The sequence below is a fragment of the Lemur catta genome, chromosome X (genome assembly GCF_020740605.2).
Source record: "Lemur catta isolate mLemCat1 chromosome X, mLemCat1.pri, whole genome shotgun sequence".
Taxonomy (NCBI): domain Eukaryota; kingdom Metazoa; phylum Chordata; class Mammalia; order Primates; family Lemuridae; genus Lemur; species Lemur catta.
This window is the reverse complement of record NC_059155.1, coordinates 11,239,824-11,384,002: the sequence shown is the minus strand read 5'-3', so window position 1 is coordinate 11,384,002 and position 144,179 is coordinate 11,239,824. Positions and strand designations below refer to the sequence as shown.

Genomic DNA, 144,179 nt, shown 5'->3' with positions numbered 1-144,179 from the left:
TTCCTCACCCCTTCACCCTCCACTGTCCACCTGCCCTTTTTAAAAAAGAAAAGGAGTGGCTATATGAGGGCAAAAGAAAGAGCTTCTCTCTGTGTTCAGATGCTAATTATTTTCTGGTTATGTGTTATCAGAGATAGAAATCACTCATTTTGCACTTTAGTATTCTCATCTGAAAGATGAAATGGTACTGGGAAAGGATACTAGTTTTACACTTTGAATTTACTACTTTTCATCTGAGAATCATAAGGCATTCTTATCGCTTTGGTCCTTATCTCCTCTGCCTAGGGCATGATAATTTGCTCTCAGAGATACACTTACTACAGTCATATGTGGATATCTGACATTTCTCCAGTGTACTTGAAATGTTTCTTCTGATCAATCACATTTCTTTATTAAGGTGTGATTACAACCCTCTACTCATTGAATGAGGTAACTGAAGTCACTTATTCATAGTATTGCCTACTGTTAGTGTAGCACCATACTAAAACTTGCGGACCACGGAAGAATTGTAAGGCAAAATTTCTATTTTGAATCAGCTTATATGTTAGGTGGAAAGGTTAGACATTTACATATGAAACATTCAAATAGTAGTACATGATAATATATTACTAGGTGCCAACATGTATAGTACAAATCTGTGTTGTCCAGTACTGTAGCCACCAATCACATGTGGCTATTGAGTACTGACAAAGATTTTTTTTGCTTGGTCAAACTTTAGGCTTCTGAACCTTCTTTTAAGCCCATCTGCACACTTCCCTGTAAAATCCAGTTTTAGCAAAGAACCCTGCTAAGTAAGTTTAGCAAGAACCCCCCACTCTCTTCATCCTCTGCCATCCCCCAGGTGATGATGTCTGATCACCATGGCCTGTCTTCAGCAAGAATTTGTTAGGTTGGGTTGGCCAGAATCCCCCACACCCATGAGATTCCCTGGTAGTAATAATAATTTTCCATCCATTGACCCACACCCTGCTCCTTGGCTATAAATTCCCACTTGCCCATGCTGTCTTTAGAATTGAACCCAATCTGTCTCTCCCACTGCAAAATCCCACTGTTGTACTCCCTATACCTATCACAATGGTCCTGAATAAAGTCTTTCTTACTGTGCTTTAATACGTGTCATTAAATCACTTTTTTCTTTAACATTACCTGAAATGTGACTAGTTAGAATTGAGATGTGTTGTAAATATAAAGTACACATCAGATTTCAGACTTAAGACAAAGAGAAGAATGTAGAAATATTTCATTAAGAATTTTTATATCAATTATATGTTAAAATAATAAATTTAAAAATATACTGGGTTAAGTAAGATATATTATTAAATTTATTTCATCTATTTCTTTTTACTTTTTAAAATGTGGCTACTAGAAAAATTAAAATTATATATATGTGGTTCATATTATCTTTTTCTTTTTTTTTTTTTGAGAGTCTCACTCTGTCATCCTGGGTAGAGTGCAGTGGTGTCATCATAGCTCACTGCAACCTCAAACTCCTGGGCTCAAGTGATCCTCCTGCCTCAGCCTCCCATAGTAGCTGGGATTACAGGTGCGCCACCACACCCAGATAATTTTTCTATGTTTAGTAGAGATAGAGTCTCACTCTTGCTCATGCTGGTCATGAACTCTTGAGCTCAAGCAATCCTCCCACCTCAGCCTCCCAGAGTGCTAGGATTATAGGCATAAGCCACTGCACCTGGCCCATATCTTTCTATTGAACAGAGCTGGTATAAATAATAAGTATTGTAAGAATTCATAGAAAAAAAGACTAATGAGCTGGAGTAGTTACAAAGGAGATGGGATGCTTTGTTACAAATGATGTAAACCCAACTCGTACTAGCTTAATCTCTCTCTCTCTCTCTCTCTCTCTCTCTCTCTCTCACACACACACACACACACACACACACACACACAAATAGGAGATACTTTATTGGCTTGCATAACTGAAAAGTCCATAGCATATATTTGGGACTGTAGGCAACCATCTCATCTACCATGTGAAAAGAACAGAGTCAAGACAGGCAGAGTTCTAACGATGCTATTTGAGCCGCAGACTCATAATGTTCTAGGTAAGCAAGTTAAACAAAGAAAAAAAGAATCTCTTTCTTCTAGCTTCAATAGAAAAGTCCTGGAAAGGACCCTAATTGGCCTGGCCACACTGTGGTTGGAAGATGCCTGAGCACTGTGACTGCTAGCCTAACTAGGGTCACGTGGAGAGGAGAAACCAGAAGAAGGGAAGTAGGAAAGAATATGAGAGAGAAAAAAAAAACCAGTTACTATGTCTACCACAACTGGACTATACCTATGTAAATACAATTAAGATAAGAATACATATATACTTTAGATAAGCTAATATGCCACATAATGCCAAGCACAGACTTTTTTCTTTGATTAACTTTCTTTTCTTTTAATTAAAGGCAAGGAAACAATGTTTTTCAAAGTTTTGCCTCACTGCTTCTCTCTGACATTCAATGCCTCCTCCCTTCTAGATAGCCAGTGTTATGTAGTGGAAAGATAAGATTTGTGTCTGGCTTAGACCCAAGAATGAATTTTGGCTCTGCCATTTACTTGACATGCAACATTAATAAAATACTTAATGTCTTGAGTCTCAGTTTCTTCATCTACAATATGTGTGGGTAAAAGAATATCTACCTTACAAAGTTGTTTTGAGAATTATATGACCTAACAAATTTAGTAGGTGCTCAATTAATATTTCCTCATCTCCTTCTTCTTAATGATAGAGAATATGCTTTGGAAAGAAGTGCACAGCAGTGTGCTAGTAAATGTTGACCAAACAATTTCCTGGGGGAAAAAGTGCCCTAATTTGTAGTGTTTGCCAATTTCTGTGGTGTAAATACTCCCACCATGGCAGATTTCAAGGCACCAATGTAAAGTCACTGAACACAGAGTTGGGAATAGATGTGCATAATCAGCTCTCATCATACCATGATTACAACTCAGGCATTTAAATCAGACTATTGTCTGCCCCCTTCAAAGGGGAACATAGAACAAAATGGAGAAGTTATTATTTTCGAATATTGTCCCTGAAATTCTCTCTTTATATCCATTCTCTGCCTGGCTCTTCTGACTTCATCAGATGAATCTCCCATAGCTATCTCAGCTTTTCTTTAGACATAGAAGAAGATAAGTAACTGTTTTGTGGCTTTACTACAACTGCCTCCCAGATGAATGGAGATCTTTTATCGCAAAAGTTCAAAATGGCTTTCCAGGCAAAACCAGTTAGGAGCTTAAGCTGAAACAATAAGAGAACTTATCTCCAAGAAATTTCAAAAAGTTTCACCTCTCTAGTTTGACTCTTTTAAAAATAAAGATTGATATCACATACCTATCAAAATGACTATCATAAAAAATAGTAATACCGCCAAATGCTGATGGGGATATAAAGAAACTGGATCACTCATTCATTGCTGGTGGGTATGTACAATGCTATGGCCACTCTGGAAAACATTTTGGCAGTTTCTTAAAAAAATCTAAGCTGGGCATTTATCCCAGAGAAATGAAAATTTATATTTACATTTACACAAAAACCTGTACTTAGGTGTTCATAGCAGCTTTTTTCCATAATAGCCATGTTATGGACCACATGTTTGTGTGCCCCCCTCAAATTCCTCTTTTGAAACCCTAACCCCCAATGTGATGGTAATTAGGAGGTGGAGCCTTTGGGAAGCAATTAGGTCATGAGGGTAGAGCCCTCATGAAAGGGATTAACGCCTTACAAAAGGGACTCCAGGTCCAGTGCTGTGGCTCACACCTGTAATCCCAGCACTTTGGGAAGCCAAGGTGGGAGAATTGCTTGAGGCCAGGAGTTTGAGACCAGCCTCAGCAACATAGCGATGCCCCGAGACCCTGTCTCTGCAAAACAAACAAACAAATAAATAAATAAATTTAGCTAGGCATAGTGGTGGTGCCTGTAGTCCTAGCTATTAATAATTGGGAGGCTGAGGCAGGAGGATCACTTGAGCCCAGGAGTTCGGGGATACAGTGAACTATGATCGTGCCATTGCACGATCCAGAGAGCAGTGTTGCCCTCTTTCTGCCATTCGATGATACAAGAAGTTAGCAGTCTGCAACCTGGAAGACAGCCCTCACCAGGACCCAACCATGCTGGCAGCCTGATCTCAGATTTCCAGTCTCCAGAACTGTGAGAAACATATTTGTATTATTTATAAGCCACCTAATTTGTGGTCCTTTGTCACAGCAGCCTGAACAAGTAACACAATCCAAAAACTGGAAACTCAGATATCCTTCAACAGATGAATGGTTAAACAAACTGTGATCCATCCATACCAGGGAATGCTACTCAGCACTAAAAAGGAACACAGTATTGATACACACAGCAACTTAAATGAATCTCCAGAGACATTATGCATAGTGAAAAAAACCAATAACAAAAAGTTGCACACTGTATGATTCCATTTATATAACATTCTTGGAATGACAAAAGCATAGAGATGAAGAAGAGATTAGTGGTTGCCAGGGGTCAGGGACAGGATGTGATGGGAGGTGGAGATGAGTTTAGCTCTAAAGCAACACGAGGGATCTTTGTGGTACTGCAACTGTTCAGTATCTTGACTGTGATGGTGGATGCGTGAACCTACGCAGGTGATAAAGTTGTATAGAATGTCATACACAAACACACACAATGAGTACAAGTAAAACTGGGGAAATCTGAGTAAGGTAAGTGGATCATATCAATGTCATCAACATCCTGGTTGTGGCGATATATTATAGTTTTATGAGATGCTACCATTTGGAGAAATCAGGAAAAGTGTACAAAGGATCTCTGTATTCTTTCTCATAACTGCATGTGAATCTATAGTTCTGAAATAAGATTTCAATGTAAAAAGAGAAAAATCTAAAAAAAAAAACAAAAGGAAAGAAAAAAAAGAAGATCCTCAACTCCAGGCTTCTCCAATAAGCAGTCTCATTCTAATAAAGGCCTTTAATGTATTTGCTTCCCTCAGATGTCCTATCTTCAGCACTTACCTTTTTCTCCATTAATGTCTTCACTTAAGCGCCTATACTTTCTCACTTTCTCCCAATTTGATACTGATCGTGGTGTGCATCACGCACAGTGTTTCTTGGGCATTTTCTCATGTCTGTCATCTCACACACTTATTTTCAGCTGTAGCACTCTTATGGCCTGACTGTCTTTTTATAAATCTGGTGACTTACACATAAGAACAATGTTGACAACACTGGCCTGGGGCATTGCACTGCCAGTCTACCTCAATCTGATCTGGCGGCCTCACTTAGTCTTCCAGGCCAAGCCTTCCTTAAACTATGTCACCCTCATGTACCTTACCAGCCGGGAGGTAGTCTAGAAAAGTCTTGTATTTCAGTCATTTTGGAGTGTGCTGGTTAAGAATAAGGACTTTGGAATTTGACAGACATAGGTTTGAATCAAGGGTTTGCCATTTAGTAGCTGTGACCTTAGGCTACTGAGTCTGTTTCCTCATCTGTAGAATGGGGATAATGGTATCTATCGCATAGGCTGTTGTGAGGGTTAAATGAGATAATGGATGTCAAGTGCCTAGCATAGAGTAAGTGCTCGCTTATTATTATTCTATTCCTCTTGCTTTTTCTGCCCTTGAACCTCACAGCGTGTCCAGCTTAGTTAGAACCTACGGGGGCTTTTTCGTGTATCCAAGGCCAGGATTCATTTCTTCCATCTTTTGCTTCCCAATGCCTTGCATGCTTTTCCTACCTGATGGCCTTTATAAAGCTAAAACAAAAGACTGTGGACAGAATAGTGGAAGACTGTGGTGACTGACTAGAGATTATCTGAAGGATCAGTCCCATCCTTATTTGAGTCCTAAGTCTAGACTACACTGCAGCTTTTTCTTGCCTTCTTAGCTCTTGAGTGGGTTTAATAATGTCCCACATGGGCCACCATAGAAATGTGGTAAACATCAAGGAGCTGGTAGGCTTATCCTTTTTTTTTTTTTTCAGTTCTACCATATCCTCAGGCTCTAGAGCTCAACTGATATCCCCTACACTAGTCAGAAATATGATTTATTTACTCAGATAATTCTGGATAGGGTGGTGGAATAATTCTTCCCCTGCAAACTAAGGGAGAATCTTTCAAAGCCCATTGGAAAAAGTAAGCAATACAAACAGTATTATAACAAGCCTTTCTTTGCACTTGAGGGGTAATGTACAGTAAGACAGGAGGACAGTAGTTGTCAAAGTGTGGTCTCTGGACCACCACCAGCAGCAGCATCTCCTGGGAATTTGTTAGACATGCAAAATCTTGGGCCACACCTCAGAACCTCTGAATCAGAAACTCTGGAGGTAGGGCCCAGAAATCTGTGTGTTAAACAAGCTGTACAGATGACTCTGATGAACACTAAAGTTTGAGAGCCACTGGTGTAGTGGTTAGGAGCACAGACTCTGAAGTCAAATTGCTTGGGTTTAACTCCCTGCTCTTTCATTACTAGCCACGAAACCTAGGGCAAGCCACTTACACTCTCATGTCTCAGTTTCCCTATCTATAAAATGGGAAGAATAGTATTCTCTCCTTGAAACCCCTGATTTTCCCCCCATCTTGGCTTCAGTGACATTACACTTTCCTCCTGATTTATTTTATACCTCATTGGCCCCTCCATCTTTTTTGCCGGCTCCTTATCCTCTGTGACATCTATATGTTAGAGGTTCTAAGGCCCAGTCCAAGAACCTCTTCCTTGTTTCTATTCTATTCTCTCCCTAGATAATGTCATGCAATCCCAAGGCTTTAAATGTTATCTGTATGCTATTAACTCCAAAATTAATTGATATCTCTAACTTGAGACATGTATATCTGACTATTTAACAACTCAGTCTGGAGTTTCATTAGGCATATCAACTTTCACATGTCTAAAACCGAAATCTTGCTATGTGACCACCTCCCCAAGCCCCTTCCCCTTGAGTCTTTCTTATTTTAGTAAATAATCCCACCATTCACCCAAGTCAAGAAACTTGGGAATACCCTTGAATCTTCTCTTTTATTTTGTACCCCACATCCAAGCCATCACCAAAACCTGGTGGCCCTAACTCCAAAGTACATACAGATTTATCCTTGGCTCTGCTCCCTACCACTTTACTCCAAGCCACCATCTCTCTCATGTTCTCTTTTTGCAATAGTCTCCTAACTGGTTTCTCTGCTTCCAACCTTACTCTATTACAGTCTATTCTTTAAAAATACCAGAGATCTTTAAAAATGTAAATCCAATCACCTCACTCCTCTGCTTGAGACCTTCCAATATCTTCCCTGAACAAGTGGTCAGAACAAGAATAAAAGCCAAGCCCCTGACCCAGGCCCACAAGGCCTGCATGATCTGAACCCTGCCTGCCTCTCCAACCTCCTCTCTCATGACTCTTCCCATTATTCCTGACACTCCTGTTATACCAGCCTTCTCTGCATTTTTTCCAACATGCCAAGCTCCTTCCTGTCTTCAGGCTCAGGTATTAGTTCTTCCCTCTGTCTAGAACATTTCTCCCCTGGGTCTGCAAATGGCTGGATTTTTATCATCCAGATCTTGGCTCAAATGTCGCCTCATCAGAGAGCCATTCCTTTACCAGCTGACCAAAAGTAGACTGTCCATTTCAATCACATCACCCTGTCTTTATTTTTTCATCAAACTTATCAAAGCACCTGTCATTATATATTTATGTGTTTATCTATCTTTCTGTACTAGAATGTAGGCTTCATGAAAGCAGGAAACTTGACTGTCTTGTTCACTGTCATATCCCAGTGCCCAGCACTGTGTGGCATGCAAAAGGTCCTCAGTAATTGCTCGATTAATGAATATTCCCAAATAGTTGTAGCTCTTGGAAAATGGGTATTTCTCCATCTATATGCTCAAACATGCCAGACATATGTTCTACAGGCATGCCTATGTTCACACCTAACTTTAGGCTTTTATTGCTCTGAGCAACTTATGGCATATAGGAAGGTGCTCAATAAATGCTCATGGAATAAATAAACGAAGAAATGGGCTTCTACAACCTCTTCTCTGTTTCTGCTAGCACATAGACATGAGCAACACTGATGATTCTATTATTCACTTATCCAATTTTAGGGCATTGCCTTGAAAGCACTGCCCTTAAAATGAAGAAAGAGAACTATCTACATGTAATAATGGAAGATAACAGTTAAAGCAGTTAGAAAAAGCAGGATGGGGGTAGGTGGTAGGGTGGTGGTGGTTCACAGTGGGGAGTGAAGATGGATTGCTTTGGCCACTGTAGTGATTCTCAAACTTCAGTATTTATACGAAAGCAGTGATTCTGATCCAGCAGTTCTGGGATAGGGTAACCACCCATCCTGGCTTGTTCAAGACTTTCTCAGTTTTATCACTGAGAGTCTGGTGCCCAGGGGAACCCCTCACTCCTGAGAATACCCAGATGATTGATCACCCTAGTTCTGGAGTGAGTTATTTTAATCCAACACCCTCAGGTGTTTCTGATGCAGGTGGTCCCTAGGCCACACTTTGAGACATACTGCAACTCAGGTAAAGGCTTGGTGGCAGCCCAACTTACTAACTCTGATCTCCACTCTGATCCCAAATAATAGGGTTGGCTCAGCAGCTGCTGTTCTCTTTCCAACCTTAGCTAAAAGGAACACTTTGTAAGGCTTCAATTGATTCAAGAAGATTGAAAATGCAGGGCTAAGTGATTAAACCTCTTACAGATGGAAGAACATTTAAATGCCTAAATTGCTTGAGTACTTTAAAAATCGGGAGACACAGCCAAATTGTATCACCCAAAAATTTCTAAAATAATCAGCTAAAGGGGACAACGCAGAATGTGACTGGCATAGTGTCATTTCTTCCCAGTCTGCTGACCTCTTCACTCCAATGGCTATAGGCAGACCTGTTAAGTGATCTATGAAATGTTAACCTTTCTATCATGGCTGCAGATGCTGTCACCAGAATAAATTTGAGTTCTGTCGATGAAAGGGTGTCAAAGGACACCGAATCTCTTTTTCCTCAATCATCTCCAATTCTTTCAAAGATTTTCTGCTCAGTTGTCACTGTAGCTTGAGATCCATTCTAGGTTCTTCACCTTAGATTTCATAGTTGAAGAGTGTACAATTAAGGGTAAAAACCTTTAGTTTTCAATAAGCCAGGGTAAAGAGGACCAACTGCCTAAGCAAAGGTATATTTTCAATACAGATGCTATTTATGGTTTGTGGTATGTGTTGGTGGAGATGTAGAGAAATTGGAACCATCATACATTGCTAGTGGGAGTGGAAAATGGTGCAGCTGTTGTGGAAAACAGTTTGGCAGTTTCTCAAATAGTTCAACATAAAATTAGCACATGACCCAGCAATTCCACTCCTAGGCATATGCCCCCAAAGAATTGAAAATGGGACGCAAACAGCTACTTATATGCAAATGTTCGTAGCAGCATTATTTACAATAGCCAAAAGATGGAAACAACCCAAATGTCCACTGGTGGATGAATGGATAAACAAATTGTGGCATATACATACAATGAAATAATATCCAACCAAAAAAGGAAGGAAATTCTGATACATATTACAACATGGATGAAACTTGAAGACATTATGCTGAGTGAAATAAGCCAGACACAAAAGGAGAAATATTGTGTGATTCCATGTATATGAGGTACCTAGAATAGGCAAGTTCATAGAGACAGAAGGTTGATTAGAGGTTACTGGGAGTTGGGGGGAGAGGGAAATGGTGAGTTATTTTTTAATAGGTACAGAATTTCCATTTGGAATGATGAAAACATATTAGAAATAGATTGTGGTAATGATTGTACAACAATATGAATGTAATTAATGCCACAAAATTGTACACTTAAAAATAGTTAAAATGGAAAATTTTATGTTATATGTATATTGCCACAATTTATTTAAAAAAGGATCTGATAGTAAGAACTAGAAGTTGGGGATGGTAGTGAGCCAAGGGAGAGAATGAACCCTGATGCCCCGAAGGCAGTTACCTGACAAGCCTGGCAGCTTTGAAGAGAAGGATTATCTAGGGCCTAGAGCACTGTATGCAGCAGAGATACAGAAGGTGGTATGTTCTCATCTGCATGTTTAATAAGCCACTTAGGTGGGTCACGCAGGTGGTCCTTGGAGCACACTTCCATGGACCTACAGCTACCTACAGCTACAGACTCCATGGATGGGTAAGTGGCAATTTGAGTGAGTGACTGAGTATCTAGGAGCCTAGCACAACACCTAGTGGGTGCTCAAAAAATGTGTGTTGCATTATTGATTGATGGGAGAAGGTGAAGGGCTCAATAACTATTTTTGAATAAATGAGTTCATATTGTTGGCCAGGCACGGTGGCTCATGCCTGTAATCCTAGCACTCTGGGAGGTCGAGGCAGGAGGATCCCTTGAGGTCAGGAGTTAGAGACCACCCCGAGCAAGAGCGAGATCCTGTCTCTACTAAAAATAGAAAAAAATTAGCCGGGTGTGGTGGTACACCCCTGTAGTCCCAGCTACTCAAGAGGCTGAGGCAGGAGGATTGCTTGAGCCCAGGAGCTTGAGGTTGCTGTGAGCTAGGCTGACGCCACGGCACCTTAGCCTGGGTGACAGAGCGAGACTCTGTCTGAAAAAAATAAATAACTAAATAAATAAATACCATATTGTTGCATCTCTTTGAAATGCTTTTTCCCTCCATCTCTGGGAAAATCCATCCCTCAAAACTTGGCATAAACATAGCCTCTTCTGTGAAGCCTTTCCAGATTTTGTGTCCTCTACCCCAAGTAGATGTGACCTGTCCTATGACTATGAGGGGTTATGGAGAGGCATAAGTGCTGGGGTTCAGGGGCGTATTAGGGGCACTGGGAAAGGACAGCTGGGTTGGAAATGTCAGGAAGGATCACAAATTTGCACTTGGAGTTTGTCACTGGAGTTGTGGTTGCTACAAGGGCAGGAAGCTTAGAGTCAACCAACAGCAAAGTAAGCGAGGCCAAGCTCTCTGATTGGTCAGAAAAATGAAAACTGCAAGTTGGAGAGAAACTGGTAAACCAATGACAAGTAACCCAGGCCCAGGCCCTTGATTGGTCCCAGTGGCAAATTCAAACCAGGTATCAACCACCCTCTTTAGCTTTATGTTAATGTCCTGGCCTTCTTTTAGAACATTCATTTTTTTTCCCATCTCTGCATGTGAAAATCCTGCCTTGTTCTTCAAGGTTCAGTTCAGATTGAAGCCTCCTCTATGAAACTTTCTCTGATTTCATATCTCCCATCCCCAATGGGAAGATGAGCGGGGAGCACCAGACCTGGGGTGCAGGGCATTGTTGGAGGTGCTGGGATAAGAAAGATGGGATAGTGCTGGAAGGAAGGACTGAGGTTTTGTATTAAGATTTTTTGCACCTGAGTTTGTTGACTTGCATTGTGGTTACTATAATTGACAAAGTAAGCAACCCAGGCCTCTGATGGTAAGAGCTAAGCCAGTGAGCTAGGATAACACAGATGAGTGCAGGGAGTTGATGATGACAACTCAGAAGAGAAATTAAAACTGCGAATCCTCAGAGCTGGAATTTGAACCAAGGTTCTTCTATCTCTGAAACTCATACTATTGACCTCAATATAAGTTGTTCTAATGCATTGGCTTCAGTATTTATTATTAATAGAATTACCTAGGTAGCTAGTGGGCCTTATACCCAAGAGTTTGATTCACTAAAAGGGGCCCAGGAATTGGGATTTTAATAAACTCCTCAATCAATTCTGAACCTAGTGGTCCAAGGACGACATTCTGAGACTTTTGTTTGTTTCCTTGGTGCCAATAACCCCAAACCTCAACCTATCTTTGTTATGCATGTTTAGCAGTGTGATAGATACCTCATTCTAGAAAAGACTATTTTTTCCCATTGATTGGTCTTGCCACCCTTGTTGAAAATCAGTTGACCACAGATGTATAGACTTGTTACTGGACTCTCAATTTTATCTCAATTTATAATATATCTCAATTATTTGTGTGTATATCCTCATACCTATAGCACATATCCTTTTTATATTGAAGTAAAGTTCACATCACATATAATTCACCATTGTAACCATTTTAAGTATACAATTTAGTGGCGTTCAGTACATTCACAATGTCATGCAACCACCACCATTATATAATTCCGGAACACCAAAAAGAAACTTTGTACCCATTAAGCAGTCACTGCTCATTCCATTCTCTCCCCAGCCTCTGACAACCACTAGTCTGCTTTCTGTGGCTATGAATTTGTCTATTCTGGGCATTTCATATAAATGGAATCATACAATAGGTAGTCTTTCATGTTTTCAAGGTTCATCCATGTTATACATGTATCAATACTTTATTCCTTTTTATGGCTGAATAATATTCCATTGTACAGTTATACCACATTTTGTTTATCCATTCATCAGTTGATGGACATTTGTATGTTTCCACTTTTCTTGTTATTATGAATAATGCCACAATGAACATTTATGTACAATTTTTTTGTGTGGACATATGTTTTTATTCTCTAGAAATGAAATTGCTGGGTCATATGATAATTCTCTTTAACTTTTTAAGGAACTGCCAACATGTTTTCCACAATCATTATATCATTTTACATTCCCATCACCAATTTATGAGGATTCCAATTTCTCCTTGTCTTTGCCAACATATTATTTTCTGTTTTTTTTAAATTATAGCCATCTTAGTGGATAGTAGATAATATCTCATCATAGTTTTGATTTTCGTATCCGTAATGACTAATGATATTGAATATCTTTTCATGTACTTGTTGGCCATTTGTGTATCTTTGGATAAATGTCTATTCAAGTCCTTTGCTCATTTTAAAATTTGGTTGTCTTTTTTGTTGTTGAGTTATACAGGTTCCTTATATAATATGCATATTAGACCCTTATCAGATATATAATTTGCCAATATTTTCTTTCATTCTGTGAATTGTCTTTTTCCTTCCTTGATGCATTCTTTGGTGCCCAAAAGTTTTAATTTTGTCAAAATTGAATTTATGTATTTTTTTCTTTTGTTTGTGCTTTTGTCATATCTATTAAGAATCCATTACCAAATTCAAGGTCATGAAGATTTTATCTCTATATTTACTTCTAAGAGGCTTACAATTTTAGCTCTTGCATTTAGGTTTTTGATTCAATTTGAGTTAATTTTCATACATGATGTGAGGTAAGGGGCCAACTTCATTCTTTTGCATGTGAGTATTCAAGTATTCCAGCACCATTTGTTGAAGAGACTATTCTTTCCCCGTTGCATGGTCTTGGCACCTCTGAAAATCAATTCACCTTAAACATACGCCTTTCGATCTGACGGTCAATTCTATTCCATTTTCTATATGTCTACTCTTATGCTAGTACCATACTGTTTTGATTACTGTACTTTGTAGTAAGTTTTGAAGTTGAGAAGTCCTAGTCTTCCAACTTTGTTTTTCTTTTTCAAGATCACTTTGGTTATTCAGGGTCTCCTGCAATGCTGTATAAATTTTAGGATCATCTTGTTCATTTCTGAAAAAAATGCAATTGCATTTTGATAGGGATGACATTGAATCTGTAGGTAGCTATCTTTGGGTAGTATTGCTATCTTAACATTATTAAGTCTTTCAACCCATGAATACAGGATGTGTTTCCATTTATTTAGGCCTTATTCATTTTTTTTAACAATGTTTTGTGGTTTTCAGTGTATAATTCTTGTACCTCCCGAGTTATATTTATTCCTAAGTACAGTTTTCCCACAGCCTCCTGTGTGCTTTAAATCATCTCTAGATTACCTATAATACCTAATACAATGTAAATGATATGCAATTTTTTATACAGTATAGTTTAGGGAATAATGACAAGAAAAAAGTCTGTACATGTTTAATACCTATGCAATCATCCATTTTTTTCTGAATATTTTCAATCTGCACTTGGTCAAATCCACAGATGTAGAATCCACCGATATGGGGAGCCAACTATATTTTATTATTTTTGATTCTATTGTAAGTATAATTGTTCTCCTAATTTCTTTTTCAAATTGTTCATTGCTAGTGTGTATAAACACAAATGATTTTTGTATGTTAATCTTGTATCCTGCAACTTTGCTGAATTCATTTATTAGCTCTAGAAAATTTTTTAAAAATTCTCTAAAATTTTCTCTATATAAGATCATGTCATTTGTGAATGAAGACAGTTTCACTTTTTATAATTTGAATGACTTTTCTTTATTTCTCTTGACTAATTTCTCTGGTTAGAACCTTCGGCACAATGTTCAATAAAAGTAGTGAAAGCAGATATCCTTGTGTTGTTTCTAATCCCTGTGGAAAAGCTTCCAGTCTTTCAGCATTGAGTATTATGTGATCTCTGAGTTTTTCATACATGCCCTTTGTCAAGTTGAAGAATTTCCCTTCTATTCCTAGTTTTTCGAGGGTTTAAACCAACTTTACATTCCTGGCATGAATCTCAGTCATATTACATAATCCTTTTTATATGTTGCTGGATTCAGTTTGTGAGTACTGTAGTTTGTTTAGCATTTTGCTTCAACAATCATAAGGGATATTGGTCACTAGTTTTATTTTTGTAGTGCATATGGGTTTGGTATCAGGGTAATACCTCGTGAAATGTGTTAGGAAGTGTTCCTTCTTTTCTATTTTTTAGAAAAGTTTGAGAAGAATAGGTGTTAATTTTTAAAAAACATTTGGTAGAATTCACCATTGAAGTTATTTTGTGTTGAGGGTTTTTTTTGGGGGGAGGTGGGAAACTTTCTATTACTATTTCAGTATCTTGTTGCAGGTCTATATAAATTTTCTATTCTTGAGTCAGTTTCAGTAGTTTTTGTGTTTCTAGGAATTTGTCCATGTTGTCTAGGTCAGTGGTCCCTAACCTTTTGGGCACCAGGGGCTGTTTTCATGGAAGACAATTTTTTCCATGGACCAGGGAGGAGGAAGATGGTTTCGGGATGATTCAAGTGCATTCCATTTATTGTGCACTTTATTTCTATTATTATTACGTTGTAATATATAGTGAAATAATTATACAACTCACCATGGGTTGGGGACCCCTGGTCTAGGTTATCTAATTTGTTGGTGTACAATTATTGATAGTAGTCCCTTATAATACTTTTTATTTCTGTATAGGTTGGTAGTAATATCCCTTCTTTTATTTTGATTTTAGTAATTTCAGCCTTCTCTCTTTTTGTATTGGTCAGTTTAGCTAAAGTTTTGTCAGTTTTGTTGATCTTTTCAAATACCAAATTTTGGTTTCATTAATTTTCTCCATCATTTTGCTTTTTTCCCAGCTTTATGAGGTATAATTGACAAATAAAAATTGTATGTATTCAAGGTATACAATGTGATGATTTGATATACATACTTGTTATGAAATGATTACCACTAATTATTTAACACATCCATCAGCACACTTAGTTACTTTTGTGTATATGTGTGTGTGTGTGTGTGTGTGGTGAAGACACTTAAGATCTAATCTCTTTGTAAATTTCAAGTAGACAATATAATATTATTAACTATAATCACCATGCTGCATATTAGATTCCCAGAACATATTCATCTTATAACTGAAAATTCATATCCATTGGCCAAGATCTCCCCATTTCTCCTACCCACCCCCAGCCCCTGGTAACCACTGTTCTACTCTCTGCTTCAATGTGTTTGACTTTTTATGGCTAAATAATGTACAACACATTTCCTTTATCCATTCATCCATTGATAGACACTTAGGTTGCTTCCACATCTTGGCTATTGTGAATAATGCCACAGTGAGCATGCAAGTGCAGATATTTCTTCGAGATACTGATTTCCTTTCCTTTAAATATATACCTACAAGTGGGATTGCTGGATCATATGGTAATTCTATTTTTAATTTTTGGAGAAACCTCCATACTGTTTTCCGTAATGACTGTACATGCTCACCAACAGTGTACTACAGCTGTTTTCTCCAACCCCTTGCCAACATTTGTTATTGCTTGTCTTTTTTTAATTTTTAATTTTTAATTATTATGGGTACATAACAGTTGTATATCTTCATAGGGTACATGTGATACTTTGATACAGGTATACAATGTGAATTAATCAAATCAGGGTAATTGGGGTATCCATCACCTCAGGCATTTATTGCTTGTCTTTTTGATAACAGCCATTCAAATAGGTGTGAATGGATATCTAATTGTGGTTTTGATTTGCATTTCCCTGATAATTAGTGATGTTGAGCACCCTTTAATGTACCTATTAGCCATTTGTACGTCTTCTTTGGACAAATGTTTATTCAGGTCCTTTGCTCATTTAAAAAATCAGGTTAGGCCGGGCGCGGTGGCTCACGCCTGTAATCCTAGCTCTGGGAGGCCGAGGCGGGTGGATCGCTCGAGGTCAGGAGTTCGAGACCAGCCTCAGCAAGAGTGAGACCCCGTCTCTACTAAAAATAGAAAGAAATTATCTGGCCAACTAAAAATATATATACAAAAAAATTAGCCGGGCATGGTGGCTCATTCCTGTAGTCCCAGCTACCCGGGAGGCTGAGGCAGGAGGATCGCTTAAGCCCAGGAGTCTGAGGTTGCTGTGAGCTAGGCTGACGCCACGGCACTCACTCTAGCCCGGGCAACAAAGTGAGACTCTGTCTCAAAAAAAAAAATAAAAATAAAAATAAAAAAAAATAAAAAATAAAAAATAAAAAATCAGGTTATTTGTTATTTTGCTATTGAATTATTTGAATTCCTTATAAATTTTGGATATTAATTCCTTATCAGATACCTCAGGCATCCAGACCATTGAAACACCTGCCTCTGAATGTTTTTGAAAAACAACCCTGGAGGAGAAGCTGTTAGCACTATGTTATTGATAAAGACATGCCTTTCAAGTCAGTCTTTCAGAGAGCCTCTGAACAGATCAAATAATGACAATTTTGAGAGAATGAGTTCTGTTCTGCTCCCTTCGGTATGTGGAATGTAGGCTGTTATTTTCAAGGCTACCGCTGAGCTTTGGGAGGAGGGAGTCGAACTGGGTGAGTTAAAATGCCACAAATGTCACTATTCTTACTGAGATTCATCCAGTTTTTTTGAATATGTGCTTCCCAGGTTGTTGTAAGCTTTTGGTTAATTTACAGAGTTCTGAAAAAGTTGTATCTGACAGTTTTTTGTCAGTTTTTCATTGTTTTAATGGAAGGGTGGAATTTTGGAGTTCCTTACTCTGCCATTTTCACTGATATTATTCCAACAAATATTAATATATTAATATGAATAATGCACTTAGTAACAGTTCAGAATCCCTTGCCCCTTGATCTTCCTAACCTTGAACATCAAATTCTACTTCTGCTCCAGGGACACTGCTAGAGAAAGTTGCAAACAGGTGAAGGTCAGGGTCTATTATTTAGTTATACTCTCCACCTCAGTTAGGGTCTCCACACTGCTGTCTTTCCACTCCCCTTCTACTGACAAGTAGCTGTTTCAAATCCCCTCCACTCTCCTCAAGCCTTCCATACCATTCCTGCCTATCTCACTTTGTCTTCACAAATTCCACAATTCAAAAATCTATTTGTATCTTATTTGTATTTCTCTAAGTAATTAATAGACGTCTGAAGTCAAACTGTCATTGTTTAATTCCTGCACTTGTGCTTACTACCTGTGTGACATTGAACAAGTTACCACCTCTCGTTGTCTTAGTTTTCTCATCCTCAAAGGACCAATGTGAGGATGAAATCAAATAATTCAGGTACAGCTCTTAGAACAATTCCTTTCATAAATGTTAGCTATCATCATCATCCCTATAACTCCCATCTCTAAAGGATAAATGTCCTCAACACCAGTGTGAACCCATCACCTATGCTCTCTTGACCCCATCTTTTCTAGCACATTGTACCGAAATAATTTCCCATGTTAAATCTTTAGTTCCGGCTTCTCTCACTTGGTCTATATTTTATTCAAATATCCAGATCTTTAAAAATTCAAAAACAAAATCTAAAAGCAAAAATAAAAAGCAAAAACAAAACCAAAAAACTAACACCACTCTCTCCAACAAACTGCTGGTCCATCTTTTCCTGCCAAATTTCTCCAAAGTTCCCCTTTTTTCCTCAATGATCCCTTCAAATCTAGCTTCCACACCCCTCCCCAACATTCTTCTAAAGCAATGGCCTAATCCCTTAATTCAAATAACCTTTTCAGTTCTCATTCTCCTGATCGCCCTATAACATCTAATACTCTTCACCTGGCTTCTCTTAACACTGACTTCTGGGTCTTTTGCTCATTCCTTCCTGTGTTCTCATTCCAGCTCCTTTGTTGGTACAGGAGTCAGTCTTCAGCTGCTTGTCTGCATTCTAGGAAGTAGGAACACCTTCTTGTCACTAGTAGTTCTCACTAGTTTAGTTATACCTGTGTTCCAGCCCTGTTAGTGGGGGGGGTAAATTTAGTGTCTCAGTCCTAAATAAAACCTGTAAAAGCTATGCCCAGCAAGCCAGCTTCTGTGTGCTAGAATATATACAATCCATAGAGTCTTTTAACGTTACCCTTGGATTCTTCTAACAGTATCTCAGTATCTACTCCCTTCCATTCATCCTGCAGATGATTGCCAGATTTTCCTGAAATATAAAAATATCCACCAAGGTCATAGTTTGGAGGGGCAGGAAGAGTAGGAAGAGGAGAGGAAGAGGAAGAGGAAGAACAGGAAGAGGAAGGAGAAGTAGAAGAAAAGGCAGCAGCAGTAGCTGCTGTAGAATTATACAAAATGCAATTAAAATACATTTTTCTAATTTCACACAGTTATAGTAATATAGTTGCTGACATTTTATGTTTAATTGTTAACATAGGCTTTTTGGAATGGTTTGTTGCTAGGCTTCCTTTAATAAAGAGCTATTTGTATCTAGCTCTAGCTTTTGCACTAAAACAATACACATGCTACAGTCTTCACAAAGCTAATTTCTCATTACTTTAAGGCAACATATCATTTTGTTTATATTATTTCCTAGAAAACCAATGAAAGGTAAATTTTAGCTCAATTCAAGTCAAGCTATTTCAAAACAATGAAATTTTCTAAATACTTTAAATGTAACTGAGGATTAGGCTGGGAAGCTTTTCTGGAGCCTTGTTTCTCAATCATTCTAGGCTTTAAAAAAAGAATATTTAGAACAAGCAGGAAGTGGGAGAATGCTAGCACAGTTAATGAGACAAAGTGATAATGATGCCTTGCCATACCAAGATTCAAAGATCAACTTCAAAGCTGTGAAATAGTAAAGATACAGTATTCATGATGGGAACAGTCTGAGCCACCATACAGTCCTAGGTCTGTCTTACTCTAAAGCCTATGCTCTTTAATTGCTAGGTTATATATTGCCTCTCCTGTCTCTGCATCAATGTCAATTCTCTGATAAACATCTGGATTTACTGGATGAAGACTAAACTCCTCTTCTGAATTTCAAGCTCCTCCCTAATTTTTCTTCCACCTACCTAGGCAGTCTTATTCACTGCCAATCCCTAAAGCAATCATCCAGTTTAGTCAGATCAATTTCTATACTATGCATCAAATTTGCCATGTTGATTTCTAATTATGGGCCTTCACTTACCTGGAATCTGCCAATCTTAGCCATCCTTCAAAGCCAAATCAAGACCTATGTCTGTAAAGCTTTTTCTGATTTCCTATTCCTCTGAATACCTACAGAATTTATCATCTGTAGCACACAGTTTTTTCATCTGGTTTTTAAAAAATAATTTTTAATTGAGTTATAATTCACATACCATAAAATTCATCCTTTTAGAGCATACAATTCAGTGGTTTTTAGTAGATTCACAAAGATGTGCAACCATGTTTTGATTGACTGCTCTTCACCCATTGGTAATGGAGGGAGCCCTACCATAGGTTTATGGGGATGGCCAAACACATGACACCTGACACTGGGAAGATGAGATTGACAGCAGTTTATTCATCACAGATACTCAAAGCCCATGGGAAGACATAGCATGCCATGCAGGACCACCCAGGAGTTGTACTCAGGAACAGAGTGATCAAACAGGAGCTGTGGGTGGTAGCCTTTGTAGTATCAAGAGGGTGAAATGACCCTTGTTTCTCAGGAGAGGATATGATTGGCTTGTTTGAATAATTCTGCAGACTGGCAGGGAACTGAAATCTGCTACTCAGGGATAAGCAGGAATTTTGCCTAAGGATGGCTTACAGTTAGGCCATTAGAGCCACACACTCTCTCCCATTTCAGATGTCAAGGCAACACATAATATTGAACTTTAATTTTAGGTCTTATACCACAAACCATCACCATTTTCTATTTATAGAACCTTTTATCATTCCCATGAGCAGTCACTCCATGTCTTAGTCAGTTGGTGCTGCTATAACAAAATACCAACAGAAATTTATTTCTTAAAGTTCTGGATGCTGGAAGTCCAAGATCAGGGTGCCAGATGGTCAGGTTTTGGCAACGGCCCTCTTCAAGGTTGAAGACTGCCAACTTCTCATTGTATCTCACACAGTGGAAAAGAAAGCTAGCTAGTCCTCTGGCCTTTTGTTATAAGGGCACTAATCCCATTCATGAGGGCTCCACCCTCATGACTTAATTACCTCCCAAAGGCTCCACCTCCCAATACCATCTCACTGGGATAAGGGTTTCAACATATGAATTTTGGGGGAGATCCGAACACTTAGTCCATAGCACTCCATATCCCTCTTCTCCACAGAACTAGGCAACCATGAATCCACTTTCTGTCTCTCTGGATTTGCCTATTTTGAGCATTTCATATAAATGGGATCATATAATACATGGTCTTTGTATCTGGCTTCTTTCATTTAGCATAATGTTTTCAAGATTCATCCGTGTTGTAGCATGTATCAGTACTTCATTCCTTTCTATGACTGAATAATATTTCATTGTAAGAATATACTACATTTGTTTATCCATTCATCAGTTGATAGACAATTGTGTTTTCCCCCCTTTTTTGGCTGTTATGAATAATACTTCTATGAATATTCATGGACAAGTTTTTGTATGGACGTATGTTTTCAACTCTCTTTTGCATATACCTAGGAGTGGAATTGCTAGATCATATAGTAAGAATATGTTTAAATTTTTGAGGAACCTCCAGACTGTTTTCCAAAGCACCATTTTGTATTTTACTTTACTACCAGCAAAGATGAAGATTCCAATTTCTCCACATGCTTGCCAACACATTATTTTCTATCTTTTTAATTATAGCCTTTCTATTAGGTGTGAAGTGGTATCTCATTGTTTTCATTTGTGTTTCCCTAGTGGCCATTGATGTTGAGCATCTTTTTATGTGCTTATTTGCCATTTGTATATACATATTTTTGGAGCAATGTCTATTCAAACTCTTTGCCCATTTAAAAGAAGTAAACTTTATTTTTTAGTTTTATGTTTACAGAAAAATTGCAAAGACAGTATAGAGATTTCCCATATACCCCACACCAAATTTCCCCTATTAATAACATCTTCCATTAGTATGGTACATTTTCTAAAATTAATGAATCAATATTGATACACTGTCATTAACTAAAGTTACTTTATTGTTACTAAAATGACTTTACTAATTAAAAAAATATTTCAGTTTTTACCTGATGTCCTTATTCTATTTCAGGATTCCATTCAGGATAACATATTACACTTAGCTATCATGTCTCCTTAGGCTCCTCTTAATGTGACAGTTTCTCAGATTTTCCTTGTTTTTGATGACCATGACAGTTTTGAAGAGTATTGGGCAGGTATTTTCTAGAATGTCCCTCTATTGAGGTTTATCAGATTTCTTACAATTAGACTGGGGTGAGAGTATCTACTATGAACATGACTCATCACTGTTTGTTGATCTATATCACCTGGCTGAGATAGTGCTTATCAAATTTCTCCACCATGAAGTTATTCTTTCCCCCCCTTTTCTCTAATGTATTCTTTGAAGGAAGTCTCTATGCACAACCCACACTAAAGGAGTGAGGAGTTAAACTCCACCTCCTTGTGGGAGAAGTATCTACATAAATTGTTTGGAATTCTACTGCATAGCAGATTTGTCTCTTTTTGCCTATTTATTTATTTATTCATTTGTTTATATCAGTATAAACTCATGGATATTTATTTTATACTTTGAATTATATTCCAAAATATTTATCATTTTTGTTGCTTAAATTGCTCCAGCCTTGGCCATTCAGAGCTCTTTCATTTGGCTCCTATGTTCCCTTGATATACTTTGTCAATATGTGCTTTTATTTTTTGGCATTTCCTTACATTCTGGCATTAAAAGATGCTCCAGGCTCTTCTTGTACACGTAATGCTCCAGTCCTAAAATCAGCTATTTCTCCTTTTATGGGAAAATGGTATTAGAAACCAACATCTGGAAGCTAAATATGCTCATTACTACTGGGGTGCCATTGCCTCTAGGCCCCCACAGATGACAGCAAGATGTATATATATGTGTGTATGTGTGTGTGCATACTAGTTCATGTATATGCACATATCTATAAATATTTTTGTATGTAAACATCTATATCTATTTTAAGCTAAACGTGAGTTCATACTAATGTCTGCAAATATAATCCATTATCACGTGTATCATACTAAGGTCCTTCCCTTGCTTATCTCTAACCTCCCATTCCAACAGTGAGAAACCTGCCCCCCCCATCACCATCCATCTAGTTATCGTTCAATTCCAATATACGTGTATGGCAGTATGAGAATTATTAACCCATATTCTTGTGGGAGACAACTTAATCAACTAGAATGCAGTGCTTATGTGTAGTTCCTTTTGCCTTTAGTCTAACACCCTCATTTCCCAAGTTACTTAGGTCAACATCTTTTCCCCTACCACTGAGAATGTTTCATGCATGTGTAATACAGTCAGATTCTTTGTCACAGTTGTATCCCATTTGGGGATCCTCCTATTAATGAAATGACTTTTAAAATTTGCACATATTAAGGTTTGTGCTGTAAAGTTCTACATTTGGTTTTGACAAATGCATAGTGCCAGGTATTTCCCAATATAATATCGTACAGAATAGTTCCACCACTCTTTAAAAAATCTCCTGGGACTTTTTGATAAAGGTGGGACAAGGGCAATGTATGTAACCTAAACATCTGTACCCCCATAATATGCTGAAATAAAAAAAAATTAAAAAGAAAAACAAAAATAAATAAATAAATACATAAATAAAAAGTCTCCTGGGCTTCGCCTGTTCAACTCTCTTACCCCCTGCTCATCCAACTACTGATGGTTTTATTGTCTCTACAGTTTTACCTTTTTCAAAATGTCATATAATTGGAGTCATACAGCATATAGCCATTTCAGATTGGCTTCTTTCTTTGTCCACTTTTTAACTGGGTTGTCATTTTATTATTGACTTGTACCTATTCTTTATATTATATATTATAGGTATAGGTGCATGATCAGGTATCAGGTATATGATATACAAATATTTCTCTCATTCTGTGGGTTGTCTTTTTCCTTTCTTGATAGTGTCCTTTGAAGTGCAAATCTTTTTAATTTTGATGAATCCAGTTTATCTACTTTTTTCTTTGATTTCTTGTGCTTCTGGAGTCATATCTAAGAAAGAGTTGCCTAGTTCAGATCATGAAAATTTACACCAAATCATTGCCTAATCCAAGATCATGAAGATTTATACCTATGTTTTCTTCAGAGTTGTAATTTTAGCTGTTTCATTTAGGTCTTTGATTCATTTAAAAAGAATTTTTATATATGGTATGAGGTCAGGGTGAAACTTCATTTGTTACCCTGTGGATGTCTGGTTGTCCCAGTATCATTTGTTGAAAAGACTATTGATTCCCCTCATTGAATAGTCTTGGCACCTTTTTTGAAAATCTATTGACTATAAATGTATGGCTTTATTTCTGAGATATCAATGCTACTCCATTAATCTTTATAACTATCCTTATGCCAATACCACACATTTTTGATTACTATACCTTTGTAGTAAGTTTTGAAACTGGAATGTGTTAGGTCTCCAACTTTGTTCCTGTTTTTTCAAATCGTTTGGACTATTCTGGGTCTCTTGTATTTATATATAAATTTTAGAATCAGCTTGCCATTTTTTTCAAAGAAGCCAATTGGGTTTTTGTTAGGGCTTGTGTTGAATCTATAGATTGACTTGAATAGTATTGCCATCTTAACAATATTAAGTCTTCTAATCCACGACCATGGAATGTCTTTCCATTTATTTATGTGTTCTTTAATTCCTTTCAATAATATTTTGTAGTTTTCCATGTACAAGTCATACTGTTCTTTTAAAAAAATTTATTCCTATTTTATTTTTTGATGCTATTGTAAATAGAATTGTTTTCTTAATTAATTTTCATAGTTTTCATTGTTAGTGCATATAAATACACATGATTTTTGTATGTTAATCTTGTTTCCCACAGCTTTGCCGAACTCATTTATTATATCTGAGAGTTGTTTTGAACATTGTTTATGTTTTTCTATACACAAGATCATATTATCTGCAAATAGAGTTAGTGTTCGTTTCCAATCTGGATGCCTTTTATTTCTTTTTCTCACCTAATTGCTCTGGCTAGAACCTCCAGTAAAATGTTGGATAGAAATCATAAGAGTGGACATCCTTGTCTTGTTCTTGATGTTAACTGTGGGTTTTCCGTAGTTGCCCTTTATTAGTGATTGAGTAAATTCCCTTCTATTACTAATTTGTTGAGCATTTTTATTATGAAGGATGTTTAATTTTGTCAAATACTTTTTCTGTATCTATTGAGATGATAATGTGGTTATTGTCCTATATACTATTAATATGGTATATTACACTGATCGATATTCATATGTTCAACCAACCTTCTGTTCATGGGATAAACCACACTTGGTCATGGTCATGGTGCACAATCCATTTTTGTATGTTGCTGGATTTAGTTTGTTAGCATTTTTTTAAAAAGTAGAATCTCACTTTGTCACCCAGGCTAGAGTTCAGTGGTGTCATCATAGCTCACTGCAACCACAGACTTCTGGGTTCAAGCCTCCTGCCTCAGCCTCCTGAGTAGCTGGGACTACAGTCTTGTGCCACCATGCCCAGCTAATTTTTCTATTTTTTGTAAAGATGGGGTCTTGCTATTTTGCCCAGGGTGGTCTCAAACTCCTGGACTCAAGCAAATCTCTCACCTCGGCCTCTCAAAGTGCTGGAATTACAGGCATGAACCACCATACCTGGCCTTAGTTTGCTGGCATTTTGTTGAGGATTTTAACATTTATATTGCAAGGAATATTGGTCTATAGTTATCTTTTCTTGTGAAGTCTTTTTCTTGTTTAGGTATCAGAGTAATTCTGGGCATGTTCCAACTGCATTTTGCTCCCTCCATTGGTTTACTGGCTGCTTGTTTTCACCATGATTGTGGCCCATCAGTTTTCAAAACTACTGTGGAACTTGGGGAGTGGAGGGAGTGGGAATAGAGTAAGTTAAAATGCCGTAAATCTTGCTGTTTTTACTGAGATTCAGCCATTTGTCTTGAATAAATGCTCCCTGGATTGTTGTAAACTTTTGGTTAAATTTTCAGAGTTCTGAAAAAATTAATTCTTAGAGTTTTCTCTAGTGTTCTTGTTACTTTTTATGGAGAGAGGATTTTTGGAAGTCCTTATCTCACCATTCTTTCTAATGTTCTGCCGTGCACAATTTAGCACTCATATATTATCCTATGTGTTTTCTTTTGTATTACATGTGCTACTCATGCCTTCCGAACTAATTTGCAAAATTTTTGACTCTATTGTTCTGTATACCACTTGCATAGTGTCTAGCAAAGAAGTTGATTAATCAACCTTATTAGAATTGAGATTGAGCTCATTGTTTAAGTCTTTAAGTTGAACAGGTTGTACTTGGGAAATAAAACCAGCTGTCATCCACACACAGATTCCCTGCTTAGTGCAATATATGCAGCAAAATTGGAAAACATGCCACAGGTAAGGATGGCAAAGAATAAAGAGAGTTCAGAGCTGCAAAGGAAGACAGAGCTGTGGGGCTAGGATCAAAATCTTGTAGTTGACTTTCTCCTCCACTGACTTTTAAAAAAATTTATTTTAAATTGACAGATAATATTGTATGTTTTTATCACATACAATAGGATGTTTTGAAGTACATATACATTGCAGGATGGTTAAATCTAACTAATTAACAAATGCATTATCTCAGTTATCAATTTTGTGATAAGAGCACAGTAACATCCACTCTCCTTACATTTTTCAAGAATACAATATATCATCATTAATGATAGTCACCTTGCTGTACAATAGATCTCTTGAAATTTATTCCTCCTGTCTAACCATAATTATGTATCCTTTGACTAATGTGTGCCTCTCCCTCCTCCCCGCTCAACCCCAGACTCTGATAACCACCATTCTACTCTGTACTTCTATGTGATAATTGTTTTTAGGTTCCACGTATGAGTGAAATCATGTGGTATTGGTTTTTCTGTGCCTGGCTTATTTCACTTAATATAATGTCTTCCAGGTTCATCCATGTTGTTGCAAATGGCAGGATTCCATTCCTTTTTATGGCTAAATAGTATTCCATTGTGTATATATACCACATTTTCTCTTTTTATATTTATGTTTTTAATTTTTATGGCTTTTCTTTTGAAAATTATTTATTTTTTATTGATAAATAATAGTTGTACATATTTTGCAGTATGTGTGTTAATTTGATACATTCATATAATTAATTCAGGGTAACTGGGATATCTATCACTTTAATTTTTTATCTTTTCTTTATGCTAGGAGCATCCAAATTATTCTCCTCTAGCTATCTTGAAATGTACAACCAATTAATGTCAACTATAATCATCCTACTGATCTCTTCAACACCAGGTCTTATTTCTTCTATCCAAGTGTATGTTTGTACTCATTAATCTCTTCATGCCCCCTTCACTGCTATCCTTCCTGGCCTCTGGTAACCACCAATCTGCTCTCTGTCTTCATGGGATCTATTTTTTTAGCTCCCACATATGAGTAAGAACATGTGATATTTGTCTTCCTGTGCTTGACTTGTTTCACTGAACATAAGTTGAATGTTATCATTTATCCATATTGCTACAAATGACAGGATTTCATTGTTTCATGGCTGAAGAGTATTTTGTTTTGTGTATGTATATATGTGTATATATAGTGTATGTGTATATATATATATAGTGTGTGTGCATGTGTGTATACACACACACCATATTTTCTTTATCCATTCTTCCATTGATGAGTACTTAGGCTGATTCCATATCATAGCTATTGTGAATAGTGTTATGATAAATGTGGGAGGAAGGATATCTCTTTGATATACTGATTTCAATTCCTTTGGATATATACCCAACAGTGGGATTTGTGGATTATACAGTAGTTCTATTTTTAATTTTTTGAGGAACCTCCATACTGTTTTTCATAATGGCTGTGATTTCCATCACTCCTTGTTCTCCATATCCTTGACAACGCTTGTTATCTTTTGTCTTTTTGATAATAACCATTCTAATTAGGATGAGGTGATAGCTCCTTGTGGTTTTAATTTGCATTTCCTTGATAATTAGTGATGTGGAGCATTTTTTCATATACCTGTTGGCCATTTGTATGTCTTCTTTTGAGGAATGTCTATTCAGGTCATTTGCCCACTTTTTAATTGAGTAATTTGTTTTGCTATTAGGTTGTTTGAGTTACTTATATATTTTGGATATTAATCCCTTATCAGATGTATGGTTTACAAATATTTCCTAATTACTTTTGTTTACCTTTACCCTCACTACCTATATATTCAATCCCCTCTCTAGAGTGTGGGAATATTCAGTGTTTTTACATAAAACCACTGCTTAGGTTGAAAGGTGATATCATCCTTTTGTGCATGGATAAGAAACAAAAAAACATTTAAACAGATTGGCAGGATAAGGAAAGCAGGTCGCTTTCCAGCACTTCTCAAATTGGAAGTTCATAATGAGGCTTCTGAAATTTGCACTGGTATAAATTCAGTGCAAAACCTATTCATATATATGTGAAATATATTTTAAGGTCAAATAGAAACATTTAAAAATTACCTTGTCAGGGGAGTTGACTAAAAGTGCATTGCACTCAAATTTCATTGCTTTATAATATATTACAAATTATATATTACAAATCATCAACTGCTCTTCTAGCAGCAAAATTTATGGATGATTTCATAGTAAAATTAAATAGGAAAAGGCTACTGTGTGACAGTGAATGTTTTAAACATATTTTATAATGTTCAAGTCTAGAATTAAAAAGTCAAAAATTATTGTTCCAAAATAAATTCCAGATGGATACAGTTAAAAGTAAAAGACAAAATCTTAAAATGAACAGAATAAAAATAAGTGACTAACCTAAGAATACACTATATAAAAATAAAAGCTTCCTATTAAAAATACTATAAATAAAATTAAAGGATAAAACATAACCTGTGGGAAATATTTGTAAAACATATTATAGATAGCTAAGTTTGATATTCTTAATATACAAGAAGCTCTTACAAATCAATAAGGAAAAAGTTAAATATTCTAATAGAAAAATGAGCAAAAGACAAGAATAAATAGTCCTCAACACAAGAGCATAAATGGCCAATAAATGTATGGAAAATTATTCAGCCTCACTAGTATGTGAAGGAACATAATTTATAAAAATGATATAATCTTATTCTTCCTTATTAAATTGAAAATGATGAAAGGGGATTATGATATTCAAGGTTTCTTAGAGAAATGAGTATTAGTACAACGAGCCTTTTGACAGGCAATTTGGCTAAATTTAACAAAATATTTTTAAATGTGCATATATTGCAATCTCACTTATAGGAATTTAACCTTAAAAAAGATGTTGACAAAGAAAATGTACAATAATGTTCATATCAGTAATATTCATATAGAAAAAAATTAGAAATAGTCAGTCCATTATTATTGGATATTTAGAGTCAGTATGTTATATATATATACACACACACACACACACATATGTATGAATGACAGAATGCTATGAAACCATTAAAAATAAATGTAGTAGACACTTTTCTGTGCCATCCAGACCATCCAGATCCTCCTTCAAGACAGGAGAACTTACTCTCCCAGCTACTGCGAGAGCTGCTGGCAGACAACTCCTTGCTGTCAGCCCTCTCTGGGAACTTCCCTTAGCTGACGAGAGTGACGTAGCCTAACGTTATGCCCCTTTCCATGTGCAGCTTGCATCCACTGACCTGTCAATGCTGGGGTACGAGGGCTCAGCCCCCTTGCTCCAACTGGGGACGATTCTAAAAGGTTATTCTAGATTCAGAGCTCCCTCAGGCCTAGAAAGACCTTGTTGTGACTGAATTGTAGCTAATCCTCTGTCTTTGTCCAGTCCAGTCTTGCATCCTTTACTTCCTCCCACAGGTGTTGATTCCAAGAACACTCCCCAGGAAACTTCTTGCCTGACGTGGAGTTTGCTTTCTAAAAAATTAAATCTACAACAATCATGTTGAGACTATTTATTAATATGGGAAGATATTTGAAATATATTGGTAAGTTAAGAAAGCAGATCAGCAATACATTTCCAGCAATATGGCCAACTAAATTTACTAAAAACCTTTTTGATACAAACTTCTATAATCAGAAGGTAAGATACATAAAAATTCTTTTAATTGAATAGCTGAGCCCCAAGGAAATAAAGGAAAACTCTCAGATGCCAAAAATGAGAAAACTGAAAACCAGAGTGGTAATTTTATGAGTGAAAGTTGTGGTTGCCCTTGTAAGGCAGTTTCAATTTTTAACAACCACACGGACAGAAAATGAGGTTTTGGGCCCAAGGATTCTATCATAAAGCTGGGCCCCTGGAAGGGCTGTACCCTCTGTAAAAGGTTAGACTAGGAAAAAAATCTGCATATTGGCACAGGGAAACAACAAGGAATTTTATCTGTTTCTGTCTAAGCCCTAGGTGGAAGAAAAAAGTTCTTCCAAGAATTAAAGCACAGGCCTGGAACTCAAGTAGGGTTTAGGTTTTAATTTATACTACTTGCATGGCTTGGGAATCTTTACTGTAGCAGATGCAAAGGTAAAACTGCTTTTAAGGGATGCTTCCACAATATAGACCAGAAGAGATTTTCACAGAATGTTTTTAAAGCCCTATTAAATAAATCAGTACAATAAAAAAACTACAAGACTAAATTACCTACTATGAGTGAGCATCAGTGGACATAGTCACCAGCAAGATTAGAATCCTGAGATTTACTGAACTGGAGAATAGATTTGAGAAAATTACCCAGTATTAAGAACAAAGAGAGATGGGAAATATGACAGAGGCTAAAAGACATGGAGGATAGAATGAAAGGTTTGGCTGGGCGTGGTGGCTCACGCCTGTAATCCTAGCCCTCTGGGAGGCCGAGGCAGGTGGATCGCTCGAGGTCAGGAGTTCGAGACCAGCCTGAGGAAGAGTGAGATCCCCGTCTCTACTAAAAATAGAAAGAAATTATCTGGCCAACTAAAAAAATATATATATAGAAAAAATTAGCTGGGCATGGTGGTGCATGCCTGTAGTCCCAGCTACTCGGGAGGCTGAGGCAGTAGGATCGCTTAAGCCCAGGAGTTTGAGGTTGCTGTGAGCTAGGCTGACGCCACGGCACTCTCTAGCCCGGGCAACAGAGCGAGACTCTGTCTCAAAAAAAAAAAAAAAAAAAAAACCAAGAATGAAAGGTTCAACTTTTATCTAAGAGGAGTTCTGGAAGAAAAATAGAGAAAATGGGAGAAAGGCAATATTCAAGGAGATAATGGCTGAGAATTTTCCAGGATTGATGAAAGACTTAAGAAGTAAAAGTGCCAAGTAAAATTTAAAAAAATAAATCTATATCTAAACATATTATAGTCAAATTGCAGAACACCAGAAAACAATGAGATAAATCTTTAAAACTACCAGTGAGAAAAGACAGATTACCTACAAAGGAACAACAAGGGGACAGGCAACAGACTTTTAAATTACAGTAGCATACCCCAGAACACAGGTGAATAATCTCTTCAAAGTTCTGAAAGAGAATAACTGTCAACCTAGATATCTAAACCCAGTGAAATTATTATTCAAGAATGAGAGCAATAAAAACATTTCCAGAAATGAACTGAGAGAATCAAGAACACACAAGCCCTTACTGTGGGAAATACTAAAGGATGTACTTCAAAAAGGAAGCACTGATGTGGAAAAAGAAATGGTGAACAAAGATATTGGGAAACATGTGGGTAAATCTAGATAAGTATCGACTGTAACAAACAGTAATGATAATGATGGATAATTTGGGAATATACAAATAAAGTTGGAGAGGCATGGTTAAAACTGTTTTAAGCCTCCCTCATGGAGTTGTTTTAAGGGAGGGTAAAACTACTGAAAAACTTTAGACATTTAAGTTAAGAAAAAAAAAAGAAACCTAATGTATAACTTCTAAACCAATAGGAGAAAAAAAATAATTAAAAAAATTGACCAATGGGAAAAAAGGCAAGAAAGGAGGAAAAAAGTACAGAAAAAGAAGAATGAAGGATAAATCCCATGATAAGATGATATAAATGAATTGATAAGATGATATAAATAAATCCAAATGTATCATTAATTGCAATAAAATGGGACTAAACTTGTGAGTTTAAAGAAAGAATCTTGGTTGGATTTAAAAATCCAAAATTTAGCTACATGCTGTTCATAAATGTCTTATCTAAAACATGGAAAACATGGAAAGTGATGGAAAAAAATATGCCATGCAAATATTAACCAAAGTTGATATAACTATGTTAATGTTAAACAAGACATACATCAAAACAACAAATATTATTAGGAATAAAGGGTGTCACATTATATTGATAAAAGGAATAATACACCAGGAAAATATAACAATTTTAAATATGTCTGCACATACAAATATAGCCTCAAAATATATAAACAAAAATTGACAGGATTACAAGGAGAAAGCAACAAATCTGTAATCAGTGGTAAATTTTAGGACATCTCTCTGTTGATAGATAAAGCAGACCAAAATTTAACAAGAATGTAGAAAATTTAAACAACACACACACACAACTTGAATTGACATATATACAAGTCTGTACCCAATAATTACAGAATACTCATTCTTTTAAAATACACATAGATCATTTATCACACTCTTTTACCACAATGAAATAAAATTAGAATTCAGGGAAAAAAAGATTATTTAAAAAAAGAATGCACTTGAAAATTAAAAGAAAGTAGATTATAAAACCAGTGTGTGTAATATCATCCCATCTGGGAAAAAATATAGCTGTTATTCATTGAAAATAAAAGGTTGGAGATGATAACAGTGGTTATTCATGGTTCTTTCACTTACAGGTGATTTTTAGTTTTGCTTTATTTTTAAAGAGCTTTTCTCTATTGTTAAAGTTTCCTGCTTAGAGCATGTCAGTGTCTTAGTCTGTTTTCTGTTGCTATGAGAGAATACTTGAGACTGGGTAACTTAAAAAGTAAAAAGGTTTATTTGGCTCAGGAGTCTGGAGGCTGGGAAGTCTAAGAAGCATGGCACTAGTATCTGTTTGGCTTCTGGAGAGGGCCGCATGCTGTTTCACCTCATAGCAGAAAGGTGGAAGGGCCAATGAGCTGTGCAAAGAGAGCAAACATGAGGACCAACCTCACTTTATAACTGGTTCTTGCAGTAGGTAACCCAGTAATATAGATATTCCAGTGAGTAAGAACTCACTCCCACGAAACAGTATTAATCTGTTCATAAGGGATCTGCCTTCCTGACCCAAACACCTTCCACTAGGCCCCACCTCCCAACACTAATACATTGAGGACCAAGCCTCAACATGAGTTTTGGTGGCAGCAAACCATTGTTCAAACCATAGCACTCAGCATGTATTTTTTCTAATTAGAAAAAAATCGACAATGAATTTTATTTAGGATAACATGTAGAATAATAACTTGCCTGGGCTATTGCAGTAGCCTTCTAACTGGTCTCCCTTTTCTGTTCTTATCTCCTCATACCTTCTCTTCCCCCAAGCACTTAGAATGAATCCAAATCCCCAACCTTAGCCTAGAAGATTCTACATGTCATTGCTCCAGCCTGCATTTCCAACCTTACCTCCAATCACACTCCCCCTAACCACACTGGCTTTCACTTCCTTGAACTCCCCAAGCTCTGTCTATATTGGCTCTTCACATTTGCTACCCCTTGCCCCTAGAAGCCTTGCTGCTGTCCTTTCCCCTATACCCTCTTTACTTAAGTCCTAGGTATATTTTGTTTTTCAGCTGAAATGTTAAATCCTTAGGGAAACCTTTTCTGGTCTCCCTTTCCAGACTAGGTTTGGTTGTCTGATAGATATTCTCAAAGCACTCATTCCTTTTCTTCGTAGGAGTAATTATAGCTTAAAATAAATATTTATGTGTTTACTTGTGTTTATTATTTGTCTCCCTTGCTACACTGCGTGCTCCATGAGGGCAGGGACCACATCTGGTTTGCTCATTACTATATCCCCAGTACCTAACACAGTACCAAGCGTGTGGTGAGTGCTCAGAGGAGATTTGTTGAAATATAAATGAGTGAGTGAATGAACAAATGATTGAATCACCACAAAAGCTACCAGAGATTATGGAATAAAAACATGAAAGAGAAGCATATATAGGCTATGCTATGACACAATTGTGGCTTAACTTCCAGTTCCTCTGGTAATGGGTAAGATTCAGTAACAAATGCTGACAAGATAAATTTTCTTTTATACGCTCTTTTCTACATTTGCTTTAGTGGACTATTTCCCTTTAAAAGAAGAAAGCCCTGTGAATTAGCTTAAAAACAACACAACAAAATAACCACTGTAGTCATTACTTGTGAGGCCAAGGACAGCAAAGTAGGATGATTTCTAGATAGGTATAACTCACTGGATCACATTTCATTGTTCTTGAAGCTCTGTTTCATTATATAATTGATACAGCACCACATAACCAAAGACCGATTCAAGTTGGCCTGGATATGCTCTATCTTCTCTTCCAGGGACAACTTGTACACATTCAGTCAGCTTGAGTAATAATGGTCTTTGTAATTAGGGCCAGAACATAGGAAAAAGTGATACATTTTCCACTGACTCATTGTTGCTCTCTAGAGAAGAAAAAATAACTGTTACTCTGATGGGTAATTTTAGGTGTCGACTAGACTAAAGAATACCTAGGCTTGGTAAAGTATTACTTTTAGGTGTATCTGTGAGGGTGTTTCCAGAGGAAATTAGAATGTGAGTCTGAATGGAATAGGTAGGGAAGATTCATCCTCAATGCAGGCAGGTACCATCCAATCTGTGGGGGGGAGGGGTGTCCCAAGAGAACAAAAACAGAGAAAACAGTGTTGATTTATCTGCTGGAATTGGGAGACACCTTTCCTCTCCCGTCCTTGAACAATAACTCCAGGCTCCCCAGCCTTTGGCCTCTAGGACTTATAGCAGCACCCTCCACCCCCTATTCTCAGGCCTTTAGCCTCAGACTGAGAGTTACACCACTGGCTTTCTTGGTTCTGAGGCCTTTGGACTTGGACTGTATCCCAGGGCCCCAGCTTGCAGATAGCCTGTGCAAGACTTCTCAGCCTCCATAATTACGTGAGCCAATCCCCCTAATAAATCCCCTCTCATATATCTCTGTGTATATCCTATGGATTCTGTCTTTCTGGAGAATCCTGAATAACATAGCTACTGCTTAAACTTGCCCCAGAGTTTAAACTGTTTTATGAATATTTTATTATTTACTTTTTTTTTAAATTTCAGAGTATTACAGGGGTACAAATGCACCGCCTGCCCCAGAGTTTAAACTTTAGGGTATATTCTCAAATTCTTAAAATACAGCCATTTGAAAAGATGCTAAAAAAGCAAAGTAGGAACTCATTAGGTCCTGTAATATCATAGACTTAAAATCACAGACACTAGCTTCTTTTCAGTTAATCCCACCCTCAACTCTTACCTCCACAAAAGAAACTCATGGTGGTAATTTAAATGCCAAATTCTGTACAAGAGCTTAGTGTTTTAACCCAACCACTTTTTTCCAAAATCGTCTTTTCATTCTATTTGATCTAGTCACACACGAGATGCTTGGTAGTTATACACATAATTAACTCTAGAAAATATCTGCTTGAATATTTATTCCCTTACTGGTTCACATAGAAGTGATGAACATCTTTTAGTTGCTTATCTATTTTCAAAATTTACTCCCAGGTAACTCCACAGTTATACAATAATGTATGAAGCCAAGTCACAGAAGCTTTAAAACATAATTTATTCATAAATAATTCTGAAATACACTTATGCAATACAGTATAGAAGAGGCAGGAGCATTGGTACAATTCATAAAAGTAGGTATGTCTAATTAAGAAGATAGGGAATGCCCAATGTCCTATGAATGTTACTTCCATATGTGTTTGTACCCCTAATATTCTAAAATAAAAAAATAAAAAAAGAAGTTAGGAAATGAGGGAAAACAGGATTTATAAATGCTCCACACTTTTCTTTATATTCCTTTTAAATGTCAAGGATTTAAATTGACTAAATATAAACACAGTACCTGAAAAGGCATTGTTAATAATTATTAATGCACATAAAAATATTTTTAACCTAACTAGATCCAAGCATTGAAAGCATGACTGAAGAAGCCAAATAATACTGTGTGCTCAAAAGTATTTCTTATTCAAGTAAACATGTGGCTAGTATGGTGCATGAAGCTATAATCCTTTGTTACCTGTATATTCCAGAACAATAGTGAGAACCTAAACAGAGAACATTTTAAATCATTTGATAAATCAATAAAAAGGCAACCAAATGAACTTTTCTGGTGATAATAATGACCAACTGCTATGCAACTGATTGCATAATAGTGTAATTAATTAGCTTAAGTTCTTCAGACTACTGAAATAAGTGGACCAACCATTTCATGCTCATATTTCAGTTATGTAATCAATCATGTACTAATCTAACTGGTTAACCTGTAAATATTCTGTTCGGCTATCATTATAAAAATGCAATAGCTCATTATGTATCAGAAAACAATATTTCCTAACAAAGTAATAGAAATGACTATAAATGATGAGAATATCACTAGAATTGAATTTTTGCCCTTTCCAAAATATGTCAGAATAATAAAGAGAATATAGAAAACATTAACCAATTTTTCAAAGTTTTTTAATTATTAACAATGCCACTTTATCCCTTTTTCTTCTTATTCATGCAGTTTAAGAAAACATTAACATGACCCTACTCTCTTTTTATGGTTGTAGTGATTTCGAGAGTCTCAGTCTCGTGGGTATAGAATGCTTGAGCACTGCTGCATTCCACAGGATGGGGAAAGGTTATCCACAGCTTCCTTAAAACACACACACACACACAAAAAAAAAAACAAAATAAAAAGTTAGAATTACATTCCTAAAGTGATATATCACTTTCAATAAGGCAGTAGAAAGCAACATCTACCACTAGAATGTTAGAAACCAAAAAAACTCCAATATTTAGACAGTGTAAATATTCGATCAAAATATGCCTAAATAACACAAATAGTATACCAGGTTTTTGGCCTTAAAAAGGCAAGCAGTTGTATTGGATCCCCTCTTTTTTCCTAATTGACCTCATTTTGCATTGAAGAAACAGTCTCAGGCTATGTTTATAGGCACAGAAACAGAATCATGCAACTTTAAGTTTGTGGGCCAGTCATTCTTACATGTAGATTGAATGTGGCTGACTGTTACAAATTTGAAAATTGGAATGGTTCTAAAATACTTCTGCTAACACAGCTTTTAAGCTGAGTCTCTACCACAGGTGTAGTTTTTCAAACTCAGGCCTGGAATGATTTCAATACCAGATCAATGAAAGTGCTTCTCTCTGCTTGCTTCTGATTCTTTCTACCACACATTGACAAAAATTGTCTGTGATAGATTGCCAGGTTTATTTTGTGGTTTATGGCTCAGTTGCTGGATAGTTGTATGCTTTAGATGCATTGCTAGGATGAGACATCCATAATTCTGTCATAGTGGCATGAATCTGAATTATGCATGGGGTCAGCACATGCTGGTATTGGAAGAGAATTAAATACACGAAAACTTGTTACCTCACATTCTCAGTAGACAAGGCCTGAGTATCTCTATAAAAGGTGGGCAGAAGGCTCTTTTAGAAAGTATATCCAAATCAGTAAAAGAATCTGGTTTTCTTTAGGGACACTTATTGGGTACTTGAATAGAGAACTAGTACATATTTGAAAACAAAACCTTTGAAAATCAATTCCCTCTTTAATTCATTTGCAAAAACCTAAGTTCAGGAGACTAGGCTCATTAAAAGTATTTATTACACATTTCTGGAACCTAAAGGAGCAATTTTTTGTGTCTCTTGTTCCATTCCAGATGGGGTAAGAGAAACCGCACCCTCTCCCACCCGAAGTAATTAAATGGCAATGTATGTTAACGTAGCCTGTAAAATTTGGCATCTCAAAAAAAAGTGGGTGCAAAAAACGTTTACAGTCCATTTTTTAAAGCTGTTTACAATATAGGTTCTACTAGAGTTAGATTTACTTTATCCCTTATTCTATAAATGATAATATATTCACTTTAAAAAGAAAGCAAGGCTTAGTATGGTAGTTTCATTGCACTAAAAGACAACTATAAATCAGCTGAAGAAGGAGTTCCAATGATAATGTGCACTTCTCTGTCCAGAGAGAAATAAATTCAAAAGAGACGGTTAGTGGCCATTGGAATGATCCATCTATCCCCGCATTTCTGTCTAGTTCTGAGTAGTACGGCTTCACATACTAAAATGTTGAACAATAGAACTGTGCGACTTATTTAAGCTGTTAGGAGAAGGGAAGTATTTTTGTCTAGTCTGTTTTATTATATTATCTGTATTGAGATTTATATTTAAACAAAATAAAAATTCTAAAAATACTTAACCATGTACAATTCATTGAGGGACAGAACTGTATATTATCTTGGTGTTCCCCTAGTTATCTAGCAGAAGACTTATAAATGGTTGTTGAGTGAATAAATACATGAATGAAAAGCAAGTATTCAGGTCACCACAAAATAACACTTGAATAATTAACATGGATTAGTACTATAAAATATGAATAAACACTTAAACCCAATACCTCTGCCTTTACAATGATAATGTATTTGCTTTTTAAGAAGTTACAGTCTAGGCACTGCTCAAATGCTCATCCAGTGTTAATTTTCATTAGAAATTATTTAAATGAAGACGATAATATATGAAAGTTAAAAAAATTATTTATACAGTCAACTCAAGTTTAGAGACTTACATGTTTATATTTATATTAGAAAGTTGATGTTGCTTGCAAGAGAATTAAATAAAGGAAAACCTGGTTCTGTGCATATTCACAGAATGAAGTTTTTATTTTATGTAGTTAATGAAATTATTTGATTTACATATCTGGGTTAAAAATAGGCATGTCCTTTTTAAGGTTTTCTGTAGGAAAAATAACTATTTTCAAAGAAAATGCAGAAATAGCTACTGAGCTGCGATTCAACCATTTCATTTAGAAAGCTTTTTTTAGGTATCAGTGTCTTTGAATGTCAGTCAACTCTCAATTAATCTGAATTAAAGGAGCACAGCAAAGGTGTGAATAACTTAAAGCAGCACTCAACCACAAATTAGCTTATATTGGTCTTTAGAATGTGTTTTTATTATTACATTCAAGGTATTCATTTATGATATTCTTAGAATTCACTTAGAAAAATAATGAAACCTCATGTGAAGACTTAAGTCAGAAGATTCTGGGAAATCATCCAATTTCCCCCATCTTTCCTCCTTCCCATCTACTCCATGTTGGGAATCTACATCCCAAAATAACCAGTTGGGAAAAAATGAAGAATTCAGTAAATTGCTTTATTTTTTATTTTTGGTTGTATAATGATAAATACCTGGGTTTTATTGATAATTCTAGTGCAATTGATTACTGTTTGACTGAAATCACTGGTCAATTCGATTCAAATAAATTCTCTTGTTCTGCCTTCTAGATACATGAACAGAATATCCTCTCTTAAATCTTTCTCAGAGTGGATAAACAGTGTTATAGGATGTCACAATTAGAAACTAAAGAAAGCAGGTGTGAATATCAATAAACTAAAAAATAAAACACATTTCTGATAATACAATTTCAGATAATAGCATGGCTCTAAAGGATGCTCAAGTATTTCAGAAAATGTAATAAATAAACCTTAATGCTATCTTCTGTCTTCTATCTTAATTAAGAAAATTTACTTCTCTGCACTGAGCATTTAATATATAGGTACATTATGATCCAAATGTCTTAGTGAAGCTTGTGTTCTATGTGGAAAAGGACCTCTGTGTGACACTTTCATTTAGTGGGTTCTGATAGATATCTGGAATGACAGCATAGCCACAGCAGCTGCCTAAAGATTGATGGAGACAGTGAGAACTTCTAGGGAAACGGAAATTAACTCCATGGTGTGTAAATATGTGTGTGCTTTTAACAAGCATGCAAATATCATGGAAGATTGTTTAACCAACTTTCTTTGCAAAGGTTATGTGGAAGAGTAAATGCATGTATAAAATGCAATGAAATGGGTACAATACTCCTTGAAGTAAATGGTAGGAATAGTGAATGTCGTTTTTATAACACGAGACAATTATTTTGCGAGAAGACATTTTTTAAATGATGTAAATAATGAGAAAATATTTGACATATATTCATCTGTAGACCATTTGGGGTTAAATGAATCTACTATACAAATCAAGATTAAGCTATGTATGAACATTGGGTTGTTTACACATAGGAATCTTTTGCAGAAGGAATCTACTTTTTATTTTCTTGCAGCCCTAAGATCAACAAAGGAGAATTACAGGTACAGATAATGGGAGGAAGAGAATGTGCCAGCAGCTGCCTGCTCCCCAAACCCAGTTTGAAATGTTCATGAGTTACAGAGAAAAGACTACTACAATCAGCCAATGTGTGCTCACTGCTATATATCCAGATGAAAAGTGAAAGAAGCAGTGAGATATTTAGGTATTTTATCTAACACATGCCAGATTCCATTGATTCCCTCTTTATAGAGTTAGTTTTGAGAGACAGGACTGATTTATCCATGTTTCCATAGAAACATTTTATATCAGAATTTTGCTGTATGTGTTATATTTTGGTAACATGATTTGAACCTATGTAGCAACAAAACTATGCTTGAAAATATAAAAATGTTTAAATGAATTATTCCATGATCTTCTGTGTTATTTTTAAATGTGTTCACACAGACTGAGAATCTAATGAAAAATGAGCTGTTAGAATTTTTGTTTTAAGTAATTGATGACAAGACCTTTCTGTTGATTTTTAGAGAAACACAATCAAATTTAACCTTAGAGTTCCACAACATCCAAGAAGTTTAAAAATATTGCTTCTCTTATGCAATGAATGTATAAAAAAACATATGCAAGACTTACAACTTAAGGCATCTTCACTTCTAGCTATTTTTCCTGACAGATACACAAACTATATGTAAATGTCAAGGATTGTGTTTTGATTGTATCAACCCACTCCAAATGTATGGATGTAAAGTAGAAAAAAGCTTAAGTATTTCCAGACATATTTATGTTTATATAGTGTAGATCAAACATCTGAATGGTTAACTGAATTTTTCACTTTTCTCCAGACTTTAGGATGTGATGCAAAATAACTATGTATACTTTAAAAATAATATTGACTAAAGACTAATTAATATTATAATATACTATTCCAGTTCTAAGTTTTACTCACTTATTAGGAGTACGAAGGTCAAGGAACGTTTCCTGGATATCAATGTCAATATCAGAAGGGTTTGTATTTGGCAGTTTAACTTTAACCTGAAAGAGAAAGTGAGAATAAAAATACTATTATCTTGGAGAATAGTTAATTTGAAGAGTGTAAGAATATATGGGGAAGACAGAACTAATATTTATTATGTGCAAACTATGTTCTGAGCTATGCCCTATCTTTATATCAATCTTGAGAATCAGGGATTATTATCCCCATTTTACAGATGGCGAAACTATAACAGAGAAATTTAATGAGTGGCCCAAAGGCAACCACCTGTAATTTGACTAAGGTTTATCTAGCTGCAGAGCTATATAGAAACATTTTGTTTGCTTGCCTGTAACCTTCATTGTCAGAAGGTATATACTAGTGCATCTGCTAAAGTTGGGGATCTTTAATCACCTTTATATCAGGGGGCAATTTGTATAAAAAATGTTTAATTCCTATATTGGGTGTAGGTTGGTAATGCCATCTTGTAGTCTCTTGGTATAAACTCCCATACCATATTTCCTAGGGAGGTGTAGGTGCCCAGAAAGGTTGTTATCATAACAAAAGAGAATTAACAATATGACCCCCACCTCCCAAAAAGGACTACTTGTTGGTTTAGTAAGATTTTACTTAGGAATATCTCATCTCAATTACCACATGACCCAGCACCTCCACTCCTGGGTATATGCTAAAAAGCATTGAGAACAAGTGTTCAAACAAAAACATGTACATAATGTTTTTGTTCAAAGCAGCACTATTCACAATAGCCAAAATGTGTAAGTAACTCAAATGTGCATTAAGTGATAAATGGATAAACAAAATGTGGTATATCTATATCATGGAATATTATTCAGTCATAAAAAAGAATAAAGTACTGTTACATAAATGAACCTAAAAACATTATGATAACTGAAAGAAGCCAGGAACAAAAAGTCACATATCATAGGATTCTATGTATATGAAATGTCCACAATAGGCAAATCCATAGAGATGAAAAGTAGATTGGTAGTTGCCAGGGGCTGGGGAGATGGAGGAAAGGGGAGTAACTGCTTAATGGGTATGAATTATATATTGGTGATGGCTGCACAACATTGTGAATATACTAAATTTCACTAATGGTAAATTTTACACAATTTATATTTTACCATAATACAAAGTCTCATCTCTCTAATTTATATTCATTTTCTTTTTGATGGAAGTTGATGAGATGACAAAAAGGAAATGCAACCTAAAGTTCAGGTAAATTATGAAGCCTTCTCTAAAATGAACTAGAAGACTTGAAATATTAGACATTTGGTGATTTCATGGCTGGAATGGCCAGAACAAAAGCAACAAGTTATGAGGAAAATACATATCAAATAAGTAATGGAAAATTCCTTTTAAGAAGCTTAAAGTAGGCAATTATGTTTTTGTAATATAATGTATGTGGAGCAATATATGTCTGTGAATTATATTTTACTGTATTAAACCTGTATATAAACAAAGATTTGTAAATAGAGCTCTAAAAATGCTACTATCTAAATAATTCCTATGGTTAATATTTTTATTTAACCAAGAATTACCTCCTAATTTATAGTTTGAAAACTCAGATCTCCATAATTAGAGATGCTTTAAGTGAGAGAAATAGAACATTTCTCAAAGAGAATAGTTATAGGTGCTCTGCCTCAGTAAATGAGGGTCTATTGAACAAAGAAAGCCCCATTTTTACTGTAGTAACATTCAGGTCTGATAATCAAGTTGAGATGTTCTTTTTTGTTTGTTTGTTTTGTTTTTTTACTCGCCACTATACTAATGGGGAAGGAAGAGATGTTCTTTAACATCTCATGTTGATTCATGTCACATGGCCCACAGGATACAAATATTTGTTTCTTTAGTCTGAAATGTTTAGACCTTTCAAGGTAAAATATTATTTTTGCAGGGTTAAAATGATAATTGAGAGAGGAAAAACTATGACATGCAAAATTTAGATACAATTTTTGGGTAGATCTTTGAAGTGGTTCTTAAAATCATTCGCTGTTCTAGTGAAGGATAATTCAGAAACAACTCACTAATTTTTCCTCTTAAGGAAATTAAAATTGTATACTAAAACGGTTTCAGATAAGGGACAAATTAGACAGAATGGTACACATTAATATCTCTCAAGATAGAAGATTCAATGCGAATCTTAGCAGACAAACAACTCTGGAAACATAAATCAGACTTCTTCAACAATACTTTCAATGACTACCTGGAAAATAGACACGGCTGTTAATGGACCTCTAACAGATTGTGCTCAAGACTTAACTTGTTAAACATTAATAAATACAGGATGATGCCACTGACCAAAGAATTGAAGGGATTGATGTTCCTCTCTTTACATAGGATGCAAATTGAATTCATTTCAAGGAATGAATTATTTTAATATTAACAGGTAAACTAAAAATTTCACTGGGAAACTTTCAACCTTTTGGGAGGTCAATCTTTGGAGTCAAACTTGGTTTGACTGGTTCTGTCACTTATTAGTTATTTATTGTTTGTTGGTTACCTATTTTTGCCCCTCCCAAAATTTATGGCTCAAAAAATTAATATTTATTATCCCACATAATTTCCATGGATCAGGAATTTGGGAGTAGCTCATCTAGGTGGTTCTGTCTTAAGGTCCATCATGAGGTTGTATTCAAAATATTGGCTGTGGCTGCAGACATCTGAAGTTTTGACTGGGGCTAGACAGTCTGCATCCAAGGTAGCTCACTCACGTGGCTGCTGGCAGGAGGCCTCAGCTCTTTACCACATGGACTTCTCCATAGAGTTTCTTGAGCATCCTTATAACATAACAGCTGTCTTCTCCCCAGAGTGAATAATCCAAAAGATCAAAGCAGAAGCCTTTTAAAAACATAGCCTCATAAATTACACTGTTTCATTTTTAAAAAATATCTTGTTGGTTACACAGGCCAGCCCTACTGAACATGGGAGGGAACTATACAAAAGGAAGAATATCAGGAGATCAGAATCATTGGGGGCCATATTGGAAGGTGACTACCACAGTACCCATCACTAACTTTAGTTCAGCCTTTTGGCCTTGTAAATAAAAAGTAACAGGAAAAAATTCCACTAATTTAAGGTTTATAAGATCCCTTCTTCCCATTTTCAGCTTGTCTTCAGGCAATTAGTCAAAAACTATTCAGTCTGTCTCTGGGAATTTACCTTGAAGCTTTCCTGGAGAGAGGTAAAGGTAGGTCAAAGTGCTTACAAATTGTTTTCATGGGCTTTCATTTATTCCCCTATATGTGTTGTAACAGAGCTGGCATACTATACCAAAGCCTTTGGAGGGAGTCATTATTGAGGGATTATCCCTGTGAGTTTTAAATCTCTTCTTTCTTGTCTTGTTCTTAGGAGAGATTTATATGACAAGATGGTTCCTAAAACATCATATTCCTATAATATGTAAGCAATTACCATATGCTCCCCAGCTCCTCAGATAAGTGTCTTTGGTAATATTGCAAGATGATTGAAAACTGACATGAGAAGTTCAAATAGCAAGTCTTCCATGGAGGGCATCCATTCTAGGTTTCCTCTTGAACTATCACTTTGTCACCACCAGAAGTGATGAATAAATAAAAAAAAAAATCTTATGTGTAACTTGGCTGGTCTGCACTATCTTCACTTCTTAAGAAGGGTTTGAGTTGATACTTAGGAAGATATTCTAAAATAATTTATGGGTTCTAGATATTATACAAATATTTCTATTTGACAAAAATATAGCAACCACCTCCAATAAATTTGATTCTTAGGAAATAAGTTAAGACTATTTGAGTTTCTGATTGAAAGGTAACAACATTAGGAAATTTTGATTAACAGAAAAAATTGGGGTAGGTTTTATTCTGAATTGCTTCAGTGATTTAATTTCTCATTGTTTAACTATGGAAACATGTATGAGATATTTTCTCACTGCAGCCATACTAAGTATTTCATAAAAACTCTCATAAACAATGATGATCTATATAAAAATGAAAAAAAAAAGGTTAAAGGTAATGGATCCCTACTTTGAAACTATATAAATATTTATCTCTGAAGAATAAAAATATAGAGGTATGTATTCTCCAAAACTAGGGCACAAAACCAATAGATCATCTTTTAAAATTAATAGATAAATTTCCTATAATGTTACCATTTTGAAACAGTCCAGTACTGTCTTTTTTTTAAGTAGGTCTTAGACTCAAGACTCCTCTCCTGTCACAAAAGTAAAGAGTAAGCTCAGCTCATTCTGGAGTAAGAGCATTCCTCCATACATCCAATGGCACCCACCCTCAGCCCATGAACACTCACTCACAGCCTCACCACCACTGTCTGTCTTGAGACCACCAGAACTAAATTCATTATACTTTTATCTCTATTTTTCAATAACCACAAGAAGCCTCAGACTACCAAATCATTTCTTATTGCATAATAATTACCATATGGATCTTCATATCTTCTATTCTGTCTCCATTTCCCACCCCTCATCCAATCCTGAACCTTTTCCATTAGGTCCTTTGGAACACACAGTGCATCATCCCTTATCTCTTAAGCTTCTTTAAATATTCTCTTTAATTTCTTAATGGTCTAACTGAAATCTGGATCCCCCCTACCCGATGACACTGCTTCCCTTGTAGTCCTCTCGGTTGGTGCCTGTTATTTTCTCCCATCTCCCTCACATCAATGGCTCTGCTCCTTCCTTCCAGTTTTAAAACAAAATCTCACATCCTCCATTATGCTAAGTGAAAAAAGCCAGACACAGAAAGGAAAATATTGTATGATCTCTCTTATATGTGGAATCTTTAAAAAAATGGTGAATACATAGAAACAGAGAGTAGAACGGTGGTTACTAGAGGTGGGGTGGAGGATGGGGAGATGCATATCAGAGAGTACAAAGTTTGGGTTAGTTAGGATGAATAAATCTCTAGATATGAAGTACAGCATGAGGACCATAGTTAATAATATTGTACTGTATACTGGAAATTTTCTAAGAAAGCAGAGTTTAGGTGTTTTACCCATCCCCCCACAAAAGGTAACTACCTGAAATGATGAGTATATTAACTGGCTTGACTGTAAAAGCCATTTCACTATGTATATTCATATCAAAACATCATGTTGTATATATCTTAAATATATACAATAAAAATATCATGATCTCCCACTATATATCACCCACTACTCTTCTTGTTGGAATCATCTAACAATTCCTAGGACACTCCCCCAGATTTCTTTAAAAATAGTTTCTTGTTGTCTACTGATATTTCTAACATTACCTCCTGTCTTAAATCTTGGTGATTTAAATATTCACTTAGATAACCTTTTCAACATCCAAACCTCACTTCCACAAGTCTTTGCTCAAATATTGCCTTCTCAGTGAGGTCCTCCCTGATCACACTATTTAAAATTGTAGCCACCACCAATGCCAGTACTCCCTATCACTCCCTCCTTCTCCTTTTCTCTTCACCTTATAATGTACAATACTATTTATGTATTTATGTTGTTTCTCTCTCCCATGAGAAGGTATGCTCTGTGAGGGCAGTGATATTTGTGATTTGTTAACTAGGGTATCCTCGAATGCTTAGAACAGTACCTGGCACATAGTAGGCACTCGACAAATATTTGTTGAGTAAATGAATGAATGAATATAAGGATGGTTCCATATTATAAAATTTATTAATATAATTTGCCAATAGATCAAAAGTAAAAAAAAATCATATGATCTCCACAAATGATAAAAAGACATTTGATCAAATTTATCATCCATTCTTGCTTAGAACTCTTAAAATCAGAATAGATGAACAGTGCCTCAACACACAACCCAAAGGTCAGTATCTGACTGAATGAGGAAACACTGGAATGGTTCTGATTAAAGTGAGAAATAAGAAATATTGCCAGGGCGCGGTGGCTCACGCCTGTAATCCTAGCACTCTGGGAGGCCGAGGCGGGTGGATCGCTCAAGATCATGAGTTCGAGACCAGCCTGAGCAAGAGTGAGACCCCGTCTCTACTAAAAAAATAAAAAGAAATTATCTGGCCAACTAAAATATATATAGAAAAAATTAGCCGGGCATGGTGGTGCATGCCTGTAGTCCCAGGTACCCGGGAGGCTGAGGCAGCAGGATCACTTAAGCCCAGGAGTTTGAGGTTGCTGTGAGCTAGGCTGATGCCACGGCACTCACTCTAGCCCGGGCAACAAAGTGAGACCCTGTCTCAAAAAAAAAAAAAAAAAAAAAAAGAAATAATGTCCAGTATTCACTACTATTACATAATATAGTTCTGGATGTACTATCTGATGTAATTAAATATGAAATAGGAGATAAAATTTTTGGAAAGGAAGAGATAAAATTATCATTATCTGAGGGAAGAGCATTCTAGGTGGAAAGAATGGCAAGGAATTGGGAAATAACCTGGCATATTGAAGGATCAGAAAGAAGGCCAAGGTGAGTAGAACATAACAAACAAGGAAGAAAATGCAGCACTGGATAAAACTGTAAAGGTAGGTAAGGGTTAGATCATACAGGGCCTCATAGATCAAGATTAGGAGTTTGGATTTTGTTCTAAGTGCAGCAGGAAGCCATTGAGGGTTCTAAGCAAAGAAATGACATGATCTGATTTACTTTTGAAGAGGATCTCTTATACTCTGTGTGGAAAGGCTATAAGGAAGCAAGAGTTGAAGCAGGGAGATGAGTCAGAAGAGAATCATAATGGTCCAGGTAGAGATGCTAGTGGTTTGTAACATGATAGCAGTTGTGGTAGTAATGAAAATTAGATGAAGTTAGAATATATTTTGAAGATAGAGCCAGTAAGACTTGCTAATAGATTGAATATGAGGTATAAAGGAAAGAGGAATGAGGGGTGATTTAGGATTTTAGCTTGAGCAAAACTGGGTGAATGTTGTTGCCATGAGGAAGATGAATGAGAAAGAGGTTTAGGGAAAGCAATTAAGAGTTCTGTTTTGGACATGTTAGGTTTGAGTTGCCTATTAAACAAATGGTAGGTGCCATGTAAGTAGCTAGTTATATCAATCTAGGGCTTATGGGAGAGGTCAGGACTAGAGAAATAAATGGTATTTAAAGCTATGGGACTACATGGAAAGAGAATAGAGAAAAAAGACACAAGTCAAAGCTTCAGAGAACTTAAGGCAGCAGAGGAAGCACCAGTAATTTGGGAGAAAAGGAGAGGAGGAATGTCCAGTGATTTTGGAAGAAAACCAGGAGGGGGGCATTAAAGTAAAGAGACAACAATGTTTCAAGAAGAAGGGAGTAGTCAACAGGGTGGAATGCTGCTGAGTAGTCACTTTCATGTCTTCAATCTTTCTTTTTCTAAACAGTGTTTCTAAACTGGAGGGATGCAACAGTAACATTTGGTACAGGACAATTCTTCATTCTTGAGGACTGTCCCTCTTATTGCATCCCTGGCCTTGAATACTAAATGACAATAACATCCTATACTCATTGTAACAACCAAAAAAGCTTCCACCATTTTCTGAAAGTCCCTTAGGGGCCTATACCATGACTACATTTTACTGTTTATTAGTTCTGGTGACACACAGTAGGAACCAAATAAATATTGTATGAATGAACAAATGGATTGTTGTCATCAGCTGAAAAACATACTTAAGTCTCTCCCATCCTCAAAACCTCCCCTAAATCCTGCCTCCATCTTAACAACCATCTGTCTCCTTGCTCTTCTCCTCATCTCTGCTAAACTTCCTCAAAGAAAAATCTGTATTTGCTGCTTTCTCTTCCTCATGTCCTATTCACTTCTCAGCTTTCTTCAGTCCAGCAATTGCTATGCCACTGAAGCTGGTCTCTTCCAAAGATCACCAAAAGTTTCTTAACTGACAATCTAAAAGTTACTTCTGCATTCTAATCCTGCTTTACTTGTCTACTGCAGTAGATACTATTATGGTTTCCCTTCCATCTCTGAATAACCCTTCCCAGTTTCCTCTTTCTTTATTCACCCCTCAAGTAGTAGTATTTTCCAAGGTCAATCTGCAAATCTGCTCGCAGGGAGTCAGAAGTTTTTGCCAGCTCCAGCTCAAGGACTCTGTACCATGTGATTTAGATGTTTTGAGGAAACTCCTCAAAATTACATCATCAAAATATGAAATTACTGATTTATTACCAAGTAATGTGTATAAGACATTCTTCACCTTTATTCCCTCCCTAACCTTAAGCCCACCTCAAACTCTCTTTCCAAATTAAATCTCTCCCCCCAATCTCACTATCTTTATCTCATTATGGGGACTTTTATTGTTAACTGTACTGATTTTGGTATTGTTTAAAAATTTAAATGTATATTATTTTCATAATCAGAAATATATTAAGTCTATACAATTAGATTAACTTTTAGGAAAGTATTCATTCCCACCACCACTATTATGAAGGATTGTTATGATATTAACTATCAAGGTATGTATATTACTGAGAGAACTATTAGAAATTTAGTTGAAGGTTTACTGTGCTGCCTGGAACTGATAATAAAGAATCATATTACAGGCCGGGCATGGTGGCTCATGCCTGTGATCCTAGCACTCTGGGAGGCCGAGGCCAGTGGATCGTTTGAGCTCAGGAGTTTGAGACCAGCCTGAGCAAGAGCAAGACCCCGACTTTACTAAAAATAGAAAGAAACTAGCTGGACATCTAAAAATATATAGAAAAATTAGTTGGGCATGGTGGCATGCCTGTAGTCCCAGCTACTCGGGAGGCTGAGGCAGGAGGATCGCTTGAGCCCAGGAGTTTGAGGTTGCTGTGAGCTAGGCTGATGCCACGGCCCTCTAGCCTGGGCAACAGAGTGAGACTCTGTCTCAAAAAAAAAAAAAAGAATCATATTACAGTTCAAATATCCTTCTCCCTGCCACATGGTCTGATATATAACCAATCAAACAAGGTTAGCATAATCAGGAAGTCCACCAAAAATTCCCCAAATTACAAAAACAGGTGTCCATCCTCTAGAATTTTAAGTGGAAAAGAAAATCCATTTCATTATCTAGTAGCCAGATGTATTTATTCATTAAAAATAAATGAATGTAACTGTTTTAACCTTAAGAGAGAAATCAGGATTTGAAAAGCAGACCATTCCAGAAACAAGTGAATTCTTAGAGGATGAGCAGACACTTTGTTCAGAATGATTGATAGCCCTTTCTGAGATAAAAAACGTGTGTGATAAACATGTGGCTCCTGGCTGTGTCAGCCGGATGGTGACTGACTTCTATCCCATCCCTGACTCTTATCCCATTCTCAGTGAGATTTAGGGATTGGGAAAGGTTCATATCCCAGGGAGGAGAGGACAATGAAAAGAAAACCAGGCTTAGTGACTTGTTTTTTAGGTCACATCAGAATGTCCCCTTATCAATATAAATCCATCAAAGTAGGACACCAAAATATTATGTATCCATTCTTGCTCAAACAGCATCAAGCTATCTGCAAGCTGTTTTCTCCCTCTCCTAGAACAAACAATGGACAATTTGGCAGAATACCAATAACCCTGGCTAGCCCCACTCATTTTTGGATTTTAGAGATAGTCTGCTGTTCAACACTCATGGGTGAAAATGGGAATCCACTGGCCTATTTCCCCAATGCATCCATCCCATTTCAGGCCACAAATAGTCCTATGCAGAAACCAGACTATCTTACTAGATATCTTTTGATACCTATAGTTTCTTTTTCCATACTCTCCAACTGGATCCCAAGAGGTCCAGTACCTGACAGATTTTTTTACTTCACTCATTATCTTTGTTGGTATCTCTAAAGCCACAATCCCAACCTCGCTTCACTGATCCAGTTCCTCTTCATTTTCAATATTTGGCCTAAAACTGGAGTAAGAATTTACAATGCCACTGTTTGAACTCTGTCCCTGATTGTTGACTCCATCCCAAGGGCCACCTATTCTGTCCCCAGTTAGCCCCATTCTGCAAGTTTCATACCATCCCTCTCAACCTTATTTCCCAAACACACACACACACACACACACACACACACACACAAAATACTTGAAATCAGTTCCTCTTTATTCCAAGCCTGATGCAAAACCAGCGATCTGTAGTGGTATATTGTAATACCTGCAGAGAGCAAACACCATCAACTCTGAAAATCAACATCTCTAGTCCCTTTTGATCTCTTGAGTTCCATATAGATTTGTATTTCTAACATCCTACTGGACACCTCCAGCAAGATTTCCTACTGGCACTTCAAACTCAATATAACCAAAACTTAATATCTTTCTCCTAGAACTTTGTGTTCTTTCTGTTGCATTCCATACCCCACCCATGCAGCATGCAAACAAAATCATCCGTTGATTACTTACTCTCATTCCAAAAGTAATAGAGAGTAACTGTAAAAACTATGGAAGATTCAGATGAGAAAAAAGAAACAAAAACCATCCTTAAGTTTATCGTTCAGAGACAACCACATTATATTCCCATATCTTGATTAATGCTATCACCATTTTCCTAGTCACCCAAACTAGAAATCTGACTGCTCTTTCTCCATTTACATATCGCATTTGACCATTTTCCAAGTCCTATCAACATTACCTCCAAAATGTCTACTGAATCCATTCTTTTCTCTCTATCCCCACTGCCACAGTCCAGGCTCTTACTTCTCTTATCTAGACTAGTACAATTACCTACCTGGTTTTCCTACTACCAGTCTCCCAGACTCACACTTTATCTCCTATCATAATCACCACCAAATTCAATCTTCACAATGCCACTAGAGTTGTTCTGTAATACCCATCCAATCATTTCATTCATCTGCTTTAAAACATTTACTAACTCTAATGCCCACAAAATAAAGTCCAGCTTTCATGGTGTCTTACTCTGCTTTGGTTTCCATAGCAAAATACCATATACTGGGCACTTTAATTAACAGGAATTTTTTTTCTCACAGTTCTGGAGGCTAGAAGCCTAAGACCAGGGTGCCAGCGTAGTTGAGTTTTGGTGAGGGCCTTTTTCTTGATTTGCAGATTGTTACCTTCTTGCTGTGTCCTCATATGGTGGAGAGAGAATGAGCAAACTTTCTGGTGTTTCTTCTTATAAGGTCACTAATCAAATCATGAGAGCCCCATCCTCATAACCTCATCTAAACCTAATTACTTCCCAAAGGCCCAATCTCTAAATACCATCACATTAGGAGTTAGGGTTTCAGCATATGAATTTTGGGGGAACATATTCATTGCACAGTGGTATGTGTGACATTCAAGGGCATTTTCAAGCAGCTCTAAGCCACTTATTTTGTTTTGGCTTCTATATTACTTCATGCCAGTGCATTCTGGGACTTCAAGAACATCATAAATAGTTCTCAAAATTTACCATCTACTTTCATAGCACTCTGGCATTGCTCATGCTGTTCATTCTGCTTGGATAGCTTTTCACCCTTTCCTGCTGGACAAACTATTATTTTTCCTTCAATTGTCCAGGTCAAATGCCACCTCTATTGTCAAGTCAGCTTGGATTTCCTCTTTTTTGCACTCATATCACTTTGCATATACTTTTATCAAATTCAAACAGCCTGGATTCAAATCTGACAGATTCTAAATGTGTGACCTTAAGCAAGTTACTTGATTATACTTCAGTAACCTCATTTGTAAAATGGGGGTCATTATAGCACCTATTTCATATGGTTGGTGTAAGGATTAATGATTGACTATGTGTAAAGTTCTTAGAGAAATGCTTGGCACATAATAAGCATTAGATAAATTGTTTCCTATTAGTATTACTATTATGACATGTCAAGTGAAAACAATAAGGACAAAAATGTTTATTCATAGTGTAAATGTAGGGAAATATTTTCACTATGACACTGACACTCTGGTGACCTTGCACTATTCATATAGTCCATGTACGCAAAGTTGAATTACAGCAAGAGCCGGGTCTTGGCGGAACATCCTGTGATCCTCCTGGAACATGGGAAGATGAGCAGTCTTGTGAGCTGCTTCAATGCTGTTTCTTATCTGCCTCTCTACCTTGTGGGAGGCTGCCACGAGGCAGTTTCTCATCCTACTCCCTGATTCCAGTAAGACATAGGACTTTCCACCTCCCTCCCCTTGGGTACAGATGTAAACTATAAAAACAGCTAGCTGCAGTCTAGAGTTGGTTCTTCAGTAACAGAGTGCCTTGCTGCTTGTGTTGCCTGTCATCTGGCCCGTCTGGTTCATTGTCTTCCTGTAGGCAAAGAGATACAGGCAGCTGACACCGTACTGATCTTGCTAATACTGTCTGTGTAAGTAATAAACTCTATCTTTTTGGGGTCATTGTTTCCTTATTGGATGAATCTATGAAAGTCTGGCAAGCTCACCTAGTAGCTGCCACTGCACTACTGCTTATGGACTGCTTGATGTCTTGACAGTAAGCTCCTTGAGAGAAGAAGAACATTGTCTATTTTGTTCAACGCTGTATATCCAGTATCTGGCCCATAGTATCTGGCACATAGTAGATGCTCAATAAGTATTTGTTGAATTTTTAAAAATTATAGGAAACAATGAAACATATGTATTCAAAGATATATAGTCAAGGATGTATATCAAACCCATTACAGTGGGAGATTTGTGGGGAGGGATGGAGACTATAGCTAGAAGATGAAAGGGACAATAAAAAACAAAATAAAATAAAAGCAAGGTAGGGCCCTTCTACTCATTAGGTTTAAAGAAAAATGTATATGTCACCTAGGAAGAAGAAGCCCTCTAGCTCTCCTATTATTTTTCCATTACTTTCTATGAGTATTTGATACCTTGTAAGCCTGATGTTAGTTTCTCAAGTGTAATAGAAGAAGGAGAGACTAGACCAGCATCTTCCAAACTGTTTACCAAGGAACCCCAGTCATTCTCCTAAGAGCTGCCTCATGGGTGGTAGTACCTTTTTAACTAAGGCAGTGGTACCTTTATGTGTTTTGTATGTTGGGATTTCTCATAGAAATTTGTTTGAAGAAAAACCTTAACAGCTAAAATCAAAACAAAACAAACCTGTAAACCACTGATTTATGGAAAGTTGGCAGCTACAAACTTGGGAGTAAAGCAGCGGAGGATAACAATAGGGCAGTCAGAATTTGAATAATGGGGCTCTTTGGCTTTGGGGTTAGAAGGAAAGTTTGCTGAAGACATATATATTCCTAATTCAGTATTTTGTTTAGGACCATCACTTTGATTTGGAATTCATAAATCTTGCTTTCTTATTTGGAGTCTAGGGAGGGTAAAGGAAAGGATGATCTTTGTGAATTTTTAAACCCCAAACCACTCCTTGTGCTTAAATAGATTATACTCCTATTACCTTCCTCAGCTTAAGCAAGGGCTTTCTTCTTATAGTCTCTGGATTATATTGTTATTTACAGACCAGGTCCAGGACCCAAATAACATATTTAGCCAATTCTAAGGTACAATTTTCCCCACATTATAATGTTTCTCATATTAAGATGAATCATACAATCAATGCATACATTTAATGTGATAGTGTACCTATTTTTCCTCTTAAGTGTGATTATTAAGTAAATGGCATGTTTACAATTTGATATTGTCTTAGATTCAATTAAACATCATATTATTAACAGGAATGATAAGCATGTAAATTTGAGCAAAAATACTTGATATAGGTTCAACAGCCTCTTTACTCTGAGTCTTACTAGGGGGGTTAAGCATGATGGTGGATGTCATCATTAATATGCCTATAGGATAAAATGCAAGCTACAAATTGGGACTTTTTATATTTTTTGAGAGTCAGCTTACCAATACAGCATTGCCAATATTTATTCTTTATTCTTGTTATATTCACTGCTTACTCAAATATGCCATGCTATTTCATGCTTGAATACCTTTCCATGTGCTCTTCCCTCTGCTTGGAATGCCCTTCTTGGAATGTTGTCCACTGTAGAAATCCCATCCACCCAAACAAAGTTGATCCTTTCCTGCTTTATGTCACTATGTACCTGATATATGACTCTAAATTTGTACTTACCATACTGAACTGCAATGATTTGTTAGGTATCCATCTCCTTTACTGTAAATTCCTTGAGGACAATTGGCTGTTTCTTATTTATTTTTGTATCTCTAGTACTTAAGACAGTGCTTGCTATGTACTAGCATTCACTAGGTATTTAAAGACTGAATAAATGAAGAAATAAAGAGTAATAATGGAAAGAAAGAGAAAAAGAACAATATATCAGTGGTAAAGTGCCATAGCACCAACAGATGTTTTATTTGCTGCTTCTATTCAGTGGTATCCATGCCTTATCCAAACCTTTTGAACTCCTAGAGGACTTACAATTATCTATACTGAGTTTAATTCTTAATAATAAAATGAGTTTGTTTATGTTAGTTTGTCTCCTCAGTTGATTATAAATTCATTAGAGGGAAGTATCAAGTCATCTTCTGTATATACTTACCAGATTTTAGATAAATTGTATATCCTATTATGAGGTGTGATTTAGTTTCCAAGATTCTTCATTCTGAATATCTTTATTATTAAAACTAGTAGTAATTTGCATGAGAGAAACGGAAAGGCTAGCAACAGTTTTTATTTATTTAGGGCCTAGAATTTCTCCAGAATTTAGAGCGATCCCTAACACTAGCCACCAAAAACACAATTTTACAGTAATTTAAGAGAGAGGAATTTGAATGTTACTGGTAAAACCCTGGGAGCTAATTATTTCAAGATTACTTGAAACCTTAACTCATTAGAGTTTGAAAAATCTCCTGAGGTACTTAACGTCACTATTCCCATTATGTTACTTGATTTAAATGAATGTGTTAGATTTTGCTAATAAGAGAAAACCTGAAGTTTATGCAAAAGAGAAATTCCATTTATCATTTGCTTAAGGAAAAAATATTAAGCATCTCCCATGGGTAGCTCAGTATTCTATAATGTATTATAAGAGAGGAGGGAAAAAGATAGAAACATAGCCCCTGATCTCAAAAAATAAAATTTTAACATAAGAATCATTTGTGTATGTTGCCAAAACGAGCAAAATTACACACTCCTAGATTAGGCCTAGATTTTTCAGCAAGATTATTATGAGGATCAAATAAGCAAAAGTAAGGTGGTCTCATTGATACTGTTGATAATGCCATTGCTATTATATACAAACAATGACTTGGCAAAGGATGCTTTCCAACATGCTATAGTGTCATTCAGATAAGGGAGCCAAGTAACATTTTAGATGTCTTCTTAGTCTTTTTAATCAGAAGTTCCAAAAATTAAGAAAATCCCTTTTTAAATCCCCCAATACAAGCTGAGTCATTGCAAGAAATACAGAAATAAAAGATAAAGACAGATTCAGGGAAGGAAATATTTCATTCTGATTGCTTTTCAACTCATCAGAAGTTAATATCCAGTCAGATGGCATACATGGGACAGAACTAGGATGAAAGAAAATTTAGTCCAATCAGATTGAGCAGTTTTAATAGGACTAGAAATCGTGTATTGTGTCATATGATTCTATTATGTTTATTTGTGAGTCTTATCCAAAATATGGAAACTTAGTTTGTTTTGTACATGTTACCTATTTTATTTATTTAATTTTATTTTTTCAGGTGGGGGTTTTGCTGCATTGCCCAGGCTCGTCTTGAACTTCTGGGCTCAAGCAATCCTCTCACCTGAGCCTCCTGAGTAGCTGGGATTATAGGTGCATGCCACCATGCCTGGTTTCATGCTATTAATTTTAAACTGTCCATCACACTATTCCCCTAGTATCTGAAACACATCAACCACTATTTTTAAAGAGTTTTCAGCCTTGTCTACAATATTTTATATATATATATATATATATGTATACATATATATAACAATCAATTTAGCTACAGCAGTCATATAGAAAATGGGGAAGGGGAGGAGAGGCTTACCACTACATCCTGACAACATGCTGATGAAGGGTCCTTTCTTGTAAATGCCAGGAATACATCCTCAGTTCCCACCTGCTGTTGGAATACAATCTCATACCTGAAAAAATGTCAATGATAATAGAGACTTAACAGGAAAAGCAATTTCCTGTCACAGAGTGGAAAACTAGAAACTTATGAGGATATGCTATTTACAAAAAAAATAAAAGGACTAAATACAGTGCTTGCAGTTTTTCAGGCATGTAGTAGAATATAAAGGAAAAGAAGTCTAGCAATGCAGTAAAAATACCAAATACTGAAAAGCAGGATTGTTATTACTTTCTAAAATAAAGCTTAATTGTTTGAGAGCTATACAAATAAAATGGATTGAGAGAAATTCTAGTAAGATTCTAATAAGGTTAAAAGCAGAAGAAAAAAAGGAAGGTCTGTTCCTGGAAAGCAATGGCTCAGAAAAAATACTGGGCCCATAACCCAGGGTTTATGGATAGATAGAAATCCTCCTCTGCTAAGTTTAAACCACAGAGTTAGAAAATCCAGGTTTAGTACTGTTTCTGTCATTAACTGTGGACCTTGGTTAAGTCACAAACTCATGAGGTCTCAGCTTCCACATTTGTATGATTTGTGGGAGTGGTTGGTTTGAACTAAATTGTCTCTATGGTCTTTTCCACCTCTACGATGTTGTAATAGAAGCTAGTAATGCAGTCAGCACAGCTACATTATAGTGTTTAGAATCTAGTACTATAGAAAAGTTCAATGGAAGATTTTTTTGGTATTTCACCTCACACCTGACAAGTCTTTCCTTCTTTCCAAATTTTGGCCCCTAGGGATAGAATGGTTTATAGAAGCACCCAGCAATAAGGCACTCTATCTCTTCCTATAGCATAAAACAAACCTTTACAAATTATTTTTTCTTCTTGATTCTACCCTAATGAAGAAATGGAAAATCTCTGTATAGGAAGACTAAAGGGCTATATTGAACTTCTGACCATTTGCAAATAAGAATGCCCAAGAGTGAAAAAGGAATTTCTCTGAGTTCAAACAGAACTAACAGTAAGTAACTATTTGATATGGGGCCCTTTTTTCTTAATAGGCTGTAATATCTCCCAAGTATTTAGAAAGGTGAAGCCAGGTTAAAACAATCAGAAGGGACTGATCCATATGCTCATGACTCTCAGATGGATTTTCGCAAGCTCCTGCTCCTATCCTGAGCTCCAGACACAATTTTCCAAGTACTTACTGTATAGGTTTGCTTTGAATGTCCTAAAGGCACCTAGGAGTCTACAGGTACAAAGCCAAACTCACTGCTTGCGTCTCCTCCACCTATAATCCCTATGAAAGTTACTGCATCACCATTTACTCAATCACCTAAGCTAGTATAATAACTTTAGCATCATCTTTGATGCTTTCCTCTCATCCATTTTGTCTAATCAAATACCAAATCTTCCTGCAAAATTCTCAAAGACCTCATACTTCTCCCCAAGGCCAGTGCCTTAGCTGAAGCCCTTGTTATTATTTTATTTGGCCACTTGTGATTCTTCTTTTGTGAACTGCCTGTTCATGTTCCTTACCTGTTTTCCTCTTTACCCACTGGAACATTTTGAAACGCATTTTCATGAGGTAGAAAATAAAGATAAAAAATCTCATAAAGCAATTTTTCTCATATCTTCACTGAAGTTATTATTCATTTAAAGCTTTCGTGGATGTTCTATCTATAGAACATCAAATATCAGGATGAAATGTGAAAAATTTACTCAAATTTGAAGCTTACTGCATATGGATGTTTGACATTCTTTAGACAATACGACAAATGAGTGACTTAATTCTTACCTTTCATATGGATGTGTGGGCACTGTGTAAACATAACCTGAGATTTACTCTCTTCATTCTTAGGATGTAGACAGAAATATTGTTCTAAAATCTCCTTTGATTTTTTTGTGAGGTTTATGGTTTTGACATTGTTTATTTGAAAGCTGGATACTACTTTCTAGTTAGTTATCTGCAGTCTCCCACTGCTTCTATTTTCAGAAATGACGTAGAAGATGGAAGTATAAGTTCTTTTTTAAAGTATTGGACAGTTTTGTAGTCAGAATTAGAAAAGTTGTCAGATCACTTTCCATAGAAGTTATTAAGAATTTATAAAGTAGGCCGGGCGCGGTGGCTCACGCCTGTAATCCTAGCACTCTGGGAGGCCGAGGCGGGTGGATCACTCGAGGTCAGGAGTTCGAGACCAGCCTGAGCAAGAGTGAGACCCCCGTCTCTACTAAAAATAGAAAGAAATTAGCTGGCCAACTAAAAATATACATAATAGAAAAAATTAGCTGGGCATGGTGGCACATGCCTGTAGTCCCAGCTACTGGGGAGGCTGAGGCAGTAGGATCGCTTAAGCCCAGGAGTTTGAGGTTGCTGTGAGCTAGGCTGACGCCACGGCACTCACTCCAACCCGGGCAACAGAGCGAGACTCTGTCTCAAAAAAAAAAAAAAAAAAGAATTTATAAAGTACATTATAATTTAGTAAATATTGGCTTTGTCTTTCTAGCTATTCTAAGTATTCAATTGAGATTTTATTTCAAAATATATATATTTAAAGCTTAGTCTATTTAACTATTAATTGCAACTATGTATATAAACATACTTTAAGTTCCTTAAAAGTATGATTGGTTTTTTAAATCAGAATGAAAAGCTTTTTACAATAATTCTAAATTTCATATTTACAATTTGATGACATTGAAAAGGATACAAAGCAAGGCTTGAATCCTGCTTGCAAAATATACTGAATGCTAAATATAATCTTGAAATATCTAGTAAATAAGTCTGGATAATTGATAACTGGAGGGAGATCATAGTCTCTTACCAAAATTGTAGAACATTGAATAATTAAAAGCAGGTCTTTGACACATAAACATGGTATTGAAATTTAGTTGTATGAATGCTTGCAATTTAATGGGTTGTTTTTCTTCCACTGTTAGTTTCACATTATACAACAAACTGACATTAAATATAAATTTATAATCGAAATGACTATATTTTTTGGTTTTTGCTAGATAATAACTGCAAGAAGGTGTTATGTTTTAGTATTTGTTTCTACTCTAGAAGGAAAAAAAATCATCCATTATACATGCCTTCTGTGTGCTGCTGTAGTTTTATCTTTTCTGTGGTATAAGTTACTTTATGAATCTTGTCAAAAATAGAATGGTATCAGATGACACATCTTACTTAAACCCCTAAACACATTCCTGGCTTCATTTGACTTACTCTGGGATTTCTCTAACGTCCCACATATCATCATGCTCTGCTCCTTCTGGAACATCTTCTGGATTCCAGATGTCACGGCTCTCTTCCTCACTGGTTTGAGGGATGTCTGTGGAGAAAGGGAAGATAAAGCTGAAGCTGTTGCTTGTTTTCCTCCTCTAAATTGCTCCTGTTCTTCTTCACCCTCAGTTTGGGATAACTCAAGTAAAACGTTCTCTATTTGTAATCATTAGCTCTTCTTTCTGGTCAAAACAAGCTAAATTTGTAACAACTGGCTTTAAATAATTTTATCAATACAAACAAATACATTGCAGAATTGTAATAACAGCTGTAGAAAATTTGGGAAAAACACATACACAAAAAGAAGAAAATAATCTACAATCCAACTGCCCGGAGATAATCAATATTAACATTCTGGTGCTTCCAGTTTCTCTTTCCCTCCACCCACACCCTCTCTCTATATATATATGCAAAGAAATATTACACATTTTTTTCAGAAACATAAATAAGATCATATGTAAAAGTATAATCAATCTGATTTGGATAGAAATATCTTGCATTGTGTTTTGCTATATAAAGAACCCTTTGATACTTTTTCGATGCAAACATGATATAATTCTTAAAACAATATAAGTTAAAGAAACTGAAAGCAGTGGAGGCAATGATCATTTTTTTCTTTTTTTTAAGCCTCTTTCCAGAGGAAGGCAATGAGCATTTCTTAATCCAGTATTTTCCTCATGTAGACATGAGCTTTAAAGAATCTCTATCACTTTTCCTTTATACAGAACTGAGCATGTGCTTGAGTTTCTACATGTCATCTTAAAATGTTTAAAAGTAGATAGGCTCCAATAGGCATGGAAAAACCCAGCTTATGTTTGTTCTAACTATTGTGGCATCAAATGGAGACCAGCATTAAGTGCAGGGCATTACTGTGAGTCCTTTAAAGCATTCCCAGAAATGTACCTGACTGCCAGGTTCTCAATTCTGCCAATTCTTTTGAAATTATCTGCTTCTATCTAGCATGGGCTTTGTAAAGCCTAACTACAGATTTGTATAGAACATTTTACATATGAATCATTACCCTCAGAATTTAGAGATTGTTATATCTACATTATCAGAAATACAGGCAACACAGAAATATATCAAGTTTGAACTAGTCCTCCACGGAGTGAATTGCTCTTTGAGTAAGGCAAATAGCCTCTGGAGTATGTACAGTAATAATAACTGAAATTTAAAAACTATTCTCAGACCTCATTTTAGCCATTATTTTAAACATTTTTCCAGATAAAATCTTTCACAATTAGCTAAATTGATAAATAAAATTCACTTCTTCCCGCCCATCCTCTGGTTTAACGGTAATCGTGATCAACAGAAAGTCTTCTACATTTTTAAAGATTTGTAAATGTTCAACTCTGTAAAAATGTATAGACAAAATGGAAAAACATAAAAGAATATTTATTCTAGTTTATTGGACCTGTGATTTTGTAAGTAACCACATAAACTTTAATTTATAAGCATTTCAATGTAAGATAAAATTGTGTAGATTTTTACTGGTTTCTCCAAAAATCTATTAGGTCAGTCAGGGCAGGGACTCTTTCTGTTTTGATCTGCATCATTTTGATCATACTGCCTGATACTTAATAGGCTCTCAATGAATATTTATTGAGGCCAGGTGTGGTGGCTCATGCCTGTAATCTCAGCACTTTGACAGGGGCCAAGGTGGGAGGATCACTCGAGGACAGAAGTTCAAGACCAGCCTGGGCAATATAGCAAAACCCCATCTCTACAAAAAAATTAAAAAATTAGCTGGGCGTGGTGGCACACACCTGTAGTCCTAGCTACTCAGGAAGCTGAGGTAGGAGGATTGCTTGAGCCCAGAAGTTCAAGGCTGCTATGAGCTATGATCGTGCCATTGCATTCCAGCTTGGGTGAAAGAGTGAGACCCCTCTCAAAAAATATTTATTGAATGAATTCTATGAAATTGCCAGAATATAGGAGGCTGGGAGGTAAAGAAGCTAAGCATCTTGATAGATAGACCCTAATAAATAAAAAGTTATCTGATCACACATGAATTTCATGGTCTTTTATCTCAGAAAATATACCAAGGAATGTGGATAATCCTAGGTATATTGATTTCCATTATTAAAAAAACTACTTACCTCCAGCAGTATAGTAAAAACTTCTTTATATATAAATGGCTGTTTATCATTTCCACGATTATTTTAGTTCATCTTTTTTCTTTTTTATTCACTTTAATTAACAAATAAAAACTATATATATTTATTATGTACAACATAATGTTTTGAAATGTGTATATATTGTGGAATGGTTAAATCAAGCTAATTAACATATGCATTACTTCATATACATATCACTTATTTGTGATGAGAACACTTAAAATCTACTCCCTTAGCAACTTTCAAGTATACAATATTGTTATTTAGTTCATTGTAACAAGCACTAGTGTTAGTTAGTATTACTCTCCCTATAATTTTTCTGCCAAGGAAAAAGTTATATTGATCTATACTGCTTTGTTACCTTCGAGCTCTTCGTTTTTTGGTGGCCCAATATTCCCAGGGCCCATGGCTCCAATACAAGATGAATAATTTGACTGGAGGAGAAGAAAAAAAATCCAACATTCTGTAATTACTGCTTGTATAACCTATATGACTAGTAATACTTTAAATTTGATAAGCTTTCCATCTATAAACCTCATAGAGCTTTCCAGTTCAATTACCCATCTTTGTTACACAACAGAGAGGCAGATGCCACATATTATTTTGAATGTGCTTTCCTTGTTCTTTCAAAAAATATTTGGTTTAATAGACTCTAGGGCAGAATTGATCTTTAGTCAGACTAAATCCCCAGTTCCAGTTCAGTGAATCATATATCCCTGGGGATGAGAAATGAGCCACATTCATCTCTATGAAGATTGCAACCAAGTGTTAGTATAAAAGCGTCAATACTTTTGGATTTTAAGTGTCTAGTTGTAGTTAGATGGGAGATAAAAGTATGGGAAAGTAGAGGCTAAGTATTTACACTTCGAACTATCCATTCAAAAGCCCTGATAATTGCTTTTACTGCTTTTCACTATAAGTATAAAACACTACTCTGTCTCACCGTCTCATGACACTGAACTAGTCGATTTAAACAGCAACTCCAAATTAATAGTGTCAAATACATTCTAAAGCATTTCAGTCTTCATACAAGTTTATTTTGTCATCCTCTGCACAAGCATGTGCACCCCCACAGGACTGCCCCTGACTCACCAGTACATTTTTTTAACTAAGTATAATATATATTACATCATCAGTATAGTGGCACCCCCTCATTGGCCCCTCTCAGTGATTTTTTGATATTTCAAGAAAAATCCTAATTTCTTACTAATTGTTCTTGCTGATGTCAGACCCTGCAGATTCAACTTACTCCACTGCTGGCAGTCAAAAAATTCTTATCTCCTGGGATCCTAGCAGACTAGCACCTCTGTCTCTCCTTTCTCAGGCCCCCAACTTCATCTCCTAAGACTTCAGACATGTATAAAAGTTAGAATGTCCTCTTTGGGCAAAGGAAGTCATGTCTGCCCTTGAAAGCTGGTGGAACAGCTCACCTGGGTCTTTATTATGCTAAACTATTTCAACAGTTATAAATCAGAAATTAATCTACAACATCTCAACGGTGTCTGAGACAGTAACTATTCCCTTCCAGAAAGGTATTTCAAAAGTGCTATGTCTGCGGTAAAGGTGTTACAGGCATTTTTATGTGAAAATCTCAAGACAATATTCAGGCCTTTTTTTTTCTTTTTAATCACTAAGGTCATATAAATGTGTAGTACTTTTCTTAAATTATTATTCATCAGAATACTACTGGTCAATCAGGGTAAAGCATTTCTCGGGGCCTTGAACTTGAGGGTCTCTTGTTTTGTTGAGTGCCTCCTTCCACAGAAAATTTAAATCAGTAGAAATAAAATCTTGGACATTCCTGACAAAAATTGGTATGCTCTCCATGGACAGTGATGATTCGATCAGTATATCAGAGTTTCAATCTATTAACTCAATGAAAAGAAATGATTAAAAATAAAAATTTCAAATGAAAAGATGGAAGGGGATAATAAAAACACTAAAAACCATCTGGTAATTGTTTTCTATAAGAACATCATTTGAGCCTTTACCATGAATCCGCAGCCAATTATATGAACAATTTATCATTGCAATTCATGCCACTTTGTAATATATAAGACAGTTACAATATCTTTGCTACAATGTCTGTGAAGAATGGTGAACCTTATTTCCCATAGGCCTTAAGATCCCCTCATGAGTTTGAAAAACTACAGATACACTGTTCCCAATCTTCCAGATTCTTAACAATTCATAAAGAAAAGGGATAGTGTAAATAAACCAATATGTATGCAACAGTTTTCTTGCTGCTTTCAGAGAGTGTATTTTTAAAAACAAATCACTCTTGTAATCATCCCTCAGTTCCCAAGATTAATATATGTTAAAAAATGAAAAGCAGTTTCTCTCCTGGAAAATTTAACAGTTCATCAGAAACATTAATTATTTTCCCGCTGTTCTGATACTCTAATTCTATATCCTCTAATGATATCTGTACTGTGGTATCTGAATGACCAATTATCTCAAAATTGCTTATAACCTAGATATACAGAATCATACGTTATTATAGTAATTTTCCTTTATAAATTGTACAATTCAGTAAAATGATGTCAGTCTCTCTGTTCTCATAAGCACTCATCTTTCCTCCTAGAAACACCTCTGGATGCAAATAAACATCTCCAGCCATAAACCCCAAAGGGAACAAGTTTTGTAACCACAGTAAATCCTTATCTCTGAATCTGTTCCAGTTACAAGTTCCCCTTCACTTTATTCAAGATCACTGTTTCTCAAATACTTATACTTTTTCCATATGTCATCACCCTCCCTTTCCCAGGATGTAGGCTCCAGAAAATGATCATTCTGTTATTTCAACTACGGTAGCAAAAATGAGCTTGCCTTCCCGACTTCATTGATAACATTGCTCCTATTGTTTTTCCTCCTGTGTCCTATTTGTTACATATATTCAACGCTGTTATTAACGTCCTGAATTTCTTTATTTGTTTGGCCTCTACTGATTCTTTTCCCCAGTTAAAGCTTCCTGGTTTCTGATCCTGGGTCAAAGCTGACTCAGTTCCTCTCTTCTACAAATTTTATTTCCATTTCATGTCTTATTTAATTCTGCCGTGTTCCATCTAAGCTCTTCCTGATAGTGCTAGCTCAATCCTGTGTCAATATGAGCCACTGAATTTGCTGCCTATTCAGAATATACTTATTTTTCTACATTATGGCAAAAAAGAATTTTGGAAGGAGTAAATTGATATGTATTTCCATGGAAGATGATTTAATTCATGGTAAACTGGTCGTAATAACAAAACACTTCATCAAAATAAATTTATGCAAGTTAATATATTCTGTTAGGAGATTTTTGCCCCAAATTTTGTTTGTCTCACTGATATTTAAGGGGTAGGAGAATCGAGAGCAAGGAGTTACATAAAAGTGCTTTTGTTGTTTGGGGAATACTGGCAGTGACCTTCGAGTGGCCACAGGTCAGTTCTACCAGAACTCTTCTACTGAAAATGAAGCCCATTTTGTTGCTGCAAGCCTTACTGGCATTACCTGTCCTGACCCCAATGCTACTCAACTAATTACACAGCTTTATTTTAGCATGTATAGGGAAGCCACTTTGATAGGCTTAAGCTAGTTTGTCCTATTGTTTGTTCAAAATATTTTCTGTTCTGCTTTCATGTGTAGACAAATAAAAAAAAATAAGGGATTGGTACTTGTGGATCCAATTAATACTGTATAATTGAAAATATTTGTCTTACAGAAATGTTGTCTAGGCTTAAACAGTCCTATCTACCACTTTGCAATGGTTGTCAAGCATTCTTAGGCCATAAATATAAATGACAAACATTTTGAAATGTGGCTATTGCTACCATAGTTACAGAACTATTTTCCTATTCAGTGTTCAGGTGGTTTAGAAAAAATATAATTATGTTTGCTAGAAATGTACTAGAGGTTATACTCTCATGCATAATCAGACTTGTAGCCTCCTGTGAATGTATCAGATGACACAGTCCTGCTCCCACAGTAAGGTGGGAACAAATTGTTCGAATACACTTTCACAATTTCCCATGAACAGAATTAATTTATCTATAAGTATATGGCCACCTGTCCAGAGTCAAAATCTTCCTCTTCTTCAGGATTAATCAGCTCAGAGAGTGCTTCCACAGTAGAAATTGATGAAAGTGTCTCAATTTCCAGATTTTTAGGTCCTATATTTTGAGTTCCTGTATTTTCAGAATCCATATTCTAAGGAAGAAGATAATCAAAAAGAGATACTTTACTTTTAAGTTTTTTAAAGACATGAAAATTTTGTATTGTCATACCTCCCTTCTTTCTTGGGGTCACTCCATTGTCTCTTATCCTTCTTTGAAAATCCTTGTAAACTCCTTTAGATATGTTTTTTGCTAACTCACAGGCCTAGGGCAGCGAGCAAACTCAAGCATTCAGCCTGTTTTACGAAAACTTCATGCCTAATCTTACAAGCATTTATTGAGCACCTACTATAGTGGTTCTCGGGTTTTAGTGTGCTCAAGAATCACTTGGGGAGTTGGTTAAAAATGCAGATTCTTAAGCCCTACCTATAGAGGAAGTGTATATCAGTGTCATTTAGATTATGTATCATTATTTCAGAACATATTATTTTAGACTATCTTTTGATCTGTCTCATGTATGCTGTTTAGGCTATATATTCCACTTAGTGAACTGAAAAATATGTTGCTTGGTGGACATACCACCAAGGCCTTTACTCATTTCACACTTCTGCCTCAGGCAGGCCTGCATCTTCTGCTTTATTTCAATTCTTAATTAACCCTTGATGATGCCTAGCATATTACCATTTGAGAACTCTAATGGGTTCATTCATTCACTTTAGTAAAAGTTAATGAAATAATTGTTTTTTTGATTATAACATTTCAGGAAAAATACATCACATGTATAACTGAGAAAACTATAACTACCTATAATTCTACTATCTAGACATCAGTCTTTCTAATAATCTTTGCAGGCCAGGAGTGTTGGCTCATGCCTGTAATCTTAGCACTTTGGGAGGCAGAGGCGGGAGGATCATTTGAAGCCAGGAGTTCAAGACCAGCCTGGGCAATAGTGAGACCCTATCTCTACTAAAGATAAAACAAAAATTAGCTGGGCATGGTGGTTCATGCTGGTAGTCCCAGCTACTCAGGAGGCTGAGGCAGGAGGATTTCTTGAGCCCAGGAGTTTGAGGTTGCAATGAGCTATGATGATGTCACTATACTCTAGCCAAGACAACGGAGTGAGACCCTGTCTCAAAAAACAAAACAAAACAAAACAAACAACCAAATAATATTTGCAGTTATATTTGGAGTAGGAAATTCAGGATCTTTAAAAATCAGGCAGTTGTCAGATTTTAGTGAATAATCTGAATAAAGATTGTAGAATTAGACCTATTTTTAGTGATTTGGGCATAAATATAATAGGCATTTTTTCTACACTTCTGCTGATATTTTTTAAACATTATTTTATAAAATTAACTCACAGGGAACATTTATGTAGTATTTTTATTAAATGATCCATGAAAATTTTTCCATTGTGCGCAGAAGAGTAATACAAAGGGATTCTCAAATGTGTGCTGGTATAGTTACCTGTCAAAATCAATCTGCATGCAAATGGTGTTTTACAAATCTTCTGTTTTATTATGTTTTATCATTAGTTTGACTTTCTTTTTTAAGTAGAAAACTGATCCTAATATCTGTTGAAGATGTCAAGGGTAAGAAACAAACCTAAATTGCACAGAGGCAGTATATCATAGTGGTTAAAAGTAAGGGCTCTGGAGTCACATTGCTTAGATTTGTATCCATTATTTACTTTCTTAGCTCTCTGACTTTGGGCACATTATTTAAACTCTCTATACCTAATTTTCTTTATCTGTAAAATAGGGATAATAATAGTGTATATCTCTTAGTGTTGTTATAAGGATTAAGTAGCTTAATATACATAAAAGACCTTGGAACAGTGCCTGGCACATAGTAAGCACTCAACATATGTTGGCTATTATTAGTTCTTTGAAAGTTCAATTTTGCTGGGTATGACTGTCATGTCTAATAACGATGTGAAATAAGTTAATGATAAAACTCATTACTTTGGAAACTCATTAAATTGGAAAAAGTGGAATAAAAGGTGATAAAATAATCTTCTCTCACAGCGTGGTCTGGTAGACTGCTATGGAAACGAACAACTGACACAAATTAAACAAAGAAGCTCTTGTTTATATTTTAAAATTCCTAGTTGATTATGTGCTCATTAAATATTTACCTAACATTAAAAGCAGAAAGTATATTGTAACATTTTCTACCTTTGATGATGAAAGGTAAAATGCATCCAGATATCAGATACAATGATATAATTAGTATTTTGAATTGAGACTGTTGCAAATGAGACATTTAAGAAAGAAACATAGCAGAAATTGTCTATGATACCGGCATTATCTACTTTACAAAATTGTTGTGATGGTCAAATTATGCAAGGTAGGTAAAGGAGTTTGCTAAAATAAGAAAAGCTATATAAAATGTCATTATTATGTGGCACATAGTGCCAACACCCACAGATATTTTGATCATGAGGCTTGTGAGAGCTCAATGGTGGGCTCGTGAAAGGAGAATTAACTGGGACCAGTAAAGTTAACCTATAAAAAGATATTTAGAAGCCCCAAATATAGTGTCTGAGGTAGTAATCAGAATTGTAATTCATGTGGTCTTATTTGCTTGGCTGGGACATGGCAGCAGGAGTTTCTGGATATGAGCAGTGCTTCAGGACAGAAAGGTTGAAGTCATGGTTATAGGGAAATCTATTTAGGGTGAAGTAGGACCCTGGCCCATAGGTGGAGAGTATAAGAGGTGGGGTCAAGTTCTTGAGGATTATGGGGGAGTTGCCAGCTAGATGAAGGTTCAGAAGAGGGCAGTGATCAAAGTTCCAGCTGGAAAAGAGAAAACAAACCAGGCACTGCATCAGCAGCTTTCTCATGTCACCTGGGCACCCACAGTGGATGTTATGAAGGAAGGTTACCATTTATTGAGTACACTGGATACTGAATTTAGGAAAAGTAAATTAATTCTAAATCCCTACCAGTTAGCTGGCAAGGAATTCTGGCCTGGTTTTCAATAAGTGAGAAGCAGAGCAGTGTGGGTAGAGTGAAGCTATACCTACAGACTGAACATCTTCAATAACTGGAGCTGGCACATAGCAGTTGATGAATGCTGAATGAAGCATGATTAAATTCATATGAATATTGTATTTCAAAATAGCCCCTTGGAAGGTTATAGATTGATGTAAATTATGCTATCGATGCTCAAAATATTTTGGAATTGCCTTCATATGCATCACCAAGAAAATACATATCATTATGGTATCATTCAGTTTGATTACACATCAAATTTGTCTCCAAGAGATTTCTAGATATATCTAGATATCACAACTACTTTCAAAATATGAAGATTTACTTTCTTGAGGATATTCAAAAGAATGTGCTACAGGCCTCAAAGTGATTCTAAAAGAGTAGTTTCAAAAGTAATCTGAGTAATAGCAACATCATTAGAATAAGTAGATAGCTTCCAAAAGTGGCTACTTTGAAGGTGTTACCAGTCCTTGGGATGTGTATGTTTGTGTTTCTTAAACAATTCATTCACAATAATTGTTAGTAACACTTTTTATATCTGAAGCATATTAGGCATTTGACTTCTTAAAGTCCAATTGAACTTCCAGATTATGCTGTCATAAAATGGCATAGATTTGCACTATAGCTAAATTGGAGTAGAAATATGATAATAAAATTAGTACCTTAGCAAAAATAATTTTTACCACGTCAAATGTAATAATGATCTATAAACCCCAATTAATAAATCATGACAAGTTTGTTGATGTATTTTGAGAAACAAAAGAATCACAAATATCTTGTGAATAATTAATTAAAAGGTTCAAAGTATCAAAAGAGGAAAACAATTATGTGAATTTTTGGAAAAACATTCTAAATTTGATGAAAATGAAGATTCTACTAGCTTTTTCAGAAGTCTAACACATTAAGAATAATCTATTAAACTCTGATAAAAATATTAAAGCTCATTTGACACAACTATCACATCTGAAAAACTAAAGCAAGGTTCCTTTTGATGAACTATGCAATGTTAGTTTGTAGAGCTATCTTTAATTTGTAAATTTGATATGCATTTAAGTTTATCTTGAGTCTGGCAATCCAAGTCCTTCAGGATATAGCCCCAACCTAATTTTCTGCCCTTCCCTCCTAGTATTCTCCTACATGTGTTCTGCATTCTGTTAAAAACTAAACTGCTTATTAAACATACCTTATAATTTCCTGCCTTTGTGTCTTGGAGTATATTCTTCCTTTTGCCCAGATTACTTGGGTAGTATAGTGTAGTGATTTAAAGAAAAAAAAGATTCTGGAGCCATACTGCCTCTGTTTGAATCTGGCACTGCCACTTAAATAGGCCAAGAATAAAGTTAAACTGAGGAAAATTTAAGAGTTTCAGTTAAAACAAAATATATTGCTAAATCTTGTATTTGAGATTTGGTTATCTAGATAATAAATTTTCTAGGCCCTTTGTTTTTCTGTCACTCTCTTTTGCTTGGCCAATGCCAATGGAAGCATTTTCCAGAGAGCCTTTGATTTTCCCACATCAACCTGAGTTGTGAATTGTGCTGCTATAAACATTCAAGTGCAAGTGTCTTTTTTATAAAATGTCTTTTTTTCCCCTTTGGGTAAATACATAGTAGTGGGATATAGACTAATGGCCATGAAACACATGAAAAAATGCTCAATGTCTCTAATCATCAGGGAAATGCAAATAAAAATCACAATGAAATATCACTTAGCTGCAGTGAGAATGGCTCTTATCAAAAAGTCCCAAAATAACAGATGCTGGCATGGATGTAGAGAGAAAGGAACACTTATACACTGTTGGTGGGACTGTAAACTAGTACAACCTCTATGGAAAGTAGTATGGAGGTTTTCACTTATGGTTTTCACAGATAGAGGTGTGATTGGAGGATCTATCTTGGTACTAGCCACAGTGAGCTAAAGTGACAAACACTCCAGAACCAAAACACTAGAGCCAATACAAGGGACCAAAAAAAGTTCAACCAGGGTAGCTCCAGAACCATGGCACAGAAGTGGTACTGGTAACTTTTGGATCAAGTCAGACTCTGGTTGTAAGGCTGGGATCATGCTTTCTGTTTTATTTGCCTCCATCCACAGTATCAGTAAGGTTGGATCTTTGACTTTCACTAATTGGAGAAGAGTCTAGTTTAAATTAGTGAAAAATCTGAATTACAGACTATTCAAAAATAAATGAGGTACCTCCATACTACTTTCCATAGAGGTTGTACTAGTTTGCTGTCCCACTATCAGTGTATAAGTGTTCCTTTCTCTCTGCATCCATGACAGCATCTGTTGTTTTTGGACTTTTTGATAAGAGCCATTTTCATTGGAGTTAAGTGATATCTCATTGTGGTTTTGATTTTCATTTCCCTGATGATTAGAGACATTGAGCATTTTTTCATGTGTTTTTTGGCCATTAGTCTATATCCCACTACTAGGTATTTACCCAATGGGAAAGAAAGACATTTTATAAAAAGACATTGCACTCAAATGTTTATAGCAGCACAATTCACAATTGCAAAGATGTGGAAACAATTCAGTGTCCATCAATACATGAGTGGATTAATAAAAGGTGATATATGTGTACCATGGAGTACTACTCAGCCATAAAAAGGGTGATCTAGTATCTTTTGTAAGCACCTGGATGGAACTGAATGGAGACCATTCTTCTGAGTGAAGTATCGCAAGAATGGAAAAACAAACACCACATGTACTCAATACTAAATTGGAACTAATCAATCAACACTTATGTGCACATATGGAAGTAAAACTCAATGGAAATTAAGTAGGTGGGAGGGGGTAGGAGGGGATGGGTAAATTCACACCTAACAGGTACAATGCACACTATCTGGGTAAAGGGCACACTTACAACTTTGATTCAAATTGTACAAAAGCAAATTATGTAACCAAAACATGTGTACTCCCATAATATTCTGAAATTTAAAAAGAGAATATTTGAAAGTTCAAATACCAATCTCAGACAACTTTTAAATCTGTTTTTTGCCTTCTTACTGTGACTCCCTTATCTTTAAATGATAAATCAAGATCCACCAAAAAAATAAATGATATTTTATTAATTCAAATATATATGGTAAATAAAATCAGGGCAATAAAGAATCAGCAAACAGTATCCTCTCGGAACTTGTTTAACTAAATAGATAAAATATATCCCTAAAATATTGACTGTTGAATAATTTCAAAGTATTCAAAATCCATTTATTCTCTAAACAAATTTGGCATTTCTTCTGCAACTTTATTTACGTAGTGCCTTATTTAGCAATTCCTGCATTAAAATTCTTCTGAGAACACAAAAGTAAACATCATCTATGCCTATGTCTGAAATAAATTATAATATACTGGCTAATTGATTTCTTTTTTATATTTTTTGACGATACTCATCAATGATTCCCCAGCTATTAAAAATAATTCATTTGGAGCATGTCTTTACAATACCAAGAATAGTTTCCTTTTTCAGGTCTCTAACTTTCACTGTCATCAATGTACCAACTTTTAAGTTACTATGGGAACTTAGAGTTTTTGTTACAAATTTAAAATATATTTAATGGAAGATGCTTTTTGAAGTACCTGAACTCTGTAATAAATGAAAAGGTCAATAAATTAATTATTGATTATTAAATCTATTTTGATTTAATATTCCTCTATTTATTTTAGCCACTTATTTATAAGGAGTTTCTAGCATCCCAATCCTTTTTCAAAAGTGAGGTTTTTTTGTTTTCTTTTTTTAAAGTGAGTTTTTATATAGAGAGGCAAATCCTTAGTTTCTTATAGAACTCATTCTGAGCTTCAAATGTATTATACATTTCAGACAAACTTAATACACTTATTAAGACAAACTTAATACACTTCTTAATATTATTTGTCAATAATTTTTCTTCTTGTTTCTTTATCTCCATCTCATACTCCACCTGTATCTAAAAAGGAATTGAGGTGGCAAATTTTCTTCCGATACTGTGAAATGTTCTCCCCAAGACCTATTTTCTTCATTTCTTTAGGAAATGGTCTCATTCTGAATCTATATCACAACAGGAAACTCTTAGGAGAAACAACTCCTACCTCTCTGGTCAAACTCGGTTCTCTTGCCTTACTCAGATTTAATTTTTTAAACACAGTTCCTCACGTTTTCACAGGTACAGTCAAATAACATACTTACCTTCCCAATCAGCCCTTGGTAAGTAGCAGGTTTTGTAGGTACAAGTATTCTCTGCACACTACACCCTCAGTTCACTAAGTGCGGATCTGCCCAAGCTCAGTTGAAACTCTCAGGCCACAGTGTTCATGAAGCGAGTGGCAGGGGCCATTTCTTTCAATAGGAACGTGTTTTTACCCGCCTCCTCCAATATCTACTAATCAAGGCATGCTGGTCCAGGATCAACCCTGCCTGTACATATAAAGCAGAAGGTACAGACAGTGGCTGCTGCTCCAACTTGGAGCACCCAGATCTACCTACAAGGAAACACGGCTTATTTACACTTTCAAAGTTGCTATTTTTAAAGGGAAGGGAGACCCAGTAAGTGTGTGTGAGAGTAGAGAGAGGGGCCAGTTGGGAAACCTTCAGATGTTCATTTTGGCCTTCTGCCAGTCGAACAGCACCCATCCCTTGTATGCTACCTCATCTCTCACTCACATCCTGAGGGATTAAGTTTTGTTAAAGCAGCGTCCTCTTTCTAGCATCTACCACAGCAGGATTTAGGGAACGGGTCTCCTCTACCTTGAGAAACTTGTGGCTTTTTGGGGTATCTTTGGTGTGGAGTTTTCCCTAGTTTCTCTGATAGCCACGGCATGTGAGAACCCCGTCTTTCCCCCTCCTCCTGAGGTTCAGGTTTCCTCACCTTGGTCAGTTTTCGGGTCTCTCGAAAGGCTCCGAAAATAGACTTGAGGAGAATGCCGCGTCTCCCTGTTACCTGGGTAACAACTTTGTTTCCCGCCCCCCCCATCGCCGGGTTCCCGCTTGACTTCCCTGGCCAATCATAGAAGAGTCTCCTTTGCAGCCACACCAGAATCCACCAATCCGAGCGTGACCCGGTCAGGTCAATGGCCGCCCTTTCTAGTTAACTAGGTCGACCCCATTTAAGCTTCTGTCTTGATTGGCGTCACTCTGGTGGGACCCTGCCCACCGAAGAGACCGGTTCTTTCCGGCTCGAGTAGGTCCAGACACGCCCCTCTGGTGGCTGCGAAGTCCAGGAGGCCTGCATATTTACTTTGGGGCTTTCGAAAGCGAGCGGCGGCAGCTGCCACCCAGGTAAGTTTGCAAGGTTTTCGTTTGTCGGGGTCCTCAGCAGGCTTTGGTCTCCTTTACGCTGTTCCAGCTCAGGAATTTCAGATCTGAGGACTCCATCTCCCGCTTATCTGGTGCGGCGGAGGCGGAAGGGTAGGGTCGGTGGGCCGCGTGTTGAGGAGGTTTTCCTATGGCTTTCCATGCACTCTTCACGCCCTCCCCGCCCCTGTCCCCTTCCCCCGACTGTCCCCCGCCCCGCGACAGAAACACCTGTTATGCTTCTGTCCGGGTTGGGCATACCTCCGTGTGTGTGTGTGTGCGCGCGCGCGTGTGTAGGTTGGAATTGCGCTTTTCATTCTCTGCTGTGGGCAAGCCTCCCGGGCCCTAAGCCCCAGGGAGAGCCACGCGGCCCCTGTGTAGCACAGGCTGGAGCTACGCGTCGCTCCCACTTGAGGGAAAACCTCGGGCACAGTGTCCTGCTTTTCCCGCCTTGGAGTGGAGAAACGCAGGTGCGCCGCCCGCTTGCCACTGCCAGGGAATCTGGGTGTCTTCACGGAGAGGTAGAGTTGTGATTCTAGTTTGCCATGAATTCTGTGATTTGGTTTTAAACAAAGGGGCGGTAGAAATGATGGCATAATAAATATTTGGAGTATTTGGGGCTGATTAGCCGTGATCAATGGTAGGACCCCGCATACATTATTTGAGTGTTGTAAGCAAGAAGAGATAGGATGGTTTTAATGAATGGTTACTTTTGGTTATTAAGGGATTGGAATTCGCTTATGAATGAACTATTCTACTTACCTTCTTTCTGCTACCATGCTTTTCTTAACTTCCACCCATCTGGCCGAGGGGATAGTGAAATTTGAGTAATTTTTCAATTCTACTTGTTATTATCCACAGTAAACAAAAAATGGGGGTAGAATATTTAAGTTATTGGCTAAAGTAACGTTATCGGCCAAATTACCTATACCATAATTCCCTTTATTACTGTGGATGATCAGAGTTTAAGTGTTTTGTTAATTCTCTCTGTACTTGTGGAGCTTAAATTGTGTGTATTATTGCCATCTCTATTTTCTTGCTTGTTTTTTTTTATTTTTACTCTGCCTCATTGTGCATTGTTCTAAGTCTGTAATGCTCAGCCAGTGTTTTTCAGACTCTTACTGCGACTCCTAGTAAAAAATAAATTTTATATTGTGACCCAGTACACACATACATAACATATAACTGCCACTGTTTTGCAGAAACAATACTACCTGCAATGTACTCTTGATACTTTCCATTGTATTTTCTAAATTGTACACCACAAGCCCCTAATAAATTGTCACTAGACCTTTAGCTTTCAAACTAAAGGAAATTTATTAAGAAATTTATTAAAAATGCAGATTGCACTAGCTCACTCCAGAAGTTGGTTCTGTGGATCTGTGTGGGACCCAGGAAGGTGTGTGATACAGCACATATGAAGTGCTTGGTATAGTGCCAGATGCACAGGTGTTTAATGAATATTACTTTCCTTCTTGGGGAACAAATGTTTATCTTTAGAGATATAATCACCTCTTCAAGGTTTTGCCTGCCCCAGTGCTAAGCACTGTTTTCCCCAGGTTGAGGAGGTAGAGAGGTAGAGAATGGGTCCAGGATTTGAGATGAATCGTTAAGCACTTGGCTTCTCTGGAGAATATTAGAAGTATAAAAACTTAGAGGTTGAGGAACATAAAGATTAGAGAGGTTCAGTGACTTTCCCAGGGTCATGCTATCAGTGAATGGATCTCAGAGAACAGAATTCACTTTATTGAGTCTAATATTCTTGACCCTTCTGCCTTGATAGCAGGTGGGATCTAGAGGCAGAAAGATGTTGAAACAGACAGAGAGCTTCCCTGACTTGCCTATCCCAGAGCACAGGCAACTGAATTTGACTGCTAGTTTGATTTTAAAGTAATGAAACTTGAGAGATCTAAAAGATAAAAAAATACACCCAAAAGTTTTTGTGGGTTTAGAGCTATGAAAAAGGGATATAGTTTAGCTAATTCTTTTATAAAATATAGTGTAACTATTTAAAACACTGATTAAGTAATTCATTAAAGCAGCATTGAAAGAAATTGAAGATGAAAATTCTCACTCAATTCTACTACCGTAGTATAACTGAGAATTCTGTTCCCCTTCTATCTTTATCCATATATACCCATAGTTTTACATGATTATGATCCTTGTTTATACTTTTTTTTGTTCTTTTAATACTGTTTGGGGAATTTTTAAATGTTGTGATAAGTCTTTATATTTTGTATTATTAACAGCAGCCTAATATTCCACTGAGTATGTTGGCTATAATTTACTTAGCCTAACTAAATCAACAACAGAAGACTTATTTTCAGTTATTGCATGCAAAAAATAATGCTGGAAAGTCTTGGATATTTAAAATCGTTCGTACAACTTTTGTCTTTTATGACTCTGGGTTCAAGAGGAAGCCTAACAGGAAGGCCAGGGATCTGCACCTGAGCTGGGAGTTCTTGCCGCACTTGGATGTGTGGATTTGACCACCGAGGTTTCTAAGTGCTAGAGCAGCAGTGATCAACTGTGGTGTCTTTTATACATAGGAGTTAGATTGAGTGTTTTGTTTTTTTTTTTTTTTGAGACAGAGTCTCACTTTGTTGCCCGGGCTAGAGTGAGTGCCGTGGCGTCAGCCTAGCTCACAGCAACCTCAAACTCCTGGGCTTAAGCGATCCTCCTGCCTCAGCCTCCCGAGTAGCTGGGACTACAGGCATGCGCCACCATGCCCGGCTAATTTTTTCTATATATATATTTTAGTTGTCCAGATAATTTTTATTTCTATTTTTAGTAGAGACGGGGTCTCGCTCAGGCTGGTCTCGAACTCCCGACCTCGAGCGATCCACCTGCCTTGGCCTCCCAGAGGGCTGGGATTCCAGGCGTGAGCCACCGCGCCCAGCCTGAGTGTATTTTTTTTAAAGCTAGTCAAGTGAAGCAGTGGGAGTGGAGAAGGAACAAAGAAATCTGAAACTGGGTATATTCAATTGGTTGTAAACACCACTGCACCTGGACCAGCCTGAATGTATTTTTTTTTTACTAAGTATATTTTCAAAATGATTTACATAAAAAAATGTGAATCATAGCAGATTCAAGCAAGTTCAAGTGCCACAATTACACTTGCATTGATTAGCTTTCTTTATGAATATCTTTTTTCAAAGATTCTGAGTATATTAATTTGTAATTAAAATTTTTTTTATAAAGAAGCCAATTAAGTTGACTGGAAGAATAGAAGCTATAATTGGTCTATATTAGCACATCTCCCTCTTCAAAGCACACATTGTCTTATTTTCTGTCATTCTAAAACATTAATTAGTTCCTCTATTTTAAGCAGAAAAGTAAACTATTATAACCCATCATCCATGTACCTACCAGTGATTTAACAATTGTTAAAATTTTGCCGCATTTTTACATATTGACGTTTTTAAGAACTAAAACATCACAGCTACCTATTTGTACCCCTTCCCAGTCTCATTTCCTTCCTATTCCAGAGATAATTGCTTTCCCAAAGTTGCTATATATTTTTACAAACTATGTTTATAAATGCACTGAAATGTGTCCATAAATGATTTATAATGTTATTTTATATGTCTTTAACATGTACATAAATGGTGTATTGTATATACTCTTTTGCAACTTTTTTTGGTCAACATTGTTCTAAGATTTTCCAATGTAAAGTTATTTTTTATTGCTGTGTAGTATTCCATTGTATAACTATACCCGTTTAACAAAAAATCTCCATTCCCTTATTGTTTTTGGACATTTGGGTTATTTCAAGTATACAGATATTATTCATATAAATGATATGAATACTGTATGATTCCACTTGCACGTGTTACCTAGAATAGGGAAATTCATAGAGACAAAAAGTAAAATAGAGGTTACTGGGGCTGGAGGAGGGGGGAATGCCAAATTAGGGTTCAACAGATAGAGTTTCTGTTTGGGATTATGAAAAAATTTTGTAAATAGATAGTGGTGACAGTCGAACAACATTGTGAATTTCCTCAATACTACTGAATTAAAAATGGTTAAAATGGTAAATTTTGTGATGTGTATTTTACCACAATAAGAAAATGAAAATTATAAATATAAGAATTGTGCTTATTTTTCAAAAGCATATGCTTGATTGTCTTATTTTCTGTGTAGTGAAGCCTTGAAAAGAGCGAACATTTATTTTTTAAAATAAACTTCAATGCAGTTATATTAGCCAGGTCTATTTTCCTTGTAAAATGATAGTTTTTGAGATCTCTAAATGACAACTATTATTACTCATGCTTGTAAAAGGTTTTTATGAATACCATGCTTCAGAATTCTTTTTTTTTCTCTATTTCTCCAAAGTTTAGGGGAAGATTCTTCCAAATATGGGTATACCTTTGAGGCTGTCTTTTGCAATGAATGCTATTTGCAGCTTGTTTTCCGTGACTAGTTCTGTCAAATGTTTTATTCTCTTTTCTTTCTCTCCCCACCCCATACTCCTGTTCTTCCTTCCCCTATGCTCTGCCCTGTCTTGGGTCCCTCCACCCACTTTCCACACAGCCACACCTTCTCCTGGGTCTCTCTGCTCTTCATGCCCACCCTCCCTTGAGACCCCTCCAACACACACACACACACACACACACACACACACACACACACACACACACACACACACACACACAGCCTACCTTCCCTTGGGTCCTTCTAAACTTCTCCACAGTTCTTCCTCTCTTGTGTTCTTCTGTTATCACTCCCTTTGATCCCACCCATGGTTTTTTGCTTTTCCGATTTTTTAACTGCTAAAGTCATTCAATGAAAGTGAGACCTGTTTCATGGTGATTTACATACAGTCTTCTGCCATACCACACTTTTAATATTTGGAGAATGGATCTTAATTTTGGGATTTAAAAAAAAAAACTTTTTTTAGATCTTAAAATTAGATTCTGACCTTATGGCTTTGAGAAGTTATAGTGTGAAGGGGAAAAATGACTTAATGTGAAAGATAATCAGTAAGTTATACTGCTTACGATGTTTAATATGAACTCAAAACCAATGCACTGTTTTTAGAAGCCCTACTGCTTAAGATGTTTAATATGAACTTGAAACCAATGCACTATTTTCAGAAGCCCTATATTTTTTTTTGACATAAAATAAAATGATCACCATTAGTAGTTTGATCCTTCCCTGTTTCCTTCAGAATACCTGTGCTAATTTTACCTCTCCCTATTTCTCTCTGGGGACTGAAGCATTTAGAGTAAGACATTAGTTAACTCAGTTTTTGCTTTCAGAGTTGGTGTCCATAACTATCAATAGCAAATCAAGTCCTTACCGTGCTTTGAGGCTTGGATTTTCTACTTTCTTCTATCATACTTTTTATGGAAGGCTTTATATCTTGGTGGAACAAGGGGTTTCTTCAGTGAATTTGTATTTTTCCTTTGGTTCTATGCCTCTCTAATTAATGATACGTTAAAGTACCATATGTATTGTCAGAGGTTGCTATTTATACGAATGGTTTTCTAACATGACTAATCACATTGCGTGAATTTTCAGGCCAAATCTCTTAGTCATGATGTTCTTGAGAAGGTGGAGTGCATTCAGGAAACTTGATGATTGTCAAATAACTAGGCAGTTTAGAGGACATGTTGCTTCTAAGGAGGAATAGTCTATTTGCTTCCAAGAAGGTAGGAACAATTTTTAATAAATTATGTGGCTCAGTTTCTATGCTAGCTAGTCACCTCTTGATAGTAATTTCTCAAAGTAATGTAGGAGAATAGTAGTATGAATGATCCCCCCCCAAAATCATTTATTCCCTGAGAGAAGTCCCTAAACATTGTGCTGAAATGGCTTATAATAGGTACCCAGGCTTAAACTCATCTTGTTTCTGCTGTTTGAAACACAGTAATCTTCCTAATGATGTGTTGCTTAAGCTAGTATTAAAATATTTAATGGAAGTATTGTGTCCAGTTCCTTCACTTACTAAGTTGCTTGACCTTAGGAAACTTACTGTCTCAGAGCCCCAGTTTCCTCAGCTATAGAATGAAGATCAAAATACCTTTTTGATTTGTTGTTAGGTAATTAAAGATAAAGGATTTCAGATTCAATAAGCACTTCCTTTTATCTTTTCCCCTCTTTATTACATAAGAGACTCAAGAAGTTGAGTGGTAAAATGGTGTGTCCTGAGATGACCTACCATCATTTATTGATCCTAGATTAGGTTTCCTACTACCCAGAACACTCCCAGCATCAATAAATGACAGTAGGTAATACACAGAACAGATAATTTTCATTCTGATAAATGAGATAGAGGCATAGTAATTTTTTAAATTGTAATTTGGTTTGTGTTCACTCTCTGGGCCAGCTGACAGTGCTCCATTATTGTCTTTGATTTGCTGATCCTTCATTGACAAGCAAAGATAACCCCAGCATTATATTTTGGAAAGCTTTAACATAGCACTTTACATAAAATTAAATTTGACAAAGTAATATATGCAGAGCATCCTTTGTGAACTTATTTTAAAAAAATATTTTGGTTACTCACTTAGGGAACCACCAGAATTTTAGAAGTGAGGAAACTAAGATTCCAATGCATTTGAGTGACTAGAATAGTCTGGTAGGCATCAGCACTCATTCAACTGTTTTCTTTCTCTGCAGCCATGTAATTAATTCAGTAAGCCCCATTTAGATTAGACTGCCAGGCAGGGTACATCTGCCCATTTCCAGTAGCCCTTGCAGTGAGCTCTGATGATTTCTTTGGACCTAGTGGGTTTTCTACAGAAGGCATTTATCATGTAGTATTTCTTTCTTTGAATATGTGTGCTTCCATTGAGGCACTCAAGATAGAACTATAAGTTTGAGTCAACATACAAAGCTGTAGTTTTGTCAAGTTCCTATAGTTAGGCTGTGTGGATAAGGAGTGGTCACTTAGAAGAGGAAGAGAGGTTGCCTGGAGGAACTCAACAAGGCAGAGATAGAATATTCCTACTGATTGCTATGGATAAGGTAGTACAGACCTGTTTTCCATTTTTTAATAAAGTGATATGCATAGGGAAGGTAAAGTGTGCTAGGGTCCTGTTCATTAAAAAAGGATAGGGAATAATGGTTAACTTCAGGCTTTCTTAAAAAACATGAATTTAAGTCTCTGTTAGAAAGAATTCAAGAGATCTCATATAAATTAATGTAACTAGAATGTATAATTTCCAAGCCTGGGAAAAATTAAGGGAATATAGAAAATTCCATCAGTCCAAATATGCAGAAAAAATAAAAGGTATATACAACATGGCAAATAAGAAACACAAAATAAGAGGGAAGAAAAATCCAATTATATCTGTAATAGCCACAGTAAATGTAAATTAGTTAAAGTTCACTTATTAAGAGACTGTCAGGGTGGATTTAAAATTTTTCAGCTATGCTGTTTACAAAAACCACACTTAAGATGACACAGAAAGGTTGAGAACAAGGGGATGGAAAAATATACCACTCAAAAGAAAAATGGTAAGGCATTATCAATGTCAGACAAAATATGGCTTAAGGCAATTCAGTAATAGATAATCCACACTGATGGAAAGCAATCTACCAAGAGACTATCAACCATAGACTTTATATAGGCTCCTAACAACATATTCTTGAAATATATAAGGGAAAAAGCAATGGGATTATAAGGAAAAACTGACAATTCATAATAATAAGAGGCTTTTTAAACACCTTTTTCAGAAACTGGTTAAGCAAAATAGATTTAAAAAATAAAAAAAGGATAGGAAGGATTTAAGATCTAAATGAGATGGAAGAGAGAGAATCTTTAATTCTAAATTCTTAGTGACAAATGGCATTTTTAGTCCAAAAAGTGATTTTTTTGGTTTATTAAATTTCTGAGGCAGAAAAAATTTAAAGGTACATGCTACATTTAATAGGAAGATGCTTACATTACTTCCAAAAGAATAGAAAGTCCATAAATGCAAGGGCACAGGAAAAAATTTCACCTTTTGATGGCTACCAGAAAACTTTCTTTTGGCCTTCAATATGACATTGGTGACAATACCTAAATCTGAAAATGTTTGTCAATTTCTGTTACTGGATCAATGCCATGGTTTGACAACAATGAGTTTTTCTATCAGTATTTATAATATTTTTTCTAAGACATAGAGAAAATGACCAAATATTTATAATATTATCATATACTTATGTAAGTATATAATTATGTTATAAGCATATATAATAATATAATATTTTTATAAAATAATTTCTAACAACATAACACTTGTAATCCCAGGAAAGTGGTACACTTAGGAATATAAAAATAAATATAAGAAGTGCTCTTATTCTCAGATTGCCTCCCTTTCTGTGCCTTCCATTACTGAGTTATTATACTTGAAATCACTATTTGAAGCACACATTTAAAAAGTTTTAAGATATGTATATGACTTGAAAATAAGCATATTGTAACTAATGCATTCAGATAAATGTTGTCCATCAGAGTTATCTTGGGAAGGTTTTCCCTTATACCCATGACACTGACAGATACTATATCTGGTCAATTTTAAAAGGTACATTTTTTTTCATATTTTAACATCTCTGAAATGGAAATGAGTCTAACAGTTGGATGATGTCTTTTGGCCAGGTGGCAGTTGTGATATGATAGTCGTTCCTGCATGCACATGTAATACCAGAATCTCTAGTATCAAAACTTTCATAGTGGGTGACTGGGATAAAAAATACCTGAGACAATGGAGGATCACCTTCAATTCCTAGAAACCAGTGGTTGTGGGGAGAGAATGGAGGAGATGGTAAATCAGATTTAGTTATTGATATACTGAAATGGTAGACAGAAGGAAGCTAGTCTACATATTTGCAAAGCCAGCTATGCATATTTGCATAGCAAAAGTGGCTTTTAGTTCTCTTATGAGTTCTTTTAAGAAATGCTGCTTCAACAGTGCTCTTGGTAAGACATCAAGATATCTGAGCTGAAAACTGGATTCTGACTGTGAATTTTAGAAATACCTTAACCAATTTACTTTGTTTATGCTTTTTTCTTAATGTATGCATGTTTAATTAAAATCTATGTCTACAGTGAAAAGAGCTCTTCCAAAAAGTATTAAAAAATTAAGTGATAAAAAGGAATTAGGACAAACGAGTGTTTTTTTCCCCTTCCTTTCTTCATGGTACATAAAATAATGGGACTCTTAGCTTCAATGAATTGCCTTTTAGAGATATTGTGTAAAAAATTAATTTTAGTCACATTCCATTTTATTAATCTTGACTAGGATAGAATTATAAGTTCACAATGATTTTCCCATAACACTTTAAGATATTTTTCCATTGTCTTCTAATATTTATTGTTGCTAATGGAGAGCCTGCTGTCAATCTGGTTGTTATTCCTTATTAGGTAAATCTTGTTTTTTTCCTTCTCTCTGATAATTTAGAATTTTTTCTGTATACTTAATATTCTAGGGTTCCTCTATACTTAATATTCTATATACCCTACATTGTATATAAGGGTATGTGTGTGTGGTGGTGGGGAGAGGGTTCTCTGCTTGTACTTGGTGGCCTTTTTAATCTGAGAACTCATTTTTCTTCAGTTCTAGCAAACTCATTTATTAACCCTTTGAATATTATCTCTGCCATTCTATTCTTTTCTTTTACATTTCTTCTGGATATATATTGGAGCTTCTCTTTCTCCTTATCTCTTAATTTCTTTCTTCTTTCCCATCCCTTTATCTGCCCTGTGGTTCTGGCAGATTTCATCTATTCTTTCTTGTAATTCACTGATTTTTTTTCTATTCAACTGTCTAGTCTATTATTAAAATTTATCTCTTGAGCCCTTTTATTTCTAATACTGATGGCCATTTCTGGGATTTCTTCTTGGTTCTTTTTCACATTCACTTTTTTTAATAGATGCTATTTCTTTCTTGAGCTCTTGGAACATATTGAACATATATTTTAATGTGCTATTCATACTGTTCTATTATCTCTAATTTCTTGGATGAGAATTCACTCATTTTTGAAGTCTAAAGATGACTTAGATATTTTGTAATTCTGTCTCCGGGTTAATCTTCTGGGGGCTTTTTTGACCATGTGTGACCTAGGAAGTGGAGATGTCCCTGTTGAGTGATGCTGTGGGCAATCTGTCTGGACCCTGAAGGTTTTATCCACTCCTAACCAGTTTTTATGATAACATCTTAGCTTGAAGTTACAACACCACAAAGGTAAATTGAATTTGAGCCATCTGTGCATATCTTCTGTACCAGCTTGGGGTTCTCGCATGTCTCCATTATCTTTTTCATCTTCCTGTAGATGCTTCCCAGATTTAAGCTTTACTAGGTCTTTGCTGATTCAGGAGCTTGTGGTCTTACCCTGTGGCCTTAAATTGTACCCACAATCCAGCATTATATTTCCAGCAGTTAAGGCACATAGATCATTCAAGTTATCTTCTTGAACTAAGCAGCTTTAGCTTCTGCTCATAAATATGAATTCCCTCTTCTGATACTTGGAAAATTGTCTTTCTGAAAAAACTTTGCTTTGTCTTTTTTTAAAAATGTTTTTTTTTCAATGATTTTTAACTTGTATTTCTGGGGGTTTGGAGTACGAGGGAGTGATTCGAGTGTGGCTTCTTCTCTCCACCATCTTCACTCGGAGATCTTGTTGAGATCTCTAATTTTTTTTCTTCCATTCTCTTATCCCCTTTTAGGGTTTGGAGTCATGAGCAGGTTTAATTTTAGAGGAACTGGTACCCCTTCAGGTGGGTTTACTTGTGGCTCTGCAGAGACAACAACTGCCACTTCAACTACAGGGTTTGCTTTCTCTACACTTAGTTAGTATAGGAGGGATTGGGACTCTGTCCCAACTGGTTGCAAGTATCTCTTCATCTTCCATCAGCCTGTTCTCATTCAGTAATCCAGCTCCAGCCACACAGACTGCAAGACTCAGCTTTGGAACAGCAGTTGCATCAACTCCTGCCCCAGTAAGAACTGGATTTTTCTTTAGGGAAAGAGCAATACAGTTTCTGATTCTTTTAATGGTTACAAAGGTAATTGTCTCTCAAAGACAAACTTTAAATTTAGAGCATGGACTGAGTAAAGAAATGGCGTGGTGTTTCTAAGTCAACTATTTGCAATTATGCTACTCATTCCCAAGATAGTTTAATAAGTTGAAGCCATCTCAGATTTGAGGTACAAGGCACATTGAATTTTAATTTGTGTTCTCCCTTCATTTTTTGTGAGCCATAGGAAGAGTACTCACTGAGTTTCAAACATATATCATTTTGAAATTAAGCTGTTTGATTAATAAGTGTCTCTCTCTACAGAGATCTTTACTATAATAACCTCGATTGTACAGTTTTCCTTCCTACATCTCAGGATTTTAAAGGAGATGGAAACTTGTTTAATGCCTTTGTAGGTAAATCCATTTAGATCCGCGTCTTTTAGTATAGCACCTGATAGCCTCATGAAAGCTAGGGTGAGAATCCCCTCTGGAATTCTCCCCTATCCTGTTAAAATTATCTAATAACTTATAATTGAGTGCTAAGTAATCTTTCTTAGGAGGTGTAATTTAAATATTGAAGCATTTTTTCATGACTCACAAAATACATTTAAACATTTTTAGAAAGTCTATTAAAGGAATGCTTCTTGTTCGACTTTGTGATTCCATGTCTAAAACAAAAACTTATGTTGATTAATAAACTCTGCTGGACTGGTAGAAAGAGGAAGTATAAGTCCTTTTGTCTCTACTGAAAACAACATTTTCTGAACTACTCCTAGTGGATCAAATTAGGTAACCTTTATCGATGAATGAGAAATATGGAGCTGTGTACATGTATTTCTATATTAATATCTGGTTATCTTTCTTTCCATATTGAGGTGAAATAACCTATAGAACAAAATCTTGTAAACCGTTCATATGTAAAACTTACTTTTACAGGAGCTATGATATCTAGCTGCCATTTAGTGTCAGAGAAATATTATGCTGATTTTTTTTCCTTTTTCTATTTAGAATAAATGCACCAGAGTTAAACTTGAGCAACACTGCTTCTACACAACCTACAGCGATTACAATGCCTTTGGGCTGGGTACCAGCACCCTTACTATTACTAATGTTGTAACAAGCAGTGCCCCATCACACTTGGTAACAGCGTCCACTCCTTTTGCTTTTGGCTCTGCTACCACCTCTGTTACTCAGGCTTCTGATTCATCAGTGAAAGAAAGCACACCTCAGACTGGGAGCACCAGTTTCAGTATTGTCTCCATGGGGAATGCTGCTCAACAAGGAGCATTTGCAGGATCACCCCTCACTCCTGCTGATGGAATAATTGCTATACAACCAATTTCTCCTTTCAACTTTGGCAGACAGTAAGGTTTGAACTCTGCTCTCCAAAGGAAAAGCACAGTATTCAAGAATGATTTTGAGATTCTTACTTGATTGACTCAGATCCGAATGTGGTCACTTCTCTTGTTAGAGGTTAGTGTTATTTATTGATGAATGAGGTAGAAATTAAATACAAAGAGCCCCTTCTGGTTTGTAATTTTAGCTTTAGAACCAATCAATGTTTATTTTGGAAAAAGCTACAAACTTCTGAGAACCAGTAGTTTGGACAAATTGGCATATAGTAATAATAGAGTTACACTGAAATGTTTTGTTCAGTTGTTTAATGCTTGTGTTTAACAAGTATTTCACTCGTGATCTGTTGATACTTTTTTTTCCTTTTTAAAAATAAAACTTCTGAAATGAAATTTATCAGGAGGTACAATAGAGCAGGAAAGAATATCTTTAGAGTAGTGTTTTAAAATTTTAGAGAATATTATAATAATGTAATAATAAATCAGTTACACGGCATGGTTGAGGAATGGTATATTCCTGCTAAAATATCTTGGCTAGTAGAGACATCTTACGTGGGTTACCACTTTCCAAATTATTAGGATTCAGTAAAATAAAATCAAAATGCAGTTGATAAAGAGTTCTGATTTATAAGCCATATAAACTTGGTTTTATTATTAGATGCCTGGGATATTTTAGAACTTGGGAAATACACTGAGTGAGATGTTAATAAATTTCACTTTGCAATATATTTATTTTATTATATTAGATATTCATGGTTACCATTTCAGAGGTTTTAAAAATAGCCAAAAAGGAAAAATATTTTCAAAATTATAGATAATATAGAAATAACTTCTTTTTTATTTATTTATTTTTTTGAGACAGAGTCTCACTCTGTTGCCCAGGCTACAGTGCCGTGGCATCAGCCTAGCTCACAGCAACCTCCAACTCCTGGGCTCAAGCGATCCTTCTGCCTCAGCCTCCCGAGTAGCTGGGACTACAGGCATGGGCCACCATGCCCAGCTGATTTTTTTCTGTGTATTTTTAGCTGTCCAGCTAGTTTCTTTCTATTTTTAGTAGAGATGGGGTCTCGCTCTTGCTCAGGCTGATCTCGAACTCCTGAGCTCAAACGATCCGCCCACCTCGGCCTCCTAGAGTGCGAGGATTACAGGAGTGAGCCACCACGCTCGGCTGAAATAACTTCTTTATAATTTGTAGTAGGGATAATACCAATTTTGATTGGTTGGTATGGCATTGTAGGACATAGGAGATGAAATGTAGCATTGAAGTAATTATGATGCTAGAATATTTGGTCACTACCTTAGGAGGGCACCACTGGCCATCATTTTAATTGTGTATGAATGAGTTTTTTTATGTTACAAATAATGCATATCTTTTATTTAAAAAAAAACCGCCAGTAAATAAATGTTTGAGTCTTGGCTCTGTCATTTACTAGTTCTATGACCTTGAGCAAGTTACTTTAACCCCTCAGTGCTTAAGTTAATATAGGTAAAATGCTTAGAACCTTGCCTGGCATGTAATAGGCACTCAATGCATGTTAGCTAATTGTTTTCATGAAAGTGTACATTTCCCTGCAGTGTTGAATACTTTGGATGTTAACCTCCATGTTTATTTTTTAAGCCTTGGTGGCTTAACAGTGAAAATAGTATCATCATCTTTATTCACATTTTCTTGATTAGCAGTAAGGCTGAATTCTTTTCAAATTATTTATTGATTATTTATATTTGTATGCGTGTGTGAGAGAGAGAGACATGAGAGTGGGGACAGAGAGAGGAGAGAGAAAATGAATTAATTCCCTGTTTGTGTCTTTTGCTTAGTTTTATAATATGGTGCTTATCTTTTTCTCACTGATATGCAATTGTAATATCTTAACCCTTTGATATTTGTATAAGAATTATTTTTCTTAGAGTTTTATAGATATCTAAAAGATTTTAATTTTTTAAATTAAGCTTTTTATTTTGACATAATTGTGGATTCTCAGGCAATTGTAAGAAATAATATGGAGAGATCCTACATACCCTTCACCCAGTTTCTCCCAGTGGTAGTGCAGTAACTATAGTACAATATCACTATCAGAATATTGATATTGATGTAGTCAAGATATAGAATAGCTCTATCACTACAAGGATACCATCCTTATTTTGCCCTTTTATAGCAACACCCACCTTTCTCCTGCGCACACCCCCTATTTAATCTGGCAACCATTAATTTGTTTTCAATTACTATAATTTTGGCATTTCAAAAATGTTATATACACTGAGGCATACAGTATGTAATATTTTGGGAATGGCTTTTTTTCACTCAGGATAATTCTCTGGAGATTCATCCAGATTGTTATATCTATCAGTTGTTTCTTTTTATTGCTGCATACTATTCCACTGTACAGATGATGTACCACAGTTCCTTTAACTCTTTGCCCATGGATGGATATTTGTATTGTTTCCACTTTTTGGCTCTTATGATGAATAAAGCTGCTTTAACATTTGTGTGCAGGTATTTTGTGAGCATAAGTCTTCATTTCTCTGGGATAAATACCCAGGGGTTCAATTTCTGGGTCATATGGTAGTTGCATATTCAGTTTTATAAGAAACTGCCAAACCGTTTTCCAGGTCGTCTGTACCATTTTACATACCCCCAGCAATGTATGTGTGATCCAGTTTCTCTGAACCTTCACTATCATTTCGTGTTATCATTATTTTTTATTTTAGCCATTCTCATAGATAGTGATATCCATATTGTGGTTTTAATTTGCAGTTTCCCTGATGGCTAATGATGTTGAACATCTTTTCCTGTGCTTATTTCTCATCTTTTATCCTGTCTGTTCATGTTTTTTGTTTGTTTGGTTTTTGCTCTTTTTAGTCAGAAAAAGAAGCATCCAAAATAGCTATGTATTATATGGGTCCTTTTTGTATAGGAATTGGAGTAATGTCAGCAGATAATGTGATTTTACAAGACAAAAGTGCTGTTCGACTGGATTTTTTTCCCTCTTGTTAAATTTATACCTAGGTATTTTTTTTTTTTAGCAATTATACATAATATTGTATTTTTTCATTTAGGCGTTCACTTGTTTATTGCTAGTATATAGAAATACAATTGATTTTGTATGTTTATCTTCTATACTGTAACATTGCTGAACTCATTTATTTTAAGGAGGTTTTCGTAAATTTCTTAGGATTTTCTACATAGACAATCATGTCATTTATAAATAGGGACTGTTTCATTTCTTCCTTTCTAATCTGGTTGTCTTTTTTTTTTTCCCTTGGCTTAGTATAGTAGCTTAGAACTTCCAGCACTATTTTAGATAAAAGTGACGAGAGCAGACATCCTTGCCTTGTTGGGGAGAAACATTCAGTCTTTTACCATTAAATATAATCTTGGCTGTAGTTTTTTTGTAGGTGCTCTTTATCAAGTTGAGGAAGTTCCCCTCTATTCCTATTTTTTGAGAGTTTTTACTGTGAATGGGTGTCAAATGCTTTTTCTGCGTCGATTAATACGATCACATGATTTTCTTCATTATCCTGCTAATATAGTAGATTACATCAATTGACCCTAAATATTATAACAACCTTGCATCTCTGAAATAAATCCCAGTTGGTCATGGTGTATATAATTCTTTTACATACTGCTGAATTCTATTTGGTAATATTTTGTTAAGGATTCTTGCATCTATATTCATGAAGGATATTGGTCTACAGTTTTCTTTTTTCTATTGTCTTTGCCTGGTTTTGGTCAGTGTGTAAGATTAATACTAGCTTCATAAAATGAGTTGGGAACTATTTTTCCTGTTTTATTTTCTGAAAGAAATTCTTCTTTAAACATCTGGTAGAGTTCTCCAGTGAAACCGTCTCATCCCAGACTGGTTTTGGGGGACTTTTAAAATTATGAATGCAAATTCCTTAATAGTTATAGGGCTATTCAAATTACCTTTTTCATATTGATGTATTAAGGTAGTTTGTTTTTTGAGGAGTTGGTTCATTTCTTCTTAATTATCAAATTTGTGGGCATAGTATTCTTTTGATGTCTGTACAGTATGTCATGATATCCTTTTTCATTCCTGATATTGGTAATATGTGTCTTCTTTTTTTTCTTTGTCAATATTACTAGAGGTTTATTAATTTTATCGATCTTTTCAAGAATCAGCTCTTTGTATCATTGATTTGTTTCTAGTTTTTTAAATTTAATTGAGTTTTGATCTTTATTATTTTCTTCTGTTTGCTTTGGGCTTATTTTGCTATTCTTTTTCTAGGTACTTCAGTTGGGAGCTTAGGTTATGGGTTAGATTTTTCTTCTTTTCTAATGCGTGCACTTAATGTTATAATTTTCCCTGTCAGTACTGCCTTAACTGTATCCCACAAGTTTTGATATGATGTATTTTCATTTTCATTCAATTTAGTATATTTTAAAATTTCTCTTCAGACTTCCTCTTTGACTCATGGGTTATTTAGAAATGTGTTTAGTTTCCACATGTTAGGAGATTTTCCTGTTATCTTTCTCATTTTAATTCTTATAAATTTGTTAAGGTTTGTTTTACGGCCCAAAATATAATCTATCTTGGTATTTGTTCCATGGGCACTTGAACAGAATGTGTATTCTGATTTGCTGGATGAAGTGTTCTATAAATGTCAATTAGATCCTGAAGGTTAATAGTGTTTTTGAGTTTTTCTATAGCCTTGTTGTTTTTCTGACTAGTTCTAGCAATTGGTAAGAGAAGGGTGTTGAAGTTGACTCTTAATAGTGAATTTTATCTACTAATATTTCTCCTTTCAGTTTTGTCAGGTTTTACTTCAAATATTTGGAAGCTCTGTTGTTAAGTTCATATATACATGATTGCTAAGACTTCTTAGAGGATTAGCCCCTTTATCATTTTGTAAATATCCTCCTCTGTCTATGGTAACTGTTTTTGCTCTGAAATCTACTTTATCTAATAGTAACATCTACTCCTGCTGTCTTTTGATTAACGTTGCTTGGCATATATTTTTCCATCTTTTTACTCTCAACCTGCCTATGTCATTATTTTTGGAGTGTGTTTATTGTAGACAACATAGTTGGGACCTGTTTTGTAATCCCCTCTGCCAATCTCTCTTTTAATTGATATATATAGACCATTTACATATACTATAATTATTTCTATATTAGGGCTTAAGGCTGCCATTTATTTTTTATCTTGTTTGTTATGTTTTTTATTTCTCTGTTTTTTTATTTCTGTCTTCCTATTAGTTACTTGAGCATTTTTTTTAGAATTCTATTTGATTGTGGTGTTTTTGAGAGTATCTCTTTGCATAGCTCTTTTAGTGGTTGCTGTAGGTATTATATAACATAACTTGTATATATAATAGTCTATACTTGTCTATATATATCACAGTCTACTGGTGTCATTTTACCAGTTTGAGTGAAGTATAGAAACTTTTCCGTCCTGTATGTCTCTTAACCCTTCCCCATTTGTAATGTAATTGTCTTAAATATTCCCTCTAGATACATTTAGAACCACATCATGCAGGGTTATAATTTTTGCTTCAACCATCAAACATAATTAAGAAAACTCCAGAAGAGAAACAAAGCCTATTGTGATTACTCATATTTTTGCTCTTTTATTTGTTGTTTCTCACTTGCTGAGGTTCCAAGATTCCTTCTTTAATCATTTCCTTTCTCTTTAGAGAACTTCTTTTAGCTATTCTTTTATGGTGGTCTGCTGGTGACAAACTCTCTGAGTTTTCATCTCTTAATGGCATGATTTCCTCTTCTTTCCTAGAGGATATTTTCATTAGTTCTGGCTTGATATTTCTTTTCTTTCAGCACTTGAAAAGGATTGAGCTACTTCCTTCTTGTCTCCATGGTTTCTAATGAGAAATCCTCTGACATTGAAATAGTCTTTCCTATACTGGTTAGATGCCATTTTACCCTTAACTGCTTTCAAGATTTTTTTTTTTTGTCTTTAGTTATCAGAAGTTTAATTGTTATGTGTCTCTGTGTAGATTTCTTTGGGTTTATCCTTTTTGAGTTTGCTCTGCTTCTTGAGTCTGTTGGTTTATATCTCTCACCAAATTTGAGAAATTTTCAGCTATTCTTTCTTTCAACTGTTATTTCTCTTTTAGCCCCACTCTCTTCTCCTCTTTTCTCTGATGACATAAATGTTAGATCTTTGGTTACAATTCCACAGGACTTGATGCTGTGTTAATTTTTATCAGTCTATTTTTCTGCTTTGTTCAGATTGGATAATTTCTATTATTCTGTCATCTAGTTTGCTCATTCTTATCTCTCTATCCTCTGTTCTGCTGCTGGGTTTTTCTAACGACCATTGCATTTCAGTTATTATAGTTTTCAGTTCTAAAATTTCTATTTTAGAACTTCTTTGTATCTTCTTTATATCTTCTATTTCTTTGCTGAGACTTTTTTCTTTTTTATGAGGCTTTTTTTTTTCATTTGTTTCAAGTGTGTTTGTAATTGCTTATTGATACATTTTTACCACGAATGCTTTAAAATCTTTGTCAGATAATTCTAAAATTTTTTTTCATCTTGGTGTTGGCATCTATTGATAATCTTTTTTCCTTCAGTTTGTGACCTTCCTGGTTCTTGATAGGATGAGTGATTTTTGATTGAAATCTGGACATTTTCGTATTATATTATGAGACTATAGATCTGATTTAAACCTTTTCCTTTAGCTGGCTTTATGTGACATTGCTTTGGCATGGGAAGAAAGAGTGTTGCCTTGTTACTGCAAGGTGGGAGGAGAACTTCAGTTTTCATACTTAGCCTCAGCGGACATAGGACGGAAGGGTCTCCAAGTTACTGCTAGACAGGGTAGGGATTCCTGCTTCCACCCCATGTGGTTTCTGCTGACATTGTGAGGATGGGGTTCATTAACTGCTGGCAGGGATGAAAAACCTGGCTCTGTACTTGGCCTTCTTTGACACCACCCTGGCCAGGATGTTGGGACACTTTACTACAGCCTCACAAGGGTAGAAGTCAAGGCTCCCCACTTGATGATTGCTGGCATAGGTGGGGGCAGGACCACAGTTTTTCCTGTGATGTTTGATTATAGTAGAGTGGTTATTGTCTAAAAGTTTTCTGTCCTGCTAGGTTGCCCCTTTTCTTGTCCTTTGTCTAGAGAGAATAGGCTTTTTTGTTGGGGCTTTATTTATTTATTTATTTTGGTTTGTATCCATTGGCATTTCTGGGTTGTCAGCCTCCAAGCCTGGGAAATATGAGGCAAAAAGAAAACCTGAGGAGCTCACCACCATATTGTTCCTTTGGTCTTGAAGTCCTTGGCCAGTTTGCTTTCTCTCCACCTTTCAGGGTCTTTTTATGTTTGTTTTATATATAAAGTCCAGGGGTTTTAGTTGTATCTAGTGGGAAGAAGTGGGAAAAGTACATCTATTCCATCTTCCTGGAAATGGAAGTCCTTAAGATTTAATTTTTTTTTTCAGAGACAGGATCTCGCTCTGTCCCTCAGGCTGGAGTACAGTATCATGATTGTAGCTCACTGCAGCCTCGAATTCCTGGATTGCTCAAGCGACCCTCTTGCCTCAGCCTCCCAAGTAGTTGGGACTACAGGTGTGTGCCACCACAGTTGGCTAATATTTTGAATTTTTCATAGAGATGGGGTCTTGCTATGTTGCCCAGGCTACTCTCAAACTCCTGGCCTCTAGTAGTCCTCCCACCTTGGCCTCCCAAAGTGCTGGGATCACACGCATGAGCCACTGCACCTGGCCACAATTTTAAATTTTTATATTGTCAAATCTTTCATTCTTCAGGGTTTTTCTCTCTAAGCTTATTTATATAGGCCTTTCCACTTCAATATTCTTAATTCTTTTTGGTTTCTTATGGTTTATATTTTTAAAAATCTTGTTTTTTTTCTAAATGATTAGTAAGTTGAACTATTGTATTTTATTAAATAGACATCCTTTCCCTATTGGTTGGAGTTGCTGCCTTCCTGATATACCAAATTAGTATATATGTGGTTGACTCTGCTTCTGGATTTTCTATTCTGTTCTATTGATCTGTCCTTGCTTGTTCTAGTATCACCATTTTAGTTATTGTAGCATCCCCCACCATCTTGTAATGTAAGGCCGCCTTCCCCCATTCTGTTAAAAAAATGTGGGCTATTTTCTAAGATAGTTGGCATTTTCTTATATTCTTAAACATAAAGGAATTAAGGCTGATTTTGGTATCCTTATACCACTAGATGGAGTAAATTATGATATTGAACACTTCCTCAAGTCCAGTGATTCTCAGCTGGAGACAATTTTATGCACCCCCCAGGGGGCCAGGGGGGATATTTGGCCATATATGGAGAAATATTTTGTTATCAAGTCTGAGAAGGTGCTACTGGCATCTATTGAGTAGAGTTCGGGGATGCTGTTGAACATCTTACATTACCCAGCACAGTCCCCCATGACAAAGAATTATCTGGCCCAAAATGTCAGTAGCGCCATGTCGAGAAACCCTGATCTTGTTCTATGATTGGGAAACAGACTTTGTCTCTTAAATGCTTTTCTATTTAGAACAAGACTCATTTAACTTAAAAGCAAATCATGTTAAGTGGTATTTGTGTCCTTAGTTATCTCTGGGTATGTGATTTAAGGTCAGGCCCCTGAAATTAAGCCAGTATCTGAGACAAATGATCAAGATTTTAAAATATGGGCATAAATCAAGTGTAAATTTAATTAGAGGTAGTAAAGAGGTTTCAGTAGTGTGGCCAGTTACAAAATAAATAATACAAAATCAATAGCTCTCCCATGTTTAAGCAATAGTAGTTAGGAAATATAATGGAAAAAGATGTCATTAATAATTTCAACCAAAAAGTATTAAATGCCTAGGAATAAACTTTAAAAAATGCACATGACCTAAATGAATAAAACCACAAATTTTACTGAGGAATATAAAAGATGATGTGAGTAAATGAAAAAACCCACTGAATGTACAGATTCAATAATATAAAGATGTCATTTATCTCCAAATTAATATGTAAATTTAATGCAATTATTGTAAAACCATAATGGGTATCTTTGGGGAAGGTAAAGGAATGAAGGACTTGACAAGATTCTAAAGTTCAAATAGGGGAAGAAATGCATGAGACTGGCCATCTCCATTGTTTTTAAGGAAAATAATGATGAACTACTTGCAGGAAAATGTGTTATAAGTTTATTCTCTTCCTTCAAGTTTAAAATATTATGTAATATAAAAATAAGTGAATTCTAGTGCTACAATAATTGAGATTCTGGTATGGAATAGGGATAGAAAGAAAAATCAGTGAAATATTTTAAAGTACAGTACAGAAACAAACCTGTGTTTATGAAGGTGACACTTCAAATCCGTGGGATAGAGGATAGAGTAGTGAACAAATAAATTGCAATAGCTAGCTAACCAGGTATTAGGGGTAAGGGGATTGATTTTTGCCTAAAACAATTAACCAAAAGAAATCCTAGGTGAATTAAAGGTAAAAAATGAAATCACAGATTATTAAAGCATAGGTGAATATAAAAATATATAAATAATATTTCTCACATTAGGGAGAAGACCCTTTATTTATATATAATTTTTAAATAATATAGTCAAATAGTTCACAAATAAAGCTATAAATAGTTATATTATCTCCCATCTGCACTGTATTACTCCTGCCCCTTTCTCACACTCAGCTAACCACTATAATTTTATGTACCCTTCCAGAGCTTCTTCATGGATTTGTTAGCCAATAAAAATATGTATTCTTATCCCTCTACCTTTTTTGGCATCAGTGATATACTCTACTCACTATTCTGTACCTTGTTTTTTAAACTTATAAACTTTATACACTTATTTTAAACATTTAGAGTTTTTCACATCAATCAGCATATAGAGAGCTTCCTTAGTATTTTTTATAGTATCATAGTATCCCATGGTCCGGATGTGTTATAAATTATATATCCAGTCCCTTACTAATAGGCATTTGGATTGTTTACTCCTTTGGTAATACAAACAGTGATGCCATGGATATCATTTTACATGCCATTTTACAGACATACAAGTACATTTTTGTGGATCAATTTCCAGAAAAAGTATTGCTGGTTCAAAAGATAGATGCATTTATGATTTTTAAAACATTGACCACTTGTTTTCCATAGTAGTTGTACCAATTCACACTCCTATTAGGAATCTGTGAGGCCGCCTGTTTCTTTATAGTGTCCTTAACAGAGTGAGTTACTAGTTTTGACTTCTTGCCATCTGTTATGTGAAATTATTCTCAATGTAATTATAATTTTCAGTTTTCTCTTAAAAATGAGGTTGAACACCTTTTAATATGTTTAAGGGGGAATGTCTTTTTAAACATTATGTGGAGACATAGACCATATTAGAAAAAATGATGGAAAGATTTAACTACATAAAAACTAAAAACAAAATGAAAAATGAATGACAAACTATTGTAGGAGAATTTTTGCAACATATGACACAATGAACAGCCTAGACATACATTTTTATCAAAAATGAGTAATAAGATAGCAGTATTCTTTGATAAGAAAATGGCAGATGACATGAATAGGCAATTTCAAGTGAAGAAATTAAAGTAGCCATTAAACCCATATTATTATAAAAATTCAGGCTCATCACTTGGTAATGAATAGTAAATTGAAATTCCTTTGCTATAAAATTGGTTATTTCTTTGAAAATATACATGTGATACTTTTCCTAAATGAAACATAGGGCTATTCCACTCTACACATTTTAAGTATAATAGTTTTAGCTATGTGGTAAAGTTCACGATTCCTTCCCAGCGTCTCCCCTCTGCCCCTTTCACCCCACTGTGGGCCCAGATGTTTTGGATAGCAGAGTCTTATGTCATATGTTGCCATGAATTGCTTGACAGTTGGATGCAGGCAGTAATAGATGCAAGTGCAGTTACTTATTAAGCACTTTTACCTTTTAAAGGGGAAATAGAATATCTGTAGTTATGTGTTAGAGTCTAGAAAAAGTTGGTTCAGCTCAGCAGAAACATTTATTGAACACTTACTACCATGTGCCATGTGTACAGTGATCCATAGTGAGGGTGAAAAGATATGAACTTTGTCTTCAAGTAACTCATTAATCTTATTTTTGTCTTTATGCACTTAATTTCAACAGCTTTATAGTTTCCTTTTTAAATTTTAAAGCAAGAGGCAAGTAATCTGCTTTCTGAAAATTTATTCCAGACTTCTATTTATTATTTTTAATCACAGTTTTATTATGATATAATTCACATACCCTACAGTTTACTCATTTAAAGTGCACATTTCAGTGGTTCACAGAGTTATGCAACCATTGCTATAGTCAATATTAGAACATTTTCATCATCCCCCAAAGAAACCCATTAGCAGTCACCACCTATTCCTCCCTTCTCCCAGTCCCTGGCAACCACTAATCTACTTTCTGTTTCTATAGATTTTTCTATTATGGATATTACATATAAATGGAATCATGCATTATTGGGTCTTTTGTGACTAGCTTCTTTCACTTAGCATCATGCTCTCAAGGCTCATCCATGTTGTAGCATGTATTAGTAAATTTTCTTTCATGGCAAATACAATTCCATTTTATGAATATACCAAATTTTATTTATCCATTCATCAGTTAATGGACATTTGGGTTGTTTCATCTGCTATGAATATTCATGTACACATTTTTGTGTGGATATATGTTTCATTTCTTTTTGGCATATATATACTTAATAGTGGAATTGCTGGGTCATATAGTAACTCTGTGTTTAACCCTTAGAGGAAATGCCAGTTTTCCAAAGAGGCGACACCATTTTACATTTGTACCAGCAGTGTATGAGATTTCCACTTTCTCCATATCATTGTCAACACTTGATATTATCTCTGTTTTTGATTATAGCCATTCTAATTGGTATGAAGTGGTATCTCATTGTGGCTTTGATTGGCAGTTCCCTAATGACAAATGACATTGAGCATGTTTTCATGTGCTTGTTGACCATTTCTATCAGCAACTTTGCATCTTTCTGACCATTCTTTTGTAGTCACATCTACCTCTGACCACAGCCTGGGAAGGTTCTCTCCTTTAAAGGATTCATGCCATTAGATTTTCTCACCTGGATAATTCAGGATAATCTCAAGATACTTAACCTTGATCTCATCTGTAAAATCCCCTTTGTCAAGTAAAGGGAGTATTTTCACAGGTTCTGGGTATTAGACCATGTTTGGGACCATTTTTTCTATCACACCATCTTAACAATATTAAGTATTTTGATCCATAAACATGAGTTCTTTCCATTTATTTAGGATGTCTTTCTTTCAGTGATGTTTTGTATTTTTTGTGTACAGTTCTTGAAAGTCTTTTGTTAAATTTGCTCTTAAGTATTTTATTCTTTCTGAGCAATCATAAATGGAGTTACATTCTTAATTTCATTTTTGGGTTGTTCATTGTTATAATATAGAAATGTAATTTACTTTTGTATATTGATCTTGTATCATGCAACCTTGCTGACCTTGTTTATTGTTCTAATAGATTTTTTATGGATTTCTTAGAATTTTCGGTATTCATGATCATGTCATCTACGAATAAAGATAGTTTTACTTTTTTCTTTTCAGTCTAGATGCCTTTTATTTCTTTTTATTGCCTAATTGTCCTGGGTAGAATTTCCAATGTATTGTTGAAGTGGTAAGAGCAGACATCCTTGTTTTTTTCCTGATGGTAGAAGAAAAGTATTTAGTCTTTCATCATTAAGTATGATGCTATTATACTATGGATTTTTCATTAATGCCCTTTATCATGTCAAAGAAGTTCCCTTTTCTTCCTAGTTTGTTGAGTATTCTAATCATAAAAGGGTATTGGATTTTGTCAAATGCTTTTTCTGTTTCTATTGAGATGATAATTTGTTTTTTTAATAGCGTAATTGAGCTATAATTCGCATATCCTAAAAGTCACCCTTTTAAAGCGTACAATTCAGTGGTTTTTAATATAGTCATAGAGTGAGCAACCATCACTGCTATGTAATTTGAGAACATTTTCATCACCCCAAAAAGAAACCCCCTACCCATTAGCAGTCACTCCCTATTACCCCTTCCTCCCAGCCCCTGGGAATCACTAATATACTTTCTGTCTATGGATTTGTCTATTCTGGACATTTCAAATAAATGGAATCATACAATATGTAGCCTTTTGTGTCTTGCTTCCTTCATTTTATATAATGTTTTCAAGATTCATCCATGTTGTAGTACATATTATTACTTAATTCTTCCATTCTCAAGACAGCTCTTTGCAGCTTTTTCCCCCCCTGGTTACGTCTGGTAAACTAGCTGACTTACAGCCTAAATTGTTACTCTCATGAAGCTTCCTGCTTCCTCTTAATTGCTTATTACCAAAATCTCCAATTTTTTAGAGCAAGTTTTTTTTGGCTTGAAGGTCCTCACACTGTTTCAAACAAAGTCATTTCTTTTGGGGATAGCTTGGGAACTCTGTTGTTATGAACAGCCTTTTTCCCTGAGCAAAGTCTTTGAGCCTGTGCTTTTGAGTACTGGGCAGTGAGTGGCATTAGCCACTGGTCTTTCTTACCTCTTTAGGCATGTACCTTTGCCCTACAAGTGAGCTGGGTGAGGCAATCAGAGTGAGGGTGATTGGGGCCCTAGCATTCTCAGCCTGATGTGCCTGGGGTATAGCTTCTACTTTATGAGTGGGGGCTAGCTGAAGAAAGGGAGCCCCTGGACTCTTGGCTATACTCACCAGGAATTTCACCCCTTCAACTCTGTGTTGAAGGTCATGCTGACTACCTGTCCCTCCCATTGAGATACTGTATCCCTTTGATTGGGAGCTGGGGGCAGAGGGAGTCCAGTCTTCTTGGCCATTCCTGCCTGGAATGTGGCTTCCATCAAGGTGAGCAAGGGGATGGGGGAAGGAGGGAGTGCCTTAGCCTCTCACTGTTAGATTACTAAGTTTTAGCAGATTTTCTTGAGTAAATATTTCTTCATATGCTGTATTTAATTTTAGAACAATTTCTAGCCATTTTAATTTTTTAAAAAATACTTTTTGCTTGTTATGGATGTTTTACTGGGGAACAGGTCCATGGGACTTGTTATGCTACAATTCTGGAAGTGGATTCCCCTCCTGTGACTACTTTTTCAGTGAATCTTTGTTATGATGGTGCTAGAAGGCTGGGTATGCTAAGCAGTACTTATGAACTATTTTTTTTAATCAGGCTTTTATTATACCATGTCTTATTTATTGGGTTTCAGGTACCTGCCTTCTCTTGCTTTGTTTTTATTTCTCCATATAAATGAATCTTGCTATAATGATGTTTTACTTTTAAAAATTATTTTTGGTGACATATTTTTGTGCTTGTTACTTTGATTTTTAGGTTTGGCTCCAGCATCTAGTCTTGCCAACACTACTAGTTCAAGCACCATGCTGTTTACTTCAGTATCAAATGCTTCTACCTCTACTGCTGCTACTGGGCCCTCATGTAAGTTACTCATTTCAAAGAAAATGCTATTATTTCCCATGAAACCACCTTACTCAATTTGCCAATATAAGCTATGGATCTCCTGCATCTCAGAAATTATCATTATTCTTAAACCCATCTATAACTGCTGAAGTCAATAATAGCTTTGCTTAAGAGCTTGGGGTCATGGCTTTAGCTATGAATTTTTTAATTAACATAGTTATTATAGCTTAAAATGATAACTTTAAGCATATAATCTATTAATGTGATGTTTTGAAACAACTTTTTGAAGCTATTAAAAACAGGAAGAGTGAGAGTTTTGTCAAGTATGTCCAAAGGGAAGAAGTCTTTACTACCCATGTGAATAAGATAAAATGGAAAATAAATGCTGGAGCCTTGCTATAGTATATTCTTCTATGCAGACCAGGTTTGTGGTCTTTACATTTTACCTATCAGAAGTAGAACATGACAAAGGACCAGCTGTAGTTTTGGGGTTCTGACACTGTGTGATATCTCATGACCTCTCCCCCTGAAAAGGCACATCTGGATACTTGGAGCTGAGAGATGGGACATTAATTATCTCATAACTCCAACTTCTTTGTTACACATATTCCATTAGTGGAGTAATAGCAAATGTTGAAAGTATTGAATTCTGTAATATTTTAAGCAATTCTTTCTTACAGATTCCTGTAAACTGTGCCTTCGGAGTATCTTATTCACAATGCCATGATGTTCATCATTAAACTTTGTTGTATTGTAACCCTAGCTGTAATATGGTTCCCCCCAAAGCCCTATGATAACAAGATTATTACTATTCCTGAGATCAAAACTTGCCAGGAAATGCTTATGCTTAGTCCAGCATGAATAGTGGCATACCATCCCCATCCTCTTGTACAATTGGCATAGTTAAACATTAGTTAAAATTGTTGGTTATCACATGAGTTGTATTTTCTACAAAGTGGACTTTAATTTTGAGACATGACTGATTCTAGAATCCTTTTGATATATGTAAGCAATATCCTTCTCAACTACAATAGATTTCATGAATGTGACTATGTCTGAGGTATGGAGTTCAAATTATTAAATTAATTCCATCTTCAGTCAAAGACTTGCCCTCTGACCTTTGACAGACTTTTTCCTTCCTCTTGCCCCTGCTGTTCTTGCCTACAAAATGAAAAAATATCTGGATCACAATATCTTTTAATTAACTTTAATGAGTTATAACTTACATATCATAAAATTAACTTCTTATAAGTATACAATCCAGTGATTATTAGTAAGTTTATTGAATTGTGTAACCATCACCACATCTAGTTTTAGAACATTTCCCTTATCCCGTTAAGATCCCTCAGCTATAGACAACCACTCATCTATTTTCTGTGTCCATAGATTTGCCTTTTCTGGTTTTTTGGACATTTCATATAAATGAATTGACCATGGTTTTCTTTTCTTTTCTTTCTTTCTTTTTTTTTTTTTTTTTTTTTTTTTTGAGACAGAGTCTCACTTTGTTGCCCGGGCTAGAGTGAGTGCCGTGGCATCAGCCTAGCTCACAGCAACCTCAGACTCCTGGGCTTAAGCGATCCTACTGCCTCAGCCTCCTGAGTAGCTGGGACTACAGGGATGAGCCACCATGCCCGGCTAATTTTTTTTTGTATATATATTTTTAGTTGGCCAGATAATTTCTTTCTATTTTTAGTAGAGACGGGGTCTCACTCTTGCTCAGGCTGGTCTCGAACTCCTGACCTCGAGCGATCCACCCGCCTCAGCCTCCCAGAGCTAGGATTACAGGCGTGAGCCACCGTGCCCGGCTTCTTTTTTTTTTTTTTTTTTTTGAAGTTTAACAAAAAGTTTCTAAAGGACTCTTCAAATTAAAAAGACTGTACAAATTCCTCACTGTTTTTGATTTAAAGGGTAATAGTTAATATTATGTTGTTCTCTGCAGTTGGTGCCCCAACAACTTCGGCTAGAACACTTCGTGGTATAACTTTGGGATTTGGATTAAAATTACCTGGAGCAGGTGGAGCAGCTCCTACTGCATCTAGTAAGATTTTAGAATTATTGGGATGTACTGGGACACTCATTGGAAATGTACTACATAATAAGCAGTAAGTAGGTTGTAGTTCTATAGCTTTTAGGGCTGGCTTAATGGTTTTGGCCATCTTTTCAGAGTCTCCAAAAGGTACACCAATATTGCCAAAGAGCAGAATGAGACAATGTCAATGGTATTCTTTCTGTGAGATGACTATAGTCAAAACTGCTATCAGATTCTTGTCAACTTCTAAACTTAAGAATTTTTGTTATTAATCACAATGTTTAATTGACCTAATATATTGGGATTGATAAAGACTTTATGCTCTAAAAGTTAATTTAAGTTTTGGCCTGTATTAAAGCTGACCCTCTCCGAAAGTTGAATACAGGAGTTTCCCTAGACCTATCCTAAATTTGTTTCTGCCATTTAGTAGCTAGTTAAGTTGTAGATAGAAGAAAACTTGGTTACCTATTGCCTATAGCTATTGTGAGCTGAGTGGTAAGGAGTCATTTGCTACTTAAACCTATCATTTAAGTTAGACTCCATTTTAGGGAAGTCTTGTTTGTTTTTACTTTAAAAAGTTTACTTAAGGCTGAAATGAATCTTTCTTCAGCCTGGCTTAAACTAAAATCAATCCCTTTTAAGCTTAAAGTAATTATTCCTAAACAGAGATGTATACCATCTGTTTATATCTTCTTTTACATGACCAACACTTCCTGAGTTTCTACTGTTTAATAGGCAAACTGGCCAACCTATGAGGGTGGTGAAGGGTCTGTCATGTAAACTTTACAAGTTATCTTATTTGCAAAAAATGTAACACGATTTTCCCATAAAATACTTAAAAAAAAAGAACTGGTTCTGAGTCATTCGTTGAGTCATTGAAATATGAATTAGCAGGCTCTTGGATGACTCTGTCATAACCCACCCCATATCTATCTAAGTCTCAAATTCCTTCCTGCAAACTGATACTCTTGCCACTAGCCCATCCCTTCGCAATTTCATCCACCACTACCTTACGTACTTACCCTTCTCCCTATCAGATATGTCTCAACCTGACACCCCAATTCAGGCTTGTTTTTTCCCCTACTTATGCTTCCTTCTCTTCAAGTGTATTTACTTACTCAGATACTTCATCTCACAAACCAGCCTTGCAGAGCAGCTTTCAAGTGCCTTTATCTGCAAATTTACAGCCATTTGGGATTACTCTCTGCCCTGGGTATAATCAGCAAATTTTAAGAGAAGCTTGCTTTTTATAGTCTAACAAGGTGATTATGTCCATTCCAGCATGGAGTAAGATAAACAGTTGTTGATCAGTGACAGGATAGGAAAATTGGATAGTAAGATCTTTTAAAGATAATTTTCACTATTTTATATAGTGATTTTTAAGACCATCAGAATGAGATTTATTTAAATGTAAATCCAAATTTGATATGCAGTTATTTTGTATTATTTATTGAACTGTGCTTCTCTTTTACTACACAGATAATGTAGAGTTGACTATATTAAGTGGTTTAGACCAAATTTGTAACTTGAAAAATCAGGTTGTTATAGAACCTTCACTCAAATACATTGCTTATTTTGTTAATTGAAATATTATTATTTGAATATGCCAGAGCTAATTTATGCCTTTAAAATAGTATAAAAGATAAAGAACAAAAATAAATACTGTATAAAGGGTTAAAATAATCATACTATTTTTTATAAGACTCAAGATTCCTTTATGTTTAGGCTGACAGGTATTAATTTCCCAAAGGTATCACTCAACATCTTTGGGAGGTGCTTTGTCTATTTAGCTGTTTCTTTAGTGATGGTGATGGTAGTTGCTTTTTCTATTATAAAAATATATATATATATGCATATGTACATATGTACATATATCATTTTCTCTAGAGAGAACAGTTTGGTGTTTATCTTTCCAGCCTTTTCCCCAACATGTACAAACACATTAGGTTTATTTGTTTTACAAAAATGGAATCATACGCTTTGTGTGTGTGCTTGTGTGTGTGTGTGTGTATATGTGTGTATACGTATATACACAATCCTAGAATTTACAATTTACTCTTTCCTCTTAAGTATACATCTTTGGACATCTGTCCATGTCAGGAAATACAGATTACTTTATTAGAAAATCATCCTTGCGTGAAGATATGTTCCTTTATAGGAAGGACTCTTTGTTAAAATTTCTTTCTGTCTTGAATGCAGTAGTTACTCAGTAATTGAGGGAATTAATCAATAAAGGGAATCTATTGGTAATATCATTCATTTTCAACATTTCTGGGGAAGGATTTCCTTTCAGATAAGATTTTTATTTTCAGATGAAGAAAATGGTGACTTATGGCTGTAAAGAATGGCACACAGGATCCAATCTGTAGTCTTGCCAGTGTTATGATAGTGACTCCATGGCTTCTTTGTGATTGAGCATGGTCTTCCTCTTTTGTGCTCATTTCACCCTCACAAGAGCTAACACAAAGAATGGGAAATTATCATAAGGATCCTGTGTCCAAAATGGAAATGGAATTTTATGGCAGTCTAATACAGTCATTGCCATGGCACTGTTATCTAAAGGAAATTAGACTTAACAGTTATTCTTTTTTTTTTTTTTTAGACAGAGTCTCACTTTGTTGCCCGGGCTAGAGTGAGTGCCGTGGCGTCAGCCTAGCTCACAGCAACCTCAAACTCCTGGGCTTAAGCGATCCTCCTGCCTCAGCCTCCCGAGTAGCTGGGACTATAGGCATGTGCCACCATGCCCGGCTAATTTTTTCTATATATATTTTTTTAGTTGTCCAGATAATTTATTTGTATTTTTTTAGTAGAGACGGGGTCTTGCTCAGGCTGGTCTCGAACACCTGACCTCAAGCGATCCACCTGCCTCGGCCTCCCAGAGTGCTAGGATTACAAGCGTGAGCCACCGTGCCCGGCCTTAACAGTTATTCTTAAGGCAGCTTTGGGGACCTCCTAAACATAACTGTTATTCTCCTTTTGTCTACTTTTTTCTTTTCTAAAACTTCCCATTGGTTTCCTTACCTCTTTTTCTGCCTTCCTGTTTTACCTTCTTAATTTTGACATGCTTATGGCTCCTTATTTCTATTTCATGTCTTTCCTCTGTCATTCTTTTCAACTCCCTCTACCTACAGACTGATTCTTTTAGAAATATTTCCCAGTATCTGCCCAGAGTCTGATTCTTTGCATATTTCTACCTTGAGTCAGATTCTTTCCATATTGCTAAATTTTTGAAAATGAGATTCTGACCCATCTTATTACTGTTTTGCTAGAGCTTTTTGTGCCAGACCCTTGCATAGGCTGCTAGTAGCATATGGGATGGCTTCCTATACATCAGATGCACAGCCCTGGCCCAATCAACTATCAACCAGTAGCAAAGAACAGAGTTACCTAGAATAAATAATGAATGTCTGAGCCTGTTCTCTCAGCAGGAATAGGATAGGATAGGCCAGTCTCCCTTAGAATAGTCAGTGTGTGTGGCAGGCACCATGGTTATGTATTTATCTAGTGTGACCATTAACCTGAAAATATTGCTAATTGGGAAAGCAAGGCTAACATAAAACAAACAATTGTGTACATGTTATATTTTTTAACAAATTTCTTGTTATAGGAGCAGCATTTATTCATTGTAAGAACATTTGAAAACACAGAGAACAGTCCAGGTGCGGTGGCTCACGCCTGTAATCCCAACACTTTGGGAGGCCGAGGCGGGTGGATCTTTTGAGCTCAGGAGTTCAAGACCAGCATGAGCAAGAGCGAGACCTCGTCTCTACTAAAAAATAGAAAGGAATTAGCCAGACAACTAAAAATACATAGAAAAAATTAGCCTGGCATGGTGGCGCATGCCTGTAGTCCCAGCTACTCGGGAGGCTGAGGCAGTAGGATTGCTTGAGCCCAGGAGTTTGAGGTTGCTGTGAGCTAGGCTGACACCATGGCACTCTAGCCCAGGCAACAGAGTGAGACTCTGTCTCACAAAAAAAAAAAAAAAAAAAAAAGACAAGAAAAGAAAAGAAAGAAAATATAGAGAACAAAAAAGAAGAAAATAAAATCTTCCTGGTCCCCACCAGCCACAATTTTCTGTACATTGTTCATTAAGTTGCTCAGTGTATAGTAAGAACCAAAAATGCTATGGAAGTTCAGAAAACCAACAGGAAACTATAAGTAGGAGACAAATGAGTTATAAACATGGGGAACAAAGAATTTGAGCTAGGCTATGAAGTATACTTAGGATTTTTATCTGAAGATAGCAAGGCATTTTAGTAGGGGTGCAACAGAAAAAGACATGTTGGACAGCAGTCTAGGATGCAGATAAAACTTTGTGAGGCTTTTGCCTATTAAATTCATAAAAATATATGCCTAGTATTGGCTATGGTATAGTGAAACAGGCACTCTCCCCTTTTGATAGGGATGTAAATTGGCAAAATCATTTTGGTAGGGCAATTTGGCAAGATAGGCTAAAATTTAGAGCATGCTGACACTTTGATCTAACAATTTCATTTCTAGGAATTAATTACACAGCTATAGTCATTTAAGTATGCAAAGATATAGATGTACCGAGATTTTGTGTAAATTGCAATTATTCTTTCCTTGAAAGTTTAGTTAAACTTACCAGTGATGGCATTTGAGTCTGGAGTTTTCTTTATGGGAAGAGTTTTGAGGATTGGTTCAATTTCTTCAATGGTTATAGGGCTGGTTAGGTTATATGTTTTATTTTTCTGTGAGTTTATCTAAGATTTTTAGTTTTAAGCAGGAGGGTTAGTTCAGATTACCTGGCCTGCCATATATCATTTCATATTACAACAGTGGTGAGTTCAAATCTATAACTTTGAGTTCAAATTCACATTTTAAAAAATGCTTCTATAATTTTTAACTTGAATGATCAAGGCTAGCCAACTTTCTAATTTCTTGCTAACATTATACATTTTATTTTCCAGCTACAACTTCAACGACTACCACCACCACTTTCACCACGACCACTACTACCACAGTCACCAGTGGCTTTATCCTGAACCTGAACCCACTGACATCAACTGGGATTAATAATACTGAGCTTCTTACTTCAACTGTTAAGTAAGCCTATTTATTTGAAAATTAGTGTGAGTTTCATTTTATTTATCATGTACAAGGCATGATTTGCTTATATAGTTTAAGAATAATATTTGAAAGTTAGATAAATGACTAAGTTGAAGCAACAGAGAAAGATTTAGCTTAGGAAGTTAAACAACCAATAGCACACCTTTGCCTTCTGAATACCATCATAATACAATCATTACTATGACTAAGAATAGCTACCATTTGTTGTGCAATTGCTATATGTTTAGCAAGATGACAATGCTTTACAAACATCATATCATTTAATCCTCACAATAACTCTATGAGGTAGGCACTATTTTTGTTACCATTATATAGATGAGAAAACTGGAACACATAGAGATTTTATAATCTGCTCATGGTCATACACTTGGTAATGGTTGAGCCAGGATTAAAATTCAGGCAGCCAAGCTCTGGAGCTTACATTCTTACAGGCTGCTTTCTAATATTTGTTTATTTTTTTAATTAAACTTTTTATTTTGAGACAATTGTAGATTCACATGTATTTGTAAGAAATAATACAAAACATCCTCTGTTCTTTATATCATTTCCCCCAGTGATAACATCTCATTATAGTACAATATCTCAACATTGATACAGTCAAAATACAGAATAGTTCCATCACCACAAGGATTCCTCCTGTTATCCTTTTATAGCCACACCCTCTATCCTCCCCTCCTTTCCCTAACCCTGGGCAACAATCTGTTCTTTATTTCTATAATCTTGACATTTCAGGAATGTTATTCAGATGGAATCATATGTATGTGACCTTTGGGGATTGGCTTTTTTCATTCACCATAATTCCTTGAGATCCACCCAAGTTGTGTGCATCAGTAGTGTGTCCTATTTTATTTATGACTAGTATTCCATGGTATTGTGGGTGTACCATGGTTTGCTTAATCATTCACTTGTTGATGAACATCTAGCTTGTTTCCAGTTTTTTGGCTATTATGAATAAAGCTAGTATGAACATTTGTATACAGGTTTTTTTGTGAATATGTTTTATTTCTCTGGGATAAATGCCCAGGAGTGCAGTTGTTGGATGGTATGGTGGTTGCATATTTATTTTTTTTAAGAAACTGCCAAACTCTTTTCCAGAGTAGTTGTGCCATTTTACATGCCCATCAGCAACGTTTGAATGATCCGAAGTATCTGTAGTCTCACCAGGATAGGATGTTGTCACTATTTTTTATTTTAGCCCTTTTGATAAATGTGAAGTGATAGCTCATTATGGTTTTTTTTTGTTTTGTTTTGTTTTGTTGTTTCCTCTTTTTTTATTTCAGCATATTATGGGGGTACAAGTGTTTAGGTTACGTATATTGCCCTTGCCCCCTCTGCCCCCCCCCAGTCAGAGCTTCAAGTGTGTCCATTCCCCAGACAGTGCTAATTGCACTCATTATGTATGTATATACCCATCCCCTCCTCCCCCCTCCCATCTGCCTGACGCCCAATGAATGTTATTCCTATATATGTTGATCAGTTAAAGCCAATTTGATGGTGAGTACATGTAGTGCTTATTTTTCCATTCTTGGGATATTTCACTTAGTAGAACGGGTTCCAGCTCTATCCAGGAAAATGCAAGACATGCTATATCACCATTGTTTCTTATAGCTGAATAGTACTCCATGGTATCCATATGCCACATTTTATTAATCCACTCATGTTTTACGCTTCACATGGAACCAGAGAAGACCCCGTATAGCAAAAGCAATCTTAGGCAAAAAGAACAAAATGGGAGGCATTGATTTATCAGACTTCAAACTTTACTACAAGGCTATAGTAACTAAAACAGCTTGGTACTGGCACAAGAACAGGGACATAGACCAGTGGAACAGAACTAAGAACCCAGATATAAAACCATCCTCATATAGCCATCTAATCTTTGACAAAGCAGACAAAAACATACACTGGGGAAAAGAATCCTTATTCAATAAATGGTACTGGGAAAACTGGATAGCCACATGTAGATGATTGAAACAGAATCTACACGTTTCACCTCTCACAAAAATCAACTCACAGTGGGTAACAGACTTAAACTAAGGCATGAAACTATTAGAATTCTAGAAGAAAATGTTGGAAAAACTCTTATAGACATTGGCCTAGGCAAAGAATTTATGAAGAAGACCTCAAAGAAAATCACAGCAATAATAAAAATAAATAAACGGGACCTGATCAAATTAAAAGCTTCTGCACAGCCAAAGAAACTATCACGAGAGCAAACAGACAACTTACAGAATGGGAAAAAGTATTCACATGCTACACATCCAATAAAGGGTTGATAACTAGAATCTATTTAGAACTCAGGAAAATCAACAAGAAAAAATCAAACAACCCTATCAAAAAGTGGGCAAAGGACATGAACAGAAACTTTTCAAAAGAAGACAGAATAATGGCCAACAAACATATGAAAAAATGCTCAACATCTCTAATCATCAGGGAAATGCAAATCAAAACCACAATGAGATATCACTTATCTCCAGGGAGCATGGCCTTTATCAAAAAGTCCCCAAAAAATAAATGTTGGTGTGGATGTGGAGAGATAGGAACACTCATACACTGCTGGTGGGACTGTAAACTAGTGCAACCTCTGTGGAAAGCAATATGGAGATACCTCAAAGAGATACAAGTAGATCTACCATTTCATCCAGCAATCCCATTACTGGGCATCTATCCAAAAGAACAAAAGACATTCTATGAAAAAGACATCTCTACTCAAATGTTTATAGCAGCACGATTCACAATTGCAAAGATGTGGAAACAATTCATTATGCTTTTAATTTGCATCTCCCTGATGACTAATGATATTGTAAGAACTCTTTGCCTAGCCCTAGATCCCAAAGATTTTCTCCCATTTTTTTCTCTAAAAGCTTCATAGTTTTATATTTTACATTTACACTCATGATCCATTTTGAATTAATTTTTAAATAAGGTGTGATTTTTAGGTTGAGCTTAATTTTTTGTCTATGGATGACTAATTTTTCCAACATCATTTGTTGAAAGACTATCTTCCTTCACTGAATTGCTTTTGCCCCTTTGTCAAAAGGCAATTTGGACATACTTGTGTCAAATGCTTTTTTGGCCTTAATTGATATGATCTTTTAAGATTTTTTTCTTTATCTTGATGAACTGGTAGATTACACTGATTGATTTTCAGATGTTCAAGCAGCCTTGTATATGTGGAATAAATTCTACTTGGTTATGGTGTATACTTTTTATACATTTTTTTGGTTTGCTAGTGTTTTGTTTGAGGACTTTTGTATCTAAGTTCATGAGAGATATTGGTCTGTAATTTTCTTCTTTTTTTAATGTCTCTGGTTTTGATATAAGGGTAATACTGGCCCTAAAAAATAATCTGGGAAGAATTCTCTTCTGTTTTCTAGATGAAAGTGTGTAAAATTGGTGTTAATTCATTAAATGTTGGCAGAATTCTCCAGTGAAACCTTCTGGGCCTGGACCTTTCTTTTACAGGAGCTTTTAAATTACAAATCAATAATTCTTTAATGATTCTAGGACTATTCAGTTTATCTAGTTCATCTTTGATGAGTTTTAGTAGTGTGTGGTTGTTTTTAAGGAATTGGTCCATTTTTTTCCAAGTTGTCAGATTTATGAGTGTAAAATTGTCCATAGTATTCCCTTATTGTCTTTTCAATAGCTGTAGAGATATTCCTGTTTCATTTCTGATATTGGTGGTTTGTATCTTCATCAATTTCATTGATATTTTTCTAAAGAACCAGCTTTTGTTTCATTGATAATTCTCTATTTTCCTATTTTCAATTTCATTGATATCTATTATTTTTTTCCTTCTGGTTGCATTGGATTCATTTTGCTCTTTTTCTAGTTTGTTGAGGTATAAACTTTGACTATTGATTTGTGACCTTTTCCCCCTAATGTATGTATTTAGTGCTATAAATATCCCTCTCAGCTCTACTTTAGCTGTGTCCCACATATTTTTTGTGTTGTGATTTCATTAGCTCTATATACTTTTAAAATTTCTTTTACAAATTCCTCTTTGACTCATGGATTATTTAGAAATGTGTTATTTAATATCCAAGTGTTTGGTGATTTTCTTGTTTTTTTTCCATATTGATTTCTGATTTGATTCCATTATGGTCAGAGATCATGCTCTATATGATTTCAGTTCTTCAGGTTTGTTTTATGTGTGAGGATATGGTCTGTCTTAATGAATGTTCCATGGACACTTGAAAATTGTATTTTTTGCTGTTAGGTGGAGAGTTCTATATATATCAATTAGATTCTGTTGCTTCATTGTAATTTCAGATTCTGTATCTCTGCTGCTTTTCTGTGTAATAGTTCTATCAGTTGTAGAGAGTGGCTTTTTGAAGTCCCCAACTATAACTGTGGATTTGTCTGTTTCTCCCTTTACCTCTATCAGTTTTTGCTTCTTGTATTTTGAGGCTCTGTTGTTTGGTTCCTTGCCTTCTTGGTGCCTTGCTTCTTTTATCATTATGTACTGTCCATCATTGATTCTGATCATTTTTTTTGCTCTGTAATCTACTTTATCTTATATTAATATAGCCATTTCTTTTTTAAAAATTAATCTTGCATGGTACATCTTTTGCGATTCTTTTGTTTTCAACCTATGTCCTTGCACTTGAAGTGAGTTTCTTATAGACAGCATATTTTTGATTGTTTTCTTCACTGTGCCAATCTCTATATTTTAATTGGTATATTTAGCACATTTAAGGTAATTATCGATATGTTAGGGCTTAAGTCTGTCATTTTATTATTTGTTTGATACCTCTGATTTTTGTCTTTATGTTTCTTTTTTTTAAACTTCCTGTGAGTTGTTTGAATTTTTTTGAGGATTTCATCTTATTCTGTTCATAGTATTTTTTAAAAAAATATATTGCTTTGTATAGTTTTATTACTGGTTGCTGTATTTATTACAGTACACATGCATAATTTACAACGTGGTCATATTCACATTTTACCACTTTGAGTGAAGTGTAGAAACCTTACTTTCTTTTATTTCCCTTTACCCTCCTTATCTTTTAAGTATTAATATAATTATCTCAACTATTTCCTTCATATACATTGAACATCACATCACATAGGGTTATAATTTTGCTTCAACCAACAAATATGATTTAAGAAACTCAGGAGATGTATAATAGTCTCAGCAGAGAAATCTGAGCATTGCCTGGCTCTGCTGGTCAGGGGATCAAAGATCAGCTAGCTGCTCAGCTTTATTACTACAACCTGGCAGGGGAATTGGCGTTCCTCATGGTTCTGCCCAGTGGGGGATGCTTACTGTCTTGTGTATACAGATAGGGGAATGGATCACTGACCAAGAGCAGGGGGGAGAGAGAGTCCTTTCTCTTTGGCCATACCCACTCAGAAAGGAGCTTCCTTCATGCTGAGCTGCGATGGGGAAAAGAAGATTCAGATTGTGGCACAGACTTTATCTGTTCTTGTGGTGATTTAGTGTATTTCTTAATAGGTCTTTACTTGCTATATTCCTTTAGCATAATTTTAAGAAACTCTGAATGGCTGTTTTTAATTATCTTTACCAGTTATGGTTGTTTTTGGGGGGGGAGCAGGTATAAGAAACTCCTCATATACTATTTTCTTCTCCAAATCCTCCTGTGTTGTTCATTTTAAAAATCCAACCATATTTTTAAAAGTATGATTGTATCCTGCATCCTTTTATTTTTTTTTAGTGCAATAGTAACTCCCGTGATGACATATGGTCATCTGGAGGGTCTTACAAACAAGTGGAGCCTTGAGCTAGAGGAGCAAAAGGACTACTTTCTTCACCAGATGACCAACGTCAATGATTGGGACTGTGCATTGATTGAGAATGGTGAGAAGGTAAGAAGATATTCTTATTAATCTACCTGCATTGTACAGGTATTTACAGATAAACACCAGAGAATAGACTTGTGTTTTGTGGTTCACTTTCTATTCCAATATTGGTGAGCAGCTTGAAAATATTTTCCTTAGGTAATAAGTACCCTGTATTAGGAAACCTTTCATATTTGAAGTGTATTTGAAACATTAATATTGCTCTAAAATTATTAAATAAATTCAAATATTTACATTATTGTATTCTTATTTCTCTTTATAGATTACTATTTTACATAGAGAAGTGGAAAAAGTGAAGCTGGATCAGAAAAGGTAGAACCTTAGATTTCTTGGGTTGGAAGATTAAAGGCATCTTTTTGTTCAATTTTTTTTTCCTCGTTGTACTTTATTGACTTTTTTTGTTGCTCCAAATTCCTTTCATTAACCCTTCTGTTGGCTTGTTTTATTCAGGTTGGAAGTAGAATTAGATTTTATCCTGTCACAGCAGAAGGAACTAGAAGATCTGTTGATGCCTTTAGAGGAGTCTATGAAGGACCAGAGTAGGCTTGTTTATCTGCAGCGTGCAGATGTGGAGCGTGAGAAGACGTAAGTAACTGCATAAAGATCAAGGAATGGGGAAGGACTTACCTACTGTGAGAGTATTCCAAAAAAGAGAGAAAAAATTAAATTGGAAGGCAGGGAATAAAAATTGGTAGGTAAGGGCAAGTTTTTATACTTGACATTTATCAACTTGTTTATCTTTTCTAGATGCTTGAAAATGAAGGAATCATTCTGGCAATTTTGTTTTATAGCATTTTTGCACACTATTATTAATCTCAAGTTTATACATGTCTGCTGTAAAGTTTTTATATTTGTCGAGTTTGTTCTTAAATTAGAAATACAAATTTTATGTGTGTGGTGTCATAGTATAGTGGGATATTTATGCTCTCCTATTTATATTGACCCTTTTAAACCTAATGTTCATTCAGTTGCTTTAGTGATAAGTCATTTGCTATTTTAAAGGCAATTTGTTAATCTGGGGGCAAACTGCATGACTTTCAAAACTAGAATGATTTTGTCAATGTCTTAGGCTAGGTATATTTTATTTGTATACTATTCAGTCTTTACCTTCTGTCGATACATTGCCAAGTTGCTCACAGTAACTTTATCTCTCTGAAACTGAGATTTAGCAATCAGCCAATTTATAAAGTATTAGGGGAATTTGTATGAATGTGCTACATCATCTAGATTGAGACTAAATCGAACTCATTTTCTCAATGGCTTTTTATGAGTTAAGCTTGAGCTTATTTTTTAAAGGCTTGCAAATTAACTTTTTTGTAGGGACATTAAATGTGGTAAGTATAGGTAATCTGTACTGACCCTAGTTCTCTTTCTGCTTTTGTATTTCAGCTTTTGTGAATTTTTCTTTGCATTGCTTTCTATGCATTCTATCGTTTTTTTGAAATATGTAGTTACATTTTTGGCTGTAAGATCTTTACTGTAGTTTGAAGAAACCTTTGAAACATTACTTACTTTCCAGATGCTCTTTTATAGTCATATTTACATTATGATAAAATCTTCACCAGAATCTTTAACAATCTAGAAAATCAATTATCTATAATTACTTGGGCACAGAAAGGCAGTAGTTACCAACAAATCTAATTGAATCATTTCTTTATACACATTAAGTTTGAAAAATCCTCTGGCCACTTTAATTCTCATAAACATATTTATTGACTAGGTTGGTGTGTGTTTGTGTGTGTGTGTGTGTGTGTGTGTAGTCTGGGTGGAAATCATGAGAATTTAGGCAACTAATCAATTTGTGAACTTAGTAAATTTATCTACCTTTGATTACTGTGAAGCTCATTTATCAAAACATCTTTTGTTGCCTGGTGGAGTATATTTATATAAGGTTTTCCTTTGAAAATGTGTGTATTCAAGATCATTGAAGACATCTTAGCATTTACTGAATATTGCTAAACACTAAATAACTTCTCTTATATATCTGAATGTCCTCGGTATATTTTGACACCTAAAAAGAGTTCCTTTGCTCCACAAATCCCCAGAGCATTAGTGAGAGGGCAAATAGGTGACAGTAAAAATGGCACGGTGAATAAAAGTCTTCACCTTTGGATTCTTTTTAGAATATGGTAATAATAAGGTCACAGATGCTGTATCTATGAAAATGTACCATTGGTCATAACTGAGACCCACTGAGAAGGTAGGGGAACTGGAGCAAATCCAGTTGGTGGAATCATCTTTGTATGTCAATAACAATAGATCGTCATCATAAAGAAAAAAATTACTTATTAATCCCTTTATTTTACCTGCCTTTTTAGTTACAAATTAGCAGAAAATATAGATACTCAGCTGAAAGGAATGGGCCAAGATCACAAGGACATTATCGATCACCTGGATTCATTTGAAAATCCTGCTGACACTACTGACCCGGTGTGTTTACTGCTTTACGTATTTAGACAACCAAAATTTAGTATGAAATTAGCATTCTATGGTTCCTTTAGCTAGTCACCTTCTCCTGTCCTCTATATGGCTGCTTACCTGCCTCTAGAGATATGAAGCTCTTGGATGTGGTTAGTGTAGCAGGAAACATTTAGAGGCAGAAAAGGTTGTGAGCTTTCTGTGGTTATTCCTAGGAGGGTGAAAAAATGACTCTTTCTGAAATCATCAGGGTTTCCTTCCTTTTTCTTCACATAACTATGTCCCTGTACTTGTTTTTCTGTTCATTTACTCATTAGCTAGTTCATTCTTCTTTTGACATACTTATTTACATACTCATATAAATGTTAGTAGGTATGTTTGAGTCTGTTAGACATACTCAGGAAATCTTTAATTTATGGTTAGGTTATATTTTAAAAGTTTGGTAATTAACTATTTGAGATTTAACATATATTTTCCATAGAAACTTTATTAAATATAGTTATTAGATTTCCACCTGCCCCATAGAATACTACTTAGCTCATAATATAAATGCATTATATCATTGGAAAATACAGCTGGAGCTCCAATTAGAGTTGAGACACCATGAATTAATTTGGTGGTGAGAAATAATTGTTTTTTTCTTTTTTCTATACTCTAATTGAAGAGCTTATTTCCTGTACTTTTCCCTATTGTCTTAGCAGCTAAATGGAGTCCTCCTTTTCCCATTCCCTGTCCATGGCAGTAATGGTAAGAGGAATCTCCCATTGTGGGAGCTCCCATTGTTCTTCCTATAAAGATAATTATTATTAGGAGGGGGCCAGGATCTGAGTAGGTGAAGATGAATGACATATAAATGGTGATTATTCTTTGGTAAGCTCTTTGTCAAATTATATATAGACAGTTCTTTACATACATATTACCAGCTTTTTTAATTATAAAGACACAGTGTGTTATAGCTGTGAAAGCATTAGAATTTTGTTTAAGTCCTTTAATCTTTCTGGGTCTTAGTTCCTTCTTTTGCAAAATGTCAAGGATGGACTAAATGATCTTTAAGTCCCTTCCAGCTATAAAAATTATGCCATTCTCTACTTTGGGTGAATCTAAAGTTGAGCAAAGGCAAATATAAATTAATCTTGGATTATCCCTGCCATCTCCCTGTGTTCACACAGATGATCAAGAGTTTACAAAATACATATTTTCTTTTAATCAATGCAGGGCTCCTTTTTTATTTTTACAGACCTGAATGAAGGGTCGGTGGCCATTTCTACTGGCTCTATCTTATGCTGACCTGAAGCAGAGGGGAGGTCATATATGACCTCCTCCTTCCCGCAAAAAACAGGCTTTGGATCTTCCGCTAAGCTTTTTTTAGGACGGGAATCCTCCGTCTCACTAGAAGATTCTGAATCAGAATGAAATAGTTGTGGAGCTTGGGTAATTAAAGAGCAGAGTTGCCAAATATGTAGAGGAATCTTTTCTCCTTTACGGAATGCTTTTCGTAATGTTTTTAGCGCCAACTGCCATTGCTGCAGCTTGAACTCATCCGGCGGTGGAAACCAAAAATCACAGTGTTTGAAAATTAAATGTAACAATTCCTTGAGATCTTTCTTTTTGGCAACTACTCCAGCACTCTTTAATAAAGCTCACAACAATTCCACATATTCAGAAGAGATAGTCTTTCTCATTATTTTATTCTGGGCAGAATCTTAATCTTAACTTACTTTGCCCTGGAGATTTTCATTTACCTCTCACTGGGTAGACGTGCGCGTGACTTTTAGCCTTCTCCAGGTCCCTTGCGACGCCATACAGGAACGTTCTTCCCTCGAAGCAAAGCCTTTTGCCTTCAAGACCCTATCGGAAAATCCTGCCGACTACGCCAGTTTGCGGGGAGTTAGCTACGCTCCCAGCAAAAGTTCGGGTCCCCCAGACAGGGGCCCTCGCAAAGGAGGAAAAAATAATAGGAAACAGAAATAAAAATAATACACAGAGCCAAAGATATAGATTATAAAGTAAAGATTTATAAAGATAGACAAAGCACAGTGCCCGGAAGTTTATATCCCTTCCCATGGAAATGCAACCCAGACTGAAGTTTTACACAGATACTTATAGGGCAGGTACAGGTTTTTGGTTGCCAAGGGTAACAGGATTTACATAATAACAGGTAGTTTGGTTTAGGGTCAAAGTCTTCTAAAAGGCTACTACAGATCCTTCAACTAACTCTATTTAGGTGAACAATGAGTTATAAAATCTTCTTAGGGCAAACTTCTAAGTTTTATGATAAGGCTATTACTTTAGCAAAAACAGAGACATCGTGGCTCTGGTTATTGTGTATTAGAACAGAGATTGTAGAAGTCAAGCTTGAGCTGTCCCTTATGCTATTTACTTTAACTGCATGGTTCTGTCTGGGCCTGGCTCGGGCAGCATATCTTACTGATCAGCTCTCATCTCCGGTGGCCTTTGTTGCTCAGCTCCGGCATCCCTTGGCTCTAGGCAAGACCTGCTTTGTCTTTCAAAGCAGGTGAGGGCCACAAGCTTGGAATGCAGCTGCTACTGACCGTTGAGACACCCTCCTGAGGCCAGGCAGCTTTTGATATGTGAACTAACACATTTACATTTTTCTTTAGGGCAAAGCCTTGCAAGACTCCTCAAATCATTTCTGTCTCTAAAAATATATGGGGCATTTCTATAAATCGATATTTCTTAGGCTCAACAAATCAAACATTAGATTACTATGATAATTCCAAAATTCAAAATTGTTTGTTGTAATAGAATTTTGATGCATAGATAAATCTATGAAGATTTAGACATGAAGCAGAGCTGATGTCTAGTCCCTCTGTGTTGAATTAATGTAATAGTATTCTCAACAGAGTAAGTAAAAGGAGACTGTAATTCTGTCTTTATCCTTTTTCTCTACTAAGACTTAGATTGTTTTACTTTATTTTAGTAGTGGGTAGTAAATGGTTTGAGTCTTTTTGTTTTTCCTGGCAGGGGTGATTGGGATGTTTAGGGTGAGTGAATAAAAGGGTAATTGCTGCCTTAATGGCAGAACAAAAGAAGCAAGAAATCAGCAATAACTCCTCTCTTTTCACAGATAGCATAAATCCTTGGGCAGAAAGCTGGAAAAACATTTTCTGAACAACAAGATTCCTATTGTTACAATAAATAAGATAATGTATTGTAACCAGATCAACAAAGCTTCATTACTATGGGCCATATACTAGGGTAGAAAAATAGCAGCTTTGTGTTCCAGTGTTCATGGTGATGGGATTTACCTGTTTTTATTCTCCCTTTTAGGGGTGAATGGGAGAGACCACCTGATATCTAAAATTTTTATTGAGCAAGTTCATACTATGCTCTGTGTTACTCAGTCACATTTTCTTACAAAATCCATAAAAACATTAAATCACCTATATTACCAGTACCCTTCTAATATATTGGTATATTTCTTTCTAGTCTTTTTGCTATGCTGGTAAAAATACTTCTTTTGTTTTAAATAGTACTAGAAACATACCTATATAGACTTTTGTATTCTGTCTTCATTTAATCTTCTTTCAGGGTCTTTTCCCAAAATTTTAACCATAGTTTGAAAACACAAGTTTTAATGGCACGCTAAGATTTTGTTAGAGGTGACTTTACCATAATAAATTTAATGATTGTTTAATTGGTAGAGAGATTGTTTCCAATTTTTGGTCAATATAATATAGCCCTGTTTTATTTAGATTTGATTATTTTCTGTGAATAGGCTCCTGGAAGTAGAATATACTGAGTCAAAAGTTATGAATATTTTAAAGCTTTTGATATATATTGTAAAAATGTACATTTTGAAAATGTAAGTTGAGTCAATTTATATTACTATTGGCTGTATATGAATGTACCTATTTTTCCCACATACTTGAAAACCGAGTATTACCATTCTTAAAAAATTGCTGATTTGGTTGATAAATAGTGCTATTTTTAATTCTTTATATGAATTTCTGTCTTGTGAAATGTTTCTTAATGTTCTTCATTTTTGTACTATGGTAGTCAGTTTCTTATTGAATTATAGGTAGCCAGTTTCTGACAGTTACAAAATAAATAGATTAAACTAATACATAAAGGTAATAAGCATTGAAAATATGAAATAGCAAAAAAAGCCATTAATATTTAGTACATTCTCAGTTCATTTTTACCAGAAGAAATTGAAAGTCACTTCCTAATTTCAATTTCTTATGTTTATTTTGTGTTTACTACTTCAGAATATTCATAATCTAAAAAGTCTTGTATGTATTTTTAGCTCCAGCAGATCTGCAAAATTCTGAATGCTCATGTGAACTCTCTGCAGTGGATTGATCAGAATACAGGTGGGAGTTTATTTGTATGCCAAGCTCTATGTATTGCAAGGAGAAAATGTGATATAAGTCAGGTTGTGTGCTTCATGACCACACTCACATTAGAGTCCAGTCGTAGGAGTGTTGCTTAACTCATGGTATGCCTACATCAGTTCTGAAAAACTATAATTGCTTATTTTTGTAAAATGAAACACAGGATAAAATAGAAATTAATGAAAATAGAAAGTGGGTAGGAATGGGATATAGGGAATAGGGATAGAAGCAGGACTTCAGAATATATCTTTTTATACAGTTTTGACTTCCATGTAAATGTTTTATATACAAAAATTAGAATTAAATCAAAAATAATGTGAAGAAAGACAAATACTAAAATTGAGTACATACTGAAACCAAACAAACCTGTGTAACTAATTTATAGCATAATCATTCAGTTCAGGTAACTTTTGAACATAGTGTGCTTGATAATGTATCCTTACTAGGATGTGGTCCTAAGAATAAAAAGAACTGCAAAGAAATCTTAAACTTTCTTAATAGGTTCATTATTAGTTTCAGAATTATAATACCATTATGACTACCATTTCATATATATTGTAGAATAAAGAAAATGCATAAGTATATTAATGATAATAGAAATCAAGATTTTTCATTAAAAGATCAAAGAGATACAAACTATTTTCCCTTTCCTTCTTTTATATTTGTAATATAAATTTGAATTACAAATACCAGTATGCATTCCTATCCTCTTGTTCTGTACATGGAAAGGGCCTAGAAACAATGACAGATACCCAAGAAGCAATGACCGATACCCAAGAAGAAATGAGCATACCCAATACCTAGATCTTGGTTTCTAAATACTATTCTTACTGAAAGGAACCAAATCTTCTTGGGAAATGCCTGATTTCAGGTCTCAGGCAAGGAAGTACAGGGTGAGCTTGGGACTTATTGTGCAAGAAAGCAAACATTTTTCAAAGACTAATGAGGTTATATCAGAGCACAAGATTGTGATTGAAAGGACTCCTGCTGGCCATGTTAGGGTGGTTTGAACATCAAAAAGAATAACAACAGTAACAGATTATAATACATTGAGGGTAAAAAAAAAAGAGTCCACAATGATACTCCAAAAAAAAAAAAAAAAAAGAGAGAGAGAGAGAAATGGGAGGTACAGGGATAATTATAGAAGGAATGATAGAATTAGAAAACCACCATTAAAAAAACTTTCAACAGAACACTTTTATTAAGCTCACCTGGATCTTGGATACCCTGCCTTATTTATAAAATATCACAACTATTAGTTATTTCTTGGCAGAAAAATATGCTAGCAGGAAATGGACCAAATACGGACTATAATTTACTGAGTTAATATTTTAAAAACAATTTTATTGAGGCATAATTTATATATAATAAAATTCACCCATTGTAATTGTACAATTCAATGAGGAAAATCGCCATTTTGCAGCCCCAGTATAATCGATTTAGACAATGCTAAAACTAATGAGTTTAAGATTGTTGGGGAATAGATATTTATGTGATCTCTAAAGTATCACTCCACAGATTATTAAATAATTACAAAGGAGAAAATGTGCCTTTACAACAGGGTTATCTGACATGCACTATTTTAACGAAGTGATCAAACCTAGGCTCCCCAATAGTAGGATAACTTGACATTATGTGCCTCATGCTGACATGATAAAAAGTACACAGCATCACTTATGTAGTATTCTTATAAAAATATTTAGCTTGAATCTAATCATGAGAAAATAATCAACATTCTACATGTGAGACATTCTGAAAGGTGATGTAGTATTCTTACCCAAAATGTTTAACCTGAATCTAATCACAAGAAAATAATCAGACATTCTGTGTGTGAGACATTCTGAAAGATAATTGGCTTGGACTCTTCAAAAAGTCAATCAGTCAGTCATGGGAAACAAAAAAATTCAAAACCAAAAAATTAAGAGGAAGGTCTTAGGTGAAAAGAAACATAACATTCATGTCTACCATGTTGACCTTGATTAGATACTGATCAAAACCAAAAAGAAAATTTAGGATAATTGGGGGATTAAATATGGACTATATATTAAATGATATTTAGGAATTGTTCATTTTCCTAGGTGTGATAGTTATTATGGTTATGCAGGAAAAGATCCTTATTTTTAGAAGATACAGGCTACATTATTTAGAGAATTTTCATGTCTGTAGTTTACTTTCAAGTGATTCAGCAAAAACCATTTGCAAAGTTTTAGCAATTTGTGGCAAAATGGTAACAGTGGGTTAATCTAGGTAAAAGGCATACAAGTGTGTGATTTTTTTACTATTCTCTCAACTTTCCTGTAGATTTAAAGTGAAAATTGGGGGAAAATCATTTTGATAGACTTTGCCTAAATATGGAATATACTGAGACCTCGAGAGTTGAGACAGATGAGACCTAGTTAACCAATCACGGTTACTATTTCTAAAGATGTGGCCTTAAAATCATACACATTTTTTATTTGGAATTTGGATTCTTCATTTTCTGCATTAATGAGGTTATCAACCATGAACTTCTCCAGCTTTTCCTTCCAGACATACCTATATCATCATTCATCTTTACTTCCTTCTCTCCTGTGTTAGAGGAAGAAATGTCCTATCCCTTTCTAAACTGTTTTCAATCATCCGAGGGAAGTTAAAGTGTACATTTCTTTCATATTTTAAAAAATTACCTGATAGGGAGAGGTTTCTGAATCAGATAGGTAGGGTAGGGATCAAGTCAAGGCATTACCACTTAATAGTTGTGTGACCTTTATTATGACTTAATCTGAGTCTTTATCCTCATTTTTAAAATGAGGATAGTATCTACCTTCTAGGGGTTTTGTAAGGCGTAAAAGAAAATGTCAGTAAATGGTAATAGAAGTGGTTACTGGTGATCAGAATTTACTATGTATATGAGGCGGGGTGAGAGAAAAGAAGGATCATGTGGTTCAAAAGGTAGCTATTAAATTGAGTCTAGAGAAGGCAATTCCAGGTAGATTATAATTAAAAACCACTTACCTAGAGAAGTTTTAACAACAGCTGAGATGTGGGAGAATGTCAGTAACTGAAAAACATTGAAGAATGAGATTATACAAAGTTTGACTTATTTATCTTCCTGTCTGTTGCATGTTTTTCTATGGTCAGCAATGTTTCTTGGGTGGAGTTGAGGGGGGTTGTCAAAATGTAATTTGGGCTATAAAGAAAAATTATAGTGATTTTTCTCTTGCTTGGGATCCTCATCATAAATGAAATCTCAAGGTTTTCAACCAGTGTTTCCTTAGTAAAATTAAGGTTGTTAGCGTTGAAAGGGACTATGTCATTTAAATGAAGAAACTGTGGTCCAGAGAGGTTGAATGACTTCCTTAAGAACACAGTTAATTAATGGCATAACTAGGACCAGGATCCAGGTTTTCTTATTACCAGAATGGTATTCTTTCTTCTGGTATGCTCTGCATCACACAATATAAAAAAAAGTCTTAGTCATGTACCTAATAGTAGAGGACAAAAGTTTTCAGAGTATGATAGTACTTTGGGTGGGATATAAGTTTTAGGTGTCTGGGTAAAGTTCTCAGTCAACATAGGATCAAAAGAATAAGACGGTGGAGTGTAATGATTACTGGGAGTTACTTTTTGCTAAATATTCATTTGAGCTGGAGAACTGATGAAATTTCGTATAGGTTCTCAACTGATACAAAGGAGGCCATGATAAAGAATGGGGAAAAGCCTGCTGGGCTCATTTTTGTCATTCCCACTCAAGGAGCCTTTCTTTTTCATATCAGGAAATGACATGATCAAGAAATGGAGAGAGGCAGGACTTAGTCATGCTGTCTAAGAGAGGTTGTTTTTGTTATTTTATTTTGCTTTTTAACAGTTAATTGGATCATGCCTGCTGAAATGGTCTGTGGGCTGAAAAGTTTTAAGATTAAGCTCAATGAATCCATTTATTCACATTCAAATAATAGTTATAGAAAAGCTAATGAATGTGTTATTTTAACAATACAAATATTACATTTTTTACTAAAAAAATCTTTAACATATATAAAGTCAAATCTTTATCTCAAAACATTTCGGGGCAATGTTTTTACGATTTAATATCTTTAATGTCAATACAAATTTTTTCCATCATAAAACATAGCAAATGTTACACTAATAGGATCACATATTTAAATAAAAAATCAGCTCTTTAGAAGTGAGTTGGAAATGAAACATTACACTTTAAATATATTAAAATATTACACTCTCAAGCAACTTTTCAGTGTCCATGAATAAGTTACAGAGAATCAGGCCCCTTCTTCCTCTAACCCATGTGGAAACCAACAGTGATGGGACCAAAGTAGAAAGGGATCAGAGATAAATGTAAGAGTATTGAATTAAGGAATGAACATGTGCAGATAGTGACCAGTTTTAAAATTTGATATTTATCCATTGTTAAACATTATTGGTACCTCTTTTCCCCCTGATTAGTATAGATAATTGAAAGTTAATAGTAACTATAGTCAAATACCAGTTTCCCCTCTTGTCTTTCTCATTATAAAAATTTACAGTATTATTTCGAGGTTGGCTTGATGGCAATGCTGCAGTCACATCTGTCTTCTCAGTTGGCAGTCATTGAAATAGCAGCAACTCCAGCTCTTTTGGGACCACTTATGACAGAGTTGGCAATACATCTGAGCCAATTCCTTACTTTTTTTAAATATATGGAGCTACTTCCCCTAGAGAGGGGAGGTGGGGTAAAGGATACGCATTTTATGTTTCTTCATATACCAAACCATTTTGGTGCTCATTAATATTTATCAAACACCACAATGAAGGAATGGGCAATGGAAAATCTTATACTTGTCATTATTTGAAAATTCACTGAGTGTTTTCATGGCATTTTACCTCTTTCATGAAGTGTCTCAAAGCTTCAAGACTAAAATATATTTCATCTGTAATCATTGCAGTCTCATATGGAATACAACCACATGATTATTTGATAGCTGCTCACAACATTTAGGCTGCTATTTATGGCACAAAGAATTACTCCTTAGAGTAATCAAAAATTCCATAAGGGATCTTGTAATATTTCCAAAATAGAGCCCCATTAGTACTGGGCTGAATGTCTATGAACACCTTATTTTTTTTTTTTTTTGAGACAGAGTCTCGCTTTGTTGCCTGGGCTAGAGTGCTGTGGTGTCAGCCTACCTCACAGCAACCTCAAACTCCTGGGCTCAAGTGATCCTCCTGCCTCAGTCTCCCGAGTAGCTGGGACTACAGACATGCACCACCATGCCCAGCTAATTTTTTTCTATATATTTTTAGTTGTCCAGCTAATTTCTTTCTATTTTTTTAGTAGAGACGGGGTCTCACTCTTGCTCAGGCTGGTCCCGAACTCCCGAGCTCAAACAATCCACCCTCCTCGGCCTCCCAGAGTGCTAGGATTATAGGCGTGAGCCACCGCACCCAGGCAATACCTTATTTTTTTGATGTAAAATATTCTTAGTCGTCTATCAGGATATAACTAATTCTTACATAAAATGCCTTTAGGATTATTTTAAAGAAGCAGCTTTGTGTGATATGTCATAATCATACATCTGTGTTTACCCAATTAATATTGTTTGAGGAGATCATTTTAAATTAGATATTTTTGGTGTTGGATTTTTTATTAGAAGCCTTGGTCAGACAATAAAGATTTTAAAAATATTAATTACTTTCAGCCTTCTCATATCTGAAGAGTATCAAATGCTGAGATCCCAAATGATGTCTTTGAATTTCAATTAAAGTGTTTTCTTCCTCTTTCATTTTCTAGAATAGAATCTGATTTACTGATTTACTGATCAAGTTTTTTTCATTTGTTTGTTTTTTAACCTCTTCTTTTTCTTAAATTCTTCGGGAAATTCTGGTGGTGTTGGTTGATTGGTGAGGTCATCTCTTCTGTTCTTCAGTGTAATGTTCCATTTCAGATACCTGAGAAGCAAATGCCCTTGTTCTGCCAGAGATGTGGCAGCAACACAAAGACATCTCTGTTTGTGAGGTTCATTTTTAGGGTCTCTTATGCTCTAATAGAGACACTTGGTTCTTCCCATTGCAGTTAATTGAAAGGTATTTTATGTCTTTTTGTTGTTTAATGAGCCACTTGCTCATGTCTGCTCCGCTTTACAGACAAAATAGATTCATTGTCATACCTTTGTCCCTTGTTTCTGAAGAACTTCTTGTAGGTTAGATTAGGGTACTAAGATTAGAATGTAGCAAGTCTTCAGCTTCTGTTAGGAAAGAGTATGTGATGGTTAACATTCTCAGAGCTCCACTTCCCAAACTTCCTTTTCTGTATGTAAATCCAGATTTGAAATACACTCAATACATCTGCAAAATTAGATTTCTCACTAATCCTACTTATGTACATTTTGTGCCCAAGTGAATTTCCTCAAGCTGGAGAGCCTCCCCAGATGAATTATATGTAACATAATTTAAATCACTCCCAAATAGCAGAATATATATTGTTTGTGAGAAAGATAGATTTTTCTTCAAAGCAATTTTCTTCCTGTTAGTGACTAAAAACAAATATAGTACACTGGAGCCTTACTATAATGCTGTTTTGGGGCCTACGCTCAATGGCCACCTCATAGATAAAATGACCTGGATGGCATTTCACCAGTTAAACCTTCTCAGATGGAATTCAGCTAGGCTAGCCTCATTCTGAGCACTTCAGTGTTTGAAAGGACAACAAATAATTGTTGTCCTTGTGCTTTGGTGCCAGTTAGCTCAGCATAGTACTTTTTATTTAAAAATTTCACAGAACTTGACAAACAGGTGCACTGTGGTAGAAAAAGCACTGTTAGATGGGGGGGTCTAAAGATACAGATCCTAGTATAAATTCTCATTAGCTTTGGCCTTTGAGAATTTCCTTAACTTTCCTGAGTTTTTAATTATTTGCTCCATCCCAGGGTATTGTAGGAATCAAATAAAGTAATGTGTAGAGGCATTTGAAAACTGAGGTACTGTATAATTAGAAGGTGTTATTTTATTTCATTTTTTATTTTTTGGAGATATAGAAAGGTTTATTTTTTTATTTTAAAATACCAAGGGGGTACAAATGTTTTTGTTACATGGCTTGAGTCAGGGCTATAAATGTGCCCAACCACCCGAATAGTGTTTATTGTACCTGTTAGGTGGGTTTTTACCCCCCTTTCTCTCCCCTCTCCCCTGCTTGATTTCCAGTGACTTTTACTTCCCTCTATGTACTTGTGTGCCCATCAGTTAGTTCCAGTTTATCTCATTGTGGTTTTAATTTGCATTTCCGTGATGATCAGTGATGTTGCACATTTATTCATATGTTGTATTGGCCATTTGTCTATCTTCTTTCAAAAAACTTCTGTTCACATCTTTTACCCACTTTTTAATGTGGTTGTTTGTGGGGTTTTTTTTTTTGCTGATTTGCTTGAGTTCTTTGTAGATTCTGGATATTAGCCCTTTATTGGATGTGTAGATTGTGAGTTATTTTCTCAGAAGGTATTATTTTAGATGCAAGTTGAAACCAGAGTAGTTGTAACTCTAAATACAAAGCACCTACTATGTGCCAAGGCACTGTGTTACTCAGTGTAGGAGGTATAAACATCAGTGGCACCTCTGCCTTGAACAGGTACAGAGTGAGTGGGTGGAGTATGGTAAAAGAAAGAAAAGAAAATCTTTAGTTTCCTGGAAGAGATCAAATTTGAAATGAGATGAATAAGTAATATTTCAACAGGATGACTGAACAAAGACCACTTAAGATGTAATAATTCTACTACCATGACTCTGCCTCCAAGAATTCAGAATACTTTCTCCATCCTTTCCTTTTATACCCTTCCTTGAAATGTATTTTCTATTAATTTTGCATGAAGGGCAGTGCTGTACACAGGGTATCTTGTCACCACCTTAATGTATCAGTGGCAACATCCAGATGTGAATTCTCATGACAGAGATGGAGCTTTGTACATCTCCATAAGCACTCTTCTTCACACTCAGAGATAGTTAGCACTAAGAATTCAAGTATATTTTTTTAATGTTACTTTAATTTTTATAAATTGGATATCTTCTTAAAAGTAGCTATGACTACTGGGAAAATAGTTTCTCCCCCTGTCTCCTCTCCACCCCCTCATCCCTTCTCTCCTTCTCCCTCTCACCCTCTTCACTCCCTCCCTTTCTGAAAGAGAAATAAACCTTAATTATGTTAAGTTCCTAAGATTTCAAGATTGTTTTTAAACAGCTGCATACCCTAACTAATATAGAAGGTAGATCCTACAGTAACTAAAACCTTAAAATGTAAAATTGGCTTAGCAGGCAGGCAACAAAAAATGAGGAAACATGTGGTGAAGGCTGAAAAGATGGCCTAAGAAGTGAGAACAGATTTGGTAAAACTGTTGCCTGACATAAATTGGAGGTCATATTATGTGGCTACTGAACTGGCACTTCTAGGAGAAGAGGTTGGGAATCAAAACCTTATTTGTGTGTGTTGGTCTTTTTTACTTTGTGTGTGTATGTGTGTGTGTGTGTGTGTTCTGTACAGTTTTATCACATGTGTAGGTTTGTATTATGTATCAACCACCATAGTCATGATACAGAACAGTTCCATACCATACAGTTTTCTCATGTTCCCCTTTTATCACCACATCCATCTCCATTCCACCACATTCCCCTGCCCCCCAGTTCCTAACTCCTGGCAACCACTAATCTATTCTCTATTCCTAAAATTTTATTATTTCAAAATATTATATAAATGGAATTATATAGCATGTGGCCTTTTGGGACTGACTCCTCCCACCCAACATAATTCCCTGGAGATTCACTGAGTTGCTGTGTGTATCAATAGTTTGATCCTTTTTATTGCTGAGTAGTAGTCCATACATGGTATGGGTTTACCACAGTTTGTTTAACCATTTACCTGTTGCAGGACATCTGGGCTGTTTTCAGTTTTTGGATATTATGAATAAAGCTGCTATGTGAACATTTATTTATAGGTTCTTGTGTGAACATAAGTTTTCATTTCTCTGGGATAAATGTCCAAGAGTGCAATTGCTGGGTTTTCATGTGTTTAGTTTTATAAGAAACTGACGCATTGTTTTCCAGAGTAGCTGTACCATTTTATATGCCCACCAGCAATGTATGGGTGACCCAGTTTGTGTCCTCACAAGCATTTGGTGTTTTCACTATTTTTCATTTTAGCTCTTGCGATAATTGTGTACTGATATCATTGCAGTTTTCATTTGCATTTCCCCAATGGCCAATGATGTTGAACATCTTTTCCTGTGCTTACTGTATCAGTATATCCTCTTCAGTGAAATGTCTGTTCATGTCTTTCAACCATTTTCCAATCGAATTTTTTGTTTTTTGAGACAGGGTCTTGTTCTGTCACCCAGCTTAGAGTGCAGTGGTGCCATCATATCTCACTGCAACCTCAAACTCCTGGGCTCAAGCAATCTTCTGGCCTCAGCCTCACGAGTTAGCTGGGACTGCAGGCATGTGCCACCATGCCCGGCTAATTTTTTTTTAATTTTTTGTGGAGACACAGTCTTGCTATGTTGCTCAGGCTGGTCTTGAACTCTGGCCTCAAGTGATCTTCCTGCCTCAGCCTCCCAAAGTACTAGGATTATAGACATGAACCACTGTACCCAGCCCAAATTATTTGTTTTTTACTGTTGAGTTTTGAGAATTCTTCATATGGTCTAGATACAAGTCTTTTTCAGATATATGGTTGGCAAATGTTTTCTCCCAGTCTGTAGCTTATCTGTTCATCTTCTTAATAGAGTTGTTCACAGAACAAAATTTTAATTTTGATGAAGTTCACTTCATCATGGACTTATCCAAGTTTCCTTTTATGGATTGTGCTTTTGGTATCAAGTCTAAGAACTTTTTGCCTAACCCTATTATCCCAAACATTTTTTCCTATATGTTTTTCTACAAGTTTTATCATTTTACATTTTACATTTAATGATGTGATCCATTTTGATTTAATTTTTATATAGGATAGAAGGTTTAGATCAAGGTGGGGTTTTTTTGGTTTTGGGGTTGTTTTGCCTATAGATATCCAGTTGTTCTAGCACCATTTGTTGAAAAATCTATCCTTCCTCAATTGAATTGCTTTTGCAACTTATCAAAAATCAATGTTTTTCCATTCTTGAGATACTTTGCTTAGGATAGTGGTCTCCAGTTCCTTTCAAATTCCTGCAAAAGGCATTAATTCGTCCTTGTTTATGGCTGTGTAGCACTCCATAGTATATATATATACATATATATACCACATTTTGTTAATCCACTCACTAACTGATGGGCACACAAGTACACAGGGGGAAGTAAAAGTCATTGGAAATCAAACAGGGAGGATAGGGGAGGAGGAGAAGGGTAAAACCCAACCTAATGGGTATAATGAACACTATTCAGGTAATGGGCACATTTATAGCCCTGACTCAAGCCATGTATCAAAAACATTTGTACCCACTTAATATTTTGAAATTTTAAAAAATCAGTTGGGCATATACATGTGGGTCTTTTTCTGAGGTGTCTAGTCCATGGATCTATGTGTCTCTCCCCCAACCAATACCATACTGTATTCATTACTGTAGCCATATAGTAAGCCTTAATATCTGGTAGAGTGATTCCTCCCACTTTAGTTTTCTCTGTCAAGATTGTTTTACTTTCCTTAAAAATTTCCTGAGATTTGATAGGAATTGCTTTTAACCTATAGATCAATTTGGGGAGAGTTGACATCTTTACTATGTTGAACCTTCCCATCCATGTACATGGTACGTCCCAAAATTTATCTAGGTTTTCTTTGATGTCTTTCATCAGTATTTTGTAATTTTCATTATTCACATCACGTACATGTTTTGGTTTTGTTAGACTTGTACCTTAGTATTTCATTTTCTTTTTATTCTTATTTTTTTATTTCAGCTTATTATGGGGGTACAAAAGTTCAGGTTATATATATTGCCCATGCCCCCCATCCTCCCGAGTCTGAGCTTCAAGCGTGTCCATTCCCCAGACAGTGCACATCGCACTCATCATGTAGGTATACACCCATCCCCTCCCCCCACCCCCATCCCCCCCGAGTCAGAACTTCAAGCGTGTCCATTCCCCAGACAGTGTGCATCGCACTCATCATGTAGGTATACACCCATTCCCTCCCCCCACCCCCCACTTCTGTCCGATACCCAATTGGTGTTATTCCCAAATGTGCACAAAAAATATGGAACGCTTCACGAATTTGCATGTCATCCTTGCACAAGGGCCATGCTAATCTTCTCTATATCGTTCCAATTTTAGTATATGTGCTGCCGAAGCGAGCACTAGTATTTCATTTTCTTTGTGGTGATTGTAAATGGTATTGTGTTTCACATGTTCATTGTTAATATATAAAAACACAATTTTTGAGTGCTGATCTTATATTCTTTGACCTTGCTGAACACAGTTCTGTACATATGTGTGTCTGTGGATTCCTTGGGATTTTCTGCACAGGCAGTTATGTCATCTGCAAATAGGTACAGTATTATTTTTTCCTTTCCAATCTGTATGTCATCTATTTTTTCTCTTGCCTTTTTGCACTGGCTGAACTTCCAGTACTATGTTTAATAAGAGTGATGAGAGCAGACATCCTTGCTTTGTTCCTGATCTTATATGGAAAGCCTTCACACTTTCACCTTCAGTATGATGTTAACTATAGGTTTTTTTGTAGATGCCTTTTATAAGGTTGAGTTAATTCTCCTGTGTTCCTAACTTGCTGAAAGTTTTTACCATGAATTTACCACTGGATTTTGTCAAGTGCTTTTTCTGAATCAATTGATATAATCATATGCTTTTTCTTCTTTAACTCATTGATATGGTGGATTACATTAATACATTTTAAATGAATCAGCTTTACATATGTAGAATAAATTCTATTTGGTTATGGTTTATAATTCCTTTTACGTATTGTAGGAGTTGGTTTGATAGTATTTTGTTGAGAATTTTAAATGTATGAGAGATTTTTATGTGTTCATGAGATTTTTTGGTCTGTAGTTTTGTTTGTTTTTTTGTACTATCTTTACCTGGGTTTGGTATTGGGGTAATACTGGCCTCTATATTTTAGAAGGATTTATAAAGAATTGATATTAATTCTTCTTTAAATGTTTGGTAGAATTCTTCAGTGAAACTATCTGGTCCTAGATATTTCTTTTTGGGGAGTTTTTAAATTGCAAATTGAATTTCTTCAATGTTTCTAGGACTATTCAGATTATCTGTTTCATCTTGGTTGAGTTTTTTAGCTTGTGGTTTTTTTAGGAATTGGTGCATTTCTGCTAAATTGTTGAATTTATAAAGATAAAGTTGTTCATAGGATTTCCTTTTTATCTTTTTAATGGCTATACAATATATAGTTGTATACCCTGTTTCTTGATATTGGTGATTTGCATTTTCTCTCTTACTTTTTTCCTATCTTGCTATAGGTTTATTAATTTTATTGATTTTTTTTTCCAAAGAATCAGCTTTTTGTCTCATTGATTTTTTTTTCCTATGGTGTTTCTGTTTACAATTTCATAATATCTACTCTTTGCTTTATTATTTTTTTCCTTCTGCTTGCTTTGGGTTAATTTTGCCCTTTTTCTACTTTCTTAAAGTAGGAATTTAGATTATTGATTTTAGACCTCTCCTTTCTAATAGTTCAGTAGTCCCCTCTTATCCACAGAGGATATGTTCTAAGACCCTCAGTAGATGCTTGAAACCACAGATAGTACTAAAGCCTATGTATACTATGTTTTTTCTATACATATATACCTATGGTAAAGTTTAAGTTATAAATTAAGCACAGTAAGAGATTAACAATAATAGCTAATAATAAAATAGAAAAATTATAATGATATGCGAGCATCACTCCTCTTGCACTTTGGGACCATTATGAAGTAAAATAAGGGTTACTTGAACATAAGCACTGCGATACTGTGACAGTCAATCTGATAACTGAGACAGCTACTAAGTGGCTAATGGATGAGTGGGTAGTATATACAGTGTGGATATGTTGGACAAAGGGGTGGTTCAGATCCTGGGCAGGACAGAGCTGAACAGTGCAATATTTCATCACGCTACTCAGAATGGTATACAATTTAAAACTTATGAATTGTTTATTTCTGGAATTTTTCATTTAATATTTTCTAACTATAGTTGACCACTGGTAACTGAAACCACAGAAAGCAAAACTGTGGATAAGGGGAGACTACTGTATTCTCTCTCTTTTTTTAATTTTTGACTCTTATTTATTTATTTTTTAATTTCAGAATATTATGGGGGTACAAACATTTTGGTTACATATAATGCCTTTGCTGTGCCCAAGCCAGAGCTAAAAGCATGCCCATCTGCCATACAGTGTGCTACACACCCATTAGTTGTGAGTTTCCCATCCCAACCACCCCTGTACCACCTGCCCGGCACCTGATGAATATTACTTCCATGTGAGTGCCTAAGTGTTGATCAGTTAGTACCAAGTTGATGGTGAGTACATGTGGTGCTTGTTTTTCCATTCTTGTGATACTTCACTTCGAAGGATGGGCTCTAGCTCCACCCAGGATAATATAAGAGGTGCTAGTTCACCATTGTTTTTTTGTGGTTGAGTAATACTCCATGGTGATACCACATTTTATTATTTTTTAATCCCAGTTGCCATCTCCAACTACCAGTTTCACTAATGGTTCTTGTACTATCCATTATAAAGCTCCATGTTAACAAACATCTACATATAGATATACCAAAGGCACCTCAAATTACATTTTTCTAAAACTAAACTTATTATTTTCACCCTCTTCTGTTCCTCCCAGATCTGTAACTCCTTTTCTTTTTCTCAGCTAAAGATTACAACTATGTACTCAGGAATCTAAAGCAGGCTATTTTTATTTCTTCAGTAAGTAATGATTATACTTCCTAAATAACTCTTGAATCCTTTCTTTTCAGTAGATTCCCACTGCCATGTTTCTATTTCAAGCTTTCTTTGTCTCTTACCTTGAAAGTAGAGTAATTTTTTTAAGTTTATGAAAAACATCAGCTCTTTGTACATACTCTATTTTCCCACTCCCCAGGGGCAATCACTTTCAATTATTTTAGCTGGGTTTTTAAAATTTTGTATATCTCTAAATATCATGTATGCTGTTACTTTTTAGTTTTTCCTTATTAGGCCTTCTCTACTGACTTTCCAAAATGGGAGGTAAAGATCTAACTCTTTTATATCATGCACAGACACACACACACATGTATATGTGTGTTCTATGCACATAAACACATATTTTCCTCATTGTTCCTATATATGTGATAAATTTCACATAGATCAATATTTAATATTTGAATTATGATTGCACAAATATTATTCACAGCCTGATTATGTAGCATACTATATCTTCTCTCTTTTACAAGTTTTGGTTTTCCTTTGAATTTTATTTCCTCATTTGCTTAATTTTCTGCATACTTACCAGTAATTTATTTTCCAACTCCCTGCTATTGATATAAATCTATCAATTGCATCTTGGATTCATCTCTCCCAGAGTCCTCTAGTCTCTATTCTTCCATCTGTAATTGCTGCTCTCTTGACCTGCTACTCAGCTAGGGTCTCCTTTCCACAGCATACTTGTATTCTTTCTACTTTCTTTGCTTGCTCTCCAGTTTCATGGCTCTTATACTTCCGGTTTCTTGGTTTATTCCCTTGTTTCTGATATAGCACATATTCCAGCAGCTCTAGAGAGAGTATATGGGAAGTAAATTTTTGAGATCTTGCATGTCTGAAAATGTTTATTCTACCCTCACACCTAATTGATCATATTGGGTATTGAATTCTAGCTTGGAAATAATTTTCCCTTGAACTTTTAAAGTTGTTCTGTTGTCTTCTAACTTTTAGGACCATTCTGATTCCTGAACCTTGTATGACCTCTTCATTTGCATGCTTTATTTTTCCCATGGAAGATTTTAGGATCTTCCTTTGAGTACTGAAATTTCAGATGATGTGCTTTAGTGTGGATCTGTTTCATCCACTGAGTCTGGTACTAGTGAGTTAAGGAACTCGTTTCTTACAGGTTGGGTCTGTTTTCTTGAATTAGATTTCTGCTAATTTCCTTCCCTATGTTATCTCTATTATTTCTGGAAATCATCTTATTCTAATGTTTGATGCCCTGGACCAATCTGAATTTCTTTTCTGCCCTATTTTCTCTTTATATTTTTGTTAAATTTTCTAGGGTATGTACTCAACTTCTATTCCAATCTTTCTTTTGATCTTTGATTTCTGCCATAATTTTATTTTGCAAGAGCTTGTTGTGTTTTATGATTATATATGTGTATGTGTTTTTTAAATAGCATTCTGTTCTTATTTCATGAATTCAGTATCATCTCTCTGAGGATATTAATGATTTTTAAAAATATATCCATTTTATTCTTTCCGGATTGTTTCTTTCAGCTTTCTTTATGTTTTGTTTTGATCTTTCTCATGTTAGAGGCTTTCCTCAAATGTCTGGTGATTCTTGGTTGTCCTTTTATATTTAAGAATGATACACTAAAACATTTTGTAGGTGGGGCTTATTAACTTATAGGATAATTTGGCTAGACCTTTTCATTGGAGGACCTCTGACTATTACATTTAGCATTTGTCTCTTCAGCTGGTCAAATACTTTGAAGAAGAATCTTCCAGCTCCTGGTTAGAGATTAATAAATCTAGTGGGTTTTTTAATTTCAAAAACCTACGAGAGTACAAACGTTTAGGTTACATATATTGCCTTTGCACCGCCCAAGTCAGAGCTACAAGTGTGCCCATTCCAGACAGTAAGTCAGTGTTCTGGAAACTGTTAGAGAAGGGACTGAAGGCTTTAATGTAAAACTTAATAGGCTTTCACGTAATTCCTTGTAAGTGTTCACTTAATTTCTGGTTTTGGTACAGAATCCTTGCCCTCAGCTTTGCCTGGTGTCCCTGATCTGGAGCTTATTTGGTTCACCCTCTCCAAAGAAAAATCATCTGCCAGACTTGGGTAGGGAAAGTCACCCAGATGTAGGATATGAAAGAGAAGAGGAGTCTGCTTCTTCTTCATTCATAATCCTGTTTTCAGTTCCACTTTCAGCACCACTTTGAATTTCCTAGTTCTACTAATTCCGTATCTTTTCCAGAGTTCTTCAGCACAAATCCAGTTGCAATTTTTTTTTTTTTTTGAGACAGGGTCTCACTCTGTTGCCCAGGCTAGAGTGCCGCGGCATCAGCCTACCTCACAGCAACCTCAAACTCCCAGTCTTAAGCAATCCTTCTGCCTCAGCCTCCCAAGTAGCTGGGACTACAGGCATGCACCACCATGCCTGGCTAATTTTTTCTATATATTTTTTTAGTTGCCCAGATAATTTCTTTCTATTTTTAGTAGAGACGAGGTCTCGTTCATGCTCAGGCTGGTCTCGAACTCCTGACCTCAAGCGATCCTCCCGCCTTAGCCTCCCAGAGTGCTAGGATTACAGGTGTGAGCCTCCGCGCCCAGCCTCCAGTTGCAATTTTCAAAGGTTTATTATTGTTTCCTTTCTTGTTGTCTTTGTTTTTATGGTTGCTTTTATCTTTTTCCTCTTTTTATTAATAGAATTGATTAACTGCTATTTTACAGGTGTTTTGAAATGTAACAGTGGTAAATGCATGTGTCTAATCTATAACTAGAGACCTTAGTGGTCTCCTTCCCACAGTCCAGTTTTACCCCATTCAAATTCACTTTCAAAATATTGTCAGTGTGATCTTTATAAAATGATACTCCATTGTAGTCATCCCTTTATTAAAACCCCTCACTAGTTCCCATTGCCCAATGATAAATTCTGGTTCTTTGCATGTTATATACAAAGTACCCAATATAACCTAACCACTCCCTGTTTCTCCAGCCTCAACTCTAAGAAGTATTTATGTTTTTGTAAACACCTGATGTTCTTTCATCTTCCATATTTTTGGATATTCAGTTTCTTTTTCCTGGACTACACTACCTGTCATTGTCTGCCTTGTAGCTGCTCCCTTGTTAACATGTAGTTTATAAGCTATCCCTTCTCTGAAGCCTTCATTTATTCATCATTCTAGTAGTTATTTATCCCCTTCTTTGTATCCATGCCATATATTCTACATAATATAGTGTTAGCATTTATCATACAGTATTGCAGTTATTTATTTACATGTCTGTTTACTGGAATTTGAGCTTCTTGGTAGAGATAATGTTTTAATTATTTCTGTATCTTCAGAATTTAGTGTGCCTGGCATGAGCTTGGGGTCCAATATATGTTTTTAATTTATTTGTCCTCTGACATGTACACAGCACACTTTATTCAGTTTTTGATGGAGAAAGAGATACAAAGCTGGCAGACTTGTACCTGAATATCTTCCCATGTTATTAAATATTATACATTTTAGTGGCTGCTAAATATTGCATTATATGGATATACCATAATTTAATAAATAGCCCATTGTTACATGTTGGATAACGTTTCCAGATTTTTGCTGTTTTAAATTATGCTACAATAAACCTAGCTGTAGGTAAATGTTAAGGCATATCCATGATTACTGGACAGAAATAACATTCTTAGAAGTTAAGATGCTAAATTAGGAGTAATGTCTGTTTTAAAGGCTTTAGATATATATATTTCCTTCCAGGTAGGTTGCACTGCTTTATATATTTGCCAGCAATTCATTAGGGTACCATTTTTCTGTACTCTTTCCATTACTACTACTTCTATAATCACCAGCACCACCACCATCATCATTATGATCATTCCTTACCAAAATTTATAGGTGAAAATAATATTTTCCCAGTTTAATTTGCATTCTTCTGGTTACTAATGATGTTGAGCATTTAAAAAATGTTTATAAACAATTTGTATGTCATTTTATAAGTTGCCTGTTTGTGTCTTTTGACTGTTTTTCTGTCAGGATATTTTTTCTCCTACTGTCCCAATTGTTTTTCTAGGAGAATAAGAAATATATTATAGCATTGTTTATGGGAGTACATTATTTTTATGTTATCTAATAACATTTATAACTTAAAAATAAAAAAATTAATTACGGTAGAAAGCTGTATTTGGGTTTAATGACTAAATCTCTTTTTATAACCTTTGAATCTTTACCTAAAATATTTGCAATAGGCTAAGTTGATGAAAACACCTGACCCCAAAACAGAATGGGACTAGCTGGAAGCAGTTTCACCAAAATCTTTTGGGGGTAATCAGTTTTTCAAATGCTTTCAAACACATAAATATGTCGTCTTAACCAATGGCTCTTTAGCTAAGGCTATAGAGTTGTGCAAACATCACACAATCCAATTTTAGAACATTTTCATTATGGCCCAAATTTTCTCTTGCCTGTTTGTGGTTGTTTCTCCTTCCTAACTCAAACCTCAGGCAACCACCAATATACTTTCTGTCTTTAGAGATTTGACCTTTCTGGACAGTTTATATGAATTGAATCATATTACATGCAGCCTTTTGTGTCTAGTTTCTTTCATTTAATGTAAAGTTTTCAAGGTTCATCTATGTTGTAACATGTATCAGTACTTTATTCCTTTTTATTGCTGTGTAGCATTCCATTGTATAGTCATACCACATTTTGCTTATCCATTCATCAGTTGATGGACATTTGTTATCGTTTTTTAAAATACAGTTTTAACTCTTACATTTAGGTTGATAATCCATCTTGAGTTGATTTTTGTATATAGAAGTGGGGGTTCAATTTCATTTGCATGTAGATATCCAGTTGTCCCAGCACCGTTTGTTGAAAAAGATTATGCTTGCCACCATTGAATTGGCTTGGTACCTTTATCAAAAATGAATTGACTATAAATAAAAAGTTTTATTTCTGGACTTTCTTTCTATTTAATTGATCTCTATGGGTATCCTATGCCAATACCACACTGTCTTGCTTACTAAGTTTTAAAATTGGACAGTCTAAGTCTTACAGTTTGTTCTCCTTTTTCAAGATTGTTTTGGCTATTCTGGAACATTTGCCTCTCCATATATATTTAAAATAACTATCTCCATAAAAAAGAGCTTGCTGGAATTTTCACAGGAATTATGTTGAATCTGTAGATCAATTTCTGGAGAATTGCCATCTTAACAATATTAAGTCTTTCAATCTATAAACATGGAATATCTCTCCATTTATTAATATTTAGATATTCTTAGTATCTCTTAGCAACATTTTCTAGTTTTCAGTGTACAGGTCTTATGCTTTGTTTAGTTTATTCCTGAGTATTTTAATTCTTTTGATGCTATTGTGAATGGAATTGTTTTATTTCCATATTGTTAGGTATAATTAATTTTTAATAATGTCAAAATGTGTATGGCATATTACTATCATTTTACTTCTAATCAGATGTATAATTTTATATGCTGGCAGGAACCAGTCAATCAGTTATGTTTATCATGGGACCAGAACTCTGGGCAGTGAGTGCCTAGGTGCAGTTTTTGCCCTTAAAGAATAAAAGTCCTAAAAAATTTAAACTATATTAATACAGGAATAGTCCTGGGAATTCAATTAGAAGACATGACAAATGTTTATAGTAAGGCTCTCTTAATACTGCTGACTTGTGTATATTGACATTTTATTGATTTTTTAAAATTGTTATAAATATACTCCTTTGCATTTAATATGTATCAATCAGCAAATTAGTAAATTGTGCTTATGTTGACACTTCTGGTCTCAAGTTAATGGTTTGTTGTAGTGCTCATTTGTGCTTCCATCACATTAAAAAATGTTATTTAGGGAAAAAAATTGCACCCTGCAGTTAGTTATTATAAAAATAGGATTTATTTTGCCATGCTCAACATACACTGTTCTTCTGGCCTTTTAGTAGACAGCCAACATTTAAATCACTTGTTCTTAAAGCATGATCTTGCACAATGTCTCTATGTTATAAGACAGAATGAGATATTGTACTTTAAAAACTGAATACCAGTAGAGTTTTTCCAGTTGGCTGAAGAAAATTAAATAAAGTACAATTGACCTTGAACAACTCGGGAGTTAGGAGTGCTGACCTCCTACACTGTTGAAAATCCACGTATATTACTTTTCATTCCTCCAGCAGTTAACTACTAATAGCCTACTGGTGACCAGAAGGCTTACTGATAATGTAAACAATCAATTAACACATATTTTGGTATATGTATTATATATGTATTCTTACAATAAAGCTAGAGGAAAGAAAATTTTATTAAGGAAATCTTAAGGAAGAGAAAATATATTTATTATTCGTTAAATGGAAGTGTATCATAATAAAGGTCTTCATCTTTGTTGTGTTTACATTGAGTAGGCTGAGGAGGAGAGGAGGAAGAAGAGAGGCTGGGCTTGCTGTTTCAGGGGTGGTAGAGGTGGAAGAAAATCCACGTATAAGTGAACTCATGCAGTCCAAACCTGTTGTTCAAGGGTCAATTGCATATTGTTTAAATTTTTTAATTTTTCTCTTGTAAAATTTTTCTTTCTTCTTGGGTACCAATTATTGCTTATTCACTTGTAAGCATTAATGGACACTAAAGCAAATGGTCAAGTTTATTTGTGCATGTTAATAGAAAAACTCAGATTATCATGCTTACTTCAACAACTTATTTTTACTAGCAGAAAATTACTGTTTTATATGGTAAAACTAATGGTATTTTGTGGTCCTCTGCCCCTGAGCAAATTTAAGAACCACCAAGTTAAATAAATCATTAGAAAGGAACAGAAATATAAATATAGTCAGTGTACTCGTTTGCTTATAGGTAGCTAAGACCCACCAAAAGCTATACCCTCAAAGTAATGACCACCCTGTATGGCACTTTTAGGCTGTGCTAAGTAAAAAAGCAGTTAACACTTCACTCCAACAAAACATAAATGTCAAGTAGCCTTATTTTGCCTGAAAGTTAGGGAGAGCATAAAAAGAACAGTCTTGGCCACTACTTTCATAGTTCAAACAGATAAATGAATGCTTTTTTCCCCTGCTGTATTTTCTAAAACTTAATGCTATTAAAATTGATACATAAAATTTCATAAATTATATGTTGAAGGGAGAATGTAAGTTATTATGTTTGTGGGATATTTTGACCTCAGATTAATGATTGTGTGACTTTTCCCCCCATATACAGGCATGCTGCAAAGGAAGGTAGAAGAGGTAACACAGGTTTTCGAGGATTGTCATCGCAAGGAGCAGAAATACAACGTCAAGATTGCTTTTGATTGAATACCTTCAGCATGTTGTTTTTGGATTATGAATTACCTACAAATCCTGATGTTAAATAGAGTAGTATTTACAGTTACTATTTACTCTTGCTTGCAATGAAGCATGCCTGTGGGTTTTTTCATTTAATATTGTGCTGTTGAGAATTATACTGTAGTTTTGCTTTTTATATTAGTAAATCACAACTATATTAGCCCCTTTTTCCAGGCAGCAATCTATTAGATGTTGACCCTATGTATGTAATTTATATCACACTCCTAAGTTCCACATCCTACCACCAATACACATCGTCCTAGAATCATGTTTACCAAAATTACATGACAACCAGTCTTTACTGTATGCCTGTTACATCCTTGTATAGTGCTAGATACTGTGAAGTCTCTTCTCCTCAAAGTAACTTACTGTCTGGTTTGAAATATAATTAATGCCTGTCTGTATAAAAAAGTTTAGACAATACAAAGAAGTGTGTTATGAATTATAGAAAGTGTGTTACAGAAATTCAGAAAAGGGAGGAAAGGTAAGGGTAGATTTGAGGCTTAAATTCGGTTATTCTTTAAAGGGTAAGGTTCAAGGAATTCAGTTATTTTTGATGTACAGATATCCTGCTGTTTTATTTGGTTTTAGCATATGATTTATACTTTTTGGGTTTTGTGTATTTGTTTGCTTATTTGTTTTTCAAGAAAAAGCCTTGTTCTTAGCTTTGTAACAGTCTGGTCTCTTGTGTTTCATGTTTCACATAAGTCATAAGTAAAGGTTATGTTCTAAAAAAAATAAAAGTATAACACCAAAATAAACTACTTAAAATTTTTTAAGTGACTAGAGCTCAATCACCTATAAGGACTGAGCAGATTTTCTGTTGTACTCACTGCACATGACCATTCTTACTGGAAGAAAATATTTTTGGAATGAATATTACCAATGATTAGTCTTATGAGTAGACTAAACATCACAACTTACATGGCCTCTGTTTTTCCTACCCAACTTTTCCAAGCAGCAGCTTCTTATCAGGTAAGTTTTTGTTAACACTCAAAGTTATAGAATATGAAAATAATCTAGAGACCATATAATCTTGCAGATGATTTCTGTAGATAATACAACTTTTGAGTATAATCTTATAATTTTTAAGCTCAGTATTGTTACTATTATACCCTAGATAAACACATTTTTCCCATTGGTTTTAGAGATTTAACTCTTGTAAAGTAGCTCCATGCTTAAGTTCCACATTCAGTAAAAAGAATATAGTGTACTGGAGAAAGCACCAATTCTAATCTTGTCCCTGCCTAATTTGGATGGACAAATAATCTCATCTTGGGCATTATCTTTATCCATAAAATGAATGAAAGAGTTGGACCATATTGTGGTTTTTCCAACTGTTCTGTGAGAAGAAACTAGTTTTCATTTCTCTGAAGTTTTGAGACTCCTCTATGCTTTTTCACTATTAGTGAAGTGCTTACTGTAAATTCCTAAGTAAAATAAAGAAAGAAGAGGCTGCAGTACTGCTTGCACTATCTTACTGTTGCATTATCTTCCCTGGGAGTTCTAGTGTTTTTTCCAGTACATAGAAGATGCGAGAAGATGGCAAGTGGCTTCCAGATTAATCTAGTAATTCTGTAAGATTTCATGGGGGATCTCAATGTACTGTCTAGAATCTGGAGCCTTGGTCTAAATCATCTCTAAGGTTCCTTCTGACTAGTTCTAACATGTGTCTAGAAGACATGAGATTGTTGAACAAATATTAATTAAAAGATCAGAAATAACCCATTTTTCCAGTAATGTTAATGTACCATTTATTTTAGGCACTGGAGTCTTGAGTCCTTCCTAATCATTATTAACCAGCTAAGATATTAGCTCAAGGGGAATTCTTAAATTTGCATTGTTGACACTATCCCAGTATATAACCTATCTATCTTTTTTTGTCCTTTAAAAAGATGCTGTATTTATTCTCTATAACAGCATTTATGCTATCTCATTTGGGAAATTTGAAAGACATGCACAGTTGTTTACTCTTAATATTGGATGAGTAGATTCAAAAGAAGATTTTTGGTTTTAACATCTTCTTCCATATCTTAGAATTATAATTGCTTCATAATGTATTCATCAGAAGTGTGCTGTGAACAAAGCACCTAAAAAGGACAAACTCTGAAAATGTGTATATTAAGGAGGAGCTTCTAGCTTAATGAAACTAACCTTGTTAAATTGTCAGAAAGACAAATGAGGCATATTTTTCAGTTTGTCAGAAATTCTTCTAGGGGTGAAATTGTGAAATTACCTCATGGTAAGATCTCTGCGCCCATGTATAACATATAGAGGATCTCAAAGCTTTTTACACACTGTCTGATAT

At 35.5% G+C, this 144,179-nt stretch overlaps 2 protein-coding genes and 1 non-coding gene across 4 annotated transcripts; 1 reads left to right on the top strand and 2 right to left on the bottom strand.

Moving 5' to 3' along the window:
- Positions 1-35,513: 35,513 nt before the first annotated feature.
- Positions 35,514-73,868, bottom strand: DNAAF6 (dynein axonemal assembly factor 6). The gene is made up of 7 exons (XM_045537916.1): positions 73,851-73,868; positions 65,961-66,101; positions 62,278-62,350; positions 59,743-59,848; positions 56,494-56,590; positions 40,646-40,731; positions 35,514-36,241 (listed from the first exon to the last, which is right to left on the bottom strand). Exons 2-7 carry the CDS (start codon positions 66,096-66,098, stop codon positions 36,133-36,135), a joined length of 609 nt encoding a protein of 202 aa, XP_045393872.1. The 5' UTR covers positions 66,099-66,101; positions 73,851-73,868; the 3' UTR covers positions 35,514-36,132.
- Positions 52,795-142,609, top strand: NUP62CL (nucleoporin 62 C-terminal like). 2 transcript variants are annotated; one of them, XM_045537915.1, is made up of 10 exons: positions 52,795-52,886; positions 100,893-100,997; positions 102,919-103,017; positions 107,940-108,075; positions 113,778-113,928; positions 114,185-114,234; positions 114,373-114,507; positions 116,241-116,352; positions 120,611-120,677; positions 141,747-142,609. In XM_045537915.1, exons 2-10 carry the CDS (start codon positions 100,940-100,942, stop codon positions 141,839-141,841), a joined length of 903 nt encoding a protein of 300 aa, XP_045393871.1. In that variant the 5' UTR covers positions 52,795-52,886; positions 100,893-100,939; the 3' UTR covers positions 141,842-142,609. The 2 variants fall into 2 exon arrangements, with proteins under 2 accessions (XP_045393871.1, XP_045393870.1); XM_045537914.1 differs by lacking the exon at positions 52,795-52,886 and adding an exon at positions 74,075-74,260.
- LOC123628933 lies at positions 131,869-131,975 on the bottom strand. The gene has a single exon (XR_006731813.1). It is a non-coding gene; the product is annotated as a U6 spliceosomal RNA (small nuclear RNA).
- Positions 142,610-144,179: the final 1,570 nt, after the last annotated feature.

Bases quoted from the DNA above. Each gene is read 5' to 3' on its own strand.
- NUP62CL (XM_045537915.1), top strand. From the start codon at position 100,940: ATGCTGTTTACTTCAGTATCAAATGCTTCTACCTCTACTGCTGCTACT. The intron at 103,018-107,939 runs GTAAGATTTTAG...TTTATTTTCCAG, and splicing joins AGCAGCTCCTACTGCATCTA to CTACAACTTCAACGACTACC. The intron at 116,353-120,610 runs GTGTGTTTACTG...ATGTATTTTTAG, and splicing joins CTGCTGACACTACTGACCCG to CTCCAGCAGATCTGCAAAAT.
- DNAAF6 (XM_045537916.1), bottom strand. From the start codon at position 66,098: ATGGATTCTGAAAATACAGGAACTCAAAATATAGGACCTAAAAATCTG. The intron at 59,849-62,277 runs GTAACAAAGCAG...CTTTCTCCACAG, and splicing joins AAAAAACGAAGAGCTCGAAG to ACATCCCTCAAACCAGTGAG. The intron at 56,591-59,742 runs GTAAGTCAAATG...ACATTTTTTCAG, and splicing joins GACGTTAGAGAAATCCCAGA to GTATGAGATTGTATTCCAAC.